Here is a 144,179-nt window from a genome sequence, read left to right as displayed (position 1 = left end):
ATCTGAACTGGGCATATTTTGCTGGCATGCTCTGTGTGGCTTCGGTAAGAATTGTTGATATATATGGCTTTCCGTTTTTAAATTGTAATTAATGGTGGGTATCTGGGAACTTTGGGAGTAAACCTTGGCTTAGGTACTGTAATCATCTAGTGCTGGGGTTAGGCTGTTAGCTTTTGTGTGGTAATTGTCACTTTGATTCTTTTCCACAGACTTTCACACAGACAGATATTAAAATTCCATAATCAAGCTGGCCATGTCCTGTCAAATTCCCTTCAGGAAAGCACAGGCACTGGGCAGCTTTCTGCTGTATTTGAAACCCAGCTTGTTACCTAAGTAAGACTATGTGACTTGTCTTTGACATCTCACCTGGAAGTCCATTCTGCCTTTTTTTTTCCTTACTGTAAAATTCCTTACTTTAAATTCTTAAACCCCTATTTCAACTCCATAATATGAATCTGGACTTTTCATCAGATTCAGCAGGTCTAGTAGCTGTGGGGATGATTAAAGTCCATGTCATGCCATCTTCCTTCTCTAATCAGCATGTGGCAATGCCAGCTGAGACAATATGTTGTTTAGTGTAGGTCCATCATTGCACATGTGCTTTTATATAAAGTTTTGCACATCCTGTAGAAAAGAATGCATGAATGCCTTGATCTGCAGATCTGTGCTTGTCCTTCTCAACCATTGTATGCTATATGATTTTGGTGATAAAGATAAGCTTTGACTTCTGTACGGTTTTGGTGATAAAGGTAAGCATGTACATAGAAATCTCCTGAATTTGGCCTCAGTGTGAATCAACATCAAAAAAAAATCCTATGTTTGATGAGGGTAAGGATTAGGATGTGGAACAGACAGAAGCAAATGCAGGGAGTAAATCCACAGAACAAGTAGTGCTGCATCTGCAGTTGGATGGTATTACTTAGCATGGGTAGCTTGATAGAGGTCTGAAGGTTACTTCTGAGAGGTCTGCTGAGGCTACTAAGAAAAGACAGCATAGTATCAGTCAGCTGCAGGGCTATGTATCTAAACTACAAAATTATGCCAAAGTCCACAAATGGAAAACATAAAAATCACCAACTTGGAGCTGGTTTGGAGTATAGCTTTTAGGCATTCAGTAGGTCACCTGATTTTGTTTGATTTTGCTTTCTGTTTACTCAAGTTTAGGCATCCTTTCATCTTATCACTGTTTCACCTATTCAAACTTTTATCAGCATTATTAAGTGATAACAATTTCCATTGTGCATTCTCCAAATGTATCATGTAGTCACTTAGAGCAACCAGTGTCAAGCACTATCTGAGTTAGATTGTGCAAAATCCCTTTACGGCTTTGATGAGGAAAGGGAGAGACTTAACCTTTACGTGAGGGCATTCTTGCAGACTTGCCGAAGGCAAGTTAGGAATATGCAGGAACAGCTGTATGGGTGGAGGTGCTCTCCAAGAAAGAGAGAGAACTGTATTCTCATAGGTGGCAAAACTGCTGCTGCTACTTTAGGAGGGAATTCATGGGACTTTAATTTTAAAATTCTTGATGAGTTAAGAACTGTGTTTTAATGTCACATCAGCTTCAACATCATCCAGCCCAGGGCTTTAGTAAATGTTCAAAGGAAATCTGAATTTATTAATATCCATAGGTAATGCTAGAACAGAGTCTGTAAGTCTATTAGAAACAGCTCTTTTAGAGCATTAATATTAGATTGTTCAGACCAGTGGGTGACTGGCAGAAAGCTTTGTACATTATGAGAAGATGTATTTAAATTCAGTATGTTAGCAAGAATTCCAACTGAAAGATGAAACAATACACCAAGAAGAAAGTGCCTGGCAATTTTAAACAATCTAGATTTTTATAAAGACTGACTCTGTCTTGCAGTGCGTGCATCACAAGGTTGATGCAGATGGATTATGTTTCTCTGCAAATGACCCAATAGATGATGTGACCAGGTAAATGAGGTTCTTTCCCACTTCTTTTCTGTGCTAATGCTCAGAGGAATGCAGAGGATACTAAATTCAGCAGTTCCTGTTGTGTTGATACATGTGTTGGATAAAAGCAGAAATGATCTGGTAGAGTTTTAAATTATAGTTTATATTATCTTGGAATAAGCTTATTTCAGCTGTTGAAAAGCAGCTTTTGGATAGTGGAAGGAAAGGCAGAAAAAATCAGGAAACTTCTTGCAGTTAGTTTTTTTCTATTTGCTGTGTTGATCTGGGATCTTAGATTCTGACGTTGAAATACAGAAGAGATTAGTTAGCAGTAAAAGGTCTGATGAAGGAGTTTTACAGATACTTGCATATGTGGAAGGATTGAGAACTCAAGCGAGATACTGGTGGCTCTTTGAGAGGCAATGCTGTTCTGCGTTAGACATTTATTCACATGCAGGGAGACAAGGAGAACAGGTCTGAAAGTCAGTTTTACCTCTGTTATCATAATTAGCTAGAATTAGTTGATAAATATTTTGGGGTATCTTCTCCCCATAGATTTAATTCTGACATATCTAGCTGTTAGGCATCAGATTTTTGTCTAAAACCAAGAAAAATAGATTACTTCTGGGTAAGCCTTGAGAGGTGATTGTGCTCTGTGCCAAAGCTAGTTGATGTATTTCATTCCATGAAAAGTTTAATGTGGAAGACATAAATAATCCCTGGGAGCAGGACCTGGAACCCATGGTCCCTCATTTCTAGCAAATGCCCTCTCACAGGGGCATGGAGTCCTGCTCCGAGTCAGTGGTTACTTAAGCTGCAGAGAGAAATGCCATCCACAGAAAGGCTGGAGAAGTCTCCATCCTGACTTGTCTGTTACTTCGAGTAGCCTCTGGGATAGTCAGAGGTATTTTCCGCACCCCAGCGAGTGCTGCAGTGGCTGGGCTGCTGTACAAAAAGGGAGCACCACTGCTACTTTATTTTTCTGGCTCTGTCTTTATAAACAAAAGCTGCGGCTTCTGCTTTTTCTGGGGAACTTCATTCTGTGGTTCTGTGCAGATTTTATCAGCAGGCACAGGCAGGGAATAATTGCTTTGTGCATCCTGAGTGTCTGAGCATCAGTCAGGTGGTGTGACCCTGTCAAAGATGAGACTCTGCATCTGATGCCTACAAAATTTATCATCACATCTCTTTTTTCTTTTTTTTTTTTTTCCTCTTCCACCCACACTCCTCCCCCTGTTTAAGCATCAAAAGTTTGGTTTTTATGGGTGCTTAAGCATCTCCAAGGGTCGTCTTCCAGAATCTTATGAATCTTTTCCAGAGTCATTAGGATAGCAGTGATGGGGGCCATATAAATTCCTAGATGGCCAGAGCTGTCTTCTTACCTGCCTTTGGGGGGTAAAGGGGCAGCTAAGATACAAATCATCAGCAAATGCTGAGGTTCCTGTGTTCGTTGCCTGCCTTACTGACTTAGAGGATGGTAATTAGAATGAATGATATCAGGAGGTTCTGATCTGACACTGAGAATACGCAGGGACTGTTTTTGGTATACACCATTAGTTTTTGCTGATTATTCCTCCCATGGAAAATGCACAATCCCTAAATCTGTGGACTGTGGGAGCCCTCCTGCCATGTGTTAATAAGGTCCTTGCACTTCCTGCAAGCAAGAGGTTCTCAGCAGGGCCTTTTGCCACTTTGCTGCTGTCTGCCTTTCCCTGCTGCTGTCCCTTGGAATCACTCCTAGTAGCAGGTTTCACTGCAAGCAGAAAGTGCTTAAACTAAAAATAACTCCTAACCCACTGGTATGAATGTTGGTCAGGGTGTAAGGTTTTGAAGGGCATACATCTCCTCTCCTTTCCATGCACAGTCTGGAGCTGGCATTGGAGCTGGGTCAAAGATTGTTGCTACAACAGAAGCAGCTTTCCCTTATCCCACAGGCAGGGAACTGCTGAGTTGTCAGCTGTTGAGGCCAAATTATGCCTTTTACCTCAGGGAGCACAAGTTATAAAAGCACGTGTCATGGAAACAAGGACAGTACTGTAGCAATTTCTTCTGCCTCACTTCCTACCCTGCCAAACATTAGACCCACAGCACAGCCCACAGCAGAGGACAGGCACCCTGTGTTGTAAGGTTGGTATTAGGGGTGCGCTTGAGAGCAGGATGGCTTTCCCTTTTCTTGGGCCGTGTGTTGTCAGGGACCAGAGTCTCCTTTCTCACCTGTAAACCCAGCAATTGAGGGGTGGCCTCCTGCAAGACCAAAAAGCACAGCCTTTCAGCTAGCCTTGGCCTCCTTAAGTTTCCTGAAGTCTTGAAATTTCCTAGGTAGGTATGATCATAGAATGATTGTAAACGAAGTAGGGCTTTCTGGGGGTTGCTCTTGCGCTGCAACATTTTCTTTGCCAGCCAATACAGTGCTGATACAGTAGCCAGATCCTGATACAGTAACGCTGGTTAGAGAAAACCAGTGTGGTTTTGATATTTTCTTTCTTTTTGCATTCTTCTATGTCGATGAGACACATTATACCAGTGCTCTCTGCCAGTATAGCTTACTGCATTTTGATCATCAGTCAGAAGCACTTTCTTTTCGAACATACATACATTACTAAAATAGAGAGAGATATTGCTGTGTACCTGTAGCTGCACTGATCATAGTTTTGTGTATTGAATGAACCTTGATAGCTTCATATCAAGGTTGCCTGGTAGTTTGTGGTACATAATCATGAAATTTAAATAAAGCATTGTATTTGTAGGATTTCTTTAGGGCATAAACACTGCCTGAAAAGTATGCTGGAATACTTCTTATGCTTGCATGATTTTGTCATTATTGTACAAGTTGCTTAGAAGTATAATACAAGTGCAAGGAATAAGTGGTTGACATTATCAGTCTGGTTCAGACTTACATGTTTACTTCTAGCCCTTAGCCATCCATCTAAGCTAGTTCTGCTCCCTGAATAAATCAATTACTCCTTTCTAAGAGGAAATACAAGCTCAGCTGACTAGATATCATGATTAAATGTTTATTCTAGATGGTGTGGATATGGTCTATGGCAAGCATGGATAAGCATGGTAAGCAGAACAAGCCAGTTCTATCCCAGGTGGCTTTATGCCCTTAAATGCCCCCCACATTGTGCCCTTGGGCACTGCATACATTTCAGCCTAAAGCTGAAAAAAATACTTTCTATTCATTTCAAACACTTTGAAAACAAAGTTCAAAGAAGTGCAGAAAATGCTGGTTTGGTTAGCCAGATGGTGACCTGGGCCATTTGCTACAAAGTGGTCTAGTCTGGACTTCCACATGTCAGTCCTAAACAGTGTGAAGGCAAGCCCTCCTGCAGCATTTGGGCTGAGGGTGCAGTCCACCAGGCAGTTTGAGCATCTCGGATGTTCATGCTTTCTGTAACTTTACAAGTTGCATTTCAAATTACTTGGATATTTAAGAGTTGTACAGCATATTCCGCATATCTGGGAAATCCCAGAGGAGAGGGAGATTTGGACAAGTGGGAGGTGAGGCATGGCTCTGCTCAGCGTGGGGCTAGCCTGGGCAGGTATTTGCCTTTTGGGGCTGTCTAGTGGTATCTGCCTTAGCCTGGCTGTCCTTCTTCCTTCCAAACAGGTCACCCAGAAGCTCATGTGCCAAGACAGCAATACTGCTCATCATGTGATGTACCCCTGTTTGTATGGCTGACCACAGATTTACCCTTCTTGAACTGGGTGATCTAATGGCCTCTCTTAACTACAAAATCAGTGAGGACAGAGCTTCAAAATATCTTTCTGAAATAATAGGTCATAATATTACCGCAGGGCAAAAATGCTGCTTAAATCAAAGAAAATCATAACAGTCAATATTATAGGTGGGGCTTCTGCAGACACTGAAGCCCAAAGGTGAATGTAAGTTATAAGTATTCCAACTACAACTAATTTTCACAATATTTCGTGTTTTGGATCAAGTTCAGCACTTGCGGCAAAAGAGATGTTTGACCTTTGAGGTTTCACAGCTATTCTGGAGCTAAAACCAAGGAGATAAGCTTTTAATGTTTAATCCAAGGAGCAGAGGGAGAGGAAGAGAGAGAGAGAAAAAAAAAAAACAAAAATATGATTTATTTATATTGTCAATTTCAGTGTTGCCTTGAGTTATGTACAAGCACTGAAGTACTCTGTGTGTGAGGTGGACATAAACATCAAACTCTCTTACTTTTGCTATGGTTTCTGCCGGTTCTGATGATAATAATATCTGTTCTCTAGAGTCTGCCTGTTCCTCTTCCTTTTCCCCTCTTTCCCCCTGCTCCATACTCTTCCAAAGGTCATGGCTATGAGAAGTCTTTGGTGCACAGGTCTCCAGGCACGTAACTTGTAATTCATCCGCTAGAATAGCATTATCATGATCCCAAATATAGAACAGCCTTCTCCTCCAAATTAAATGTGATTGGCCTGTTTCTTTTTCAATATGCTAGGAAACTTTTGAAAGAAAATGCTTTTGACCAAATGTGGCCCCATGTTACAAATGACAGGATCAGTCTGGATGTAAATCCAGCAAGCTATCATGTGAACCCTGTTTTTTCCCTCAAAATCTGTAGTTTGTCCCCTGAATATTGTCTTCCTTCACCTTTAAAATGCTTATTAATGTGACATCTGTGCAAGATTTATGTTAATCTACCCTGACATTGGTGTAACGTGAACCAAAAAATTTAATCTGGGAACACTTGTGTTGAGCCTATATTTATCATTACTTTTAGGAATGCATCCAATCTTATTTTTTGTTTCAATCCATTCATCCCATGCTTGAAAACCTTTGGCAATACTTAATTAGTTTTACTTTTCACAATGTGCACTTTTCAGTGGAGGTCTACTACGTGGCATTGACTGTTGTATCTCCTAAATTGTGGGTTATGCTTAAATCCTTTCTCTGGGTAGGTAATTGAGAACTGTGATCAAGTAACCTTGCTGAACTAAATAGTTGCATTGTTTTAGGCTTTGCAACTACAGACAATCTCTCAGACTCAAACTGCTCTATGTAATCATTTGATCTTGTATGTAAATCGACTTTGTACTGGATTAAACCATTTCCACTGCTAATAAACGGCTGGTCTTTCTCTTATGCTGTTAGATTGAGTACTCTTGTAAGGCAGCTTCATCTGTACAAAGTTGCGAGGACTTTTCGGTGACTTTTATGTATTTATTTGCTTAAGCTGTGATAACTGATACTTTGACAATTGAATGTTTTCATTTGCTTCCCCATTATTTCAACTAATGAGTGGTGCAACTGGTGTTAATATGTGAAAAATGTATCCTTGAAAACATTAGATGCTTGTCTGTTATCCTTTTGCTCTGCTATGTGTGTGCTCGCTAATCAGTAGGTAATTTTCAGTTGGCGTTTGGGCAGTGATTACTGCAGACAGAAATGGGAACAAGCACTCATCATTACAACAGCTGCTGGTAGAATTAGGTCAGTAACAAACTTTCAGCAGAATAGTGTTATTTCCCTCTCTACACAGGTATATAAACAAAAGATATATTTGTAATTCCACACCTTTTCTCAGTGTTCCTTTAGTGTAGAATTCTTCATGATGAATTCATACATGAATCTTCATGTACTTCAGGTATCTGATGTGACTGCCCAGTTCAACATTCAGCGTTCCCATACTGAACACTAAGGACTGAGACTGTCATAGGCTCCTGCAGCTGGGCTCCTGCCAACAGCGCAAATGTAAGTTTATGCATACCTTAATTCATAAGATAGAATTAGTCATATAGTTATGCGTTTGAAAATTCAGGAGTAAATTCATATATGTGGTTGCTGAGGCTTATCTTGTGTAAATCAGCAGTTAGTCATGAGCAGCACTCCATGGCTTTGAAATACCTTCTCGTCAGAGTGCACAGGTGATCTCTGATAGCATTTAGCTGTTTGTTTCATGGGACTTGAGAATTAAGATGAATGAAACGCTGCAATCTAAACCAGATTTTTGATGATTTGACGAACTGATCATTTTAATAAGAATTTTTGATAATGATTACCTTCAGTTGATCTCGTCTTCCAAAGCAACGTAAATTAATTTTTACCATATTTAATGATAATTGATTGTTTTGTTTTGTTTTTTTATTTTAAATTTTCTTGTTTGGAAAAAAAAGATACTTGTCATTTGCATTCTTTATATATATGGGGGTATGTGTATATATATGTATATAAGTACATATATATATATGTACCTCTGATCCTTCCAGTCTCTTCTACCATAGCTCACAAAGGCTCTCTGTATATATTATTCTGAAGTCAAATATTTATGTCCCTAAGACATATGCATTGTTATCTAAATATGTTTCTTATATATGATCCTTTTACTAATCCAGTGCATAATTCTTTAATAAGGAAAATTGCAGAAATGGGAAAAGCAGAGTATCATCTGCAAAGATGTTTGGAGTTGTGTTGTTTCTAAATGCTGTGTGGATTCTAACGAACTGCTTCATGGTGAGATTGGCACAAGCTTTTGTAGAAAAGGATTTCCAAAAGGAAGAAGAAATGGGAATTTGGTATTTCTTACTCTGAAATTTACATCAGAGGTTTTGCCAGTCTACGGGTTTAGACAGGTAAACTTACAAGAACATGCTTGGCCTTGTGTGATGTGCACTGTATATCTGGATGGACTTGGTTAGATACATAAAGAGCAGAAATTTTCCTAAGGAATAAAATGCTAGCATAGAAATAAAAAATAAGCTCAAACAGAGCATGACTTCCTTGGAACCTAACCAAAAAATTAGTTGTCCAATTAACTCTTCTCTGCAGGTAGGTTTACCTTCACCCCTGCTTTCTCCTCTCACATGCCTGGGCACCTCACAGAGCAGCCACCAGAGAGACCATTGAGAGTTGTCTCACGTCTCTAATTCCCACAGTTGGACTTGCTCAGCACTTTGGAAACAATAGCTGCTTCATTGCTGAGTTGTGAAACAAAAACGTTAAATGTATCGGCAACAATGCATGAAAAATGTGATGAACAGCCTTCTACAGGAAGAGATTTTTTTCATGCCAGTGTGTAGGTACACAGGATTTAATGGTGATAGAACCTAATAAGTAAGAAATCCTTCTTCTTTTGTACATCATCTGCCAGCTCAATACTGAGAGAAGTAAACCATGAGATTTACTAATAATAGGAGGAAGGAAGAACCTTGTTAAACAGAGATAGCAAAGTTGGAATGACTTGTGTGTGTAAAATCCAGGGTTGTTTTTCCCTTTCCACAGCCCTTTTTTATAGTCACCCTTGGGAAGAGAAAGAAAAAGAGATCTTCAGAGGAAGAGTCTTGCTTTCAAGGGAGGATTGAGGGGGAAGAGGCAGATGCAAGTTAGAGGTCACATAGTAATGGTCATGTGAAAATGATGTGAAGATGTGAGATGAAGTGCAGATGTGGCTTTGAAATTTCTGTTTTGTGTTCTTATTCTAAGTGTGAATCAGGACAGGAGAGACTTGTGGAACTGACTCACTGTATGTCCTATTAATATCAATCTCACTTTTCTATGAGCTGCTTTCAGTTTTAAATGAGATGCGGCACCATTAGCCTTACAGACACTGCTGTCTCAGCACTTGCTGGTGGGTTATATACAGGGACTCAATTCACTGCTTTTGCTAAGTTCTGAAAGGAATGACAGAAAAGCATTGCTTTATTTTACAGCAATAAAAATGATAGATATGGGTCCTAGCCATCTTGCTTATTATTTTAAGATGTTAAGCTGCTCATTGATTTTTTCCTTTTGCAAAGGATTATTTTAATGGTGCAGCGTTTGCTCAAGTATTTTATTCCCCTGCAAAGTACTTTATTGCAGTATTTTCCATTCTATGACCCTCCATGAAACAGCTGGAGAGCTTACAAGCTTATTTAAGTCAACCAAAACCAAGGAACTTTCTAAGATAGATAAATCCAACCTGCAGACAAGATGTAAACTTATCATTTGGCGTATTCTGAATAAACTTAGGATTTTTTTAGCATCTTTTTCACTGTTGTGGACTGAGAGATCTATGTTTGAATCAGATTTGAAGTAATTTAGCAGAAATTGAAAATGAAATTTCAACTTTTTTATATGTTTAGTTTTAAAACAATGTTCTGTCTAAATTATTTGAAATGGAAAACCAGATACTAATTTAATTATAAAACAATTGCATCTTGTGCCTTTGGCATTGCAGTAAGTGATTTATTTCAGTTAGGGCAATGCAGTTAAGCAAGTGCCGTATATTGGTAAAACTGAGGATAAAACGGAGGAGTACACTAAAACTGATCTGAGATTATATTCTGGAGGTGTCAAAGGCTCTTAGATGCATAGAAAGGATAACATGAATGAATTAATTTATGTTGAGCCACTGTGTTGCTGGCTGTGGTGCTATGAGAACTGATCTACAAGTGGACCATAAGTCCTTTGCAGGAACCTAGAGACCTTTGTGAGTTTTGCAGAGCAGACAAGGAGGATCAGGTGTGCTTGCATGTCTTTTGAGTCAGCGGCTCTGATGAAGGCTCTGAACTGCAAGACAATGAAAGGGTACCGGTATCATGAACCCACATGTGTGTGAGAGAGTCAGTCTCAGTTTCTGGTATGTCTGCCTGTGTATATGCACACAGAAGTGCAAGATTTAATATTTATATCTTTTAGTCTGGCAGTGGTCTCTCTTGGGTCTAAGTAAGTTAACTAGGAAAGAGACCAGCTCTGATGCATATAGACTACAGAAGTCAATATTTGTATTTCTTATGATTTCCTACACATTGCCACCTTAAAAGGAGGATATGGATGTACATGTACAAATGAAAAGCTGGGTGAGAGGGGGAAAGGGGAGAATAAGGTATGACTAAAACAGTATGTGAGAGAAATAAATGCCAGCTGTTATATATGGACAGGTTTGTTCTGATAATGTCATACTCCATTGTAGATCTTCGTTCTTTGGAGAGGTTGAAAGGGGAATGGCAGCATTGAGTGCCCACCCTGGAGTGGAACAAAGAAGAAAACAATTGCTCACCCCAGTGGAAGGGTAGTCTGTGCATGGTAACATGCTGTAGTAGATCTTCATGTGACGTGCCTGATACTTTTATTAAGAGGGTAAATACAGAAGGGCATAAGAGCTTTTAAAGTCTCAAGAAAGATTACTACAATGTGAATTTATCAGAAACTATAGATCTATAGTTTCAGGAATTGCCATTCCCTCGATTACTAAAAAATCAATTTATTTCTCGTAAGTGACTCTCATTCCTTACATTCACTCCAAAAGGATATTGCACAACTGTTGCTTGTTATTCTCAATATATTATTTAATGTGAGAGCCACATTTCAGCATTTGATCTATTTATATGCTATTTGTACACATAAAGACAGACTTTACTTGGATTTAGTTCATTGTACCTTAAAAATAATTCAAATACCACGGGTTTCATTGTAAACAATGAAAGATTCCAGCCCTCAGGTCATTGCCGGTTGTTTAAAAAAAAAAAAAAAACACACTTGGATTTGCTTCAGTAATTATCAATGTTCTCTTATAAAACTAAATAGGCTTTTCCTGTGGTGGAAAGAAGATTAAAGGTCATATAGTTCAAAATTTTGGACATTGCCAGATTAAGAAAAATAAACTCTTTCATTAATAAGGTCAGCTTCTTTATGTCCTTATTAGTTCATAAGGACATACTAACTGAAGAGAACCAGCAGGGACAGAATTAAGCAGATAATGACTCTTCTTAGGAACAGCTATATTTTTCTGCAGCCCTCTTTGTAAAGTCTGAGTGGAATGTCTGGCCCTTGAATCTCAACCGAAGTAAAGTGCAGTTGCCAATCTGGGCAAATGACATTTTCCTCTGAAGATACAGTGTCTTGACAGCTACACACAAAGTAACAGTAGCCCCTCTCCCCACAGATGAAATGTGTTTTGGAATATTTGGTTTGTGGTTTATTTCAGTTATTTATTAGTAAAATACAGCAAGCACTGGAGAAGTGGGAAACCTTCTCTGTGTATTTTCATTTGATTCTAGGTTATGCATTGCAAAAAATGTGGGTACATTTGTTTCTATGCTTTGTACCTGTATTAAGTATTGAAAAGGCATAGTGGGTAGCGATAGCATTCATGATAAGATGTGTTTTTTATTTATGCAAAGTAATTGGACCTTTGTGCCTTTGCTCAGTGTACTTGTTCCATGCTGCATTGCAAAGCACAAGAATTGAAGGAAGTGTGTCGACCATGAGGTCACCAAATTTAAACATATCAGGAAATGTGTGTAGCTGTACCAGATTTACACAAATACATAATTTGAATCCTTCACCTTACTGCGGTATTAATTTGCCAGTTGTAGTAAGTATCAAGATAATTTTTTGAATGGGTTAAAATACAAGTGTGTAAATGACTTAGAGCCATTTCCTTCTGCTGTAGAGCACAATAGACTAGAAAATCTAAATTTCTCTTTTGGCCAGCAGTGTCCCTTAACCTTCACCCCTTTGCTTTGTTCTTTGTTCAGATGATTAGGTGTTTCCCATCTGCACCTCTGTGGAAGAAGAATCTGTGCTTGTTAATTTGAGCTGACTTCCTAAGGAAATCAGGCTTATCTGATAATGCTTTGTCTGTCCTCTTACCCCCGCAGTAACCTTTGAACATGCTGCCCAGGTCAGTTCACCCAGAATGAGGAGGTGAGGTCTCAGCTTAGTGTGTCCTTACAAGCTTGATGAAACTGCAGCTCATTGGAGATACCTAACTGAGGAAATAGCTGCAGAATGAAGTCAACCTTTACTGGACTGCAGTGCCAGCATCTCTAGCATGCCTTCTCTGATGTCTAATAAGGCTTAGAGAGTAATCTGTAATAACATTTGCCTAATACATAACAACAATAAATTGTGGACAGACTTGTAGATATCCCAAAACATATTCAATCTATTTTGGTAGTATTAGGGTTCATTGTGTTTCTCTGAAGACTTTGTTTTCTGTTGTTACCATCTGTAGAGCAGTGCTGTGTTTGTAGTAGTAATGGATGTGTTTTTATTTAACCATGTTCTTGGTGGCTAATTGATGTGGGCAAGGATGTCCAGACTCAGGAGTTAGACACCAGTTTTCTTTTGAAAGTGACTTTGTTCTTCTGGAAGTCTCACACTAGGAATGCTAAACGCAGTGTCTGGCTTGGGTTCCGCTCTCACATTGTGTATGCTGGGCAGTGAGCAGCAAATGGCATCAGTAGGACTAACGGTTTTCAAGTTAGCATACAGTTTAATTGAAAACAACTGTAACTCAGTAAGGACAAAAGGCAAAGTGTGCAAAATGTATATTTAGCTTGAAAACCCCCAAAATGTCACCTCATAAATTCGGTTTTCATTGTGGTAAAAAAATAAATCATTGATTTATTGTGTCTCTTTGCCTTATTCTGCCCTTTCAGTCCACTGCTGTGCCTGACAGCTCTGCCTCTTCAGTATCACTGGGCTCTGATTCTTTGTCTCCAGCCCAGCTGTCCCAGCAGGGATATTGTTCCCAATTGCCTCTATAAGCCACCTGACTTGTTCTTGTTTGGTGGAGTTTTTTTTAGTTGAAATGTATAACCTAAAGGAGTCTTCCACTATGCCTTCCAAATGCTTCTCAAAATTGTACCTATTGCTACGGTTAAGATATTTGACATCTGCTTCTTCTGTATGTTTTCCTTTACAAACACAAGTCCTACGGGCTTCAGTTTCTGCTTATGTATGGGTGTTGTACTGTCCTACAAGTACTAAATGCTTTCGTAAAATCACTCTTGAACTGTGGTGCTTGTTCATGGATTTCCTAAGCAAATGACTTGAAACATGTCTGTTCTCTGTCCTGCATGCAGGCTTTATGCATCATACTCTCAAATGAGGAAAACCCATGCAAAGAGTTTTCTCTCATCTCTTTGCCAGGTGAGGGTGCTTCTCCTGCTAATTGCTACCTGGAAATATCCACCAGCTCTCCTAGTCTGCAGCTTGCTTATTTGTATTTCCATAGTGTTTAACAGTCTAGGACAGGAAGAAGGGAAGAACTGGAAATACTGGAAAGCAGGTGCAGCTTTGCATTGGCCTAAAACTCCGAGCCAGGTGAAGGGAGCTGGGTGCACCTTTGATCTTGCTGGTGTTATTTCTTGCTTTACCCTCACTTCTGCTTGGCTGTATTTGGGGTGACTGGCTGTTCAGTATTGCAAAAAATACAGCCTGCCATCATTGTCTACAATGTTTTGGTGGTGTGCTATATAATCCTTTTCCTTGAGAGCTTTTAATGTTCCATTCAGTGGTAAATTATTATGGTGGTACCTTTAACTGTGGAGAAAAACAAATTGTAACTTGAGAAAATTTATTGACAAACAGGGACATGATGGTTGTGACCAGGGGCTTGGCAAATGCATTGTTGAAGTGTCGATCCTGGTACCAAGTTTGTATGTTGCATCCTGCCATTTCACCTCACCTTGCAGAGCAGAAGCAGGTACCTGCGGTGGCTTCCCAGCATCTCAGAGGTGACACTGCTGTTTGGCACCTGGAGGAAGCAGTGAGAATGGAATTTTTCTCCTCATGCTTGACAGGAAAAAACTCAAGAAAACAACATTTGTCTCAAAGGACTGAAAAATTGGCCTTGTGAACTCCTACACATTTACTGTATAATATCTTAACACTCTGTCTTTGTTTCCTTTTCCTCTGCTGCAGATTAGGAGAGTGCATTTTGTGCAGATAGGCAACTTGAATTATTTTATCAGCTTTCAGAAAGAGAAATAGCAGATTCTTAGATTAATTCCTCAGAACTGGGAAAAGTCAGATTCCCAAATGGGATTCAGCCTTCATTTATAAACAAGTTTTAGTGATTCATGTCCTGCGAATCTTTTACAACTTGGAATGGTGCCATGTTATAAAACAGAGAGGGAAAGCCTGCCTTTAGGTTATTAAAGAGAGATTTTTTTTCTCAACTTTGGGAATTTTTTTTAAGGAGGTGGAAGAATGTACTCAATTGAAACAAAGCCAAGCCCCTCAAATTAATGTTTTTAATTCTACTTCAATTTTTTGTTTATTACTCAGCTAGCTTTAAAGTCAAAGACTGAAGGCTGTGGGATCAGCAAAACTGTCCTAAAGAAAACCAATTCATCTTCTGTTTCTGTGTTCATTGTCTTTACTGTCAGCTGTATTGGCAATTTGCTTGGTTTCCCAGAAATGTGTACTTCTGGCATGAACTTTCAGATAGGGGAATTTTTTTGGAAGCTTTCTGTTGGCAATAGTAGGATGTGTAATTTGATATATGCATTTTTATCTGGGTATAGGCATGTTTTCTTTCACTTTGAAGATTAAATTAGTTATCTTTGGGCAGAGACAAGTAAACTGAGCCTTCTCCACCTGCTAAGCAGAATAATTTTTCTTTTAGCAATAAGGCTTTGATCTAGGCACATGCTTAGCACCCTCACTTCTGCCTGGCTGTATTTGGGGTGACTGGCTGTTCAGTATTGCCAGAAATACAGCCTGCCATCATTGTCTACAATGTTTTGGTGGCATGCTATATAATCCTTTTCCTTGAGAGCTTTTAATGTTTCATTTAATGGTAAATTATTATGATGATACATTTAACTGTGGAGAAAAACAAATTGTAACTTGAGAAAATTTATTGACAAACAGGTTTCTTCTTTTTGTTGTTTGATATATGTTGTTTGATATATGTTTTTTACTGGTTTCATGGTTTCATCTAGTATTCTCCACTTGCATTTTCCCTAAACATCGTGTAAGCTGACTTTTTAACTGTTTCTTTTGAGGTGTCTGCTGTGGAGCACAAACATAGCCATAAAAAGTGTGGCCACTGATCCTCAATACACAGATTTTTTTAAACCTATTCTGGAGGGCTGTGAGTGGCAGATCAGACTGCACGCAGAAAGCAGGCCAAAAGTATTTTTTATTTTTTTATCTGTTTTGTTTGCTTGTTTCCAAAGTGGTTTCCAAGCACTTCACAATGGAATATATTCGGAGACCAGAAAACTCAGAAGCAGAACAGAGCTTTGGAGAACTTCTGTGCTTAGAGGACTGGTCTGTTACAACTGACAAAGAAATTTTTTGATTTTTTTTTTTTTTTTTAAGAGAATTGAACATTTGGTCAGCTATGCTTTAAAATAAATAATGCAGAAACAGTTAAGCCAACAAATACATGAATGAAATACAGTCAGGAGGAGAGATACCAGTTACCGTCCGTTTTTCCCTTTCAGAGGTTGAGTCCAAAGAAGCTGGTAATGTCTTAGCATGTCACTGTCAAACAGCTGGTCCTACCCTCCTTTTCTCAACTTGTCACAGAACCTTTAACCTTCTCCCCAGCTGACAAGGTTTTGAAGGAAAGCTGTCCATAGGTATTTTCCCAGATGCACATTATTGAGTTGGAGTTCTTTCCTTCTCTTACCTATCAGATCACCAATAGGTGTACTGTATGCATCAAAACATCTTTAAAAGTCATCTAAAAATCCAGAGTTGGTATTGAGCTGTTTTAAATAAGCATCACCATCCGTTGGCTTCAGTGAATAAGAATCTGAATCTAATTGTTCCTTTATTAGCTTATCTGCACAAAAAGTAATCTGAAATTACTTTTTTTTCTTCTGACCACAGGCACAAGGGTAGTTCCTCTGCACAGCATAAAGTCTTAAGCATAAGTCAGGACATCTCCATGTACTGTGACTTCCAACAGTTATTATGGAATCCTGCTTTTGTAGCTGCTTTTAAATATGGGCAGTTATATGCTGAAGCCTGCCGTGCCTTTGCTGTTGGTATGACATGAATTTGCATGTGAACTGTTTGGAAACACACACAATATTGTTCCTTAGCATAGATTTATGGGAGGCTTTTTCTTTATTTTAAAATTTCAGAAGTGAAAGACCTTTTCAGGCAAGGCCTTTAAGATGAATTTGCTGTGCAAACATACTCACGCAAAGTCAGGAGGTTTGCAGTCAATTTGAGGGTGAGATTGGAGTCTGAAGTACTAAATAAACAGCTACGTGGCAGCTTTATACGGTAGTATCCGGGGCTGGATCACACAGTGAAATTGAGTCAACAAGATCTGAATGTTGGGATAAAGCAAATACGGCATGAACTGAATAAACACATACTACGCACAGGTTTTCCTTTGAAAAGTTCCTTCGTTGTGCTTGATAATGCTCAGGCATCAGAAGGCAGAAATATTTTAAAGCTGCAGATGCAGCAGATTTGGTCCATGGAGAAATACTTGTTCCAGGAAAGATCAGAAATCTAGAATCTGAGACTGGGAAAGGGTAAAAAGCCGTGGAGTTTTTAAGGAAGAAGCTAGTAGAGACCTGGTCTCAGTCATCTTCTATGTAAAAGGTTGCTGCAAGGCAGAGGTTAAATTGTTCTTCATCTGGAGATAGGGCAAAGTAGTGTGCTTAAAACTGAGTGAGAGAGAGTTGCATAGCACACTGGACCACTAACGATAGTGCCAGTGACGTAACACAAATAAATTGCCCAAGAAAATGAGATTGTTATGGGATATGCTATCAGGATGTTTTTTAAGATACACAACTGCTAAAGATGGTTTAATTGTCATTGCTCTTTCTGCTGGTGAGACTGGGCTGACCCCCTTCAGACCATTTTTAAAAAATAAAGACTTAAAGTTGAAATAAATTTACACTTGGTAGCAACTGCTCCTGTTGCACTCCAGCCAGCACTCATTGAGGTTTTGCCTTCATCTGAGAATGTTGAGCTCTGTTGTCCTAAATAAATATTTCTGACTCTTATATTGTTCTATCCATCTTAAGAGTACATCTGCCTAGAGCATAACATGCTTTTTATATTTCCCTAGGTTGAGTAAAGCCCTCCATGCCTTGTTTGAATTAAGACTTGAACTGATGGAAGGCAGCTTTCATCCAAAGAAAGTGAACTTCCTATTTTTAAATTATTCAATTATTTTGTAACTATAATTAAAACAAGCCCATAAATGGGGATCTTTTCTCCTGAGTAACGACGTTTATTATGTGACATGAGGCTTCGAATTGCCAACTTTTGAGTAATCTATAAAATGTGTATGAGAAGACAAGAGCCAGGGAGTCTATGCTTCTTACAAAAGATTGTGGTTTACCAGACTCTTATCATGCTCTGCATGAAAATACATAGGTTCCCTTTGGTGCCTGATTCTGAAACAGAAATTAAAACTGTGCTTGAGTTAGGAGAATTTGGTATGACTCAAATTTCTTGTAATTCACTGCTGTGATGTTACTCTTAAAACATCTGCTGTAGGGAAAATACTCAGTAAGCTATGTATTGAAAGAATATGCAGAAAACCAGATGATTTTCTTGAAATACGCACATACACACACGCGCGTGTAGTTGCTGAATCTGCCTCATAAACCTGGGATGACCAAACAGGTTTTTGAACAATCCTGTACAGGTAATGTGTTTAGAAAGTGAGAGTCTTGGGATTTAATTAACTTCACAATGCATTTTTCTCTCATTCAAGTGGCATTGGGGCTTTCCCTTGTTTCTATTCTTTTCTTGGCTTCTGCCAGGTGATGGGGGACTGTTAAGTGATCTTGAAATAAAACTTGAAATTCTGATTTTTGGACTTTTGTGCAAACCAGAAATGACCTTTGAAGAATTCACAAACAAACATATATAATTCCCATGTACACCACAAATAGAAACCATTTTATTTGTGTAACTCCTAAGTCTGTCTTGAATGGTCTTCATATTTTTGATGAAGGTTTCAGAGCAAAGTTTAGGTTTCTGAGCAAAGTTTAAACCTGGAGGTAATATCCCAATGTTTTTATTGGTAACATAGACAAATACAATACGAAGACCTTGAGAGACACCAAAATGCAGTGGGGGGACTTCTGGCACAAAGATTATTATATTTTATGTGCTGGGGGGTTCTTGATACATCTTTACCAGAAAGAACATGGCTTTGTCAAACTTCACTCTTGGTTTGGCTTTTAACAAATTGCATGACATGGATGTTACAGCTTAGGAGCATATAAGAGAAGAACTGGATGTGTCTGGCAATAATATAGCTTAAATTACTATATTTTTAATGAGGTCTTCAAGTGGCTTTAGAGCATGGTCAAAATAAAGTAATTGTTAAGTTTTAAGGGTATTTCTTCCCTCTAGATATAACAGTGGCATTTACCATGCCATCTGTCTCAGTTCTGTGGCCCCTTGAGAACACCTCTGGATTATCTTGACATAGTGCTGATATGTTTCTCCTTGAAAATGCAGATTGGTGAGGAACAGAAGAGCATTTGGGGCATTCCCAGCTGTCCCTTGAGAGAGAATTCCTTAAAAAAAAGAAAAAAGAAACAAAATGATATGGTTGTATTGCAGGGATGGGGGACCATATTCCTGGTGATGCAGAAGACATCAGTGAAGAGAGTATTCTTTTAAAATTACAGAGGCTTTAAGAAAAGTCTGTTATGTACTTTGGAAGAGATTTCTAAGGCAAAGTCAGGAGCCCTTCCAGGTCAGACTTTTAAAAGAAGTATCCTGGACAAAATGGGAGTTTCACAAAACTGTTCTGTAGGAAAGGCTAGCTCAGCTATGTTTTTAGATGAAAATAGCCCAGCTCCTGCTGCTGGTCACTGACAGAAGGCACCTCTCTACATGGGAGCTGTGTTCTCTGGGAGGGTGCTCAAGTCTTCAGAGCTTTCAAGTGACAGGGAAACAATGCACCAGGGATTGGCTTGGCTTTAGGATAAGCTTTCTTGTAGTCTTCTTTGTGAGAGAAAAACTGGTGGTGTCTGATGTGTGGGTGGAACTGAGTGTGTTCCCCAGATTCTGCTGAAAAGTCAAACTTAGCATGCAACCCATTAATCTTCAAAGAACAGATTAAATGTAATATTCTAGATAATTTTTACTTTAAGGTTAGCATTTACAGCAACAAGTATCTTTTGTCTCTTTTTCCCCCCTCTCCCATTTTTGTCCTCCAGACGTTATTACTTAACAGTGGATTGAACCAGTGATCCTGGGTGGTCAGATCTGGTTCTGCAGTGTCTTGGGCATCTCATGGCTTTGTGTAGCAACAATATGAAAAGTGAGCAGAGGTGAGAGGAAAACAGATGGGCTGTCCTGTCCCCTTAATACCATATCCAAAGCAAGGGACATTTCGATTCACCGCATGCAAGACCTTTTGTGAATGTGATATTTCATCTAAGAGACCTGTTTTAGAGGAACACCTGCCATGTCTATTCTATTCTGGCTTCAGATAGTCCTGAAGGATACGTGTGAACAGTTGAGTCTTACATGCCTGTGATTCTTGAGGTTATGTCTGAAATGTCTTCCTGAAAAAATATGCATCAAGAAGTGGCTGGTACAGTGAAAAGGTTTACCTGCCAGATAACAAAGGAGTTACTACACATGGGAGCAACACCAAGGAAGAAAAGTAGATGGAACAAAAAGTGGCATTTCTGGAGCAGCAGCTCTGGAATTTGAATTTTTTTTGTTTGTTTGGTTTTAATTTTAGAACTGACCAGCTTGTTGGAAGATGACATTTATTCCTGCTTGAAGCTGCTGTTCTGAAAAACAACCAGTAGAAGGATGTGGAAGAATTCAAGCGTCCGCTGCCTTTTAGCACTAGCTATATTATGTTTAAGAAGCTTAATATATAGTAAGGAGATAGGTGAGTTTATTGCAATGTATTCACTAATTACTTTTTCTTTGTAGCTTCTGTACCTACACCATTTAATTATATTGCTTTCCTACTATATGTATGTTCAAAAACGGTGACTTCTATAGTCTCACACTGTCCAAGGGATAGAGGTACTACCAAACCTGATCTCTTGCTTTCAGGTACCCAGTGGCATCTTGTATACAAGTACAAAATTGGGTGTTACATTCTCCATGATGCAACAGTGATAGTCTGCATATGCAGGTGTAAATGTCAGTATTGATACCTCCTTGCTGTATATGTTGGCTGTCTGCAACTACTTCACACATTATCTTTGATTGTCCTTCTGTCATTAATTGTCCTCAACTTGGGACAATGCAGGAGAGTAAAAAACTCATTAATTTTATCATCAAAGCCTGTGGTTTTGCCATTGGCCCAAAGCCTGCTTGTTAGTCTAGGTTAGAAACGGGTATTGTGGCAAGAGACAGATGCCTGTGTTGTTGCACACAAGTTATAAACCCAGATTTTAGGTGCTTCTAGAAATCTGGCAGTCTGTGGCTTCTGTAATCAGGCACACAAATCATTCAAAAGTTTTAAAATACTGGCCAGACACGCATGCAATAAAAATGCAAAGAGAATGTCTATAGATGTGAACAATAGCAGTTGTTTTACAGATGGTCATTCCCGACATGCAGTTTATGTCTGTCTTTCTTATGATTTCAGGTTCTCTGGAGCAACCCCAGAATTTGAAATGTGTAACACACAATTTGCGTAAAATGATCTGTACTTGGGATGTCTTGTCTGAAGGAAGACGTGGACAAACTGACTTTTGCTACACTACCGAGTAGGTCCCTTATATACCTGTTTGAAAACTACCAAATTGTGATGAAAGTATAGCTATCCCTCAGTCACTGCCCATGGAATTTGTGATGCTGTTGTTTCCCAACATCCCCCCTTCAGTTTTCCTTGGGTGGTACTCCCTCCAGGCACTGTTAACTCAGGCAGTGGTGGGGTTTCTGGCAAAGTCTTGTTTCGTGATAACAATTCTGCTGCCAAAATCTGCTTGTTCTTTTCAAATGACTGGAAGATGCTCTCTTTTACTCAGACTTCTCTGTATGCCTGCCTAAGCCTTGCTCAGAGTTTTCATGAGGGACATCTTCACACCAGGTTCAATCCAAAAGGAAATGATAGCTGGAAGAAGTGGATCCTGATGTTATGGGCCAAAGCGGTAGAATATATGACATAAGTGTTGAGATTCACATGTGGAAAAACATGAAAAATCTCTTGGTGGCTGTCTTACAACCTTTATAAATACTAAGCTGTCTGGAGAGCGTAGTATTAGAGGAAACTTAAAAATTATTCCACAGTTAGAATAGCTTTCCAAAATGAATGTGAGTTGAAAATTTTGAGAAGCATTGAAAAACTTAGATCTTCAGTATGTTTTCACTAATGAGAACTACATGTTCAATTCCCCATGCTGTGGGTCTGCCAAATACTTATCATGTGCTAAGGATGAGATCAAATAATTTTTGCATCTTGATCCTGCCCCCAGTCCAGATTTGTACCGTCTTTTTTTCCTGTAAGTTCTGCAAGCAGCCCAGACTTGTCCTTGGGGTCCCAGGGCTTGGCTGCGCTTCTTCCACCTACGTGTTTGATTTTCTGTGTCTAGTTATTCCTCCTGCATTGCCAGCTATCATTTCTATTAAAAAGAAAAAAAAAAAAAAAAAAAGGCAAGGCATATATTTGACATTCTGGCCAGAGTTTAGGAGTGTAGAGTTCATGAGGTATTGACCTCTAAACAAGAACCTAAACTTCTAAACAGCATGGAGCTGCTGCTGTTTCTCCTTAGCAAAGCAGAACAGACTTTAGTCCTTGAAGCAAAGAAGCTGAGGGCTGAGCTTAGTGCAGACCTCCCTGAGGGAAAAAGATTTTGTTTTTCAGTTGCCCAAACATCCTCTAATAATATCTCAGTACAGAAGAGGAATAGCCTTCCTGAGCACTCAAGTCTCAGCTGGCCTTCGCTAGCCCAGAGCCTTGCGTGAATCTTAAAAGTTCAACCCAAGCTCTTGACTCCAGCTGAAGGGAGCTCCAGCGTCCTGTTCCAGTTCATAAGTGAGTAACAGTCCCTCAGCAGGAAGTCTGGCATTGTTCTCTTTGCTTTCCTTCCTCCCATCATTCCCCCAAGAGGAAGGTCTGGATTTTTCCAAACTTTCTGCCTTTCTAGTTACATATCAGTGATAATGAGCAAAGGGACTTGACCCATCCATTATTGTTTCCTCTATATATCTACAACCTTCAGAGAAAGGCCAGATCACATTGTGCTGAGCACTGTACAAACATTGAGAGCAGACTGTATTTCCATCTGGGATCTTAGCAATTCTCTACCCTGCCCTCTGCTCTTTCCCCACAAACGGAGCACCAGAAGGGAGGTGTTTGTTCTAATACGGGGACACAGATGGGTAAACCTGCTCTTTGCACCCATATGACATCAGTTAGAGAATAAATGGAGGGAGGAGAAATCAGAAAACAAAAGGGGATGGGGAGGTACTGATGAATTTTGCAGGTTTTGATTTTGCTTATTTTGAAATACTGATTCACGCTGACTGTAGGTTTCAGAAATGCGTCTTTTGCTATAGAAGTCCACTTTTCACTTTGGAGATTCTCTCAACAGCTGGGTTGCTGCATTATACAAATAGTGCACAGTCTATCACTAAGATAAAAGTGACTTGAAAGGTGAGGGAATGCCTGTTAATATACTGAGCAAATCCCATGCAAGTCTTATTCGTTCATGAATTTGATATGAGGCTCTCTGTTATATTACAGAGTATTTGTGTTTTATTAATGTCCTAGGGAATAGGATTTAACTTTCCTTAGTTTCCTATCATCTTACATGCCTGGTTAATCCTTTCTGTCTTTTCAGTGACCTCCCTCCTTCTGTGTGTTTCGAAACTAAGGAGAAAAGGGTTGAGATTCCAGTCCCAGATAGCTCCAGCACTGTGACAATAACTACAAACAGCAATTCTGGAATTCCTTTTGCTACCAAAGAATTTGAAATTCACAAGAAAGATATCTGTAAGCATCAGGTTTTATGTGTATATGTAATGCCATTATACTGTGATTAGCAATGCTCCAGAAGTGTGTATGCTTGCAGTTTTCTTTGGCAATGTTCATGTATGTAAAATGTTGATGTGCTGGGTCCATATGAATCTACCATACATACAAGTATGAGGGGAAAGAAAACCTCTCATATCAGAGGGCAACAAAGAAAACAGCCTAATCACACTTCAATTTTTATTTTTATTTTTCTCTAGTTGCAGATGAGAAAGGGTTTGTAAACAAGTTTCTAATCTACATACAGATGTACCTGAATGGGGCATAAAGTGCATTTGATCAGACTTGGCTTGGGAAAGGCAGAATAAACTTCCTAATGCCTGTTCACCCATCTTAAATACTGAATAGCTACAGAATGAAATTTATTCCTGCAATTTCACTGCATTTTAAGGGAAGTTGTGTGTCTCTCCTGACAGGATCAGATTTTCTTAACATATGCCCAATTTACCCACTCTGTTCAAATGTATATAAAACTGAGTGAATACATTTATTCTTGAAATGTAGGCTGCACCATATTGGAGTCATAGATAAATTAGACTTTTGCCAAATTCCTTCCTTCCAAAGGATGAAGTTGTGAGCTGAAGATGGCATTGACACCATCTTCCGTGCTTGCTCATAATTTAGTCTTTGATATTGGTTTGCCTCCTTGTTCCTTTATGCAGTCAAATTCTAAAGTCAGTAGACTTCTAAGTGTCATTAGTACTTCTTATCCGTGGGTTCAGTTTGCTTTTCAGTTAAGACCAACTCAAGAACTTTAACCAAACGTTACTCAAAAATATCTGGGCAGCACACTGGGTTTTCCAGCGTCTTGCTTCCTTCAGGGAGGATAAATCTTTCAGTTCATCACAGGTTATCCCAAGCAGTGTGTTGACTATGATGAACACTTTGCAGGCTTTCAAAGGCTTGGCCAGGCATGAAGTTGGATAAATCATGCATTTAAAAACCAGGAATTATCCTGCACCAGGCCCAATGAACTGCCATATCTTGTGTACTACCATAATCCTCACCTGTTTCTCAGCCTCTTGCTTCACCACCACCCATTCAAAGAGGAGAAGCTTCTGTTTAATCACCCTGTCTTGTCCCCATCACCATGTCATGCCTTTAACTTTTCTTCTAGCTTAAAATCGCATTCACCATGATCCTTTTCAGAGGCTCATATGAGCTTCTTCCACCCTATGCTTTTGCTCTCTTTTCTTCCTACTCTTGCTTTTGTTCCAAGTCCCCTCTTCCCTGCTGGTGTGCAAAACTCGTTTCCTCCTTTGGGGTATTTTCCATCGTCCTCCCTAGATGTGTTCTCATGTGCACTTCAAAGACTTGTCGCCATGTTTCCTCTATCTCTGTGGCACTGAATGAAGGTTGTCTTCCTTACTATGCATTATGAAGAGTCATATTCATGATCTTACGCATCTGCATGCTGAGATGTTAAAATGCTACCTGGTGACTCATCAGCACCTGTGCTTTCCTGGGAACTTTCATGCTCAAGTAATGACAGAGCCCATCTTGCTCTAATTACAGAGGTTGAGTTGCATGTTTGTTTGGCTACTAGCCAGTTCGGAGCAGAGAGATGTGGCTGCTAAACACCTGTAGGGTTGTGTTGCTGACTAATGACTTTAATATTGCTTTTTTTCTCCTCTCTTTTTCAAGTGTTTGTTCCTCTTACTCCACACATCCTTAGTTTGACACCTGACTTTTCAACTTCCACATTAAGTCTGAAGTGGAGCGATAATGGATTAATCTTCCCATATGGACTGGATGCCTTTTGGCAGATTCAGGTACTCCGTAAAGAAGCAACAGAAAAAGTCACACAAGTAAGTCCTTTTCTTTCTCTGTTAAAAATGTATATATATCTTTTGCCCTTGGTAATACTGTAGGAGATCATTTGAAGAAAGCTGAGAATAATGAAGATTGCAGAACCTGAGTGTAGACATGTTTCTGTTAGGCAACCTTATGAAGTTTCAAAGTTAGGAGAACACTGGCTACTATCCTGTCAGTACTTATTCACAGTCACAGCATGTTTGTTTTTAATCTAGTTGCAACCACAGCTATTCCAGGATAATTTGTAGCTCTGTTTTATAACTTTTGGGAATGGAGAAGAGATAAAATGTACACCCTGGGACTAATATCAGAAGAGTTTCATTTTGGAATAGTTGGAACATTTCCCTGCCTGGGAGAGGCCCAGGATACTGGGATGCAATATATACCTTTTAAAATGCGTGGCAAGCTTCCCGCTCTCTCTCAAATGTGTGCCCTCTGGTATTTCTGGCTGGCAGTCTACCTGGCTGGTGGGCTGTTTAGTATCTTAGGCTTCTGTCCAAGGAAATTCACAACACAATTCAAAGTTAGGTGGGTCACTCAAATCACCTATCAGGATTTTATGATTTACTTCACTTAATTTGCAATTCTGTTGACACGTGGGAGATTGTATGTCATTACTAACAGGTGTTCATAAACTCTCTCTTGGTTGGGCTTTTTTTTGGGGGGGTTGTAAAACTTTGTAGGTAACTTACTACTCAAAACTGACTCATGAGGACATCATTCTTTCTTGGAACTGGACATCAGATATGCCTCTGGAGTGTACATCGCACTATGTGAAGATTCGCTGTTACATTAATGTAACGCAGTTTGCTGGTCCCAAGGACTGGAGTGAATGGAGCCCAGTAGGAGAGGTCCCTGGTATGTTTGTTCCCTTGCCACCACATGGCTTTGGTTGCTTTATGAAAAGTAAGCCAAAATCAGAGGAAGCGCATTAGGCACTGATTGCTGCTTTTGGGAGGTGCTTTGATTAGAGAAATAATGCAATCATTAGTTAGTGAAACCTAGTAAACATTGATTTGCATGCTTCGGAGTGCTTCTCAGTCACATGTTAGCTGATCAGCACCATGGTTCTGTTTTTTGTTTCTCTAATAGGAAAAGATACCGAGCCCAACGGGAGTGGGGTCTTTCCTCAGGACATTGTGGTGGCAGTAGGTTCAGATTTGACAATTTGTTGTGTCCATGAAGAAGGACAGCAGATAAAACAGATGACTTATGGACCAGAAATATATCCAATGATACCTCTGAGTAGCCGGAGCAGTGCAATCAGAGTGATGAATGCCGGTGCTTCAGATGCCAGTGGAACAAATGCAGTGTGCACACTGTCCGAAGATGTGACAGATGGAGCTGTCTTATTTGTAGGATGTATGTATCATTATATTTACTATCCTTAGGGGAAAAAATCAATTTTGAAACTCTTAAGAGTTCTGCTAGAAACCAAATACTACTGTGGCTTTTTTCCCCTGACTTTTTGTTTCTGAAGTTTTAGTTGGGATTATACTGGTTTGACTTCTCTATGGAAGCCCTCCATTCTTAGAAACTGGCCCAGTGCTTCTCTCATATCTTTCTAAGGTGCTTCTTAATGATCTGGAATAATTAGTTGTTTATTGCCATATGACAATTCATCTGAAGTCTCCATCAGTTTAGGTTTTACATCTGTTCTATTTTGGTCCATTGCAAGGCAAGAGTAAGAGCAAGAATTGTAAGTGAAAACATTAATCTTCCAACCATTCACATTTAAACAGTAAAACAGTTACACTTGCAACAACAACAGATGCTTATCCAGAGCAGTAGCTCGCTGGGAGCTAGTCACAGCAAAGGAACCCAGCTGACAGTTCCTCTTTCCTGGAAAACCTTCTAAACATTCTCTTAGTATTTTCTTTAAATATACTGAATCACTGTGTATCTTCTCTGTGTAGCCATGCCAGCCTCAGAAATCTCTTCCACATACAGATACTTCTTAAAGCAAACAAGTGAAAGTAGCTGGTCTTCTTTCCCCAAATTGTTCACTTTAGAGATTTGTGGGTTTTCTCCACAGGGGTTTTAGAATCCTGTTCTGCATTACAAATGCCTGCCTGTGAAGTTAGCATCCTTGTGGCTGATGGGAAGGAGAGACTGCACTAGTTTTGAAAGTCTGTTCCCAGTTTCAGCCTCTGTCTCCTGTCACTGACTTCATGTATTAAGTGTGTGCAGCAAATGCAAGACAATCTAACTTCATATGACTTCCCAGTGAGATTCCTTCTTTACATTATTTGTGCAATATTTTCTTTTGTGTGAGTATCTTCCTGGTCAATAAGTCAGTGGTTTATGATCAGAGCCTGTGATAATTCCCCAGGTTTCTCCCATACAGTGATTTTGAAGAGCTGGGATATGGTCAAGTCTGTTTCCTGCCAGTGTTTCTTCTAGTACCTGCTGAGTGGGAAGGGAGAGAACTTGCCATGATGTTCTTGCTTTTGAGAGACATTTTGGGAAGAAAAGATAAAGGAAGTAAACGTGTATGTACATCACCTTAGTTAAGTCTAGGTCTGGCAAAATAAATGCTCTTCTTGGCCCACTACTCACATTCTGAACTAAGCCTGCCACAGTGGCCTTTTGTGTTAGGGCAAGTACATGGATATTATTGTGGTATCTTTCGGAGAAAAGTGCATGAGACTTGAAATAAGTGTTCTGATTAGTCTTACATTAGTATTGTTATCTTCTCTGCTGGGATCATTGGCTATCTTCTCCAGGTAGGCACTCAACACCACTCTAGCATGGAAGCAAAGACCAAGCTTTAAAAGAAAAAGATGAGCACTTCCAAAGCAACAGTGAAGGGGATGATCCATTTGGGGCTTGCTTTAAGTTTCAAATTCAGTCTGGAATTTATGCTAAAGGGAACACCTCCTTGACATGACTTGCTTAGAGAATTCAGAGCAGCAGTGGGGTTGGCACGTAAGAAAATGTGACCCACGTGCAACAGCATTCCTACATTGCTCAGTGGCTACACTGATGCTCAGAATTTTGGAACAGTCGTGGCAGAGTTTCAGTGAAACACTTCCAGGTCAGAGCCTGAACCTTGCGAACATATTTGCGTCTGATTTACCAGATTACCCACCCACTTAGAAGCTTAGAGTGAAGTGTTAGTCAGATGGGGCTGATAATAATTACCCATCTGTTTTACTGGGATTTTTTTTTAAAGCATATTATTTGTATGGTTGAAGCATAACTATTACCATGTATTTCTCAGGTACTCAATCTAGACCCAGCAAACATGAACGGTGATGCTTTCAGAAAGCTAGCGGCCCAACTGCCCCACTAGGATGGTAAAACATTGGCTCACTGTTTTGGTTTCTTTTCTGTGCTACAGATGCCCCTGACATTCCTGAAAACCTCAGCTGTGAAACACCCAACTTCCTGATAATAAAATGCACCTGGAAACCAGGTAGACCCAGTGGACTGTATGGAAAACGACGTACTAAGTACAGTTTATTTGAAAGGTAAAATATTTCAGCACTAAAAGAAGTACAAAGGTAGAACTGGAATATATCTGTCGCTGCCTATGACTTACTGCACCATGCCTGTTTAAATAAGATATTGTCCATTGCCTAAAATACTTTCAAGATTTTGTGCAAACTGAACTAAACTGAACTTGGAGAACCCTTGTCCAGCTCTGCAAACTTTCAATGGGAATTAAGGATGACTTTTCCCAAAGAGTTATGCTATTATGAACTCCTGAGAAAGTGAAGAGCTTAGTGTGTCAGGCTGCTGCCCACATGTAGATGAGACCAATATGAAAGTACAGGGAGATAATAGGAGTTATTCATTGATTTTTAAATATTTTTTGTATGCAGCCTGTATCAGATCATCTGTCAGACATTTACTGAGTTTCTGCTATGCAAATGACAGAAACTCACTGAAGAACAACTGTAAGACAAGCCATGGGGCATTTCTCAAAAGCTGCTAGAGAAAATAGCAATAAGCCTGCATCTGTTCTCCTCCCAGCATTAAGAAATGGATAGTGTAGAGCAGGCAAAGTGCATGTTACCTGGAAAACATTAAAAGGGATGAATTACACTGGCATATCCATAGAAAGAAGTGAAGACTCATGTCCCACTAGTATGCCTTATTAGGCCATGTGACGCCTTAAATGTGAAGAATTGTTGTTTTGCAATAGCACTTGCAAACAGGATTCCTTGGTGGTTAGGATTAGAAGTTAGTGAGGAGTTAACAAAATTCCCGTGGCAAGGAGGTTCCCCTGTCATGCCAAAGGAGCAGTCAGGGAAAGGAGCCAGGAGGTGCCTGAGTCACACAAACTGATGGGAAATGGAGTTTCATAGTGGTTTTGAAGCAAGTTAGAGGCAATGAGGATTGAGTTATGGTCACAGATGTAGTTCAGAATGCTAAAGAAGTCATTGGGCAGGATGCAAAGAGATGGACAAAACAGAGCAGGTATTCAAAGGAAAGGAGCTCCAGTCACTGGCTGCGCATATTCAGTTCATAAATGAGGATGTAGTTCAGACTTGTTTCACTCAGCCCAAAGCTGTGAGGAGATTAATATGATGTCTTTCAGGGTAAATATTCTTATCCTTGTTCTTAGCCCACACTGAGCTAGTGAAATTCTGTTTCAATAGAATAGATTATAGTGTAGAGAGAGCTCAGAGCTCAGCAAAAGCGCCCGAAGGAAGGAATTAAGCTTCTGCTACTGAATGAGAGGTTTATACAGATATTAATTAAAGCAACTTCTATATATGTACATACATACAGAAACACACTTTAGATTTTACCCCTGAAGATGTAACTCTGGTCTTGGCTGTTACCAGAATGACTCTCCTGCTTTTGATTTTAAAAAAGACTGGGACTCATGGATGCATCGTGGTTTAGATTTGGCAGGGTTGATAGAAGGACTTTAATGTGTGTCGCATCTCCCTAGTTCAGAAGGCAATTAAGAACATTCTTTAAATGCAGATGTATGCTGATCTGAACAAAGATACTTTTAATCAGAATCTTAGTTGTGACTTGTGAGGCGGTTTTACAGGACCTACCTGTTTTCCAGGCCTTTGAGAAGTGAGAGGATGGAAATGTTAGGCTAGTGAAAGAGGAGAGTTTCACGTGAGAGCTGGGCGAGTCATGACTGATGCCAGTTTAACCTGTGTTGTGGTGTTAGATACGCTTCTGCAGTCAAATCATGCTGTAAGCCGTGTGTCAGTGAACCCATCATTCTTTACTGTGTTTTCAGTCTAGACTTCTGACTGTTATTTGAAATGATCTCATTCAAAAATTAAGTTGTCCCCTCTCTTTTTTACTTCGCAGAATATCTGGCAAAAATGTTTCATGCAAAGTCAACGAAATGAACAGAGAACGTGTCTGTGGCTTTCCAGTACTGGCTGATCAAAAAACCTATGATTTCATATTAGGTGTCTCCAATCCTATTGGGCAAACAGAGTCATCACTTTTAGTTGATTTAACTCAAAGAGGTAAGACTTAAGAATTACAAAGGCAAAAAAATACATGTTTACTGCATGCTAACCATTTGCTTGTTTTGAGTTTGAAGAACTCTGACATGGTACTCTTGTCCTTATGTGCTGTATTGTCACCAGTATTTTGCCATGTTTGATAATTTGCACTTCAGAAGAAATTCTCTTAGGACATGTCCTGAGGCGATGACTAGGTGTACAGGGAGAAGCCAGTTCTCAACAGCAGTGCTACCAGAGTGGGTATGCTGCTGTGTGGGTAGATGCTACTTGTGATCTAAGACTTTAGCCAGCTGGTGTTTATGGATTTCTTCATATTCTGTTACATCAGTAATTAAAATTTAGGTGTAACTTTATGAACTGTATGTGACCCTGTACTTCAGTGTATGCTTATAGGGTAAAATACCACGCAGTTTTACAGGATTTGGAATATTAAAAAGTAGCACTAAAAGGTAAAAGCTAATAGCAGGACTGTTACCTGCTATTGGTAATAGCCATTATCATCTGCTGTCATGGTTTGTAGAAAGAAATAACTTCTTTCATTAGACCTTCAGTTTAAACAAGGAAAGAGAGAAGATGACCACCTTGTTACCACTGTCTTTCCCATCCTTGCTCATCTGCCTCCAAAACCGCAGCTGATGATTCAGGGGTTCCTAATAATTCTGCTGTTCTCTCTGAAAAATTGCATTTAAACGTGAAGATGGTGCATTTCTTTTGCCCATATCTGAGTTCAACTAGCCTGAGAGTAGAATTGTCAGAGTAAATTGACAGGTCCTAGTAAAGCATGAATTGTTTCTGTTAATTACATACTGGGCTGGTTTGCAGCAAGTCAACATGACTGCTGTTTCCTATTTGTTTCCTTTCTTTCCCTCACTGTCCACTTAATTCTCAACACAGAGTACATATTCCCTTATGGTAACTGGACCAGTTCCAAGAGTAGAGACTTTTCTTTCTCTGATAGCTATGAATAGTAGTAGTACTGAATATTGTTGAAAAGTTCTATTGAGGGGGTTCTGGGGAGAGAAGGGTCATATAGGAGTCCTGCCCTCTCCTATTCTGCAGATTCTAACTTGAAAAATTCACAGAAGGTGAAAAAAGTTGAATAAATTTCATCCATGACTGTGGTCCTCTGAAAATAGCTCATGTTTCACTTTTTTGATAAAAGGAATTAGGAGTGTAAATGCCTTTTTTTTTGTCTCCAACTCCTTATGCTCAGCCTTAAGTAAATCTGTTTCAATGTTTGACACCTGAGACAAAAATGAGACTGCTTGCAGGTGCCTTCACAGTATCACAGTATCACAGTATGCTGGAGATTGGAAGGGACCTCAAAAGATCATCTAGTCCAATCCCCCTGCCAGAGCAGGAACACCTAGATAACGTTACACAGGAATGTGTCCAGGCGGGCTTTGAATGTCTCCAGGGAAGGAGACTCCACAACCTCCCTGGGCAGCCTGTTCCAGTGTTCCGTCACCCTCACTGAGAAGAAGTTTCTTCTCAAGTTTAAGTGGAACCTCTTGTGTTCCAGTTTGCACCCATTACCCCTTGTCCTATCATTGTTTGCCACTGAGTAGAGCCTGGCTCCATCCTCGTGACACTCCCCCTTTATATATTTATAGACACTTATAAGGTCACCCCTCAGTCTCCTCTTCTCTAAACTATAAAGACCCAGCTCCCTCAGTCTTTCCTCATAAGGGAGATGCTCCACTCCCTTAATCATCTTAGTTGCCCTGCGCTGCACTCTCTCCAGCAGCTCCCTGTCCTTCTTGAACTGAGGGGCCCAGAACTGGACACAATATTCCAGATGGGGTCTCACCAGGGCAGAGTAGAGGGGAAGGAGGACCTCTCTCGACCTACTAACCACCGCCCTTCTAATACATCCCAGGATGCCATTGGCCTTCTTAGCCACAAGAGCACAGTGTTGGCTCATGGTCATCCTGTCGTCCACTAGGACCCCCAGGTCCCTCTCCCCTACACTGCTCTCTAGCAGGTCGTTCCCCAACCTATACTGGAACCTGGGGTTGTTCCTGCCCAGATGCAGGACTCTACACTTTCCCTTGTTATATTTCATCCCGTTATTCCCTGCCCAACTCTCCAGCCTGTCCAGGTCTCGCTGGATGGCAGCACAGCCTTCTGGCGTGTCAGCCACTCCTCCCAGCTTAGTGTCATCAGCAAACTTGCTGATAGTACACTCAATTCCCTCATCTAAATCATTGATGAATATATTAAATAATACCGGTCCCAGTACTGACCCTTGAGGCACTCCACTAGTTACAGGCCTCCAACTAGACTCAGCCCCATAAACTACAACTCTCTGGCTTCTCTCCTTCAGCCAGTTCACAGTCCACCTCACTACCTGGTCATCCAGTCCACACTTCCTCAATTTAGCCGTGAGGATGCTGTGGGAGACTGTGTCAAAGGCTTTGCTGAAGTCAAGGTAGACCACATCCACCGCTCTGCCATCATCCATCCACCGTGTTATTTCCTCATAAAAGGCTAAGAGATTGGTCAAACATGATTTCCCCCTGGTGAAGCCATGTTGACTGCCCCTCATAACCCTCTTATCCTTGATATGCCTTAAGATGGCACCAAGGACAAGGTGTTCCATCACTTTCCCAGGGATGGAGGTGAGGCTGACCGGTCTATAGTTACCCGGGTCCTCCTTCTTGCCCTTTTTGAAGACCGGAGTGACATTTGCCTTCCTCCAGTCCTCAGGCACCTCTCCCGTTTCCCAGGACTTGGTAAAGATGATGGCGAGTGGTCTAGCAATGACTTCCGCCAGTTCCCTCAGCACCCGCGGGTGCATCCCATCTGGACCCATGGATTTATGGACGTCCAGATTGCTCAACTGATCTCTAACCCATTCCTCATCGACTAAGGCAAGTCGCTCGGTCGACCTGACTTCATCTAAGGTCTCAGGGGTACAGGGCTCTTCAGGACTGCCTGCAGCAGAGTAGACAGAGACAAAGAAGGCATTCAGTAACTCTGCCATCTCTGCATCTTCTGTCACCAGGGCACCCATCCCGTTCATCAGTGGGCCTACATTGCCTCTGGTGTTAGTTTTGTCTGCCATGTACTTGAAAAAGCTCTTTTTGCTGTCCTTGACCCTTCTTGCCAGGTTTAATTCTAAGGAAGCCTTAGTCCTCCTAGCTGCCTTCCTACATCCCCTAGCAGCAGCCTTATATTCCTCCCAAGTGGCCAGCCCCTCCTTCCATGACCTGTAAACTCTCCTCTTCCACTTGAGCATACCCAGCAATTCCCTATTTAGCCACACAGGTCTCTTGGCCCTCTTCCTTGACTTCCTACGTGTCGGGATGCTCCTATCTTGAGCACGGAAAAAGCAGTCCTTGAATGTCAACCAACTATCTTGGGCCCCTTTTCCTTCAAGCAGCCTTGAAGGAAAAGGTGCCTTCCTGGCACCAGCTGTCCTAGCTGCTGATCAGATCACTTATTTATCCTGATTCTGTCTGATCTTTTAAAATCAGATTTTTCTGAACTAAAATGAATATATTTTTCTTGGAATTGAGGTGTTTGTTTTTTTTTGTTTGTTTGTTTGTTTTTTAAGTTCATCCAAAAACTCCAGAAAAGTTAACTGTTTCTGGGAACAGCTCTACAAGGGTCCGTCTACACTGGTTTATAAATGGCAGCTTTACTGAGATCAGGCTTCTGTGTCAAATAGAAATTAGCACTGGTCACTCTGAGCGAAAACTGGTAAGTGTTGCTTTTAATGGATTTTTTTTTTTTTTTTAGAGGGGGGCTCAAGTGTTGATCTTTTTCACTGGTCACATTTCAAATTCTTTTCTCTCCTAAGAGCTTCATTCTGATCATCTTATTAAATTATTAATCCAGTAATAACGAGAAGTTCATCTACTAAAATTGGAAAAAGTTCTACTGATCTCTGTTATTGCCTGCTTTCTTTTTTTTCTCTTTTGGTTTGTTTTAAACATTCTAGAGGGAAGTCATATTACCCACCATGTTATTCAATACTTGGAGAAGGTGCATAGTGCTTTATACTGACCCTTTAGGTAGTGGTCCATGTGCTTTGTCCTTCCTGGTGCAAATGTATTAGCAAATATGTGTTCCAGGACACGCTGCTGCCCTGCTGACTTCCACAGTGGTTGTTTCAGAGGGCTTCCTACAGTCTGTCACTGAATTTCTTTTTTAATTTTTTCTACCCAGAGAACAGTTCATTTGCTTGCTGTCAGCAATTGGCATGCATGTGGCTACAATTGGGAGCTGCTAAACCTAATGGTGTAGAGACAGGATAGAGAAGGATTCTCCCACTGGATGTATCAGGAGAGAAGGTGGTATTTCTGGTTGGAGATCAGATTTTCCAGCATTAAATCTTCCAGCTGCTGCCCAGATTTGGTGCTGTGTGTCACTGACAGGAGCTGCATATTTTCTCTACTGATTATCAGAGTCACTGAGGATAATAATTTAGACACCAGCATCAGATACAGGGTGTAGGTGGTGGGAATATAGCCTCTTCTTCTGTATTGCCTAACATAGCATGGGGTGCTCTGTGTCACTGGGAAGTTTAATGGCAGAACTGCATGTTCAGTTGGCCTGGGATTCATCCCCAGATGTGACTTCAGGTGGAGTATTTCTGACCAGCTTGGGTAGGCATATGCTGAATTGGCAGCTCTTGATGCGCACAGCCTGAGTTTGTAATTTGAGCACATTAACCTCAGAGGCTGCTTTTTACAATGTTGCTTGATTTTTAGCAGTATTCAATTACCCACTGCATTTAGCTGCCCATTGGGCACAGCCGTTGAGCGCAGCCTTGAATAAAGTCATTCAAGCCACAGAAATGATACAGCTAAGATTGAAGATAATCGTTATCTGCATTGCCTGTAAAATAATAGGGTAGTAGTTAAAGTATGCTCTGTAAGAGTATTTTTAAAATATTTTCAAAGCACTTAATGATTGTGGGAAACTTAAGCTTTTATATTTTCTCTGTAATGAAGTGTTAAGCAGTAACCAGAGATTTTCAAAGTCATCGTTTGGACTTAACAGAAGGAGGTGGCTTTTAGAAGTATATAACAGCTCTGGCAGATGAGCTATGCTGAGTTTTGGGGTATAGACTGATCCATCATCACCCACAGCTGTCTGCAAGTCCCTGCTCCCAACAGTTAACTGCTTCTGGAGCCATCAGCAGGGTAGCGAGCACACTAGTGTCGCTCACCCCGTGCTCAGTGAGCTTAAGCTGCTAAAAAGTAGGTTTGCCCAGTTCTGTGTAGCTAGAGTTACACTATGTGAAGCCTGTGGCGTGCACTTGCTTGGGAACTGTGCTACCGGGTCAGTCATCTGGGGCAGTGGGATATGGTCAGGTCTTATGCTGCCGCAGCAGTTTCATTCATAGCACTTGTACCAGAATGCACAGCTACAGATATTTTGAAACACAGCAAACAGCTTGGTAGAAGCTTTTACAACCTTGTTATGTTGTCCCTGGTTGCTTAATAAAAAAACCTCCAAGAGTTCTCTGTAATAAACAAAAGTAGCTGTGAAAATGTTATGGGGTTTTACGTGGTATTTTGAGGATGTTTTCAGAAGCTTTTCTATCAGTATGAGAGATTGTTGGCTTTTTTTTGTATTTTTCAAGTTGTCATTTGTCTTTAGAAATGCACAATTAGTTGCATCTTAAAATCACTTGGAGTCCAGTTTTTGGCAGCTGTGATGCACATGTGTTATAATTAGTTTCAGTAAAAAATATTGCCAGGCTTAAGGTTTCTTTAAGCAATCATGAAACTGACGCATTCCCTGGACTCACACCGTTCTAAGACTAATAGGAGAGACTAGTCCTGTCACAAGAGCTGTGAACAGAGATCACCTGGGTAAGGCTTAGACACTATCTTTTGGAGGAAAAAGGGCTGCCTAGGAAAAATACTGCATGATAAATGTCTTGCTCAGACAGACTGTCTTTAGTTTGCTTCTGTGCATGTGTCTTAGGAAAAAGGCCTCTGTCCACCCAGTTTGATGTGCATATGCACAGTGGAAGTGTGGGTTCTGAATACCAAAGGTGAAATCCTGGCCTGCCTCATGTGAGCAGTTTTGCTGTGTATGGGAGAGAGGGGAATTAGATGGGATAGATGGGAAGCAACAGCCTGCTACCGTGTGCAGAGCTCATCTCTCCTCTTCATATTGTGCATCTCAAAGGTGCTACCTACTGTCATTATGACAATTTCTGTGCTATAGCTATAGCTTTATTTTGCTATGTATGGCTTAATTTTGTCAGACCTCTGAAAATCCTTTACTTAGGGTGACTGCATAGGAAACATTTTTATTTTTCATTAATTTCTTTGTAAGGCTTGACTGCAACTTTTTTTTCACAGTGTCAGTATCCCAGGGACAAATTCCACTTTTTCAGGTGTTGACTTTCAGCATAATGTAAGAGCAAAAAATATATATGTATCATGTAAATTTTTATAAATTTTTAACAGCACAATGTCTCCATGCCTGGTGGAAAATTCTCAACTCACACAGTTGAGCTGAATTCATTGCACCCGTATACAAAATACCAGTTCAGGGTGCGCTGTTCGGCTGCTGACCACTTCTGGAAGTGGAGTGACTGGAGCAGGGTAGAGGAGCACACAACATTAGAAGCTCGTAAGTTTATTTGATTCTTTGATGAAAAAATGTTGAACTTGTGAAGCTATGCATTTTAAAATCAGACATCTGAAAAGCTAACTTTTTAATACATGGTAAATTGCCTATTGTGAAACTTGGTGGAAAAAAAAACTTTTTTTTTTTTTTTTTTTCCCTCTCTTTAGCTCCTACAAGAGGACCAGATATCTGGAGAGAGAGAAGTCCCTCTGGAAAAAGTCTAAAAATCTTCTGGAAGGTAGTTAGGGCATTTAAAGTTTTAAAATATTATGTAATATAACTTTATGGAACATTATTTCCTCACGTATTTATAAATAAGTGAAGTTTATAGTCAGTCAATGAAATGGACTTCTTTTGTTAACTTTTTATAGAATCATTGAGGCAAATATTTTTCCCCAAATGATACTATTACTAAAGTTTTATAATTGAAACATTGCACTGAGATGCATTTCACACAGGGAATTCAGTTGTTAATACATCCCAATAGAAAATTAGAAACTTACAAATTTGCATGTTAATTCTCAAAAGTCACACTTGAGTAGCTGTCTTTTCTGCCTTGCAGTTCCATACAGTTGTTAGAGTAAATTGGGACATTAAATTCCTATTATCCTATGGTTTCTGTTGTTTATTCCATTTCTGGTTTAATGCACTCTCGGTCTGTTCATAGCCTTTATCCCTTTCTGAAGCCAATGGAAAAATTGTGTCTCATGAAGTGTCCTGCTACCTGCTAGAGACACCACTGGAGCATAAAGAAGTCACTGAACCGTCAAACAGTACAGAGATAAAACTTGGAAAAAATGACTGTGTTATTAGCGTTGTAGCCAAAAACCATGCAGGCTCATCTCCTCCTTCCAGAATAACAAGTGTGGAACTTCCAAGCGGTGAGTGCTCCAGCAGATTGCTAAACATCTTCAAAGCTTCGGGAATACCTGGGCGAGGTTGTTTATTGAAAAATAAGATAGATATGTGCTTTGTTTGTTTATGTTTGGTTTCTGGTTGATTTCCCCATTCAAATCTACTGAGTGGGAGAAGGAAAAAAATTGCTGCTTTGCTTTTAGGGTAGCATCTTGCCAATTAATTGTGCTCTCTGCATAAAAGGAGGGTGCTAGTGTGCAGTCTCTGCAGCTATTTGCACTTTCCTGAAGACCTCCCAGGTACAGCAAGAATGAGGCTTCAAAGCATTGGTGTTGATCTCTGGTGTTTAGGGAGCTCAGTTTATTTCTGTGTGTTCTTGTTGAGACACTGAGAAGTGTTACATGCTAAAAAGAATCAGAATAAAGTTTTGGGGTATTGTTTTTAAGGAGAGATTTGTCACTTCAGTGCCTCTGCAGGAAAATATTAATTGGGCTGCTTGGTAAAGTGTTGGCATCCTTGCGCTAGGAGCCACTGTTTGAAAAGGAGGTATGACTTAGCTTCCCAATTAAAGCGCTGCCACTCTTGCTGTGGGCTTTTGTAAAGGGAAATAGATGAACCAGATAATGATTTTCTGCTCCAAACACTGAACTTGGTGAGAAGTTAATACCGCATGTGGCTATTGAGAGTCCATGATTCCCTGTGCACCAGGAGGAGTGTAATCTCCCAAAGCCCAAACCTTAGCTCCAGATCTGGCTGATGCTCTGCAGGGAGGACAGGTTTAGAGGCTTCTCTCTGCTTGTTTGCCAGAAGCATATATGTTGCTGCCTCTTCTTCCCAACCCAGAGAACAGGTATCACCTTTGCTCGCTTTGCAGCTCAGGTTCTGATAAGACAGGGCTGTTCTCTCAGGAAGGTATGTGCTTTGATTGTGATTCACAGTGAGAATAAAAACAAATGTTTCTATGTGAAGGAAACCCATGTTCTTAATGTTTCTCTTGCTTCCCCGAAACACCAATACCTAAAAGTCCATTTTCAGTCTGCTCCTTGGAGGGAAGAGTAGTTGCATGGGACAGCTGAATGAATGAAAATGCTTTTATAGCTCTCTTTCAACAGAGAAAGAAAGAGACTCTGTGAGTTAGGGAGGTCTTTGTAATAGGTTTGCGGTGTGGGGCAGCTGATGGCAGCTGGAGCTTTGCATTCATTTGTAGTTCTCTCTTGGGTGTCTGAGGTTCCCTTTGCTGTTACCCAACTTGTACTCATTGAAGGTTTGCTCCCAAGTTGGTATAGGAATTATCTGAGTCACTGGCTGGAGTCATCAAAGATGACTCATTCGGTGAACTGGATGACATTTCTGCCCAAACATCTTTCCTGACTGCTTCATGAGTACAGTCTGTAAGTGCTCTTAATGTCTGCAAGAGAGCAGTGGCTCTGAAGCTTGAGACCTGCTGAGGTTTTGTGAAAACTGAGAACACAACCAAAGGGTACTGAATTAATTTGTCACTGTCTCTATAAAGTGCTCTGTAGGGGGTCAGGGAATATAACATGCCTGTTACAGGCTGCCTTGCCACATCAGTACTGTAGTGCTTGTAGTTATTTCCACTAGTCTAGGTTGCAGCTATAAATACCCCAAAATGAGCAGTACTGCCCTGGGTGAATTTCTAGTCATCTGGCTTGGGAAATAAAATTGAGTGTGGTGTATTTAAGCATTTTTTTTAGAGATTAAGTGCTCACTATCAGTTAAAAGTCTTTCCTGTAAATAGGAAAATTAAAGCAGTCTAATTAGAAATATGCTCTTTTCCCTCATCATAGGAGTGTAGTTTCACTGGATGAAGTAGTTTTTAAGGAAAAGTATTGAAAGACTTCTGGATTTGACTGGCTTTTTTTAATCATGTCTATCTTTCTTGCCATGAGCAAGCTAGCTGAGGATTGTACACTTAGCTATATGTCAAAGTTATTTAGAAATAGACAGTCCTGTGACATCCACACATCTGTGAGACTAAAGTTTTCACAGCACTGATTCTTAAAAACTGCCCTTTCCCTTTAGCCTTTCATAGTTTATGGCTTTAATAACATGAAATAATAGACTCAATAGGGAGCATAAATGAGAGCACTGAAAAAGGAAAAACTGAAACCCTGAGATTGTTTTTGCAGATCTGTTGTGGGGCCACCGCAGTTGTGGTGGCCTTTGGAAAACTTCCCTTAGCTCAGCGGGGTCCCATCTGATGGACAGCCATGGAGGAAAGCTGCAGGAATCAAAAGTAGTTCCCAGATCTGATCGCTTCAAGGGCAGCTAAACCTTTAATAATCAGAATCAAGAAAAACATACCAAAGAAAAACAGACTAAGCTTGGGTTTTTTTTAATTTTTTTTTTTTTAATTTTTTTTATTTACCATTGGTAGACTGAAGCCTTCATAAAGTTCACCAGGGACTTGACTTTTGCTGATGATTCTTGGTGAAAAATGGTTGTCTGTGGTCAGGCTAGTGATAGCAAGACACTTCGAAGGAGACACAAAGCAAACTGCTTGATGAAATGACAGTAGGAATTTATAGCTGGAGGCTGCTGCCAAATTGGTGTCAAGTCAGATTTGAACCTGACGTCTGCTGCAAATCCTTACCTTGAAAAAGTGCTTTTTAAGCCAGTCCTGAGCTAGAGCATTTCTCGTCATCATACTTAAAGCTGGCTAAGGGATTTGCTGCAGGCTACAGTCTCATTTCCAGCACTTCAGAAAGCCTAGCTGAGTGCACCGCTTCAAATTTCACAGTACCAGGAGTGCACCTCTTGTTCTTAGAAATGACTGTAGTTTATAAATCCTTTGTACTATGGCTGCAAAGCTTTCTTCCAGCTTGGACTACAGATAAGTGTCTGTTCTCTGATTGATTTTTGTGTCATCTTTGTTGCAGACAATGTCAAAACAGATCGGGCCATGGCAATGGGGAATGGAATTTATATTTCTTGGAATTCTTACCCTAACATGACCTGTGGCTACATTGTAAAATGGTGTCATTCATCTGGGTCTGAGCCCTGTACTGTGGACTGGCAGAAATTTCCTTCAAATACAACAGATGCAGTGATAAAGTCTGGTAAGTCAAAAGTAATTTTTTTGTGAGTCTTTCTGGTTGAGAGGCTGAGCAGCGACTGGAATGAAAGCAACCAATGCAATAGGTTGAAGATTGTTGCATTGCTGTATGCTTGTGTATATAAATGAACCCCTTCTTGGTACTGTGTTCATTTTTATTTCTTATACTTGCCTTACCAAATCCAAATATCAGTCTTGACTTAACTGCTCTCATTCTGTGTTTATTAACTGGTTTGAAATTACCTCTTCTAGCTACACCCACAAATTCCTAACTCAGTTTAATGCATAATGGTTAATCTAGGGTTTGGGGTTTTATATGGATTCTAATCATGAACAGCGGTGCTCAGGATGAGGGAAGACTAATTTGTTGTTTTTACATGAGGCAGACTTTTTTAAGTGTGACCTCCATGTGTTGGCTTGCTGTCAGCAATTGAAATTTCCTGTAACAGGGCACATTCCAGGTCTCTATATGCTGGTAGGCAGACCAGGGAAATGAAACTCAGCTGTGGTGGGTCTCATAGAAGCAGAGAGGAAAGAGAGTACCCAAGAAAGATGTGGGGTTTTTCTCTGCTGTCTGAAAGGGTGTATATTTGCTTTTTAGAAGAGTTTAGTATATAAAGTCTCAGAGAAAAAAACTTGGATCTGTCTACATAGCAAGTCTGGGGGAGAGTAGGAACTGGGGGGAGGCAATATGTTTTCCTGCCAGTAATTATAACACTGTGTCCATATTGTTTTTGCTTGTGCTAGCTAGAGCTTTCTTTTTCTAAGCAGACGATACTAGGTCCATCCGGTGATGTGTTGCTGTAGTCCTGAACTCTTCTGTGGGATGCTTCTTGCAGCATGTTGTGGGTGTTACTAGGCTGCTAGAGCTGGGCTCAAGCTGGGAAATACACTTCTGTGCTTAGTCCTGCCAGAAGAATCTCTCAGGCTGGATCTGAACTCTTGCAAAACCCACTTGTCTTCTGTAGAGTTTCACAGTGACATCTTGTTTAGAAGAAGTCTTGAAAGTTGTAAACACCCCTGGCTTCAGAAAATCCCAGAAAGTGGTAAATTATTTACACTTTGTAATACCAAACACCTCCACCAAAGACATGTGAAGCAGAAACTTGATGACTGTCACGTTCTGCAGTCAGTTCAGGCCTGGAGTTCATAGCTAAAGTGCTTCACTAACACTTTTTGGAGCTCTCCAAATTTCTTTTTTAGCGTTGTTGTAATAAACCTGATTATTTCAAAATGCGTTTGTATTTCTGAGGAGGAGGCAGGATGTACATGGCTGCTGTGGGAGGAAAGGAAGGCTGTTGTTTCTGGTAACTTCAGTTTGTGTTTCCCCATGGAAGGCAATTTATGCAATTTGAGTAGCTTGTTTTGAATCCTGTTTTTTTTTAGGACCAAAATTTCTCTAGAAGCTAGATTTGCTTACTGTTCCTAAACCGCATCTAATGGCATAGCTTTTATAGGAATTACAAGTGGGGATAGTATTTATATATACACTGTGGTCTAAGAATTTCTAATTTTTTAGTACGTATTTAAATAAATCTGCATCATGTGAAAGCTAAAATTATCACTCATCACAAGTGAAGCATTCTCACAGTGATTTTTCTCTTGCAGCTCTGTTTAGGCCTGGTGTGAGATACAACTTCTTACTGTATGGCTGCAAACCCAGTGGATATCAGTTATTGAAAAACATAACAGGGTATATGAAAGAGCTACGTAAGTGCATTTTATCATTCAGGATCTTTTACAAAGTGAATTTAGATGGTGTCTATTTTCAGCTAGGTGTTGGCAAAGACTGAAACCACAATCCCCATACAGTACTACTGATTTCTGCTTGATTTTTGTATATAGCTCTAATACATTTCTCCAGCCTCTTCGAGTTCCCAGCCTGCAATAACACTGTGTTGTCCAGCTGCTGTGGTGCCACAGGGTGTCACAGAGGTTTGCTCTGAAGGTGGTGGTCTTCTGCATTGAAGTCATAATTTGAACCGCAGTGATGGGTTCACTTCCACAGGAGAGGAGGCAACTTTTTTTGATTTGTCAAGTCAAAGTAAACTTCTGAGCACATTTGGTACAGCTCAGCAAACATAATAAGTGTCCACAACATTTCGGTTTAAAAGCACTTCTTAGACAAGAACTAGATCCTAGTGTACAAGCCCCTTTGAGAATTGAATTCCCTCCCATACCAACCCCATCTGGGCAACTGCAGTTTGATCCAGGGCTGAGCTTTGCTTGCCTGAGATGCATTAATGTCTGAATGCTATCTGTTCCCAGGTATCTGAACATGGCTTTACCCTTTAACATCGCAACTGTATACAGTGTAACTACCCATTTCACTTTGGAGTTTAATGTGTTTTCTGCTGAAATAGTTTGCTTGGAAAACTGAGTTGCTGACATAATCTGAGCCATTGGAAATGCTGTCATTTCATTGTTAAGGTTGAAGGTGAGGTTAAGGCAATTTTACCAGAAACTCAGCTTTAGGCTATGTGTGCCTCTGTAAAAATAATGAACAGTTCCCCAGAAGATTTTTCCATACGTGTTCTCAACAGATTGGAATCTTTCAAGGTAAAAGGATAAAAACTTTGGAAAACTAATAATGCATTAAGCGTGCAAAAGAAACTTATCAGGAATTGAGAAACATATTCACTTTGCACAAGAGGATAGATTCATTCTAAAACTTCAGATTTGCCTTTGGTCAGATAACCATAAAGACAAAAATAGATGCATTTTTAAACAGGAGGTCAGCACTGGTAAATCAATGCCAAATGTCAGACTAAGTCCTGATGCATGTGACCTGTGACACAATATCTGCTGCAACACTTTCAGTGGGGTACAGGTGTTGGAATAAGGACTTGTGGTGCCTGCTGCAAGTAGTTCTTTGAAGCTGAGATAGATTTCCATGATAGGAGCATGGACTTTGTTTAGTTTGAAGGCAAGCTGTGAAGTCACAGGGTTAAAGCCTTTAAAAGCTAATTTGTATACTTCAAATGTTTATGCTGTCTTTTGGTTTTTTTTGCAGGAAGAAAGACATTTACATTTATGGTTCTGCAAAAGACTGCCGAAGGAGAAATTTTTCTTTCAGCTTTTGTTCATAGATAATACTGCAGTAGTTAGGAACAATCAGACTGACATACTTGTATTTATGTAGTATCACCTGATACGTCTTTTCACATATTCTTGACAGTGAGGGAAAAAACTTTTTCAATGAAAAGTTGAAAATGCTAGACCTGAAACAAAACTGATGAAACACTTAATAGATACAGCATTTAATTATAAGGTGTTTTCTTACAAGCTTTTTCCTTCATAATTCTCCCTACAGCTCCAAAACGTGCACCAAATTTTACTGTAGAAGAAACTTCTTCAGATTCTATACTGGTAAAATGGGAAGACATTCCTATTGAAGATTGTCAGGGGTTTTTAGAGGGATATCGGCTTTCATTTGCAAAAGGTGAAAAAGATGCTTTAAAGCCTAGGCTTTTGGAATCAGGTAAATGAAACCTATAGATCACAACTTCCTTGCTCAAGTTGGGCTGTTTTTGTTTGGGTTTGGTTTTTTTTTTTTAATCTCTTCTTTATTCTTAAATAATTTAATTTTACTTTAAAAAAAAAAAAATTAAAAAGGCTTTTTTCATAATTCAGTTGCATTACTCACTGGCATAACTGGCCCCTGATTTGTGACAAAGGCATTTGAAATAATCAGTTCCTTGTGTGGTTGGCACATTTGTTTTTTAATGTATGGCAAAGTTTGGAGAAAATCCTCGCTAACTGAGGCCATAAAGCTATGCAGTGACTAAGTGGCAATGTGACACACTGCCCTGTGTACAGATACCCTGGGTAGATGAGACATGGGGGAGGTTACAAAGCTATATTTAATTTGGTATATTCTTCCAGTACCCATCTTGTAAGGACATCTCTATACAGAGCTGAAGTTTGACTCACATTGATATAAGAGGACACACAGGAGTGTAAAAGAAACTGAAGCTGACCTGCAGCAACAGCACACTCCTGTGCTGTTTGGTGCTGCATAAGCAAGCAGCATGGCTAGGATTCTTTATTTCAGTGTCCCTCTACAGACTGTTCTTCAGATTTCATATGCTGACTTTAAGAAAGTCATGCTAAAGCTGAGGCTGGCTTTGTGAATCCTTTATTACAAAGTTTTGTTTTTCTTACTTCTTCCAAACAAACAGGAAATCCAGAACTTAAAGTTAAGAATATCACCGACCTGACAAAGAAGTCCTTGAAAATACTTGATCTTCAAGGCAAAACGAGTTACCAACTGGACCTACAAGCCTACACTGCTGGTGGATTGAGCCCTCCAAATAGCCTCTATGTGGTGACAAAGGAGGACTGTAAGTTGAATATTCCTGTTCATTAGTAGACTTCAGCACAGGGGCTGTACAATGCATGCAAAGATGAGCTTATTTTGTTGGTTTTTGTTTTTTCCTGGGCCATTTAAGAACTTTGGGCCTACCTTCTAGTTTTTAATATATTTAGTTGGTTATTTTTAAATACAAAAATTTAAATTTTTAAATACATTAGGGTTCTCAAGCAGCTAGTTGTTTTTGTCAGGTTTCCCATCATGAATTTCTGCTAATACATGGTGGGAAGAAAGACATTGTGGAAATATTTACCACTTTCAGAATTATTAACAGATGCCTGTCTGGTATGAATTCAGTTTTATCCATCCCTTGACAGAAACAAACCAGAAAGAGAGTTAGAAAAAAAGAGATTGACTGGGGAATAAGAAAAGAAAGGAAAAAAAAGAACAACAACAAAAAGAACATATTTCATATGAAAGACAACACTGGGGTGCAACTAAAATTCATGAAAAATCAAACTTGAGGCACTTAACATCAATGGAGGAAGGCAGTGGGAATGTATCAGAGCTAAACCCTGGGGAACAGAAGCAATGTAAACCGTATAAAAGCCAGTGCAGTTTGTGCAGCGAGTCGTTGGCCTGTAGGAGCCATTACTAGAGATTTGGCCAGCTCAAGTAATATGAAAGTGCAATTCCAGTGCTTAATGAGCAGAATTACAGTGGCATTCCATCTTGCATTGCACATGAAGCTTTTCACAATTAAGCAATCGGAGAGAAGTATCTGCAGATTCGTGTAGTTATCACTGAATCAGTTCTGATTATGGATGGACTTTTACCCTTCCAGCAAAGGGGAAGTGTATGGTGTAGGTCACTGCAGACCACTGTTAGATGAGTTTGGTAGAACTGTCTCTAATCTGTGGAACTGTTAGAGAAGGCATAAAAATTGCTGGTAACTTTGGATATATATTTATGTGTTTTCTTTTTTTGTCCCCCAGCTGTAGGATTGATCATTGCAATTCTCATCCCTGTGGCAGTGGTTGTGCTGCTTGGAGTGGTGGCCAGCATCTTCTGCTACCAAAAGAGGGAATGGTAAATGCCTGCATTTGGTTCTGATCTTTTCCTGGATGTGTTTGCTTCAGTGCTAGAGTGTTCCGTTATTTTAGTTACTCTTTGTTATCTCCAAGTACCCAAAGATGTCAGTGTGCTTTGTTCAAAGGTGCGTGGTAAAAATGCATTGTGGAAGGTGGGGGAGAAATTGAATTGAAGGGAGGTCAGAGTGAGGAATGTAAAAAGGTTTTGCAGGAACCTGTCTCCCAGTGAACACTGCTTAGAAATAGTTCCCAAATGGAAATAAGCTGGCAACATGCTATAATTTGTGAGTCATCCACAAACACTCAGGTAGGCATCCCATCTCCAATTTTTGTAAACGTGGCATATCAAGTTTCCAGTTTAAAAAAAAAAATTAAAAAATTATGCTGTTTTTTCCATTATCTACTCAGTGAAAGTGTAGCGCAGTAAATCTTTGTGCCAGATGTCTTCAGTATTCTGAATTAAAGGGCAATGTCCTGATTCCTTTTCTGTATTTACAATTAGATTCAGTGTTTGCTAACTTTTAAAAGTTTGTTCTTTCCTCTTTAAAGGATTAAAGAAACATTTTATCCAGAGATCCCGAATCCTGAGAACAGTAAGGCACTGCAGTTTCAGAAGAACACCTGTGAGGTAACCCTAATTTTAAAACTAGTATTTTAAACTCCCATCAGGTATTGCAAATAAAGAATTCTTTTGCAAACTTTGAGTCTTTTGGTCCAGTTCTAGAAAAAGCTCTGTAGCATGGGGGAGCAGGACAAGTTACTGACTAACTTTTGTCAGGTGCTGTGTAGAGCTTTCTTGTTAATGTAGTTACTTTCAGTATTTGGACTAGGAAAGGACTCTGGATTTCTCTCTCCTGCACTAATGAGAAGTGTCAGTACACACTAACAATGTGGGACTAACGTACCCATCTTTGTCATAGTGTTAAGAGAAGCAGAATGTATGGAGAATTGTACATGCAGTATCCCTAGCCTCCTGGTAGAAGCAGTATCTGGAATGGGGCATCACATTTAAACAATGTTCTGGAGTGGGTTATACAAAACCCACATGCAAGATTTGGAGAAAGAGTTCCCAAACACTTACTGAAAAGCCCAAAGTCTCTTTAAGGTGGCTAAAATACTTCTAATGTTAACAGGAATGTGTGATGAGCCTGAAAATGATAACTAAACTATTTATTTATTTATTTATTTATTGCACTAATGGCAGTGCAAGCCACAGGCCAACATACTGGTTTAATTTGGGCAAGTTGTTGTTTTCAGGCTTTCCAGGTCTTTTGGCTTAGTCTCTATGCCTTCTCCTTTTTCTTGCTTCAGGGGAGTAAGACACTTAAAACACTGGAAATGAACCCGTGCACCCCCAATAGTGTTGAAGTGGTGGAAACACAATCTGCAGCTCCCAAGATTGAAGACACAGAGATGATTTCCCCAGCAGCAGACACTATTGTCCCTGAAGATGGCTCTGACTCAGAAACAGAGAACCACGTGGTTGTGTCCTATTGCCCCCCAATCATTGAAGAGGAGATCTCAAATCCCCCTACGGAGGAACCTGTGGGGTCATCTCAGGTGGTTTACATTGACATTCAGTCAGTGTATCAGCCTCAAATTAAACCAGAAGAAGACCCAGAAATAAACTTAGTGACTACAGCAGGCTATAAGCCACAAATGCAGCTGCCTATCAGTGCTCTGAAAACAGAGAGTCGCCCACCTGCAGAGGAAGAATTGGATAAAACTGCAGGTTACAGACCTCAAGCAAACACAAATGCCTGGAACATGGACACTCCAGACTCTCCTGGGTCAGTTGAAAGCAACAATGAAAATACATCTTTTGGGAGCCCGTGCTCCATCAATTCCCGTCAGTTTCTGCTTCCCCCAAAAGATGATGAAGACTCTCCCAGACCCAGTAACACAGGGTGGTCCTTTACACACTTTTTTCAGAACAAACCAAATGATTAACAGTGAGTCCTCGTTGCACCTGCCTTCTAAATAAGCTCTTACTCCTATTGTTGTGAAGATAGGAAGAAGAAAAGTGCAAAAGGCATGAACTATTCTTGGAGACAGTCAGCAGAGGTTCTAGTGAGCTGAATGTTACCATGTTTAAGTTAGTGAAAGTGTTAATGTTCCATTTTCATAGAGGCCGAGAGGCTGAAGTTATAGCAATTTAGTTATTACTCTAGTAAAATATACTGGATATAAGGGGTATTGAGTTTAGAGCTCCTGTTAATTGTAGTCAAAGAACTCTGCCTACCTTCACACAGCGCTCCAAGATTAACATGGCCTCATGCAACTTAAAACTTGGAAAGATTGCTTTGCTTTGTTGTAGTTGTTCTAAACTGTGCATAATCAAATGATGCAGCCCAAACAGGTTTCCTCTACTGAAGGTTTCATTTATCACAAACCTCAGCCTAACACATGGAAACAATGTGGTTGGAAACTTGAAATCTTTTACCTAGTTATAAACGAAGAACAAATGAGAGTGCTATGTTTTTTTCTTCTCCCGTATGGAAGGGTATTGTCACTGTTTAACACTTCTGAAGCAATGGTCATTCAAATCTGTTGCTTTTTAACTAGACACTAGTTTCTGTACCTACTGTACAATGTTTGTTCAATGTTTGACTCAGGGGTACAAACTTGGGGAAAAAAGTATAACACTGTTTTAAACCTCAACAAGAACTGCATAGTTTGTTTTTTTTTTTAATGTAGAATGCTCTATATTTTTTTCTATGTTTTGGTTAAGGAGTTAATCTTTCCTAATATATTGCACTAATGTATTTTGTATTTCATAGCTTCTGCTCCAGAACTGCTTCGAAGTGGTACAATACTCCATTTGCCCCTAATGTTTTGCAGTCTTTGCACTATACAGTACATGTAAGTCATGAGGAAATCTCCGCTAACATTAACTGTCCAAGCAGTTTGGCACACAAAATTAGAGGTAGTAGTAATAACTTCCTGAGAACAAGTTCTTCTTTAGATGGTCTTCATTGTATTAGTTTTGCCACCTGCTGCCTGACTACTTTCCAGTGTCTGTCCAAAAGGACCTTCTCTACAAATCCCATCTGGCAGTACGAGGTGGGATTTCTCTAGTGGCCAAACCCAAGGAGGTTTTAGTGCCACTAATTCTACCTCTCCTTTGCAAGATATGTGATGCAAAGAATGCTTTAATTACACACAATTCTTTGCTTAAAGGGGTGTTCAGAACAATCATCTTTGAAAAAGCTTGTTTTCACATTTGCATCTTTAGGCCGCTGTAATCGTAACATTTCACTGTGTAAACTGCAGACTGTGGCACACGAGATTCACTGTCTTACAGGAAAGTGCTTTCTAATTTACTGTCCCTTACTGTAAAACACAGCGGTGAGAGCTCAGATGTTAAAGAGCTTGATCAAAAGGGGTCTCCATAAAGACCTAACCAAGTCTTGTTTGGTTTTTTTAGATGTCAGTTCCCTCTGCTGCTTTGTGTTGGTTGGATAAATAAGATAGGGGAGTAGTTTTCTAAACAAGATCCCAAAACAGATAAGGAGACTTAGCTGGCTAAGCTGCTAGTTGTGAGGGTGTGGGGGCAGAGCAGGAGGATAGCTAGCTTGGCAGGCGTTTGCTTTTCAAACTATGTGATCTGGAGAGTAATGCCAAGCTTTAGGTTAAACCTAATCACAGCAATGGACGGTACAGTTTCAGATGTTGGTATGTCTCTGCCTTCTCCATACAGTGACAATACAAGGGGATTCCAAAACTGACAAAAAGGCAAAACACTAAATAGCATCCAAGTTAAGTAACAACTGCCTGAGTGAACTGTGAAGACAGTAAAAATAGATCTTTCTGCACACCTGACAGAGTGTGGGGTGTGTCTGAAAGAACTCAAAGTGCAAGTAGGATTCTGCTTTTGAGGTTGAATCTTCGCATTAGCAGGGCCGCAAGTGAAAAGACAGACTGGCATTTGCAAATAGCTGGTGTTCAACTATCACTAGACATCACCACAAGAGAAAGTTTCATGCCTAATGTATTACTGCCTATTACTCAGAGCACTAAATTAATACATAAAAGAAAGTAGATCTGCCCTTTGTGCTTGATAGCTGAGAGGTAGCTAAATCCTAATAGTAACGATCCTTTCTCACGATATCTCTTTTGACGCAGATTTCTTTTCGCTAGTACAGATTTAGCTTAATGTGTTGATCTTCTAAGATGAATTTTAGGTTGTGTTGCCATATGTTTTTAATTGAAAGCAGGAGTTGTCATGGGCAGCGTGTCAGGGTAGTGGTTTGGGTTTGTTATGGAGCAGTTTCTCAATGCAGAGGAGTGATCAGTATTGTATGATGAACCAAAGAAAGAGAAAACCTTCTGCAGCAGAACAGCTGATCTGAGGAGTAACTGTGCTTTCATATGGCTCTGTATTGTAAGAAACAAAACCTGACTGAAGTGTGGGAGAGCTAGCAATTCTTAATTTGGCAGACTGGAAGCTCAGGCAGCTGCAGAGAACACACAGAGCTTGCAGGGAGCAGCCTAACACCCTTCACAATGCTCCCATGCTAAATCACTTAAACATAAGCATCGCATACTCTGGTGTTCCAAGGTAACAGCATTTTAAATGGTTCTGTGATTAGGTAAGGTCCACAAATACAGGGTCTGCCTCAATGTTATCAAAGCACTCTCATCTAATTATCCTTTACTCCCCCGCCCCGAACCTTTGACTATGTATTTTGTTTGACTGGTGTTCTGACTTCCAGGATGTAGGGCAGAAGATTCCTGTTAATAGTAGTGGCTTAACATACCCATAATCTTTTATCAGTAATGGAAGAGTGAGGCAAATGGGGGAGAGACAGGTTTGTGCAGTATATGTAATATCATTTACTGTAGCTTAATGGTTATGAACCAGTAAGCAGTTTTCATCCCAGCACTTGAAAGCTCAGCTGCTTCATCTCTGTTGTTTCCTTTGAGTGCTATCCTACTCAGTGCTTCTGGTGAGGACTCCTTTCAAATGCCTATCTTAACTCTTCAGCAGTGAATCCAAATACCACATGGGCAGTGAGAGAGTATGTACTAATTTTGTGGAGACAACCCTAGGTGCATGGAACAGTCAGAATGAGGACATGGACTGCCAGGGAATGGACTTGCTTTCCGAGCCCAAGTTCCATGTTAAACCAATGAAGTGTCTTTACGAATGTCTTCATACCAAATCCATTTCCAAAACACAGTGCTGTTTAGCCTCTACATGCATTGGTAACAATCGTAAATCTAAAACTCTGGGCTTCAGAGGGGATCAGACTCCTTGTGCTAGTGCCTTTGGGCTTCCTGGTGAGACTCTTCAGTCAAATTGTTTTTGAAAAATATCTTAGGAAAGTTAAAGTACTGCATTTCCTGACCATCATTTTCTGAAAATTCTTATTCCCATATCGAAGATCAATTTTGTTTAAGATCTTTTTGCGTTTTGCTTTTTATTTTTTGTAGAAGGATAGAAAGTTCATCTTTAAAAAAAAAAAACCAAAACAAAAACAAGAAACAAAAAAAAAGAAACAAAAAAAAAACCCCAAACAACTTCTTCCAGAAGGGATTTTGTCCAAAACACTATTACTCCTAATTCAGTGCTTGTCTTCTGTGTTCAGAGATGTAGGGTGTTAATGCCAAGCAATTTCTTTCTGAAGCAGATCGTCAGTGCTGCTGCTTTTTATTTTTGAGCCATGCCTGTCATATGTGACAATTTGGGGTTTGTAATGGGGTTTTGTATTTTTCACTGTATGCATGGAACATCAGTCATGTTTGATGTAACATTGTGCACTCTCCTATTTGACACATTCATTGTTTTTGGTGTTCTGACATTCATGGGGATCTTGGTTTTGTAAATTAAATTTTGGGATGGTAGATCTGCATGTGATATACCTCACAGAACTGCTAGTGAATATATCAACAAAATAGTAAGCTAGTACTACAGGTGGGCAGTGAATTACCTCCCTTGCTATGCAGTGGCTGCATGGGCAGACTTAGGACCCAAGACTGATATTTGGTGTGGTAGCTGTCTTTAATATCTGTAGTTGAGGCTTTCATGGGTAAATCATTTCCAAAGGGAGACAGTAGCCGTTCTGTCCGTCATGGCACAATTGGCAAATGGACAGTTTTTGTTCATCTTTGGTTTATGTCGGGGACCAGAGCTTTCCTTTGCTGGGAACAAGCTCCTGCTGACCTCAAGTTTTGGGGCTGCTCTGAAGAGGCACATTCAAGCCACCTTTATTGTTTATTTGTTTGTTTTGATACATTCAGCTGGGTAAAGCTTAGAGCTGCAGTGTTTCCTGTGATCTTGGCCTCCAGGGCACTCAGTTGAGCATACATAGTGAAGTGTGTAGTGAAGGCCATTGGATTCATTGGAGTGGGAAGGTGTTTAGACATCACTCTGAAAAGGCAAAAAGAAAGTGTATGCTCTATTTTTAGACAAGTATTGCTTTGTAAATACAATATTTGTATACCTACAAGTAGATAGAAATAAAGAATTTGAAGTACATAGGGAAATGTAACTAAAGAATCAGATTGCTAACAAGGCTCCATGCGCCATAGATCTATCAAGAGCTTCCTATGTAAATAGCATCTTCTTAGATGAAGACTTAAGTGCAAATGGCATTAATGTTTTTAACACTAAGAAAAGTCCTAAACACTTATGCACTTATGTACTTACCTCATTAGGTACCTAGGTGCATATTGCAGAGGAAATTGGCTTGCAGTTCCCAAAGCAATTTTTTTTGGAGCCCTGTACTTTATTATGTGAGTTCTGAGATGCAGTTTTGTCTAGAGGAAATAGCTGCTGTGTGCCCTCTTCCCAACACACTGCACAGAGTTTGTGCTGATGTGCATTAAGCAGTGCTCTATGTGGCTGATTTTCAGAGATGCTGTTGGCAGTTTGCAAGTTTTGTTGTTGGCTTTTTCTTTCCATTTTCCTTAGGAAGCCTTAAAACACAGCTGCAGACCCCAAGTGACATGGATTCAGAATGTTTAGTTTTAGTTAGAAATTAGTTTTAAAACGAATTTCCTCATGCTTCTTGAGTTTCTAAATACCTCCTTAGAATCTGGAAAACAGTTTCTTCCATAACAATTTTCTTTCCTCCCCTCCCCCATTTATGTAACTCTGGATTTTCCCCAGTGTTTCTAAGATTTCCAGTGTTTGTTTGCTTCTTGCATAGTATGCAAACAAACCTCAGATGATATTGGCAGGGGTTTCTGTAACTTCACCAGTTGTCCCAGGGTGCATGACAATACTTCTTCCCCACAAAAAAAAAGTCTATTGATTCTTTCTGCTTTTGCAATAAAAAAATATGTCTCCAGAGAACTTTCGATTTCGGAGAGCAGTGGCTCAGCATCTCCATACAGGTGAGCTGGTCTAATGGCGGTGTGTTACATGAGAGGGTGGGGTTAATCCCTCTGCAGTCTTACCCTCTTCTTGTGACAACGCTGCCCAGGTGACTTCATGGTGCAGCAGAGCAGATGCCATACTTACTTTTTAATGTGATACCCAACTAAATCTTTAGGTAGGTTTTTGGATGGCCCCAAACCTGCACTTTTACTGTTGTTACATGAAAGCAAGCTCCAGGGGAAGCATATGCACACCTTCCATGAGAATGTTCAATATCTTTCCAACTCATTTGGCCTCATGTTGCGCAAAATGTAGTAAGTAAAACCTAACCAGGAACAAAGCAAAAAATGAAATGTTTTCATTTTCATTATTTGAGCTAAGAAAAATTCAAAAAGAAATTGATCAAGCAGGGCAAAGTAAAATAGAAACTGGCAAGGTCTCACACGTTTAGTAGTAATACAATAAAAAAAGAATCCTTGAACATTACTTTGTCAATGTTTCCTTAAATATGATTCAAGAATGGCTTGAGATGGACAAAATTTTATGCTTCATAGCATGTCAGAAAAGTTTCTAACACAGGGGATAGCAAAAAAAGAAGATAACTGAATCGACTCTGAAATCCTACTCGAAGGTAACAGTAATTTGAACTTTGATCCAGTTGTGGCACACAAAAAAGTGGAGCTGAAGGAGTCATACAGGTCACCTGAAAAACAAAACAATGTTGTACTATAATGCTGTAACTTTCACAATATATACTGTGAACAGGTTCAATGTTTTTTTTAGGTCTTTTTATACCATATTTTTTACAGCGTAAATAATTTGTTTAGAGATGTTTTTATGTTCTGTTTTTGCAAAGATTTTAATGGACTTTTGTTTAATACTAGTGAAAATACTGTTTGCCAATTTGAAATAGTCATCTATAGAAAATAATTCTGAGAATAAATCAATAAATCAAGGTGACAAAATAGTCTTCCTAACACACTAAATCTAATCAGTCATTTAACATAATTCTGTTGCTGAATGATACTTAAGTTTTCCAGCTTCCACGTCCAGTATTGCATAAATGTTTCACAATTTAAGCAAAATTGTCACAAGGCACTTTAGTGAAGTTGTAGCACACCAAGTAAAATACTGATTCAGCAGCGTATCAACAAGAAAATTTATTAGCTAAGCAGTTAAACAAATGCATGCTTGAAAAAGGAAGTGTGGGATCATGGTGGGAAAATAATATTCCAGTGTTGCAGATGACATTTAAGACTAACCTAACCTAAGATACCAACTTTGCATACGTTTTAAACCTAGTTTGCTTGGCTGTTGTAACTCCTGTTGTATTGCTTGGGTGTCTAAAAATACGCATGTATTTAACAATTTTACCATAGTATTGCCATGGAATTTAATAAATATATTTTCTTACACTCTTACATGTTTTCGTATTCCTTGCTTGCATGTTTAAGTAAGAGTTAAATTCTGCTCATGCTCCAGTACAAACAGAGGTATTTTAATTTTGTGCCAGAGTAAATAACCACAGGATCTGGCAAGCATAGCCTTGGCTTCTTGATCGACAGAGCGGGTAGTAATGCAGATACTCTCTGAGCAGCTTCTCAAAGCACAGCATGCTGTAGTGCGTTCATACATGGTTCGCTGAAGCCCTCTTGTTCCTGTCATGCGATGTGATGATAGGAAGAAGGCCAGTTGACTTATCCATGTCCTCCCTGGCTTTTGGCTCTAACACGGCTGGGGTTTTGAGATGTTATTTTCTGACTGGCTTGGGCTGAGGGGTTGCAGAGGTGAGCCAGAGGGTCTCTGCTGGAGACGGGTCTATGTGGTGGACATTGCTATTCCAGGATGAAGGATGTAGTGGCAGGAAGGAGGGGCCCAGGCTTTGGTGTGTTTTAGTGGAATGGCAATGATCAGTTCGTATGCTGACTGTAACATGGGCTTTATGTTTGAGGCCACTTATGTCACAGCACTTACTGGTCCTAGAAACAGGCATGGATTTTTGTGGCTCATCTAACCACAGATGACCTGAGGGGTGACATGCAGTCTTAGTGTGCACACAGTCAGGTGCCACATCACAGCATGTCACATGAAGCCATCATTGCATGGTGGCATGCTGCTCTCTCTAACTCTTCAGAAGCAGTCTCAAAAGTCAGAGTCATTGGTGCAGCTTACTGTTGTGACAGCAACTAGGCATGATGTATTAGCTTCACTGAGCACTGGGCAGGTGTGGGGTCAAGGGTACTAAGTCATTTAAGCATTGAAGATTGAAGAATACTGCTGTGAAAAGTCTGAAACATGTAGAGCTATAGAAATGAGGAAAAGCTTTGATCGTTCCAAAGGTGAAACCACGCAGCTGAGCTCGCAAATCCTGCAACTGCTTTGACCAGTGCAGAACACCAGGGACAAGTTCAAGACAGGTCTCACTCCATAATCTGGGCCTCAGGTCTAAAAGAAATAAAAGGATGATGGTTTGCAATGTCTTTTGAAGATACTGTAAGCTGTTCAGTTACAGCTTGTTCAAATCTTGGTAAGACTAGACAAAACCAGTTGGGTTCGGTATTTAACACAGCTCAGAGACTGGGGCTCACTGTCCATTGGCATGGAGGTACTCATACGATGGCAGCACAAAGGAACGTGGAAGTAGCAGGCTTCTTTGCAGGGACAGAGCTATGTCACATCCACAGTGGGTTCAGACCAGTTAGCCCAGACTGTGCTCTGCTACTACAGAGCAAATCATAGAATCACACAATGATTTGTGTTGGAAGGGACCTTAAAGCTTATCCAGTTCTACCACCCTCCCATGGCCAGGGATATCTTCTACTAGACCAGGTTGCCCAAAGCCCATCCAACCTGGCCTTGAATGCTGTCAGGGATGGGGCAAATGTGTGAGAGCAGCTGAGAGCTCAGGCTCTGGGAGAGGTGAGGTGGGTCTGACCCCTCCACAGACACCAGCACCCCTGCCCCAGCAAAAAAAGACCCCTCCACAGCAGCAAATGCTCCCCCACATGCCTTGTCCACATGCAGGATGTGTCTGTGGGATGCGCAGCTGTGCAGCCCCACGCCTGTGCAGATTTACCCACAGGTCAAATCAAGGGGGGGTCTAGTCATGAAGCCAGCACACATATGAGATGCTGACAGTATCCTGCCATGTCATGATTACAATGCACAGCCCCTGTAGGTGAAATACACCAAGGTAGTTATGAGCTGAACTCTTTAATTTTGGATGCATTTAGGAGGTACTTGGGAACTACAAATACAAGTACTTCTGCAAAGTAATTAAAATCACAGAGTATGAGTTTCATATAATGTTGTGGCTGTTACAAGAAAGTAAGTCATGCTACAAAATCACAGCAGCTGAATTCAAAGGCTGGGTAATGACAGAGGGCATAGACTGCCCCAGTTTTCACCATTGTGAGGAGGGTGGGGAGAGAGATGCAAACCATCCATGTTTCCTGGCCCCGTTCCAGTATGCATCCTTATTTTCTGCTTGTTTCTCCTTGTTCTGCAAGTGCTGGCTGCTCCTAAGGTGGCACCAGCTGTCGAATTAGCATACAGCATTTCTCCAGATTTGCAACTGCAAAAGGTTAATGTCAGCACACAAGTAATGGTTGCAGAGACCCTGTGTATGAGCATTTGTTAGTTCTTAAGAAAGCAATCTGTGCTTTGGTAAGAAAAATCAGTTTGAATGAAAACTGCCTAAACATGATAAATTGATGATTTCATTTTTTAATTCTGCCTTGCTGATAGCTGTAGCAAGAAAAAAAAAAAAAAAAAAGGAAGAAAGAGGAACTGTAAATAAAATACTAAATATTGCCTGTCTGGTGTCTTCAATGGACAGGAAAATTGAGGAATATTCCACCATGTCCACAAAAAGTGACCACAAATGCTGCTGCTATTGCCACTACAATTATTTAAGGGTCTGCAAAACAAAAAAGGAAGGCTGGAAAGCTTCTGGTCTGTGAGCCTGAACATGGGGTATCAGTGCTCAGCAGCCCCATTTCTTCCATGCTGTTCTCATATGTAACAGCAAAGTATGGAACTGGAAAACATGACATGTGGGGATGGGTGTTGAGAGAACTGGCACTGTTGTTTTCCTAGAAAGGAAGATTGGGGGAAGCTTGAAAAGAAATAACAGGGGGAAAGGAACAACGTTGTCTTTGTTTATTGTGCACAATAAACAAACTAAAATGCTCTGACAGTGAATGGATGTTTGAGAGAAATAGGGACAGTCGGTCACAGCGCTGCCAGGCCGTCTCCATTGCAGGGGTTGGGAAGAGGGCACTCATGGACCATCCGGGTCCTGTCCTTGGAAGGCAGAGAGCCAGGAGCTCACAGAGCTTCCTGCACTGGGCTGTTACTCATCTGTGAGACACCCAAACACTGGAGTGGGGACACCTCATTGTCTGACAAGGTGAAGAGGGGTGCCCCTGGTGACTTAAACCTACAGGAAAGTGGAGCAGTACAGAGGGATGAGCTCACTGGTGCAGGCAATGCCTTGACTGAGACATCAGAGTAAGTTACTGCTTTGGAGAAGGAAAATCTCCACTGTGTGCACATACACACCAAGAAATAGAATGCTGACAAAAAGACATATCTGGCTGATGGGATGTGGCGGCTGCCCTCCATGAGTAAATCACAGCTGCAGTTTACCTAGCCTTGTAAAGTGAGGAGATCTGCCCCTTGAGGGATGATGCTGCCATGGGGGGAGCTGTACATACAGAGCTGGAATGATTTCCCACCTGGATTATTTTGCTTTATGAACAGAATGAAAAAGTTCAAAATCAAAGCCTGGCTGACAAAATAGTAACTTTTAATAGGCACCTGTGGCAGGCTACTGCACCAGTGGGGAATCGGCAGCTTCACAACCCTGGTTTTGAGGTGGGTTTTTTCTTTCTTATTTTGCTTGAGGATGACCTGAGTAAACCCAGCTGCTGACTCCCAAGTGGCTGGTCCCCAGGGTGATGGAGGAATGGTGGAGAGCAGCAAGATGCACTGTGCTCTGGGCAAGGTGAGGAGCAAGAAAGGAGTAACTCTGCCCAACAGCCAGGGCCGAGCACTAAGGCTAACTCAGACCATCCAAGGCTGGCACCGAGGTGGGCATTTAGACTTAGAAAGTGGAGGGGGTTGGCTTTTGGGATTCATGTGGAAAATCAGGAAGCAAGGTAAAAGCTGCAATTTTGGGAAGGGGATTAAATAGCAAAGAAAGGCACAAGCACCTGGGACTGCTGGCTTCATTGCTGGTTTGCACAGGTACCTGTGACAAAAAGGACATGGCTTTGCCAGTGGGCAAGAGCTCCTACTGTAGCAGCACCATGGTCATGCTGAGCATCAGATATGCCTTGAATAATAAGTAATATGATTAACAAAAAGCCTCGGAGACACTGAGCAGCACACCCAGGCCAGTTCCTGGGAAAATGACTAAGCACTTTGCCACGTGCTATCCACCTTTGCTCAATGCTTCCCTGGCCCAGTTTTAGGGAAATAGGGGTGGTCAAGCCTACACATCTGGTCAGATGTTCCTGAGTTTCTGTCACCTATCTGCTGCTTAACCCCTTGAGAATAAATCCCTGCCTCTTATGCAGCCCCAAGTTTCAGCAGGGAGACAGGAGATGTGGATGTGGGATGCTTCTCTCTTCAGAGGTTTCTCAGACTGTAACAGGATGTAGAACGGACTTTGTCTTTAAAAGATTCAAACCCCACAGCATCTTTGCTATTCCCCGCCTGGCTGGCACCATGCAGCTCTGCTGCTTGTGTTCCGTCTGTGCTGCAGCAGGGTGATGCCGCCAGCTCCAAATTCCCATGTGGTGATACACATAGTTGGAAACAGGCATCTGGGGAGCTGCAGTTTGTCGCTCTTCTTTTTCCACAACAACAACAGAGGTATTTCCTACCCACTCCTCCCCTACCCTGCATTTCAAAGAGCATCTTTTGTTCTGGAGAAGTATGGCCTTGAACTAAAATGCCTGTTATTCTGCAGTAAATTATCTTAAAATAGAGACCTCTCCCGCCAGATGTTTATCTTGGAAAGAGTCTCCAAATCCTGTGACAGAAATGAAAGGGTGGGAAAGGCGAGGCACATGTGACAGAGTGGAGGCTCGTTCTGTTTCTGGACCAGTGTTTTTCCCTTGTCACCAGCAGCACATCAGGTCCCAGGGACTAGGGGTACAGTTGGCTGATCTCCCTTCCCTGCCCAGGTCAGGACAGTTCACTACCATCTGGGAAACTCTTTTGAGTTGATAAAATGTGAGTCCCCCCTCTCCAGCAGCTGAGCATAGGCTGTGACTGGACACTGCTGCAGGGCTCATGCAGTGGGTAGCAGGAAGACCTTCAGCCTCTGGTGGTTTCAGTTTTCCCCGGTTATCAAACCCTGCACATTTCCCCTGTGTATCCCATGGTATCAGATTCCATTTACTTTCATTTTAAAGCCACATCTTGATTGTGTATACTTCATCCTGCTTTTTCTCGACCATGCACTGTCTCCCTAAACCAGCAAATACTTTGCTTCTCCTGGGAGGAGAGCCATGTCTCCAGCTCCTTTGCAAGCTGCCCATGTCTGCCATGGACAGTTTTTTTCAAGTGTGATTTGAATAGTGGGCAGCACACGGGTGCTGGCATTACCATGCATTTTTCTGCTCCTTTCTAATTCTAACAAGTGCCTGCATTTGTTTTATACCTCTTGACCACGGCTGCCATGTCTACAAGGTGCATCAGATCTTTCACCCGTGATCAGGGCATCCCTTTCAGTGTGCAGGAGAGGACTTGATGTTTCCTTGGTAGTTATTTGCATGTGTCATTATCTAGTATGAGCTATTATTTTTCCCATTCAAGCCTGCAGCTGCTCACAGTCATGTGAAGATAGGACATGTTTTAACTTCCAAGAAGCCAGAAGCACCCTGGACAAGGTAAAATGGACCAGAAACCTCCTGATCTCCTGCTCAAAAGGTTGCTTTTGACTCATCAGCATTCAGATGAGCCTGCACCATCGAGGAGGTTTGTGCTCCTCATGCTCCTGGCATGTGGTGAGCCATGGTACACTCCACTGCACAGCAGGCCTCTCTTCTCCCCCCAGCCCCTGATGGCTCACTAATCCTCTTGGAACAAAGAGTTAAGGAAGATAAATCTCCAAACTATGAAATTCTGGACCATTTCCTTAGTGTCTCGACAGCACTCTGTTTGCCTGCTTAAATTACAGCTTGGCAATCAAGGTTGCATAAGTGTTGGTCCTGTGCCTAGAAAACATATTATTTTAAGAGGACTGTGACCCACCAAGATCTCTCACACAGCCCTTTTCCCATTTTCAGAAAAAAAAAAAAGAAAGTGATTTATAATACCACAGTAGCAAGCATTTGCTCATTTTTCTTTTATTTTTTTTTTCTTTTTCTAATCTTTTAATCTGTTTAAGCCAGGAAAGCTTCATAATGTACAATCTTAAACTGTCAAAATTTACAAAACAAAATGAGTGAGATTTGAAACTGGTCATAATGCACAAATATCCCCATCAGAACTGTATAATACAGACACTAAGCATCCCGTATAGCAAATTTAAACCACAGGTGACTTTGCTATTTTTAGGAAAGTGTGCAAAGAGCTAATAGTACACCTAAGTGTTAAAAGTTACACCATGTAGGCAGGTCTGCTGCTGCTGCTATAAAAAATATACAAGTATAAAATTACTTCTACAAAATCGGTTCATTGATTCTGTTGCTTGTAGTAAAAAATTAGACTTTCAGAGCTTTCCTTCTGAACAAACAACAATATTTTGAAATCAGTCACTGTAGCTGTTATTTACACAGGACGAAACACAATTTAGCTAAATCAGAGAGTGGTCAGGAGGACTGCTGTTCCACAACATGTATCTGAATGCACAGATACACTGCCTGATGGTGTATTTGTTGAACAGCAGTCACTGTAGCATTGCAGAGTGGGAGGAATGCAGGTGTTTCAAGACTTCCTTCTTGGGTATTACAAAATATAACCTAAGGACCGCAGCAGTCATTGAGCTACTTGCAACATCACACATTTCTTTTTGCTGTTTGCAGCAATGCACTACCTAAACACTTACTGGGAAGAGGGGACAGTTCATACACAAAATACCCGATTTGATTTGGTCAAGAAAGGACAGGAAAGAAGAGGGGAAAATGTTCTTTTTTTTTTTTTGTGGGGTTAGGGGAGGTTCCCTTTGGCTTTGTCACCTTCCCAGATGAACATGGGCTGGCTGCAGAGGGCTGAGGCAGCCAGCTCATGCTCAGCCACACACACAAGAACATGGCAGGTCCTCAGCACCGGGATTCCTCTCTTGTCACTTGGTCCCACAGGTGTTGATGTTCTTCCCATTGGCAGCATCCTCCACCAGCGAGATGTGATAGTCAGTTGAAAGAGTGAGGTGGGAAATACAGCCCACCAGGCCCCGCATGTACTGTCTGTTCGTGTGCAGGGCTATTTCCTTCATGCCACCTGGGGGAAAGGCAGTGATGAGAAACTCTTCACCAGCAAGGGTGTCTGCTCCTGCTTAGCAGCCTGCACACTTAGCAACACCATTAGCCTTCCTAGAGCACCTCAGAGGTGAATCTTAACTTACAGGTTTCTTGATGTTTTTTTTAATACAGTTTTTAAGCATTTGAAAGTACAGAGGAGATATGCAGGAGATAATAAATTTTAAAACTTTAACTCAGAGCTAAATAAGCTTGTGCTCAGGTTCCCACTGAGGTGTAGGGTTTGCACCTGCCACTTGCTGTTTGCCTATGCACCTGCTGGGCGTACCACAGCACCCCATGATGCTGGTCCTTTCTCATACCAGTTCCCCCATCCCACCTAGACTGTGGAGGACCAAAGGCTGCCACGTGAAGCCTTCACCCTGAGATGGATGGAGATGGAATGCCCTGCGTTGCAGCTGAGTCCTGAATGTGAAGAGTGAGCACTCACCTACATAGAGATCTCCGTTGATGTTTAACTGCCTCATCTTTCCAGGGGATTTACCAGTCCTGGCACCATAATCATCCACAGTTACTTTGCCAGATTGTCCATCCCTGAAACAAAAAACCAAACCACTCTCACATATGCAGCCTATAACCAGGCAGGAGGAGAAGCAGCATTTCCTCCTTGTCAGAAGACCAGGCTGACTCAGTGTTTGGCAGGGTTCGTGGCAAAGGCTTGGGACTGGTATTGGGGAGACCCACAGACAACAGTGTCCTAAAGCAACCCAGACCCTTCAGGGTGCTTTATTTCTTTCCAGGGACTAATATGTCAGAGATCTGCAATGTGTGGGACACATCTGAGAAGGAGAAAAAAACTGGGAAAGAAGTAAATTACACTTGTGGGCAAAAGGGGAGGATGGACAGGTTCTGACATGTTAAAAAGTAATCAGCAGACATATAAAAAAAATAATCAGCAGACATTAAAAAAAAAAGTAATCAGCAGAAGCTTCAACGGAAGGGAAGAAATAGACAATAGACAAGCTAAGACAAAACATAGTTATAAGCAGTTTTGTTTCTTAGTAGAGCTTTTAGGATGCTTTTATTTTATATATGGTCAATAACCACACTGAAAGAAAAACCACTTGATGAGCTCCTATTCTAACTGAATTTGGTAACAAGCTGTGCTAATGTCAGCCTGCGATTTCCAGGGACACATCTCATGAAGAGAGGGATGCATGCTTTCCCTGCTGGGCATACTTGCCTCCCATGAGGTACTGAGCTATAAATATGAGTTATATATACACTGCAAGATGTCTGCACCTCCTCCTAATAGAAAAAGTAGGCATACACTGTCCATTCTCCATTGCTTATGCCAGCCCGCAAAATACTCACTGGGGAATTTCAAAACACAGACATTAAAGAAAAATAGTTTTAACCTAAATGGCATGGGTTTAATAGAATGTCTGTCACAGCCTCAGAGTAGCCCTGTGTGACTTTGGCAGCCTGCCTTGAGCTGTGCCAAGTTGGCACTGTCACCTTTAATACAATAATCTTTGTGTGCATCGTCCTGCAACAGCCAAGTTGCTAACAGTTCAACTCCTAAGAGATGTGAGAGTGTGGAGCTGCAGTGATTCACACCTGACCAGCATCCAAACACGCCAGCCAGCACCTTTAATGGCAGGGTGGCTCCAAAACACCTCACATGAAGCATGGCCACTTACCGAACAGCCTTGACTCTGTGCCACCGGCCATCGCTGAAAGAGCCATTCACCATGATGGAGGCAAGGCCACTGCCCAAATTGTAGCTACAATTAAAGAGAAAATGTAAATTTTACTGCCTCCCATGTGAACAGCAGCTGCTGCCAGGTTGCTCGGATGTCCTTACTCTGTGCCCCACTTGCTCAGCCCCCCCAAACTGCCCTCATGGCTCAGACCCTGGGGGAAACAGTGGAGTCCTTTGGAAGCCCAGCAGCAATACACTTATTTTGCAGAGCCAGTCATGGAGCAACAGGCAAAACTCACTCCTGTCCAAGTCAGAGAGGGTACTACTGTCCCATGGGAGCAAGAAGGGGGCCTCTGAGCGGCAGTTCCCTCCCACACCAGGAGGTTATGAAAGTCAGTGACCTACAAACCTTTGAACTAATTCGAGAAAGTAGTGGGAAGTTACAAACCTAGTTAATAAATAAACTATTACAAGAGGAAATAAGTGGACAACCTATAATGGATCTACAAATCATGTGAATTATAAGCAAGGTTGAGACTTGTGATGTTAGAAAAGATGAAGTCTAATAAGCAAACTCAGAGATAATCATGAAGTTGCAGCTCAGACTATTTCTTTGGGTTTGCTAGTACTAAACTTACTCAGCAGATGTAATGTCCCCATCATGTTTACTCTTAGGCATCTTAATTTCTGGGTCCCAGAAATTTGGGCCAGACCTCATGAAGGGGAAATAGATGCTACAGCACAGTGAACTGTTGGGTGCTTAGCTGCCTAAATAAGCAGGATCAATTAGCCTGAGGCAGCCACTGCTGGCCTTCAGCCAGTACCAAACTTAGAGAGATTAAAGCTAACATCATCATCTCTTCAGACAAGGCTAAGCCTGGAATTAAGTTCCTGGCCAGGGTTAGGTACTTGAGAACAGCATATGAGATCATGAATAAAATGGTCCTAAACTTGACTCCTCTCCAGATGGTTACGTGAGTCTCAAGCAAGCATCTCCTTTTACCCAGGATGCAGATGCCAGTCTAGATCGAGAGCTACAGAATGTTTGGGTGTTCAGGATTGTATCTAAATGTTAGACCTTTGGTAACAAAAATTAGATTAATATCCCTAATGAAAGGGGATCTCCTACAATAGTGATATAACCTTATACAGACGTAGGAAACAACAGAAAGGATTTACAGCAGCAGTTACAGTGTACAGAGAACCTACTCTGCTAGGCCATAGAAAAAGGGAAAGAAAAGGTATGTTTTGAATTTCAAACTGTACCAGAACACAGATATATGATTTTGGGCTGCAGGAAAATACTTCTGACCAATTCAAAGCACTGATACTCTCCTCACCTCACCTCTCAAAAGGTGGAAAGGTAGCATGAAGATCACTCTTTCTGAAATGAGATGATACTTTTTTTCTGCATTTGTCCTTTCAGCATCTTCTTCGGTGCTTCCTTTCAGTATGCAGTGATAGTTTATGAGAGTTTTAATTTGGGATCTTAATTTTTCACCTGCCTAAATGTGTATGGAAGGTACAGATATTTCAATAAAATTCAACTGTTTCAGTCTAAAACTTTTGTGTATCTTCATCTCTGGGGGATGGCAATAACCCTAATACGAATGCACTGTGCCTAGCACATATGTTGGGTGCGTTCTCAAAGACATTTAAAAAAATGCACCATTTCTACAAAATCAGTGTCTTGTTTATAAAACAATGAGGAAACTTAGAGGTTTTGCAAAGTTAACCACAGAAAATCTTTTAAAAATTAATCTAAACAGAAATGTGTGACCTGTCTGCACGATCCATGGTACCAAAAACCAACCAGGTAAGTCACATAAACGCTTCAAATCAGCTTAAATGATTAACAAAATCTTTGTCATACAATCAACAATGTCTCACAACAATGCATAATAATGATGGCATTTTTACTTTGTTATTTCAATATTTGTCTTACACAACCTAAAAGGGGATCATGAGGAAAGACAGGGCTTTCAAAAGACAGGAGTCCCAAAAAAGCACCATGCAAAAAGTTACAGTCTGCCTGAGTTTCTGCAAGGGAGAAAGCGATTCTGGGCAGAGAACACAAGTTTGGCCCAACATTTCTCAACACTCCCCAGTTTCATCTTTTGGACAGTAGTATTATTTGCTCCTTGTTTAAGGAACAAATAATATAGAGGTTCTGTAGATGGTGACAGTAACAAAGCCCGGTGATAGCTGGGTTTGTGTCACATGTTTGGGTATCTGGGGGTTTGAAAAAGTGGAAGCCCTGCTTCCATGTGCATTCTCTGGTGCAGGGTGAGCCTGCAGTGATCATGGACGTCAGCATGGTTTTTCATTGACCCTGCTCTCTCGCTAAACTGTTTACCTGATCTGCTTAACTGAGATGGCAAGAGCTTCAAGAAGCATGGGGGGAGTTACCGGCAGTACTCGTATACTCATAAGGCGACTTTTAGAAAATCACTTTAAGAAATGGATGTTTTAAAAACTGGGAGGGAGAAGGGGGTGGATGAAGCGAGAATGATGCAAAGCTTGTAGCACATTACCTCTTCAACTCACATCCTTCCCCAGATAACAAAGAGACCCATCACTGAACAGAACCTTGAGGATATAATTGTCTCACACCGTACCAAAAGATATGTTGTGGCAATTCCTTTGAGCCATTAGTGCATTGCGTGCAACACAAATAAGGAGAAAAAGTTTACCTAAATATTAATGCTCCATCTTGAAGGCCCAGGGAAATGAAATCACTGTTAGGTCGCATGGGACTGTCTCCCCTCCACATCAAAAGACCATCTTTCATTGTGGTTTTAAACCTCATGAACACATTCGTTCTTGATCCTGATACCCTGTTTAATGTAGAAGAAAGGAATAATAGTAAAATATTGAAATGGGATTGTCTTCTTTCAAAAAAACCCATAAAAGATATATTTCTTCTTCAGTGGTCTTGAGGGTTACTGTCTTGCAACTTGCCTACATGCTGATGTGTGACGGATTCTCGTTCACACCCCCATTTCCAACATTTTAGAGTGGGGGAGTTGAATTTGTCCCTCCAAAGGCCCAAACACAATAGGTACTTTGTTAATCCACACAAATAAGACACAAATAAGAGAAAACCCCTTTCCTCCCAAGCCTAGTGAGAAATTCAATACAACAAGCAAATTTTTAGAACATTCAGTAGGTTGGTGCCCTCAAAAGCCAGTTGAAAAAGGTTAAGGAGGGCAAATCAGAAAGTCCTGGTAGGTGAGACGTACCAAGCTACAGCTGAGGACATTTATGAAGCCTTCTTCAGCCAATGGCTGAAATACAGACAGATGGAGGAATTTCTTGAAACAATCCCAGACTGGCTGGAAATTAGGCATCTTCTAAGGTACAGAGCAGCCAAAAGGAGATTTAGGTACCTAAATTTTAGTCTAAAGCAGGAGTTAATCCTTAATCTCTTTACAGATACAGGCTCTGGATGGCTGCTCTTTGCTCTCAGAAAGCTCATACCAGTCCTTTTCCATGCCAGATGTACACTGTGCATGCCATGTGATATCTGGGCCATAAACGTATGCATGGAAAGTGTGCATTTTTCCTGAAATTTAGAAATATGGCAATTACAATTTAAAACACATAATTATACAATACCCTCCCACATGAGGCTCCTAGCATTATAATGGTTAACAAACAGCGTATTTATGTTAACAGTATATACACTACCTTTTCAGGATATCTGGATTATCGTATGTGAGGTAACTGCGACCAATAAATTGAGGGATTTCAATTGCTTCTGTAATGGCTGAAAAGTAAATAAAAAGCCAGAGATGAGTATCAGATAGCTGACATGGAAATGGAAGTCAAAAAAACAGAGACAAGATTGTTTTATTGGTATATTCCCATACTGGTAGGTACCTGCCGGTGACACAGAACTGAGCTGAACTTCCACGGGTTTGCAAAAAGGCACCACTAGTTTGTTCCTAAATGCTGGGGCAGTAGTTGAGGTTGTTGAAGCTGCTGACAGCTACTTGGAGCTTTCATATCATGGGCCTAATGTGTTGCTCCACCATCACCGTTAGCACAGAAAAATAAGAAGTATGGGGGAAACCGAGCATTTTATTTTATCCCTGCTTCTACATTCCTGGATTCAATGTGTTGCTCAAGCACCCTCCTGCCAAAGCTTGTGCATGAACTACCCTTTGTTCTTAGTCTAAGAAACTCCCCCCTGACTACACGGAGCACCATATCCAGGAGGCAGCACAGGCAATCTGTGAGCAACCTGTTTTCTCCTTTTGTGTATGTGACTTTGCACATCATGGCTGCTGGACGCCTTCTGGGTTGCAAGTGCACACTGCTGGCTCATGTTCATTTTCTCATCGACCAGCACCCCCAAGTCCTTCTCCTCAGGGCTGCTCTGAATCTCTTCTCTGCCCAACCTGTAGCTTTGCCTGGCATTGCTCCGACCCAGGTGTAGGACCTTGCACTTGTCATGGTTAAACTTCATGAGGTTGGCATCAGCCCACCTCACAAGCGTGTCAAGGTCCCTCTGGATGGCATTCCTTCCCTCCAGCGTATCAACCGAACCACACAGCTTGGTGTCATCGGCAAACTTGCTGAGGGCGCACTCAATCCCACTGTCCATGTCAGCGACAAAGATGCTGAACAAGACCGGTCCCAACACTGATCCCTGAGGGACACCACTCGTTACTATTTTCCAACTGGACACTGAGCCATTGATCACAACTCTGCATGTGGCCATCCAGCCAGTTCTTTATCCACCAAGTGGTCCACCTACCAAATTGATGTCTCTCCAATTTAGAGACAAGAGTGTTGTGCAGGACAGAGTCGAATGCTTTGCACAAAAGCAACTGAGACTACATTAAATGTTGTGTGACAGAGGCTGCAAGGCGTTCGACATGCTTCAAATGCCAAGTGCTTCCTTGAAGGGTGATTTGCTCAGAGCTCACTGATACCCCACACATAGCATCCCTCATTTCTCAAGGGACAGCCCCTGGTAGAGCTGTGGTGTAGGTACAGCTGCTGGTGTGGCAGCATGCATTGCAACCAGTCCTGGAGTTGCTGTACTGCTGCCATGGAGAAGACTTTGGCAAAATAACTCAGATGTGTAATATAAACACTGAATATCCCTGGTACACAGCATTCAGTAGACTGTGAGCAATAGCCTGAATAGATTTTCCTTCACATGAACATCCTATAATTTGCTCCTGAACTCTCATGACTGACTGCTGCATTAATATAAACCAGTTTTATAAATTCCTTAAAATAGCTGTCTTCATCCTGTTTTCTTCCTGAGAACTAATCCCCTCAATCCAGAGCTAATACCATCTATATAAATTTCAAGCTTTTCAGGGCATGGATGCTGGCTTTCTTTGTGCAATGTAGAGGCTGGCCAGGCTTTAAGAGCTCACTGTAACACAGATATGCAACAATTGGTGTAGTCTGGCAGCCAAAAAACAGCAATATGCAATTTAGCTCTAAGTGCCAAGACAGGGAATTTTAGATAGCGACAAATGCCTGTTTTCATCCCTAGTGAAATCAGGAAAGCTGCCTAATGTGTCTAAAGAAACCACCACAGGCGGTCCACAGCCTGCAGCTTGCCATCATCGTTGGAAGATTGCAAAAGACGTGTTACACTTGGCCAGAGATTCCTCGCCAGGTCTGACGCTTTCGGCACTGGACAGTTTCTGACCATGGTGGATGGCAGCAGAGTGAAAGGAGCCCTTCTTCCCCCATCAGATCCCACACTGGCACTAGAGACCTACTTCTTCTGCCTTCAGCAGGGAAAGGTGGCTGTGCCGTGCAACTGCCCTTGTGCTGCCTCTAGCACTCTTATTTCCGCTGCGGAGCTTGATGTACATTTATCTCTGCTTGCTCTTCTCTATGCTTGTCACTTGCTGCATTAAATTTGATGCTAGAAAACACAAGTAAATTTTAGCAGTACCCTTGATGCATGCAGAATCTTTGCTGGAACAGGGCCAGTAAGAAGACCTAGGACTAAACACCTTCACTCTATTCACTGCAATTCAGCAGAGAGGCACCAAAGCTCTCATGACAAGTAGGAGTCAGCTCTGATCTGCAGGGCAGCCTGAAGTAGCACCTACACCTACAAAGCACTCAGCCAGCAGCCTGGCTCTGCTGCTTTGCCAATATAGGCACCAGCTCTACAGCCACTACTTCGCAGATGCTCTGGATGCAGTTTCAAATTTCATCAGAATGAGATTTAAGGATGTACTATATAACAACGGAATATATTTTATCTTATTGACAGAAGCTTGCCAGACTTAATAGAAATTCAGCTCCAGCTTGGTAGAGCAGACACAGACACACAATGACAGAGCAGTTTTCACATCATTTGCAGTACTTACTGTTTAGGCAGTAACTTCCACACTCTGCAGTGAGTCAGCACAAAACAAAACAAGAACATTGTAATTTCATTTTTCTATAGCACAAAAATGTCCCTTTGTCCAATTTCATGTCCACCTTTCTGCACTTTCCTCACTTCCCATTTGCATAAGCAACTATAACCACTTATGAAGGTGCCTCAAGTATTTAAAAATCTGCCTGCTCAAAATACACAAAGGTGCAGACAGGTAGGACCAGCACCAAACCCCTCTGCTAGTTCTAGTTTTCAAATCCCAGTGATTCAACTTGGTTTTCCCAGGGATCAATTCTAACCAGAGGAGAGCAGAAGTTTAGCAGTTTTTTGTGCTACTCGATGTTACAATTAAATATAAAAATACCCTGAACACTCCCCACATCTTGGATAGAAAATTTAAGCCACAGTAATACAAGTGAATATTCTATTGAATCGTCAGCTAACAATCCACTACAATATGAATCAATACTTCATATACCTCATACCAGCATCATTTTAATTTTTTATAAATGGCATGTATAATTTTTGAGAATTAGGTGCAATCCCTCATAAACACTTCTTCTTTTTCAGGATGTGGGGTTATAGCAGCCCACCAGCCTCTCACACACCAGCCAAGTGCACTAACCAAAATAAACCCTGTTCTGAAATAACAGACGCGGACATACACATGCATCCTGTCTTAGCTGTGCTACTGAAGAGAAAGAGGTAAGAATCCTGAGAAATCTGTTCCAGATTCATCAAAGCTGTTGTGTTCTGAGGTTCAGGAGGGGTCCCCATGCTCTCTGCATATCTATCAGCAAAAACCTGGATTTTCAGTGGCAGCTGAGGCTGCACAAGTGGATGGGGGTTGAAAGGCACCTGAACAGCAGCCACAGGGAGCGGGAACATAAGACAGGTGACTTATGCCTTTGAACACACTTAAAAGTCAATAAAAGTTGGATTCACATAGGAAGCAACACCCAGGATCCAAAGGCACAAGGTGTTTCAGACTGCTTCTGGAAGCCTGGACACCCATTCGGGGTACAACAGGGAGCAGAGCCTGAGCAGCAGCACCAATGGCTCAGTACACTGCTCTCAGTGCATAGCACAGGTCAGAAACAGAGGAGCTGTGACAAGCAGTGCACAGGAGCTCATCAAACAGGAAGGCAGTCACATACCCAAGCTGCAAACCGTTCGCTCTCCCTGACTCCCCTGGAGACTCCATACTGCTGCAGATACCATCTTGAATGCAGGAGCTTAGCACCCTGCACATACCTAGAAAGCCAAAATCACAATCTTTCCTCCTCCCCACAGAGAAGCCAGGATAAATGACGTTGCTCCAGCTATTACTTAGACCATAGTAACATAAGTGAAGGGATTTCTTGCATTGTATTTTAACAAAATGTTTTTGTTGTAGGATACTTTTTTTTTTTTTTTTGAAGGAAAGGCCAATCCATTCATTGCAATTTAACCAAAACCACTACTTCGTTTGTTCCTGTGAGAAATGAAGGAGTGGGTGAAGACAATAATGTCACTGAGTTTGCTGTTGCATTATAAAACCCCTCAGGAATTTTTCAAGATCAAGCCTGACAGAAAGGAAACATCTCCATCTAGTGGAATAACCCAAAGTGCATTTTTTTTTAACCCATGGAATCTGAACACTTTCCTGAATCTGAGATTTGAACTACTACAGTGACTCTGATGAAAGAATAATAATGTGAAATGTGCATCTGAGCAGGTTTTCCTCCTTGGTGGTCTCCATTGCCATATGAAGGTAGGATATGTGCAGAAGGTGAAATTACCATCAGAGTAGTCAGTGTCTAAAAAAGAACTAGACCTTTCTCTATATGGGAACAGCGCTTGCTGTGAGCCCTAGGGAGGATAAAATTACAAGGTTTATCGATGCTTATGCTTCAGGATGTAATACAATCACTGGCTTGAGAACACTGGCCAGAATTCCCCCTTTGTATAGGACTGCATAATTAGGGAGGTATATGAAGTGTTCAGTATTGGCTACCATGAGCAACCAGATACCAGGCTGCTATCTATGGCTCATAGCTCCGTGCTCAGATAACAGTTACCATGTTCCTAAATAACAAAATGAATTCTTCTCTGGGTACATGGAATGTGCATGGATGCAAAGGGAGCTCTGGCCTCCAAGTTTTCTATTTCAAGGGATGTGCACAACAGCAGCTGTAGGTGCTAAATCTCTCTTATTTTTGCAATCAGCTCCGATCTCTGGATTGAAACACTGCCTTTGTTACCTTTTTGGCAGTGTTGACCATCGAAGCCCAGGGGACAGTCACATTCATAGCTGTCCTTCTTGGGGACGCAAGTGCCTCCATTTGCACATGGTGAGCTCACACAGGGGTGGGCAGCATTCACTAGGTTGATTCCCAAGGTGAAATCCTGTTTCACATCAATTGTCCGGTCATTCAAGATAATCTATTTGTTAAAAAAAAAAAAAAACAAAAACAAAAAAAACCAAAAAAACAAACCAAAACAAACAAATTATTAAGAAAATAAAAAAAAAGAAGGAAAACACACAATAAAAACTTCTAAATTCTGAGTATTGTACTGCTCATTAGAAGACTTCTCTATGTCACCCTCAAAATTTTGTGAAAACCCTATTTCTAGTAATGTGTGGTTTTCTAATCACAGATGTCCAACTCATTCTGTTGTTCACCCAGCCCCACTGGAGATTAATAGCTTTTGTGTTTTGTGACAACAAAGACAAAAGGCAACCCCCATATGGGGTGAAACTGTGTGTGGTAGGACAGTAAAATCATATAAGCATGCTGAGGAAAAGCATTTCTGAGATCAGGAAACCCCCAGGAGACAAGTGTTGACAACAGAAATGCTAAGCAGAACAGCTTGGTTTTCACATTTTCTATGGCTTTCTAGTACCCTATCTTGCTTGAAAGATATGAAAGAAGCCAAAGTTAAGATGCATTAAAACATAATTAATGATTTCACAAAACCGTTTGTATATAAACTGAAGATAATTGTTAAATGTTGGGATTTTTCCAATGTGCCAGCAACATATGTTCTGCAATATAAACTGATATTTGTATGATCTCAGCTGATATCTTGGCAGAGAGGTTACATGTGGGTATGCTTCTGATTCTGATCTTGGCTGCATCAAAATAAGAAGTTCATTTTCACAAACAAATACATTTTAAGGCTGGAAGTGAGAATGGCAATAGTTACTCCAGCTCCCGCATAACTCAGATGATGCATCTTAAAGGGTCCTACTAGGAGGAGGGGTTGGATCAAGCATATATACTCTGTTTGAAACAGCACTAAACAACTCCAACAACAGAAAAACATCCAGTCCTGCTGAAAAGATAGACCAGTGAAGACTTCACTACCTTTTCAGCTTCTTTGTAACTTCTGGCTACATTGTTCTAAAGGTTAACAACCCCCATTCCTAAAAAATATGTCTCATTTCTTGGCTTAAACTTATCTTCAGCTTCCAGCTATTGTCTCTCATTGTGCCTTTTTCTGCAACATCTCAGAGACAGGTACTCAAGGAAATCTCATTAAGAACTAGCAGACCACAATAAAGTCACTTCTTAGCCTTTTTCTTGTAGTAAACTAAAGAGATTGTTATCTTAGATCTTTCTATACACGGTGTGTTTTCAAGTAGTTGGTGGTGTTTGTACCTCTATTTCTATGCAGTTCTTCAAAATCCTGCCACAAATAAACACAACAGTCAAATAAGAGTCTCCCACTGCACAAAGGCAGACAATACTCTTCCCCAATATTCCATTCATTCAGACCTTTGAGAAGGCAAACCCACCTTCCTAGCTATATCGCAGAACTAAGGGTTCACATTCAGAATTTCCCAGTACTTAAGAATGCCTCTGTAGTCTAGGGTACAACCCCTGACCTTGTAAGGGACTTATGTTAACTGCTCCTACAATCCCTATCTCACACTCCAAAATGCACTGTATTTAGTCAAGCCCACTTTTCCAATTACGTTTGTGTGACTGACCTGTTCCCATCACTATTACACAGTTCCCCAGTTTTCTTGAGCTTCATGTTCTTTGCTGGACAGCTGACAAAGATGGTGAAAAATGTTTGACCAAGTGATGAAACCATTTGCACTGAACTGCAATTACCTTTCTGTTCTTAATCAGTTGTTATAAGATGCATTACTAAAGTTTATTTGTTGAATAAATCTGATGCAATAATTCACTCATGTAAAACTCTCACAATTCAGTGACAATAATTCAGCTTTATCTTAATAATGTTAAGTATGCCTAAGGACTGTAAATGGTAGTTCTGTTTGAACTTTCTTCTGATTACTTATTAGGACTTATTATGATTTTACAGATTTATTCTCTGGATGAGCACTGCATGCAGGCACAGCTGACGCCACCAAATATCATCCCTAACTTCTGCCAACAGTGAAAAAGTAAAATTGGAAGAGAGAAAGGCAGTGAGGTTTACAGCTGCTGTGGGGTATAAGAATAGGCTAGATGGATTGGGATCCACTTCAATTTGACAATCTTATGAAGTTCAGCAAGGCCAAGTGCAAGGTCCTGCACCTGGGTCAGGGCAATCCCAAGCACAAATACAGTTGGGCAGAGAATGGATTGAGAACAGCTCTGCGGAGAAGAACCTGGGGATGTTGATCAGAAACTTAACATGAGCTGGCTTCCGTGTGTGCTCACAGACCAGAAACCAACTGTATCCTGGGCTTTATCAAAAGGAGCATGACGTTGGTCATGCATGGTCAAGGGAGGTGATTCTTCCCCTCTGCTCTGCTCAGGTGAGACCCCACCTGCAGGACTGCATCCAGCTTTGGGGGCACCAACATAAGAAGGACATGGGCCTGCGCAAGCAAGTCCAAAGGAGAGCCACAGAGAAGCCCAGAGAGCTGGAGCACCTTTGCTGTGAAGACAAGTTGAGAAAGTTGGAGTTGTTCAGCCTGGAGAAGAGAAGACTCCAGGGAGACCTTACCTCAGCTTCCGGTACCTAAAGGGACCTACAAGGAATCTGGAGAAGGGTTTTTGACAGGGACATGTAAGGATGAGACAAGGGGGAATGGCTTTAAACTGACAGAGGGGAGACTTGGATTAGACATTAGGCAGAAGTTCTTCTCTGAGAGGGTGATGAGGCACCGGCGCAGGCTGCCCAGAGAAGTTGTGGAAGCCCCATCCCTGGCAGTGTTCAAGGCCAGGCTGGAGCAATCTGGTCTACTGGAAGGTGTCCCCGCCTAATGGCAGGGGGCTGGAACTGGATGATCTTTAAGGTCGCTTCCAAGCCAAATCATTCCGTGATTCCTTTTTGCTTGTTAAAGTAAAGACATTTTCTTTACTTCAGGCATTTACCTGCCTCCGTGAGCATACATTAAAGTCTTTGAGCATTTCTTCTGCTCATTTATTTATATATGACGCTACAGGGCGCTCTGAAGACTCTAATCTTGACATAGCTTTGTGCATCATTCTGAACTCGATCCCATATGACTTCTGCTCACTTACTTGTACAGTATGGAAATTAATAGGGAGACTGGCAGTGGTAACACTTACTGGCTATTAAAGTCAGAATGACTTTTCACTGAGAAATGTGTGTTTAAGCAGTTTGTGAAGGACTCCTGAGGTGAAATCTTGAATTATTTTGAATATTGCTATTGGTATAAGGACAAGTTTCCATCTAAAGTGTGCATTGGATGAGATGGAAATAAATGCCTCCAGTGTGTTTTTCTGGGCACTCACCTTCTGTATGCTCCCACTGAAGGGTCTGATGATCCCAGAGTTCTTCTTCACAGCATCGTAACTAGGGACTCCACCAATATATATTTCAGAGCTGCACTTAATCTGTGTGAAAGCCCCCTTCAAGAAACAAAAGAATAGCATTTTATTAGAATAGCTGGAACCATGCTTATATTTTCAGATTAGCCTATATGAGATGTTATAGCTTATTTAATGTCTCTTCTGTTAATTGCATTCTTTGTACAATTCTCTCAAGAAAGCCTCTATAGGATACTCTCTACTGACTATATAGGAAACTGACTACAGACTAGGAAACTGACTACTGACTACAGATAGGAAAACCCTCATGCTCACAGGCCCTTGTTCTCATGGGTGAATTCAACCACCCTGACATCTGTTGGAAGGACGGTACAGCCTGGCACAAGCAATCCCGGAGGTTCCCCGATTGTGTGGAAGACAGCTTCCTTCTACAAGTAATAAAGGAGCCAACAAGGAGAGGTGCCATCCTTGACCTCATGCTCACCAACAGGGAAGGGCTCATTGGAAATGTGACACTTCAGGGCAGCCTTGGATGCAGCGATCATGAGATACTTGAATTCGAGATGCTCAGGACAGTGAGAAGAGCATGCAGCAAGCTCACTGCCCTAGACTTCAGGAGAGCAGACTTTGGCCTCTTCAAGAACCTGCTTAGTAAGGTTCCATGGAATATAGCCCTAGAGGGCAGGGGGGCCCAAGACTCTTGGTTGATATTCAAGGATCACCTGCTACAAGCTCAGGAGTGTTGCACCCCAACTAGAAGGAAGTGCAGCAGCAGGGCCAGGAGACCTCCTTGGATGGATAAGGAGCTGCTGAGGAAAATTCAAATGAAAAAAGAGGCTTATAAAAAGTGGAAGCAAGGACAGGTGGCCTGGGAAGAATACAGGGATGCTGTTCAGGAAGCTAGGGACCAGGTTAGGAAAGCTAAGGCCCAGTTAGAATTAAACTTGGCTAGGGATATTAAGGATAACAGGAAGGGATTCTATAGGTACGTAGCAAATAAAAAACAGACTAGGGGCAACATAGGCCCCCTCAGGAAGCTCTTGGGAGAACTGGCTACACAGGATTTGGAGAAGGCTGAGGTTCTGAATGACTTCTTTGCCTTGCTCTTCACTGGCAAAGGCTCTGACCACACCACACAAGTCTTGGAAGGCAGACGCAGGGACTGTGAGAATGAAGACCTTGGGCCCACTGTAGGAGAGGAACTGGTTTGAGACCATCTTAAAAATCTGAATGTGCACAAGTCCATGGGTCCTGATGAGATCCATCCGTGGGTCCTGAAGGAGCTGGCGAATGAAGTTGCTAAGCCGCTGGCCATCACATTTGAAAAATCATGGCAGCCAAGTGAAGTTCCTGACGACTGAAAAAAAGGGAAATATAACCCCCATTTTCAAGAAGGAGAGAATGGATGACCCAGGGAACTACAGACCAGTCAGTCTCACCTCTGTGCCTGGCAAAATCTTGGAGCAGATTCTCCTGGAAGGCATGCTAAGGCATGTGAAAAACAACAAGGTGCTTGGTGACAGCCAGCATGGGTTCACTAAGGGGAAATCCTGCCTGACCAATTTGGTGGCCTTCTATGATGGGGCTACAGAACTGATGGACAGGGGTAGAGCAGCTGATGTCATCTACCTCGACTTCTGTAAAGCGTTCGACACTGTTCCACACAACATCCCTGTCTCTAAATTGGAAAGACATCAAATTGATGGATGGACCACTCAGTGGATAAAGAACTGGCTGGCTGGCCGCACACAAAGAGTTGTGGTCAATGTCTCAATGTCCAGCTGGAGACCAGTAATGAGTGGTGTCCCTCAGGGATCGGTGTTGGGACCGGTCTTGCTCAACATCTTTGTCACTGACATGGACAGTGGGATTGAGTGCACCCTCAGCAAGTTTGCCAATGACACCAAGCTGTGTGGTTCAGTTGATATGCTGGAGGGAAGGAATGCCATCCAGAGGGACCTCAGCACACTTGTGTGGTGGGCTGATGACAACTTTATGAAGGTTGCCAAGTGCAAGGTCCTACACCTGGGTTGGAGCAATCCCAGGCACAGCTGCAGGTTGGGCAGAGAAGAGATTCAGAGCAGCCCTGCGGAGAAGGACTTGGGGGTGTTGGTCGATGAGAAAATGAACATGAGCCGGCTGCAGTGTGCGCTTGCAGCCCAGAAAGCCAACCGTATCCTGGGCTGCATCAAAAGGAGTGTGACCAGCAGGTCAAAGGAGGTGATCCTGCCCCTCTACTCGGCTCTTGTGAGACCTCACCTGGAATATTGTGTGCAGTTCTGGTGTACTCAACATAAAAAGGACATGGAACTGTTGGAACAAGTCCAGAGAAGGGCCACGAGGATGATCAGGGGACTGGAGCACCTCCTGTATGAAGACAGGCTGAGAAAGTTGGGGCTGTTCAGCCTGGAGAAGAGAAGGCTGCGTGGAGACCTCATAGCAGCCTTCCAGTATCTGAAGGGGGCCTATAGGGATGCTGGGGAGGGATTCTTCATTAGGGACTGTAGTGACAGGACAAGGGCTAATGGATTCAAACTTAAACAGGGAAAGTTTAGATTGGATATAAAGAAGAAATTCTTTACTGTAAGGGTAGTGAAGCACTGGAATGGGCTGCCCAGGGAGGTTGTGAATGCTCCATCCCTGGCAGTGTTCAAGATCAGGTTGGACAAAGCCTTGGGTGATATGGTTTAGTGTGAGGTGTCCCTGCCCATGGCTGGGGGGTTGGAACTAGATGATCTTAAAGGCCTTTCCAACTCTAACTATTCTATGATCCTATATTTTAGCCTAATCAGAACTGAAAAAATCTCAAGTATTTCAAAATGGAAATAGTGACAGAAGAAAGAAAGGAGACAGACTCATGGTGATTTCTGACTGCACCCCAGCTCTCTTTGCAATGACTTGAGTACAGTAATGTAAATCTAGAATCAGAATGAGGTTCATAAAGTTAAAATTAGAGCAAAGTCCATGCAACAGAGACTTATTTAATGTTTCCAAAATCTGAAAAGATAATCCATAGCAAATTTTGGGGTTAAAATAAAGAAACACTGAGTTTGCATTAGTTAACAGAATCTGTTGCTAAGGATATCTGAACGGACTAGTTTGGGTCCTGGAGTGAAGTGAAAGCTATTTAACAGCAAGGGACAGGACAGTCATGCAATTCCAGCCCTTCAGAAGCTCCTGTGGTTTCTTTGTTGGCAGCTCCCAGCCAGCCTCCTTCTGCAGCTGCACTGCAGCACTTAGAGAAAATAAATGGGAGTTCCTCTTGACCCATCTATCTAAGTAACTCTTGTCTGCTCTGCTTGAATGTTTTGAACTCAATTTGTTTCTTGACAGACAGATAGAATTTCAATTTATTCACTTTTTTTTCAAGAAAAGTCTAAGCTATAAATAATTTTTCAATCTGCAGAAAAACCTTTAGATTCTTCTGCTAACAAGATCTGGAGTCCTGTTCTCTGGCCACACTTTCCAGTAGGAAAGAATAAAAGGCATTTTCTAAGCTGTTCTAGCCTCAGGCTCTTGGGATAAAAAAGTACCTCTGTGTATGCATCTGGGTGCTTAGAGTGAATACCTTGCTCAGTACAGGAGAATTTCACCTTATTATACACTTGATTCACTACGACCTTTCAGTGAGGAAAGAATAAAATGCGATTCAACTGTCTGAATATTCCAGCCCTTACTCTGTCATGAAAACTACTTTTGCAAGAACACAAAGAAACAGTTCTCTTTTGGCCTACCTTTCCAGCACAATATTCAGAGACAGGTAAAAAGAGGACTATGTGAACATAATTTTCAATATTATCCTTCCTGCTCCAGGTGATGCATTTCATGGTGCACACATTATTTAACACACTTAGCCACAACCAGGTAGTACCAAGAAAACAACCACAAGAATATGTATGAACATATTCTTGTATGAACACATGTATGTAACACAAAAAATGTGAATCCAGTTACATGCAATAGTAGGTAAGGTTATGATTTCAGCTGCCTTTACAAGGATCCCTATCCTCAAAGGGAAGACTATGTGGGCAAATTTCAAATTTTGGGCTTAAAATGATGCTTTAACACATATAATTTTGAGCTTGTAACAGCTTGTGTAGTTTACCATGCAATCATTTTATAGTCTAACAACCATATTCATGCCAAGGCATGCCATATGCTCACCTCTGCCATCCCTTCCACTGGCTTTTGTTTGTCCACTTGTAGGATGCCATTCTTTGCGGTGCGAGACACTCTCAACTCATGCCACTGACCCAGACTGACAGGTTCTTCACTCCTGTTTTAAGGGGAAGAAAACAGTTCTGCCTTTATGTATTAAACAGTTTTGCCTTTATGCTGTTTTCAAATATTGTTGTGATGTTAAAAAGTTAAGTCTTTTGGCATGATTTTCTGAATAAAAAATAAAAATAAATCACTGTATTTCTTTCCTTATAAGGAAATAAAATGATTTCTGAGCCCCATTAGCCAAGGAAAATAAGACCATGTTCCGACAGCAATATCAGGTGCTATACTTTTATTTCTAAATGAAACATTTCTATAATCAGCATGCATTTCATCTATCTGTGAGCTGCTTTTTCTGCTCTGTCATTTACAATGCATAACAACAAATTTTTGTCTCAGCTGTACGTCCTCATTTCACAATGACATAAGCCTGGATCTAAAGCTTCCCACTTAATGGTCAGTCTAGTCCCACATTCTTCATCCTCATTTAAAATAGAACTACTTTGTGTTACCTTATCAATTCTATTTTTGCAGCCTGTTACAGTGACATCTATACACAGACACACAGCCTCGCTGCTGTGCATTAAGGGGAAGTAACTAAAATATGTTCCTAATGATGCGATGAGATCCTGATGAGGAACAATAACCCCCCGTTGTGCAAAGTATTCACCAGGGTCAAAGGAAGCATTTTAAAACTGTTCTTACAACCTTCATTAGTTCATCACTAACATGAATTGCAGCCTGTATAAAGGGCAAACCCATATTCCCCTTTACAAGTTCTACAGACATGTCATTTTACTACACTGGCTAAAGCTTTCTAAAGCTAAGGTTTATCTTGCAGCCTTTCCTCCAGGATCAATGAAAACTTGCTTTTGACTCACTGGTTAAGCTGCAAAAATCAGAAACCATGTTATCTAGAACACAGTTCTAGATAATGAAGACTTCTTAGCTTTCAATGAAAAAAATACAAAATTGTTTGGGGTGAAATAATGCATTGTATTTTCATGCTACATACATAGAATCATAGAATCATAGAATAGTTAGGGTTGGAAAGGACCTTAAGATCATCTAGTTCCAACCCCCTGCCGTGGGCAGGGACACCCTACGCTAAATCATATCACCCAAGGCCTCGTCCAACCTGGCCTTGAACACTGCCAGGGATGGAGCATTCACAACCTTCCTGGGCAACCCATTCCAGTGCCTCACCACCCTAAGACATCTAGAAATTAAAAAAATATATATTTCAAAATAAAATAATTGAATTGTGATTTGAAATGGTGATTAATAGTGATTCCTATGCTGATTAAAAATATAAAATTTTGAAAATGTGAAAATAACAGTTTCTTCTTTTTTATGAACAATCAATATGACCTTTCAAATCTTTTTGTTGTATCAACTTTGCTCCTCCAAGTTTTCTCAAAGCCTATTTTCTTCTATCTGAACTACACAGGCAATATTATTTTGCCACTTGGTGCAGAAAACTTCAATGAAAGTATATTATCAAACAATGCCATTCACTTGTCTTTATCTTATGTAGTAGCATTTATGGTTTAACTACTTTGGATAAATCAATAGGTAATAGAATTTAATCACCCTGAAGAAGTCAATACATACATATAAAGGAACAAGATAGGTTTGGCTACTGAATAAGTGGCAATACGTACATTTTATCTTTTCTGCTGATCAGGTCATCATCATGCTAACCCTCTTACTCTGCTAGGTTTAATTATGATTTGGGATGATTAAGCCTTGCAGAGTCATCACTTCAGAGTTGCAAGCTATTTCTTGGATTCACATGCATTTCAAAACCAGCATGAGTTTGGTAGCACTTTCTTCAGGCCTTTGAACTCTTCTGGTTGTTGGGTTAAGGATTATTTTTCCTCATGTAAACCAAACCTTAAAAAATACACCAAATGATGAAGATCCTGTGAATGCCTGGCCAAGGAAAATACAGGGAACAATAAATTCTCCACTGAGACATCTTGGTAAACAGCTCAGGTTCTGCATCTGCATGTGCACGGCATCCTGGCTCCTTCTTGCATCCCCTGCACACACTGTGATGCTTCCATCCTGCCGTGCTGCTTCCACCCCAGGACACTTCAGACAAGAACCAAGTTTCACCACCATCAGCTTTCCTGATGCTGCTGCTGACATACATAAATGAGCTTGCCTTAAGCTTAATTATAAAGGCATTATAAGTGTGTTCTGATTATATTACAATATTTAGCAGCCTGGTCCTATGGAAAGGTAGGATGGTCAGTGTTGTATTCCCACTCAGGACAAAGGGAAGGCATGAAGGCGGTATGATGAAGTTCAAATGGATACTGGCTAAGCAGGCACAAAAAACAGGGAACCTGTTTATCTTATTTAACCACTGAGAGAGTTGATGACAGGGTGTGGGTTGCACACATTATCCAGAAAAAGGAGCTGAACAGGACATCCTGCCAACTTTCAATGAAGCCTGCTGGTCTTGTGAGACACTCCATTATCCAACTATCTCTCAACATTCTTTCACTCCAATGCACATGACTCAGGTGCTAGCTGCCATCCTGCTTCCTCTTCTGATTTCCAATGGAAAGCAGCAGTTTCCACTCTCAGCCATGTGCTTGTGGCTCTTACCATGTATTACAAACCTACATATTGCTTAAACTTTAGGCCAAGGTGTTTTGAAGCAGTACAATATTCTTGGGGAGGGAAAAATAATGTCTGCTTTAATGTCTTATGGTTGCTAGTAATAGGAATTAGATGGCTGTAATCAGATAAAGATTGAAGTCTGTTGTAAGAAAGGGCCATTTTGGGCTGGGGCAAAGGTCTTTGACATTAGCTATTTCTGCTGCTTTCCAGCAAGAGAAAACAACAGGGCAAGTACAGAGTGATTCTTCCCTCGATATATTCTCCCAGCTTCTGGCAACTTGTCATTTAGCAATTTCCTGAGTCTGAGGCTGCATCCGTACAATTGTGTTTGATCTCCCTCAATGGAGCTTTCTTCAGATTTGTCTTTTTAATTTTTTTTCCCAACCTATTTATAGTTCTGGCATCTGTAACTTGCTGTGACAATTAGCTTCCACAACTTATTCATGTACCATATAAAAAAAAAAGTCTTGTTTTCTTTGTTTAATATTTTTTTGGTTTGCAGTTCCATTGGGCTCCTTCTAATATTTCCATATCGAAAAAATACAGAATTCCTTATTCCTCTTCATGTCATTCACAATTCAAAAATCTTTATCATACTTCCACCAAACTCTTTCTTTTCCAGGTTGAAGGCTCCTGCTGAATTGTTGAAGTTGTTTCTTTCCCTCCCCTCGATATCAAGACTGCTCTTCTTCTTTAATTTTGCTCATTTCTCCTGAAATTAAGTGATCAGAATGGCAACAAATTTTCAGGACAGGTGATATTGTAGATTTTTGCAAAAGACATTGTTCCTTACATCATTGCTAATAATTCTCTGCATCGTACTTAAGATTTCTGTATATGTCTGCATGCAGCTAGCTGTTGCTTTCATAGAACAGCCCATGATGACTTCAGGATCTTTCTCTGTCTGATAACACTAATTGTACTGTGACAGCTGTGCACTGATAGGGTTGTGCATCATTTTGCATTTGCTCCCTTGAAATTTCTTCTTTCGCTCTGTCATCTGAAAGGGTTTGTTCACTTGAGTCCTCAATCAGCGGAAAATCAGTACATTTCCCCTAATTGTAGTATAGCCAAAACCCCTGATGTCCATCCACAGAAAACATATGGTATGCAAGACTTGTATGCATTGCACACATTTTGAATAAGCTTTATATAGATTATTTCTAAATATTAGGTCAATGTGGTCAAACAGGCAGCTTCTTGCACCACATCCAAGGTACTAAGTACCTCTGTTTGGCCCACTGCCTTTTCAGAAAAGCCCAGGGAAGAGCTGCCCAGCGACAGGGCACTCTGTTACACAGAGGGAGAGCAGCCCTTTTTGAGGCATTTCATTACTCCTGTCCCAGATATTAATTTTAGGATGCAATGAATCATTCTCAGAAGATCTGTCTTTGTCTGGGAGCCTGAGTGACTTGTTTAAAAGATATATTTATCTTTTAGACTGCTTAAGTTATGTAAATTGGATATTAGCCTCAGATTCCCCCCAAAACCAGCACTATCAGGATAGAGGGGACCTGGAGTTGTATCTACTTGTGACACCTCCAGCCTGGTACTTACTGCCTGGATCTGGAGACCAGGGAGGAGGATGCTTACAGAAGTGCCAATATTGTGCAATCATGTGGCTAGAAAGTATATGTACAAGATATTTATAGACCCCCTAATTAGCTATGGTACTATGCCATGGAGGCAAGAAGGGCATTTCTGTAATACTGTACAGAAACAAAAGTAAAATCTGTAGTTAAACCATAAATGCTACTACATAAGATGATGACATGACATGGTAACTCTGATAATAAAGTCTGGAAACACAGACTTATGTAGGAAGAAAATTCTGTCCCCTTGAATACCACTCTAGTGCTTCTTTTCTTCCTTAGAAGTAGTCACTAGGGACTGATGGGCTCCCGCACCTCAGAATAGGCTATTACCATTTCCAGTCCACTCCTCCCCTGGATCAGCACTGTAGCACTGTTGGAAAGGAAGATCAAGCAATGCTGTTTACCTGATAATAGCTGTTCCTGAGCCACAGTCGAACCTGAACTCCACGTAACCAGCCACCATGTTAATGGAGAGGAAGTCCTTGCTGTCTGTGTCATAGCTGTACAAAAGGACACCAGTCTCTAAATCTGGACGAAATGTCATCTCAAACTCCATGAAGGAAAGGTAATTCTGTGGTTCCAAGGGCCAGGGTGTACTAGCAAATGACCTTAAGGACTCGTTGAACTGAGGTATGGCCAAGGTGAGTGCTGGAAATCCAGAATACACAAGCAGGTCACTTGAGGCTCATAGGTAAGGAATTGACTCCTGCCAACCAGTGTCAGCTCCCTTTGTTAGGTAACTTAAAGCTAACATTTAAGAAAAACAACCAAAAAATTTCGTCTTCCAAATTAAAAATACATTTTTTTTATCCTAGCCACCACTGCTTCTATTCTTAATCCCTTCCATTTTCAGGAATGTCCTGGTATTATAAAGCTTTGTGTTCCTTTTCTTTAGTGATCCACCATAGTCTTTTTCAAAATAGCTAGCATGCACACAATGGGGGGTGGTATAAAAATTTCTGCAGCACAGAAAATAATGCTGTATGCATTTGACTCTTTGTATCTCTGTGATTTCAACAGAAAATTGATATTGGGTCGTGCACATTTCAGACTATAAAACTGACACTGATTTTAGAAGAAAAGTGGGGATTTTTTTAGGGTTAGCGTGCAGCTGTGGAATGGCACATTATTTTAACTCCTGAAAACTAGGTTGAGATGCTCAATTACAGTTAGTTTAAATAAGCAGAGTTTTGAGAATCACTGGTTACATAGAGGCTGGATGTAGCTCCAAAGTGACAGGAGAAGGGGAGGTGTTCACTATGTGATTTTGAAAAGATGAGGTAAGAAATACTCTTTTCTGTTAAGGTAACAGCTGAAGACCTCCTTGGATGTCACTATGTGGAAAACATATTGAACACTAAATAACATGTACAAAGAAATGTAAGCAGCCCAGCATTTCTCACCTTCTTCACAATGATGACCTTTAAATCCAAGAGGGCAAAGGCAAATGTATGAATCTGCTTTGCTCGCAGTACAGGTACCACTGTTGATGCAGGACGCCTCATCACAGATGCCACTGCTACACTCACCTAAACACAGAGCCAGAACATTGATTTACCAGAGAAGCTTGTCAAGGAAGATTTATTTGGCTATTGATCATTGCTACTAACCAATACGATTTGCTCTCCTGTTTAAATTCTTTCCCAGTTTGTCAGACTGTGTGCAACTTAGACAAAGTAACTTGATTTTTACCACTTTTTAGTAGCAGACCAGCAAAAAATTAGCCCCTACCAACAAACGACAATGGTAGCTTTCAATTATACCTTCGATTTTTTTTTCTGCTCTTGTTTCAATCTTTAGTTTCTCGTAAAATAGAAATCTGTCTCCATTGTTTACAAGCATTGTGACTTGAACACTTACTTGTTCATTGTATATTCATGCCATGGAAAGCTTGGAAGGTGTTAATCACCATCATCCAATCTTATTACCTAAAATAAGTTTGTCAGCTATCTTGTCTGCACTAAAAGTGATCCATAGCATCAATGTATGAGCTTTTTAAGAAGCATTTCTACTATTCTGACACATCACCTAAAACAATAAGGACATGATTTCTTCTTGCTAGAATTACACTGAAATTGGTGTAGAACAAATAGCTTACTCATTTAACTCTGGGGTCATCTGGTACAACTCCCTGACAGCACTGACTTATCTTATACTGCACATCTACAAATCTCCTTTCAGGCCCATTTTTCATTGTAGAGAGGCAAGGTCTGAGTACAGCAGTCATAACACAGGGTTCCAGGGCTAACCCAAGGAGCATAAGCAAAATATACAAGTTCTGCAGAAGGGAATAAATTTTCCTTCTATGTGGAAGGGGACAATTACCCCTTCAAATGGCTGCCCCACACACAGCCATGGGAGCAGGGGTGTTCGCAATGCTTGTTGAGCCATCTTTTCCCCTTCTGGGCTGCATTGTAACAGACATGGTGACTGGAGCAGGATTGGTATTTAGTCTCTGAGATCCTTCACACACCTAAAAGCTGTAACAACACTGACAGAAATATATAGCACCAGCTCTATTTTACAGATGAGGAAACAGAGCCAAGACATGTGGGTAAATAAGGATCTAGATGTCCTAGTTTAAGACACAAACAGAAAAACAAGACAATGCTCCTCTTTACTGCATCTGCTGTACTGTTAGTCAATGCTGGCAGTATGTTCAAACACATCAAAGTTAGACAGTCTTTGAAAAATAGAAAAGGACAAGGAAGATAATATTAAATGGACAAGTTACAAGCTCACTGGTTTGAGGGACAGCTTAAACTGAAGCAGTCCTTGGTTTAAGGACAGTCTGCTCTCACCATGTCTCAGTTCTCACAGCCTTTGGGCCAGCAAAGGTGACTACACCGAAAAAGGCAAAACACAGGTCTGATGGCTGCACCTGGTTGGCTGCAGTGACAGATAAGGAAGAAAGGAAGGAAGGACGCTGCAGTGGAAGTCCAGCGTCCTGCTGTGCCTGCTTCAAACCACGAGTGCTGCTTTCCCAATCAGCATCTTAGCTTACCGTCTTGTGGGACTTCCGCTGTAGCCAGCAGAGATGGCACAGGGGCAGGATGGACAACTCTCCTCCCCACTCTCAGTTCTGTGGTCAATGTACCACAGCACCCCTCATTTATACACTGCGCCAATAGAAAGATACAGCATACTGGCTAGCAAAAAACATCCGTAAACACTAGAAAAGTTCACTTGCAATTTATGTATTTTAAGCTTAACTTATGCAGCATATTTTTTGGAAGTCTCCCCTAGCAGATTTTCATACAAGTGTATGCAGTCACATAAGGACACTAAGGCTCTATCACTCAGTTTCAAGTCACACATGACAGAATCCAGCATTTATTTTCATTGATCTTGATTGCTAATGCAATAGTATGTGGAGCATTCATGGATGAGAATGAAGCTAGCTGCAACCCAAAAGGCAATAGAGATTAGGGCTCAGAGAACTTCAGCAGGGCTTTCATCTATCTATCTAAATTCCATAGATTCTCACTCTATCGTGAAATTGCTCTCTGCTTCCAAAGTCTTATTCATTTCATCATCTGTTTCTTGGGCCACTCTGTTCTCCCCCTACATTGCACATAAATTTGGTCATGGTATCTAGAGAATATGGAGCAATTACTAGGAAGTTTCTCATTAGTCACTTCCTTTGGAATGCCAAATGCACAGCTCTGTAAGAGAAGAAAGCTGACTTTGTGGCCGTAGCATAGCATGGAAAGTTCAGTGATATGGGATTTATTTCCAGCATTTATGACTTTGGTTTACTCTTACTCTTAAACTGTTTACACTGGGAGGTCATTAAAACAGGATTTTGTTCCCTTATCTTGCTTTTCAAGTGCCCATTACATGCATGAAATAAAGATGAATAAATAAGATACAATTAATTAACTTCCCTACTTGTCCATCTTTTAACCTGTGAAGGGAAGATAGTATTATAATACCACTTCATAAAGCTGTTAGAAGAATTTATTCCATGCTATTTTTAAAACATACCGTGACTCTGGAAATTAAAAAATAATGAATAGTCAGCAGGAAAGCCTATTTACCTCAGCAGTGAAGGGGTTTAATGGGTAAAGCCCTCTGTAATGGCCACAGCACTGCTGTGGGTCTGAAAGATCACTGTTTGCTTTGGACAAGTGCAATGATGTCTTTAGGCAAAACACATTTTGTTGGGTCCACAGTGTTTTAAATACAAACACCATGTACGTAATATTGATTTCTGATGACATGATTGTGTCAATCAGAAGCATGAAGAGGCATCCTGAGAGATGCTGAAAGAAATACTCATGCAGACATAATTCTATCAGCAAAAGAGTTTCCTGTTTGCCTGTGAGAACAGGTTTTACTCTTTATTGTGCTGGATAACAGTGTCCACAAGGGATTTTAGTATACTAAACAGTGATGGTTACTTACATAGAGTGATAAACCCTGCTACTACAGACTCATCAAAACTAGTGTGCAAAGGCACAGAGAAATACCATGCCAAAAACAAAGATTGCACCTTCCATCTCTCAATCCTGGACTCAACTTCAACAGGTGAAAAAGCAACCCTTCTTTTATTGCTGATTGAAGACCCCATACAATTATACTTACCGACATCAGCACCACTGAGAGCTTTCCCTAATGGCCAGGGTCTCATATCAATTATCTTTCCATTGATGCTGAGCGACTGAACACAACCCTGGAACCCACGGTTGGTGCCTGTGGCTCTGACCAGCCAATACACACTGGGGGCACCACCAACATAGAAAGGAGTCTGGAATGTAATTTTAGTATATTGTCCCTGAAACAAAAACAGAGCATGACACGATGCAGAACACACATGAGACAGGATAATTAATTAAGCCACACTAAGTATAATCAATACTTTTTTTCTCCACAAAGAATCATGTCAGGGGGGTGTACGTTGCTCACTGTTAGTTCTTTCCATTAGTCATTCCTCCAATCAGTCTACCATTTTAAATGTTATTTTTTGCACCCACATCCATCATGATAACTGGACTATTAAAAGCAGGATAAAAACTTTAAAAATCCCTCTGAGGAGGGATTGTGATCTTGCTTTTGCTGCAATTTCATCCTTTACTTTTGACAAAATCATTTGTCTTTTAAGCTCTAAGCGCTGCAGGACATAGACTAATGTGATACTGCCTTTTGGACAAAACCCAGCAAGTGCTTAGTGTTGAATAATAATGAAATTACCAGAAAACCAACAGTAAAACCTGTCAAGCAAAAGTCAGTAAAATTACAATCAGTAGGCTTCTGCTCACTTTATGACCACTGAATTTACTCCCCATCTTTTTTTGTGTGCGTGTGTTGACCTGTTTATAGAAATGTATACACAAAAGTTTACTAGCACTGCTGCAGTGCACAGAAAGGTACAACAGCAACAATAAAAACCTAACAGAACTTTTTTGACAACTGAGTCAAACTCCATGCTACTGTGGGCAATGGAGTCATGATTCCCTCTATTAATTGATCGGAATACACGTCTTTTGCCTTCTACTCAAAGGCTGTTTCAAAACCTCACTGCCCTTTAGAAGAAAACATTCAAGATTCCCACATTTACTCATGGCCAGTTTTTACCAATATGTCCTTCTAACAGCACTGACCTAAAATCTTTCTGTATTTCTCACTCTAATCCTGCCTCCATAGCATTTATAACAAAAAATTATATAGCCTATATTTTGCCAAGCTAAATAAGCCCAGGTTATTGAGTCTACACATGTGCACTGAACAGTGCACTGCAGAAACATATCAAATGGATCTCAATTTCCTGAAAAAATAATCCAGGTGGAGCCAGTAGCTAAAGAGAGTTCAGATGTCCACAGGGTTTCACAGTGGGCATGTATCAGGGCAAACAGCTCTCCAGTCTTCCTTCTATTTGCCATCTCCCATCATCTTTGGTGTTTCTGCCTGCCTTGGTCTGTCAAACTCCCCTTTTCTTGTAGGCACTCTTTAGACTGTTTAAGACAAAATGAACTAGGTCAGAAAACAGTACCACTCTGCTGACACTAATCCAGGTCATTCTAACTGAGAAGGGCTGAGGAGTACTTACTGGAGCAACAATACTACAGCAGCAGCAAGTTCTGGTGGAGAGCAGCACCTGGAGCAAATAACTTTTTTACTGCTGTAGCTGCAACTAGAAAAATGTGTGTCCATTGTCAAACTCTTCTTCTAAAATACTTTGTGAACCATAATCCTCCTCCTAGTCATTTGTTGCACCTTTTTTTCTTTGACTTTATCTTTTTTTCTTTGACTTCACCATTTTTTTTCTTTAACTTCACCTTTTTTTTCTTTGACTTTATCTTTCTTGGCTGTAGGTGATCATAGTCCTGCACAGCCAGATGCCTTCTTACCAAAGTGCTGTACAAAAGCTTTAGTCTCTACTGGATGTATCTCACGCTTGCCCTTTGCCTGGCCTCATCACACTGGTAACACACCCCAATATGTGACAAGATATTGAAATCCTTTCTTCTGTCATTTCCAGCTGATGACAACTCAATGCATGGCATTTTGTTTTCCCTTCAGGGTAAGTAAGTGCAAAGTAATAAGATGTTTGAAGCCACTTTTTCAGGGTCAGGGATAGCATGCTAATAGTGGCTATCAAAGGGAAGAGGAAAAACATCTGAAACAATTTGCAACTGTCTTTTTTTCAGTGCCTTAATTTCAGTTCCATTTTCTGGCCTGCCAACAGATGGGCAAGTCAAGACATCTTCCTCTATTATATTTTATCCTGGCAGCCTCATATGAAATTGTGGGTTTCAACATATATCAGGACAGAATTCATACCTCCATTGCTGTGCTTACGTCTGTGTCCATGGTGCACATGTAGTTACACTTCTGTATACAAACCTTGTGTGGCCATATGCATATTGTACATAAATATATAAACATACGCATCTATTTTTTTTTTTAGCTGAGGAAGCAAAACAGCTCTCCGAGGCTTGAAAAAGAAAGTCAGGAACAGCAGCTGTAAAACCTGGCAAACTTTTAACTGCAGCTTGTATCAGAGACTAGCAAAGTGTAGCAGAAGGGTGGCAGAGCAAACATGGAGGACAACAAGAAAACTGTGACGGGATTCAGCAGCTGGATATTTATCAATGTGATTTCTAGACTAAGCATGTGGAAGAGTGATCTGTATACTGATCCTGGTTCACTAAATGCCCCCAAAACTGATATAAATACATACCTTAAAAATCTGATCAGACTTCTGCTGGCAAAGAAAAATGTCAACATAATCTTGAGAGAGCCCAAGGTCGATCTGCAGCTGCAGGGTTGCCTACCTGAGATTTTCCTGGCACTGAAGCACCGTTGTCCATCCTGAGCCAGCCATTTGTCCCGTCTCTGAATAGTGTGACACTGTGCCAGTTCCCCAGCTTGATTTTGTTTTCACTTGTTATGACTGCAACTCCAGTGCCACAGTTGAACCTGGGAGTGTGAGACAGAGAGGGAAAGGTGACAATCACACATTAACCACACAACTGAAAGTTGGGTTTAGGTTCCAAACATTCTCTTCATTCCTGGGAACCTCTCTGCTTTGTGTTGCATGTTGCAGACCACACAAAAAATAGAGACCAGGTCTATATATGACCTGCTGTAACTTTCAAGTCTCATTATCTGCCTCTCTCCCATGCAGATTTTGCATTCTCTGGCTGCACTAAGTGTATTGCTAAGCTTGCCAGCAGGTGAAACCTGTTTCAAGACAGGGGGTATTACAGTCTGAGTTTCTGCTATGAGTAATTTCTCTTGGGAGTTTTTCTAGCTCCCTGGTTAAAGGAAATGCTACATTAGTAATGCTACTATTCTATATGAAACTCAGGACTGATTAACAAGGAGACCTCCAGGAGGTGCTATTTTATCAACCGCCATTCAGTGCAGGTGAGTAGAAACACAATTAAAGCACATCACTCGCTTTGTTATTCCCCAGTTTCAAAGGGCTCAACCTCCCAAGGAGATCTTCGATATTCTTTCACATGCTTCATATCTATGGGACTGCATGAAATTCCTTCCATTTTCATTTTAAAAACCTGAAACTCTCTTCTAAACAAGGGATGCAAGATGAAGTTCCAGGCCCTTTGCTGGCATGAAATCCTTTCTTTTGCTACATTACCTGCAGATTATTTTGCTGTGAAACAAAAACATTGACTGTGCACAGCTCAATATAGCATCAGCTTAGCAAACACAGTGGCTCACTGGCATTTCTGATAACTTAGTGTCCTGGGTTCAGCACAGTGCCCCTGACTAATGCCTTGAAAAATATTTTGCCTTTACACCAAGGTCTGAGTGGAAAGAATTCAACAGGGCATGTGTCCTCTAAAGAATATGAGAGAAAAAAATACTGAAGAACTGTTAAATGAAGTAGCACCATCCATTTTGTGCACTGCATGGGGCAAAAGTCAGAGACACAGAAGATATTCATTACATATAGCACTCACAGGAGGCAGCAATGGGCCCTTCTCTTTACATGAGATTGAGGACGGAGCAGGAGTTTTACCTGAACTGGATGCTACGTCGGATGATTGCCAGTGACATAAAATCACCACGACCATGTTCATTTTCTCCACAGTATAGCAGCAAGCCATCTTCTGATTCAGCCTGCAATCATTGCATCAACACGAAAAGTCAAAGTCCAAGCCTCACAGTAACAGAGAAATGCAAGCAGCACTGGGAGACTTTTCTCCAGAAAAGGCACATAATTTTTCAGATGGAGTTTTTAACTTGCAGAATCAGATTTTTTTTTTTATCAACTTTGAATCCAGCATTTGAAGAACCTAGAAAAACATTTCCTTAATGCTTAAACCGGTTTAAGAACTTCTGTTTACAGTATGATACTATCAGACCTGAAAAGAAGCCTGAAATCATTAAAGGCTGTCAGACATCTCCCATATGATACCCTTGAGCACAAAGTCTAGCAAGCGTGTCCTAGGATGCCTGTTAAGTGTAAACACATCAGACTTACTTCATGTAAATACATACACCTTGCTTCACATGTTCAGTGAGCCTGACACTTTTCAAGACAAATAACCTGTGCAAGCACCATTTCTCCATATGTGCGTAGCAGGTGACACAGTGACTTTTTGCAGCCATCCTTCATTTTAAGCTGACAAATTGCCAGGTGTGTTAGATCACCATGTGAGGCAATAGACTGCTGCTGCTCTAGTGATGGTCTCATACTTATGCTGTGAGGCTGGCAAGTCTGCTTTACATGGAAGTGGGAGAGCACCCTCCCTGCAGGCAGCCCTACCAGCTCTGTCCATAATACGCAAACAGCATTAACACAAATCACTGTGGAATGTACCCCACCACTTCAGACAGGTAGTTTAAGTAGTCAGGTATCTTGCAGGTCTTAATAGCTAGTGTCCCAGACTTCAGAGGTGGAAAATAATGCCTACTGAAATCCTGCAAAGTAGGAAAGGAACTCTAGATATAGGAAAGTATTTTCCTCAGTACAACAAGATCACATTTTCTTAACTCATATAATCATAGAATAGTTAGGGTTGGAAAGGACCTTAAGATCATCTAGTTCCAACCCACCCTGCCATGGGCAGGGACACCTCACACTAAACCATCTCACCCAAGGCTCTGTCCAACCTGGCCTTGAACACCGCCAGAGATGGAGCATTCACAACTTCCCTGGGCAACCCATTCCAGTGACTCACCACCTTCACAGTAAAGAACTTCCTTTTATCCAATACAAACTTCCCCTGTTTAAGTTTTAACCACTACCATTCCTAGCAAAGGTCCCTCTCCAGCATCCTTATAGGCCCCCTTCAGATTCTAGAAGGCTGCTATGAGGTCTCCACACAGCCTTCTCTTCTAGAAGGCTGAACATCCCCAACTTCCTCAGCCTATCTTCATACGGAGGTGCTCCAGTCCCCTGATCATCCTCATGGCCCTTCTCTGGACTTGTTCAACAGTTTCATGTCCTTTTTATGTTGAGGACACCAGAACTGCACAATGCAAAGATACTACATGCCACCTCTAAACTATAATTCACAAAAGTTCCAGGTGTACTTCAGCCTATAGTTCATTCACAGGGCTACAACCTTGCCAATGTGCATTGCTGCTAGTCTGCAGTATTTACTAGTCCCAGGGATTCTCTCATGCACTGCCTACGAATAATGGATCCAAATATTTTAGCTCAGTTTACCAACTTCATTTGCATTCACTGAAGGTGAAGCAAGATCCCTAGAGATTAAAATGATGTACAGGCTCACCACAATTACCAATTCAGCTATACTAAAGCTAAGTTATTGTTCTGTTGTCGACATAATCAGAACAAGCAAATAAAAAATAAAGCTCCTATGTGAGCTTGGGATTGCTTAAACTTACCCTGAATTCAAGGGTAATTTGAAATGTCTGATAGGAGTTTTTCAGAGGTTCAAAGGTGATATATGAGTAGCCAGAAAACTGAGGATACTGGATAGTAATATCTGAAAAGCAAAGACAGAAGCATGTTCCTTAGCAGTTTTCTCCCACATAGAAATCGATATACATATTTAGCACTAGACAACACCAGGTGAAAATGGAAAGCAGAGTTCCTCTGGACACAACCATTAGTCTGCAGCAGTCAACAATCAGTTAACCTATTGCCTTGTCCTCCCACCACCTTTTACAAGTAATTCCTTCATTCCCAACGATCTGGTGAACTTGGAAAGATGCAGGATCCTGAGGGCCAAACAGTGCTCAACAGTTCAACTGTTGTGAATGCAGTGGAAATTTCTCTAGATTTCATCCCTATTATGGAAGAGTGAACTCATCAACTTCATATTTATCTCCTTTTAAGAATTTGTTTAGCAAAGAGAAAACAAAGTAATTTTCTATTCTGCAGGATTATAAAAACATATGTGGGAAATGCATCCAGACTTTAAACCACATTAGTTACTGCTGCTCCATAGCTGCTGTGCTCAACATCTGCAGAGTCCCTGGATGGCTTATAAGAGCCAAGCAGTTTCCAGCACTTCCCTCAAGTCAGCTCAGGGCAGAATCTAAAGGCAGTGATGGGGAGAAGAGTCCCTGCAGGTAGCTCTCCATCCCTGGCTGCAACAGTGGCGCTTCATATTGCTCTTGTCAGCTGGAGTTATCAATCCTTTCTTGTCTTATGTTGGAGTCCCACCCTGACTTCAGCACAGAAAATCAGAGATATGTCTTACTGTTATGTTTGCAGCTCATTTTCCTAAGAAGCCCTGAGGACAGACATAGTTTCAGACCTTAATTTATTTTTTTTTTGTTTGCAGTGGATCTAAGTCTAATGAGGAAAGAAGGTTGAGGAGTCCTATTCCTCTTTGCTAATTGAATACTGAGTGTGTTTTTATTGTGGATTTGGATCTGGATACAGCTTTCTTAGCTCTCTCAGTGTTTTTGTTTGCAATTCAACCATTTTAAGCTGAAGACAATTGGTGCTATAAACCTGAATGCAACCGCAGCAGACAGCAACTAACACATTCCCTGATCACAAGCAGAACTGACTAGACTAGAGTGCCGTGCAGCTGTGTAAAGAAAAGTCTGTTTTCATTCAGATTAATATACTATTTAACAATATTGGCTGCAGCAGAGAATTCAGGACACAGAAATATTGTACATGGTGCTACTGCTTACCAAGGAATAACACGCTCCCTTGTGAAAAATGGTGGGTTTGGACTGACATTAACAAATCCGTTCTACAAGTTGTATATAGTTATGTCAGTTCAAATAAATCCTTCATTATTCATACTTGATCAAGGCCAAAAATCACATCTGCAGCTCTTCCATGTGACTGAGACACAACAGATTGTTTTCAGAATGAGCCCTCTTTACTCTAGCACCAGGAGGAGATCAAACACCTTCAGTGTCTGTATCTCCAGTGCACAGTACTGTGCATCACGAATGTCTAACACAAGCCTGCAGAAGAAATGTGTCCCCAGTGCTCTGCTGTGTGTCAGGCTCTTGGTAGACCAATCAGCACGGGGATGAATGGATCAGCTCTTTCTCAGCTGGTGGGACAGCACCACTACAAGCTACAGAACACTTTCTCTGCACAAGCTCTGGCATTCATCTGACCCCTTGGTCATCAAACCAGAAGAAAAGTAACTCCAGGTGGGGAAAAAACTATCTACCCATGGCCTGGTAAGTGAGCTGCACTGGCTCACCAGAGGATCAGCTCAACTTCAGACCCAGCAAAAGGGTGAGGTCAGGTCTGCAGAGGAAGAGGAAGGTGGCAAGGGAAGGAGAAGCAGAATGGTGTCTTTCAGCTCAGCAAGCTCTTACCCCAGCTCAACTGCCCTGCAGAGAGGTAAGAAGACACATTGGCAAATCCTGAGTGGTCATGATTTCTGAACTGAGGAGTTTTGTTCCTCTCTTGCTGAGGGCTGACTGACATGAGTGCTGAGGCTACCACTCCAGCACTTGTGCCCTACAGACCATGAGGAAAGCCTTCTCTGGCACTGTTTTTACAACTGGGGCTCTGTCTCACATCCCTGCTGCAGAATCAGCATCATCCAACTAACCACACTGTAAATGCAGGTGATTCAGGGCTTCAGATGCAGGAAAAAGGCAAGGGTCAAAGGGGGGTTGAATGTCCCTGCTGAAAGCTCTGGATGCCATGGCTGGATCCTGTTAGCCCTGGGTGCCTAGCGATATATCTGGCTCCAACACCCTCCCAATCCCAGGTTGGAGAAGGAAGATGAACCTCCCCTGTGCACACTCACACAGGTTCTGCATTCACATTTATTATAGAATAACTTCTTTCACCTTAGGATGTCTAAACTGGATGTGGAAGCTGCTGCTGTCCTCAGGACTTGAGCCCAGCCAGCTATTCCCAAAGCAGACTTTGGTTGGTTCATTGCAAAGCTGCTCCTTGCCCTGGACAAGGGGAAGCCAGCAGCATTGGGCACACAGAAACCTACCTTCTGCACATGTCTCTCCGCCTTTTCCCAAGTTGCAGTGGCAGCGTGAACCACCCCGGTCATAATCGTTAATGCAAAAGCTGTCTGCAAAACAGATGGCCTCATCGCAGGACAGATCAAAGAGGCGTGCAGCAGAATATGTGCTGCCCCTTCTTGAAGCCCGAGCTGTAGTCACCCTTGCTGTGGTTGAGGACCGTGTGGTGGTGGGAGTGGAAGTAGTGGGTTCAGAAGTGGTTGTAAGGACCCGTGACAGGAGCCTGGAACTAGACCCTGGTGTGACCTTAGTTTCGACTAGAAATTTTCTGTTGCCTCCCTTAATGGCAGGAAGAGGTCTGAGCTGAAAGGAAATAAAGAAGCACAAATTCAGTAACAACTAAAATACTACATGGAAATTAAATTAATACCTTTCAAGATACAGAGCCAAGGCAATAAACTTATCCTCACTTAAGAAAAAGAAATATTATTATATCTGAGCACACAATATCACATGTTAAACTTCCTGACAAGACCTATCTGAGCACATAATATTATGTGCTAAACTTCCTGACAAGACCAGACACTTGAAATATCAAGACTATGAAGAAAAGACAAATAAGAAGTGAAATCTTGAAATTTACCTCTTCTATGTAAATGTCATAGTCAGAGTCATCGATTTCAAATCCATCATCATCACCAGTCACTGTATCTGTGATATATCGATGCCCATAGCTTCCACTTCCTAGTTCCTCAGAGCCTAAAAAGACATGACTAGTATATTCAGTTCACGTATTTTTTTTCTCTTTACAGGAAGTCAGATCTTATCACCCTCTGATTTGCCACATGGAAATATGTGGATGAACTCTACAGAAAATGCAAATGTCAGCCTGAAACAGGAGATGATGTCTTAGTGATATACGTACAACTTAAAGTGAAGACCCTCATTTAGTAATTTTCTAAGTGACTAAACAAATTAAGCAGGCAAAACTGTTTTTTTCCTACTGCAAACTGACTTTTATTCATCACTCTTCCAGGACAATGGCTCAACCTTTTTGGTGTGGACAACATTTTAGTAACTGAATTGTTTTTCACAGAATCACAGATTGGTCTGGTTTGGAAGGGACCTTAAAGGTAATCTAGTTCCAAGCCCCCTGCCACAGGCAGGGATACCTTCCACTACAGCAGGTTGCTCAAAGCCCCATCCAACCTGGCCTTGAACACTGCCAGGGACGGGGAAGCCACATTAATTTAATTTAAATTAGCATAAATTTGAGACTAGTAAGAGGAAAAGGAAAAAGGTCTTTATGCAAAATCAAAGTTTTCAGATCTGACTTTTCCCTTTTATAAATACACAGTCCCATACCTGACCTGTGACCAAATAACTAGAACAGCAATAAAGATGCATCTAGGTAGGGCTTTCCTGACATCTTCTTAGGACTCAGACATGAGCATAGGACTCATTCTTATGGTCCTGAAATTAATATCCTAATCCTAGCCTTTTTAGGCTATTTTCTAAAACAATTTTGTACCTTGAAAAAAGAAACATGCACAAATATCATGCATTTTTCATGCATAATCTGTTCTGCCTCCCCCTACAGCACTTAACTGTGATGTGAAGGACACTAGGTTGGAAACAGGCAGTTTATACAGTAAGAGGGTCCTCACAGAAAATACCTGTGCTTTTCTGCACTTCACATAGCAATTTCTGCTTAAACAGTGGTTTATGTTTTTCAGCTATTAAACCAAAAATCACAAAGAAAGGTAACATAGGTAACAGCACTGATATCGTTGTGTCATTTTAGCAAGAGTAAGAATAGACAAACATTTGATAACCATTAAAACAATAGAATTTGCACATTTGCTTTTTCCATAAAATATTTTGCAATCACTTAACACCAGCATCAGCAACCCTTACATTATAAAGCCTCTGTATAAGCTGATCATGTGTGTGTGTTTATTTTAGCAACCACAAGCTGCCTGTGTTTTCTCATAAATCAGTGTGTCCTGCATGCTACAACATTCAGAGACAGACAGTCTTGCTGGGCAGTGGCTGTCCATGGAAAGGAGATGTGACAGCCCAGAAAATGCCACTTGATGGTAGTGAGAGCTCCACTACCACCACTGAACAACCCAATGGAGCCAGTGAGTGATGAAGCTAAGGAGGCTCATCAGACTTTCACAGGGAACAGTGTGGGTACAGTGCTGCCAGGCCATTTGAGCCAGTCTAGCCAGGGGCAGCCATCTTTTACCTCAGTGGAGAATAAAGGAAAAACTCACAGACCTGCTTCAGGCAGGAAAGCACTTGTCTAAATCTTTGTGTACTTTTGCTTCTTTGTCATGACTGCAACCCAGAAATCCTGGCAGACAGTTACGAAATCAAGCATATGTGCACCACATACACATGTGCACATGCTGGCTAACTGGCTGCCTGCAATATGTTTTCTGGGAGTTACTTATTAATGGATTTACATGTTAGATTGACATATAGAAAAATCAGAGTCAAGTGAGTAGAGGTAATGAGGCATACACACTTGCAACTAAAGCAGCATGCTAGACCAGAAGAGAAAGCGTATAAGCCTTTCCCTCTAACATTTATACCTAATCATCTGTAAATAATGCAATTTAACTGAATATTAAACAGAAGTATTCAGCACAGAGTTCTATCAACTGAACTAAGCAGAGAACTCGTAGCTTTACAACTGGTAATGAGATGAGGCCAACTGAAAAAAACGACATGCAGATTATTTCTGCTAGTGACTGAACGCACAGGCAGAGGATTACTACTGACAAAAAAGGCACATTTATGAACTGGTCACGATCCTGCATTGATTTGAATTAACTCCACCATATGGAATAGTATCAAAATATGGACAAAACCTCATATTCCTAGTATTCACTTTATAGTCACTCAGGTTAATCACAATCACAGGATAATTTTACTCTAGGTACGAAGAGTAGAATAGAGTAGAGCAGAGCAGAGCAGAATAGAAGGATCTACAGGATCATCTAGTCCAACTACAAGGTTAGCTTTTTCCAATCATCACTGCATCAGAATCTCATTCTTTGGCAAGAGTGATTTTATATGACGTGCATTTCTATTACAGAATTGCGGTGTGCTCTACCTGAAACACAAGTATGACAAATGCGACTTGCAGTATAGCAGAAATTACATGAAGTAAGCACACCCCAGCACTAACTCAGCCAGGCTTTGCCACCAGATGTAGCAATTTTCAGCTCACTGGAATACTGTTGCTTTTAAGTCAGGTCTGTAATATTACTTATTGCCTTTGTATTGTGTGTCTGAAACTATTTTAGAACTAATTCAGTACTTCTAGTGGTTGAAACTGTAGTTTACCTAAAAGTAACAGAAGCCATAAAGTTTGGAAAAAGAAAGGAAAAAACACAATCATGTGTCAGAGAAAACAATCCAATCTGTATTAAACAAGCTGTGATGCACAAACTCCATTTTCTAATTTAGAAGTCACAAGCTAAAAAATAATATCTGTTGTAGTCCAAATTCTGCCACATTTTTTCTCTTCTCAAGTGAACGTTCTATCAGCTTAATGGGATTTAGGTTTAATAAGGATTGCAGGAATGGAGCAACACAGAGAATGAAGTAACTTTATATTCACATGTAGGAAAATCTTAGTCTCAAACGCACATTCACATACATACATATAGAGACATGATTTTAATGCCATGTCAGTTTTACAGAAGTGCAACTCTCCTGATTTGAGTGGAGTTACCAATAAACTACATCAATAAACACCAGCATGCAATGACACCTGGGAGCTTGGGAGAGACGGGCAGTTCCTCAAGCCAAAGGTGTGCCTTTTTCATCTAGCAGACCAAAATGTTCCATGCTTTTCCAATAGATGACCTTGGGAGATGAAATGTACCCACTGTTTTAAATGAGGCAAAGATTCCCTTCACCTTAGTGAGCTTTTACAGCCTGGAGAGAGCAAAGAAGGTATGATTTATTATGACTGGTAGAAAAGACTGCTTTGAGAACCTTCTTCAAAGACCTTCAGGACATAATTTTGGCATCACCAGGAAAAGTGTAACTTCAGAAGGTCTTCTTATATCCATAGGTCTATAGCACAGCCTCAGATCCCCGTTTTTGCTCCCCCCCTGCCTCTACCTGAGTTTCAGCCAGCACATGCTGTATTACTTTACCTGCTGATCTGTGAGCAGTCTTGGTAACACATAATGCACCCAGAATCAGTGAAGCATGGAGATGTACTCACTTCTAACTATACCTGAATTTATACAGGTGAATACACACATAGATAATATAATCTAACAGCCCATAAGCTTTTCAGTGGCCTTGCTCTTTCCTGCACTTGGTGTTGGCTCACTGGATGTAACCGGATAGTCACATGTGACATGATACAATAAAACTACAAAACAAACAGAAAGCAGAGAAGCTAACAGGACATTTTGCAGAGAAACCCCCAAACAAGCCCATCTATTAAGAGCACTGCATTGTTTTGGTGGAGAGCTCATAGAATCATAGAATAGTTAGGGTTGGAAAGGACCTTAAGATCATCTAGTTCCAACCCCCCTGCCATGGGCAGGGATACCTCACACTAAACCATCTCACCCAAGGCTCTGTTCAACCTGGCCTTGAACACCTCCAGGGATGGAGCATTCACAACTTCCCAGGGCAACCCATTCCAGTGACTCACCACCCTCACAATAAAGAACTTCTTCCTTATATCCAGTCTAAACTTCCCCTGTTTAGGTTTTAACCCGTTACCCCTTGTCCTTTCACTACAGTCCCTAATGAACAGTCCCTCCCCAGCATCCCTATAGGCCCCCTTCAGATACTGGAGGGCTGCTATGAGGTCTCCACGCAGCCTTCTCTTCTCCAGGCTGAACAGCTCCAACTTTCTCAGCCTATCTTCATATGGGAGGTGCTCCAGTCCCCTGATCATCCTCGTGACCCTCCCCTAGACTTGTTCCAACAACTCCATGTCCTTTTTATGCTGAGGACACCAGAACCGCACACAATACTCCAGGTGAGGTCTCATGAGAGCAGAGTAGAGGGGCAGGATCACCTCCTTTGACCTGCTGGTCACGCTCCTTTTGATGCAGCCTAGGATACGTCTAACAATGGGTGGGAAATCAGGGACAATTGAGTAAAGTGGTACTCTGCAAATACTGAAACAATGACTACAGAGATTATATGCAAGCTATATTTCATTAAATCAGTATTGCAGCGTAGGAGATGAAGCCTGTTTAAGACCCTCTACCAGGTCCTATAATCCTGTTTTATAATTAATTGGAAAACCTGTGGGGGGTCATGCACTTTAGACAGATCCTGTCCAAATAATCAGGGATTAAGTTCTACAAAAAAAAATCTTTCTCAAAACAAACAGAAAGCCACGAGCACACTGACCAGGAGACACAGGAGAGCACAGACTCACATGCAACACAGGCAGACTGAATGGAAGTGTTAGCAGACTGACCACCTTCATGCAGAACCCTCACAGGTCTGAATCCAAAACACATTTTAATCTGAGTTTTATTCTTGTCAGCGACTCACAGTGAGGCGCTGCACATCACTTGGCCTGTCTCTTGTTTTCTGTCCCTGTCCATATAAATACAAACACTGCTTTTGTAAAGACTTTGGAGACCTGTGGAAACAGTTCTTAGGAAAACCTTCTCTATTTGCTATCTCCAGGACACACCACCATCATTTATATCAAGGTTTGGGCCTGAGGGACTTTCATTTTCCTGTGCCTGAGCCTCAGCTAACGCATTCAAGTGCCGTGCAGCATGCCTTGCTTGGTATTAGCCTGGTGGTGACAGCAAGGATCAGAGAAAGGGATGTACCCCTATTAAGCAGCCCCTTCTTTCAACTTATTGTGGAAACAAGCAGGATGGTATTTTTAACAGAAGACACTTCCTCTGTTGGTTTGGCAAAGCTGAAGTCTGGTGACCTTCCAGGCACAGTGCAAACCCCATCTGTTTCCCCAGGAGAAGAAGGTTATTTAAGCAATGCAGGTGATGACACTTTGTTTGATTCTTTGGGACAATTTATTTTGTTGTTACTAAAATGGACACGTGCAGTCTTTTGTTTTCAAGTAAATTGTCCATGAAACATTGAAAGCTTAATGAAGCAAACACCCAACAACCACATAAGTGAAACACCCACAACCTGCATCTGTAACTAAGAAAAGCAACCAAAAATATTTATTACATCATTTCCCTCTAGAGAAAAAAAAAAAAAAAAAAAGCCAAATCACAAATAAATGAGAAGCCATGGGGAAACCTGCCCTCTCCTTCCTCCCTGAAAATGGAGCAATAAACCAAGCCTGCCTTTTTTACTAGATAAGGGGTAACTGCTTATAATCAAGGCCATGTGTTCTAATTGTAACGATGCTGGGAGGTCTGTCGCATTAGGTGATACTGTCAGCAACCCTTCAGAGGACCATTTTAGTGAACAAAGACAATGGTTTCCTTTGCGGGGTTGAAAATGAAATCAGGAGTAAGGCAAAGCCAGCCATATTTTAAAACCAAAATGCGAGAGCTACATGTGAGAATGAGATAAACTCCAGCAGAAAACACCCCCAAGTATCCTGGATTCAGTATCTGCAGGACTCATCTCTGTCTCAGACTGCAGAGAAGAGCTGAGCAATGCAACATGGAACCTGAAGGTCTAATGCCTTTGAGGTAATGCTGGGAATTTGTTCTTCAGTGAAAATAAATTTCAAAATGACCATAAAAATCCAGAATATACAAGCATAAAGTGGTAGAATTTTAGAATTCAAAACCGTTAGGGACCTTGGTGCCACACAGCCTCAGTGCAATGCAAAGGACCCAGATACCATGTGAACTTCTGCCAGCTTCCTAAGATATTTCAGGTATTTCTGAGGAATACACAGTCAGAAAATAGCATCAAATATCTGTGGCATGTTGTACTCCATGGAGAAGGAACTGTAGTAATACTGAAGATACTAATTCCTATAATGTGCACCCTGAAGAGCAAAGATGTTTCAGTTTCAGAGATGCTAACTGTCTGACACCCTTCCAGCAGCAACAGGTGAATAAGAGGTATCTGCAGGCACTTTAGGAGAGTCACCCATCTCGTGCCATTTGAGATGCATTATGGTACCTGAGACATCTCCAGAGGGGTGTCAGGTGCCTGGCAGATGCCTGGAAGGCACATGCTCTCCTGAGGCGACAGCTGAAAAGAAGCACAGGACCTAGAGGCCATCAAGTCCACCCAATGTCTGTATCTGAGAAACCAAATGAATGATTAACTAGGCCAAAGAAGGTAACTATTGGATTTTTGGTTACTTGAAGGGGGAAGATGCAGATACATCATGTGAACTAGAAAGGAGTTTACTTTGTTGCCCTTGAGCTTAACATAGATGTTTTTGTTCGGTGAAACTTGTCAACAGTTTGAATCACTCTTCACAGGCTTTTTTTTTTTTTTTTTTTAGTGTATTGGGGAAAAATAAATATTTAGGCTATGCATGGCACTAATGAGGAACATTTTTTCGCAACAAAAGCTAGCTTTTCTAGTAATGCACAACATACTTGAGTATCTGGTTAACATTTAAAACAGTTTCCTACACAGACATGACAGCTAAAGTCATGTGAGGGCTGCTACACTCAGTTACACTGCTGCTTCCAGATAGCCACAGAACTTATTTTTAAAGGCATTCTCTTGTCTTTGAACACCACTCCTTGTTCTACAAAAAGCTGGTTGTTGTGAAGACAAGTATCCACAAGATAACACAGGCTTTCATTTACAGCGGCTATATATAGCTTCTAAGCCTATTTCCAAAATCCATCCTGGATTTAAGAGCAGACTGGCGAAGGAGCCACATTCGTATTTGCTCAAAAGCCCGTTGTTTGCCAAAGTAGCCCTAAGTACAAGAGACCTGATGCACGGCCGGAGCACATCACAGACATGACATGGCGCCAGGCTTTAGGAGCTTTGGCCACTCATAAGCGTCTCCCCCAGGCGCTGCCAGCCCTTGGGTGAAGGGAAACCAACCTCTCAGCAGCACCCATGTGCCTGCCATGGACTGGCACACAGTTTTTGAGCCTCCTCAGAAAGCAGTGCAATATGCATAATACATTCACTTTCAGATTTGATCCAGGCACAGAGAATCAAGCTCATGCCCCCTGTGAACCTCTCCAGAAATCAGTGTTTGCATACAGCAGGCACAAATTTAATTCCAAGCTTTACGGACAGAAACCCATGTTTTAGAGCCATCTCAACAGGTCTTTTCAGAACAGCCAGTTTCCCAATACTTTTCTTAGAGTACCGCAGTAATAAGCACAGCAAGAACACTACTCCACCCTTATAACAAAGCTAAACACTTGATCTTTCCTGACCAAAGAATGCAGCCACTCACATCCAAAGATAAACAGGATACTGAGGAGCACAGAAGTGTGCCTGAGGCAGCAGGAGCTGACCCTTGAGGATCCAAGGGCCAAGGAACTCCAGCGTATTGCTGTTCCTTTGTGTTCTCCCAAACATTTACTTCAGAAGTTAAACTTAGTTCAGCAGCCTTGACAAACTTCATGCAAACTGCTCAAGTGATTGAGGTGATGACAGAGGAGAAAAAAGAATGGAAACTGATGTATAAAAGTCAGTGAAAACAAACAAGTGATTCTAACATAGAGAAACAATCTAGAAATAAATCCTTAGTGAGTTACATTGATCATTACGCCACTAAAGAAGTGGTGCACATTTCTGCTGCAAGCAATTCTTCTTGCAGAGCTCACAGTATTACCTGAATATCAACTGCTCATTTTCTACCAGTTAATTAAACATTATTTGCAACTGAGCATACAAGTGAGAAGAAATAAAGTCAGTTTCATTCTTCTTTTTTATAGTTCATTAATCTGCCAAAATGATATCCAGGTATTTTCTTGCATGGTATTCTGTCCCCTAGAAATGCTTTCAAAACTGGAATTAAAAAGTACTGAGACCTTTTTACCTCAATGAAAAGCTTGGCAAATTTTTAATATGGTTAGTCCCCATAGCCTGACAGCCTTGGCTTTGCTTCCTGCATTGACTCTCTTTGTGACACTTTGTGCAAGATATATAATTTGTATGATTCTCAATGGGGCTTGGCTGGTACTCTCACATACCACTAAGACTTTGGGGGTGATGAGGAGCAACAGCACCTCAAAGTCAGCCCACAGACATGCTAGAGCATTATACCCCAAGGAAGGCCATTAGCAGACGTGCTCAAGGCCTACACCTTACTGCAGCGTTCATATTTTACATTGCTACACAAATGTAAATGTAATAGTTAACAGTCTGTGATTACTCAAGTATGCTTGAATGCATTTTCACTTAATATTTTTGCTATGGAGCTTCTGACCAAAAAAGAATGCTTTCTTCTTTATATCATTTTCATGACTGTGCTTAATAGTTTAAGAGCCTTACTCCTCAGTAAACAGTACAGATTTATCTTGAACTTTCAGAGTTGTATAAATTATAAATGTAATATGTAAGGTTCAGTTTCAAAGAACTGGAAAAAAAAGATTAACACTAGACTTGCCTATCTCATTTTTCCCCACGATATTCACTTATCAGTTCTGCATGAAGCCAGCACAAAAAGTCAGTAAGTAGAGATTCAAAAATGTCTGGCAATGACCTACAGACCAGAGCAACACCACAAGGGTGCTTCTGCCTGGTGCTTTTTGGCTTGCCTTTCACAGGATGCTTCAAGCTCCGCGGACAGGACTAAGAGGTATCAGACTCGAGGTGCCTGTGCTTGGAAAACAGTTCTTTCCATCAGCAGTCTGACACACTTCATTTACAGCTAATACTTTATTTTTACATGGTTTGAATTACAAAAAGGTGGTTCTACTCACTGAATGTTCGGATGATGTCACTCGGTGCACTGGCAGGGCTGGATCCATAGGAGTTTGCCGCTCGGACAGCAAACTGATACTTGGTGTTTGGGAGAAGTCCTTTGAGAACCATGGACTCCATCTGGATCTGCTCTCTTATTACCGTCCAATTGCTGTCAAGATCTGGCCTTCAGGGTCAAACAAAGCCAAGATCATAAATAATTAAAGCTATATAAATTAATTGCCTTTAAACTTTCCTGGGAAATTAAAAGAAAATTAATGCTAAATCATTACTGAAATCCCTCACTCTTAAAGGGCCAGACAGCAATTATTACTAAGCTCCAAAGCCTGAGATATCAAAACTATACACAACACAACCCCAATATTCAGATTTCACTTATGAAGCCAAGGAGGATTTTTAGAGGACAACTTGAAAAATCAAGTTCTGTTTTCATGGATTTGGGATTCACAGTTTTCAAATGGAGTTATGTTACCTGCAGTTCCCAGTCCCCTATTTGGCTGCATAAACACAGTACTTTGCAATAGAGAAAAATACTGATTTATTTCTAAGAGTTTGTGCTTTAATGCCAATAAGTCCCTTTAAACATATACAAGCATTAGCAGGTTGAGAATCTAATGTTGGATCTCTTAGGCAATCAGGCTAATTCAGCCACATTAGAAAATCTGGATCAAAAGTCTTGTCTCCTTATAAAAATAAGAAATAAACAAAAAAAAAATAAAAACCCCACAAAACAAATCAGAACTATAATGCCTAAAACCTGGCCTATGTATGTGGATTTTGCAACAAAATTCCTATGTCTGCCTTTGGACAATACCTGCTTTACTCCTGATTCATACTGGAAGCCAGCTGCAAATTAATGTTTGCTCTATGTACCATTTTAATCAATGTGAAATCAGTGCAACCATTCATATGGCAGTTTAGTCTCAGATGTTGAAGCAGAGGGACACTGGAAAGCAGAATACTTTGAGAGAGTATTCTGTTGCTTTCACACCATTTCTACTCTCTCTAAAAGTGGTCTTTTCATATCAAAGAGAGAACTGAATGAGAAAAGGAAAACAAAACCAAACAAAATAAGAATACAAACATTAAATCTCAGCCACCCAAAATATTCAGATTGAAGCCTATGAAAGGAAAATAGGGACAGAAATTACTTTCAGAGAATATTATTCCAGTGCCCTTTTCTAATATGTCCTTGTGATATTTATTACACGAAATAACCTCCAAGTGTTCCCTGAATCTACCAGTGTTTACATAGGACTAGCTGCAAATGTCTCCAACAGTCTTCCAATGAAAATTATAGCACCAGGCAGGCATTTTGTATTTGTTTATTTGCAGCTGGAAGGAAATGCTGAAGTTAACGTATGTTTCCTTTTACTAGTCAATACAAGATCTATTGATCACTGAGATTTCATTGCTTTGTGCCAGCATGGCAAATGCAGTGGTAAAGCAGCAGTTCCCAGCCACCCAGCTCTTGTGCACAGTGGCACACAGGATGCAAATATTTCATTGTCTCTCTAAAAATAAAAATAAAATTAGACAAAAGCATTAGACGTAATGACAGTTAAGCAGACCATCTTAAGTCACCCTTCACCACCATTTCCTGGTAGACAGAAGGGCATTTATTTTGGCTACGCTTTCATTGTTTGCCTTCTCTGAGCTTTTGATGCTTGCGCCAAAATGAAAAGGTATAGTGTTTTCCAAACGAAATCTGTTAACATTGCTTCCTTCCACATGCTCGCTTAGTAGTGTTTTCAATTTTCCTGTGCACATTTTTTTTTTGGCTGTAATTCCAGTCCAAGGAATTTCTGCTAGCTCAAGAGCTGCCTCACAGTCTCTTTACAACAGACTCTGCTGACGTCTGAGCCCAAATGGAAATGACCAAGGGACCCAAAGGAGGTAGTGCACCCTACTAAAATGCATGAGATAACAAAAAACATGGGCTAGTCTTTGCCTTCACTGACTACCTCTCTCAAGAATTCTCCTTCTGCAGAAGTGAATAATAAAGGAAATGCCTGCAAATGTGTAAGAATCTGCAGCTGAAGGAGAGGGAAAGAGGAAGATTTATCACTTGACCTTTGCTACTTCTCCAGAACGTTCCCTGTGTGAACAAATCGGTACAAGATGGAAAAATGGCAAACAGATGGGGAGAAGCACACAACAAACTCAGCTGATGATTGCATCCAGGGCCAGCCAGCTCCTGTGTTTTCTAAGAAGGGATAATATTGTTGAAAACTGTCTCCAATGACACTTTTTTGCATCAAATTTCAGTTTGTGTCAACCATTACACCAGAAGGGCTTATTTTGATGCCACTTTTTCCAACTTCTGAAGCACTGCATTCCCTAGCATGGGTCCCTCTGTCTCTGGACAAGACTTCTCAGGGCTGTTCTGGGTGTTTCATTTGTGTACAGGGAAACCAGGCAACTTCCCTGGGCCTGTTCTACTTTTGAAGTTACAGCTGCACATCCCCAACACAGAAAAGCCATGCAGGAAGAATGTGTTCAGTGACAAAATCAGAGGTTTTTTAAGATAATGAACATATTGGTAAAGTCAATGGAACTGGATGGATACAAACCGAGGACAGAATCCTGCCCCTAATGTACCCAAAACATTCGGATTATTGCTTTACATTGTAATCTGGGGACTTCACATTTAAGAATGTGAATCTTTCTGATGCAGGGAACAATTTTATTTTCACTTGAACTTCCTGTTATAATCACCTGGAAATGATTTAACAGAGTGAAGCACCTGCTAGCAATCCAATTTTTATAAGGTTTTTGATTGTTGTTTTGTGCCATGTTTGTACTCAAGTGGAAAATTCATCTCTTCAATTTAAAGAAAAACCAATTCCTACAAATAATAAATGTGGTGACAAGTACAGTACATTCTTACTCACTGTGGAAAATACAAATTGCAGAAAATAACACACTGTAGGATATTATTTTTACTAATTGTTTAGTTTTATTGTGATACTTTCTACAAAATATGCCAGGTCATTTCTGAGGAAAGGAAAAAGACAATTTGCTAACCTCATTCTTTTCTTAAATATTCTTCTGATGCTGTCTAACATTGTTAAGTACTTCCTCACTAATTTCTACATCTTCCACTCCTCCTTCTTCGTTAACTACCTCTTCAAGGATTTAACCCTCACAAGCAGTAGGTGAAATGTTGAGACAGGTGCACCTGTTTCATATACGAATCAGGAAAGAATTATTAATGGTGTTTTTTCTGAGGATTAGAATGTGCCTCCCTGATCAGATCTGTTGTTTTGGGTTCCTTGTGTATGTTAAGATTAATGTTGAAAATTATTGACTACATCTTTGAACCAAGAAGATGAAAAGAAAGTGACTTAATCCTTTTTAGAGGATTTTAGGTGCTGAAACACTTGCGGTTCATTAGAGGCTTTCTGCCTATAAAAATCTGGATGTTAGTCTCCAAGTTTAGATAACTGGGCAGTCATTAACTGATTAAAAACTTGAGTATTTGGAGTATTCAAATGAAAATACCCAAGACATTTCTGAGTATCATTTTTTTATAGTATCTTTAGGAAAAACACCCCAACTAGTATGTTTAAGTCTGGGGTCTCACTTTGGAGGCTTTCATAACAATATCATTTGTCATAAAATATTTCTCAGCACAAACCAACAGACTATTTACACTGAACGTTCAAGCTTCCACAGACACCATTAACTGTTTTGGGTTTAACATGTTCTTTTACATATTCCCTATGAATTGTGCAGTGAGGAGTGAGACCTACATTCGCCCTCCAGATTTTAAGCATTCAGACAAGTCAGGATTGTGGTCTCTGTAGCATCCTTTCATAGTCAACAGCAGAGCACAGCCTGAGTTAGCCCAGCTCATTCTACATCTGAAACCGCCTGCAGCCCAAGTGCCTGCCTATAGCGAACTATAGCCCTGCCTATAGTGAACCAAAAGGTCTTAAGGAAAACCCATGCAAGTGCCTAAATAAAAGCCCAAATTTAGACCCTTAGCAGAAATGGACTGCAGGTTACCTCTGGTTCTGATTAGATCCTGGTATGTGCAAATAATTGTTGTATTGGATTGCCACGAGGTTTTAATCCCCAATGTGACAGTTGGGCAAATGAAGAGTTTTTCCCTCCTCTTGGTCTCCTAGCATGGCTTTGCTAGGGTTAAAGTCATAAAGTTAGTTCTAAGAGGATGGAAATGATTTAAGCAGTGTCAGCTTTTAGACATTTGTGCTGCAGAAATTACAGATTTGCATAAGAATGTTATTAATTTTGCAAAAGCACAGGATAGTATTGCATTTATTTGACATAAGAGGACAATTCAAAATTTACTTGCACCGTTTAGTTTTGGTTTTACATTGGTTAAATTAACAGTTTTAACTCATGTTAATACATTTTATAGTAATTAAAACTACATGCAGAAAAAGACAATGAAGCTTAAAGTTAAATCTTTACCTCTAACTACCATTAGGACTTACGGCTCATTGAAATTTCTCCAAATATATAATCAAGCTTCCAAGTCTAAGAGAGCATAATCTCAAAATTAACAAATACACTTCCAGCTTAGCTTTAAACCTCAAACTAAACAGTGTAATCAAAACACTGTGCTGTTAGCAAATTCTTTCCCAAAGTCTAAAACCAACAAAACACTGACATTTCAATTACTCGCATCTTTCCACTTAAACAGTGAAGGCAGCTTTCCATTCCCTGGCTGAACAAAAGCATTCAAGGGTGAACTTCCAATGCATCAGATGGACAGATGGTGCCCACTTCTTCTTCCATTAGCAGGCCCCTGATGCTATGAAAATGTGTACAAAAACCTGCAGGCTTCATTTCCCAGCAAAAGCAGAGAGGCAACAGAAGGGAATGAGACCCCGGCAAAATCCCTTTCCCATCCACCAAGAAAATGAAACAGAAGAGACAGGAAGAAAATAAAAAGGCTCACGTAATGTCTGTGTTCAAAAAATAGATATTGGAGAAATTTCATGGTAATAATACAACAGAGTTTACATGATGGCCATAATGCATCTTCAGCCTTCATGTTCTGTCTCCCAGTGCAATGCACACTGGATGGCTTCCCACTAAACATGGGGCATTTCAATTCAAACACAAACAGTTCACTTTCAGCCTGGCAATTCTTTTAATTACATTAATATTTTCTAGGTTGTAACCATAATTTGAGCACTGAAAACTAATAGTTGTCTGTTTTAACAATGATTCTTTTTAAAAACTGAATGTCTTTTTCTGAAGAACTTTTTTTTGACCTTTACAGCTCGGAGTAGTTTAAGATGAAATTCTCCCTTCTCACCCAGAAACCTCAAGTAAAACCTGTCATCATGTTCACTCAAAGGATTAAACTACCAGAGGCTGAATTCTGCATTTACTGTAAGGGTAAAAATAGGGGAAAGAAAATGAAATTAAATAGTTTTGTATGCAGATATTAGCTTAAACAAGCATATGAACTGTCAGGTATGAACAGTTGTTTGTGCATGTAGATAAAACCACTTCCTTCTAACCATTTACATGCACCTTAGAAAAGCAACATGATTGTCTACTTTTCACAGTTCAGTTCTATTACTAAAAATTTTAGAGAGTTCAATATAAAGGAAAAAGAAAAAAAAACAAAAAACCCAAACCCCAAGCACCAACACCCCACTTCCTCAAAAAAAATCTAAACAGAAAGGCCAATATTTCATGTAAACTGGATTAGCGTTATGGTAACAAAGCAAGTCTGAGTCCTGCAAGCTCAAGACCCAAAAGACTTGTGTCAGGTAAAAACACCCAACGTACTGAATTCACAGGCTTGAGATTAATTTCCTACAGCAGCCCAGGGTGCTCCTGCTCAGGAGAACTGCTCTGGCACACATATTTTTCTCAGCATGGTTCAACAGTGTTTGATGACAGGACAAACCCAAAACTTCACTTGCCCAGGCCATTATTGGGGGGAATAGATCAAATTAGACGTTATTTACTTCAATCAGAACATACAACTTACTGGGATTTTATAAAAAAAGAAAATAAAGTTCTTATTTTATCTTTAAATTTTCACAGTAATTTAACACTTAGGAAAACTAAGTGTACTAGATAAAGCAAGTAAATAAAGCATGAGAAGAATATATATGTGGTTTAATAGTGAAATTTTGGTAAAGAAAAAATAAAATTCTGTATTGCACAAACACTGAAATTCAGACTTATCAGGCAAACTTGCCTAATAAACTCCACCATGTAGTACTGGATGGGAGAACTTCCTTCACTTCCAGGCTTCCAGGATAATGCAACTTCTGAATCAGAAACTACCACGATCTGGGGCTGATGGGGCGGCGCAGGGGGCATGCACTTATCTAAGACAGAAGAAATGCAAAGGAACGGGATTAGAGAAGCAGATGGGCTAATACACAAAAACCCAAACCCCACAGACTTGGGAATCAAATTCATAGACTGCTCCCCCCAGCTGCTGCCCCTCTAAAACACCACACTTGCAGAAAAATATTACAGTACACAACAGAGATTTAGGTGCAGTGGCCTGCTGTGTTACAGACATGCCCTGCCAGTTTTGCAACAGAAAGCCATGTGCACAGCATTACCTTGGGGTAAGGTTGTCACATCTCTCGGCATGCTGGGTCGTCCTTTTCCCGCCCAGCCATATGCTCCAACGCTAACACGGTGCGGAGTGCCTGGCTTTAGATCACCGATAACAACTTCCTACCAGATTCGAAAGAAAAAAAGACAAAAACATTGTGAAAGCTCTTCCATGTAACTGGGGATGGAGCTGTGAACTGGAATTCAGGGATCTTACGTGGTATTTTCCATGCAGCCTCCTAGGAGGATTGTCCCAAGCCCAGCTCAGAAGCAACAAACACAAACAGCACCATGTGTTTCCCCTCAAGCTGCAGCTTTGCCCCTGGGAAATACACAGGGATGACCTGGACCCATTTCTCAGCATAACTCATAATTTGCCTTCACTATACAGCGTTTTGACTGGTGAAGTCAAAGTCAGATGCTATTCCCTCCCTTGAGCCAATTTCTGGCATTCAGTATCAGTCTGGTGCATTTTCTTATTTGTTTGTTGTTTTTTCTTTTAAATCCAGAGACTGTAGAAGCTCCTGAGAACGAAGCAAGTTGATGCAGTGTGAACTGATGATCTCTAATTTCTCATGGAGCAGAGACCAGTCCCATCACTTCTTGCGATTTTCCTAGCCCAGCTATCGGCTTGACCTGAAGCAAGCATTTCCCTTATTTGTCCTTCTGCCATAAACTCAGAAAAAATAACCCACAGACAACTACTGTAAGGGAGTTGGAGTAACCTCCATCTGAAGAGCTTCTGCTGCTGAATACTCTTTAAAGAACCTACTCAAATCACCCCAAAATTAAAAAATGTCACCAAAAACTTAAATTTTATCACTGGCTGGTACACACAACATGAATCAACTTAATGCAGTTAGATCTGGACTTTAATGGAGCATATGTAGATGTGTATAGAAATTCAGCATTCTTTACCTGCAACCTATCTGTAGAGAGATGCAAATCCGAGATTTACAAATTCTGACAGCATATGCAAGTAAACAGAAATACCAGGCTCTACACCACAGCCTGTTTTGGTGTGGAAAAAGCACTTTCAAAAAACTGTTTTACAGAAAATTTTTCTTTTGTTTTTCATTCTCTGATACTGATAATGTTGTTCACAGTGCATGTGAAAATGCAGAAATCTCCTTTCTCTTCACGCTGTAACAGACTTTAAATCTGCATTACCAGATGCAGTAAAATAGTAAATAATCCCAACATTTTATTAACTCCTAGATTTCCTTATGGTGGTTTTTTGGACAAACTTCCCTTCTCTGCTCTTTGGAGAACTTATGGTATTACCACAACATTTTTTAGCAACACCCTGTCATCTGTCATTTACCTGCAGTTTTGGCACTCAGTCACTAATTTCTTATGAACATAGGCCACCTGATCATTATCCTGTTTTACCGTCATTCACCCCTGATTATAGAATCATAGGATTATGGAATAGAGTTGGAAAGGACCTGAAGATAATCTAGGTCCAACCCCCCCCTGCCATGAGCACTCACACTAAACCGTATCACCCAAGGCTCTGTCCAGCCTGGCCTTGAACACCTCCAGGGATGCAGCATTCACAACTTCCCTGGGCAGCTCATTCTAGTGCCTCACCACCCTAACAGGAAAGAACTTCTTCCTTATATCCAATAAAAACTTCCCCTTTTAAGTTTTAATCCGATACCCCTTGTCCTGTCACTACAGTCCCTAATGAAGAGTCCCTCCCCAGCATCCCTATAGGCCCCCTTCAGATACTGAAAGGCTGCTATGAGGTCTCCACGCAGCCTTCTCTTCTCCAGGCTGAACAGCCCCAACTTTCTCAGCCTGTCTTCATACAGGAGGTGCTCCAGTCCCCTGATCATCCTCATGGCCCTTCTATGGACTTGTTCCAACAGTTCCATGTCCTTTTTATGTTGAGGACACCAGAACTGCACACAATACTCCAGGTGAGGTCTCACAAGAGCAGAGGAGAGGAGCACGACCACCTCCTTCAACCTGCTGGTCACGCTCCTTTTGATGCAGCCCACGATACAGTTGGCTTTCTGGGGTGTGAGCGCACACTCAAGCTTTCGCATGTTCAATTTCTCATTAACAAACACCCCCAAGTCCTTCTCCGCAGGGCTGCTCTGAATCTCTTCTCTGCCCAACCTGTAGCTTTGCCTGGCATTGCTCCGACCCAGGTGTAGGACCTTGCACTTGGCATGGTTAAGCTTCATCAGGTTGGCATCAGCCCACCTCACAAGCATGTCAAGATCCCTCTGGATGGCATTCCTTCCCTCCAGCGTATCAACCGAACCACACAGCTTGGTGTCATCGGCAAACTTGCTGGCGGCACACTCAATCCCACTGTCCATGTCAGCAACAAAGATGTTAAATAAGACCCATCCCAACAGTGATCCCTGAGGGACACCACTCGTTACTGGTCTCCAGCTGGACATTGAGCCATTGATCACAGCTCTTCACGTGCGGCCATCCAGCCAGTTCTTTATCCACCGAGTGGTCCATCCATCAAATTGATGTCTCTCCAATTTAGAGACAAGGATGTCGTGTGGGACAGTGTCAAATGCTTTACACAAGTCCAGGTAGATGCCATCAACTGCTCTACCCCTGCCCATCAGTTCTGTAGCTCCATCATAGAAGGCCACCAAATCAGTCAGGCAGGATTTCCCCTTAGTGAAGCCATGCTGGCTGTCACCAAGCACCTTGTTGTTTTTCATGTGCCTTAGCATGCCTTCCAGGAGAATCTGCTCCAAGATTTTGCCAGGCACAGAGGTGAGACTGACTGGTCTGTAGTTCCCTGGGTCATCCATTTTCCCCTTCTTGAAAATGGGGGTTATATTTCCCTTTTTCCAGTCATCGGGAACTTCACCTGACTGCCATGACTTTTCAAATATGATGGCCAGTGGCTTAACAACTTCATTCGCCAGCTCCTTCAGGACCCACGGATGGATCTCATCAGGACCCATGGACTTGTGCACATTCATACTTTTAAGATGGTCTCAAACCAGATCTTCTCCTACAGTGGGTGCAAGGTCTTCATTCTCACAGTCCCTGCATCTGCCTTCCAAAGTTTGTGTGGTGTGGTCAGAGCCTTTGCCAGTGAAGACCAAGGCAAAGAAGTCCTCAAGAACCTCAGCCTTCTCCAAATCAAGGGTAGCCAGTTCTCCTGATTGCTTCCTGAGGGGGCCTGCGTTGTCCTTAGTCTGTCTTTTATTTACTACATACATATAGAATCCCTTCCTGTTATCTTTCACATCCCTAGCCAAGCTTAATTCTAACTGGGACTTAGCTTTCCTAACCTGGTCCCTAGGTTCCCTGGCTTCTGTGCTTGAATGATTTGGATTCATCTGAGAGAGATGATAACAATGCTGGAAAAGTGCCCAGAGAGAGGCAGCAAGGAGACTCACACAGAAAGATTTATCGGTGTTTATTGGTCTTTCAGCCTCATATAGCTGAAGTGACTGAGATCTTTCCAAACGTGATCTGAAACGAGAGTTGCTGAAAACCCATCACCTCCTCACAATGACCATACTGATGACCCTGCTGCTGCCATTCCACCTGCCATACTTATGCCGTACATACAGTCATGCCATTCCGCCTATGCCATACATAGTCCACCTGTATTTAAACTGTGTGCATTTGTTCCTGCCAACATCCCTCCTTACTGCATTCATTCTTATGAGAAAAAAAAAATAAAAAAGTCCTTCATTATCTGTCTTACTGCTTTCACAGTGCTCAGTAACTTGGCCTCTGCAGAGAGTGGGATACTGCGGTACTTACCTCCTATTATTACCTCTGGACTTAAGTCTTACAAAAAAACTAAACAGAACAAATGTCATTGACTGCAAGGCCAATTAAGATCAAATACTTAGGAATTTAAGTTCAATATGGATAACCTCAAAACCTCAGCAAAGTGCTCTCTTGCCTTATATGCATGGCTGTCTCTTTCTTCTGGCAATGTCCTCCCCACAAACATAGCTGTTGGACATACAGAGATTATTTTTTTAAATCAAGTACCTTCTAATCTAGGATCAAGACATTAGTGAATACGTAAAGATTCAGGACACCATCAAGCTACCCTAACCTGTGGCAATTTCAATGAATACCCATCTCACACCAGAACACTTTCAAATGAGATTCTAAAAAAGAAACACATTTCCACGTACTCCACCTCCCAAGAACCTGGGAGTACCTAGTTCATCTCTATTTTTCTTTTTTGCTTGTATTTAGGAGAAAGGTCCTAAACTCAAGTTTTCGTCACTGCAGAAGAGACACAGTGCCCACACAAATAAGGGATTTAGGGAGTATGTGGAAGAGTTAGATGCCCATCATTTTTGTAGTCTTTCTCTCCACTCAGATTGCCTCTAGATTTTGAAGTGTGATACCTCAATTTGGACATTACATTGCCAATGAGGTTTTACTAAGCACCAATCTCACTTTCTTGTTTTACACAACATTCTTCCTAAACCCTTTCATCATAATCTCGCATTCTTGAGTGGAGGGAAGCAATGTGATGCCTTTTCTCGAGTATAGCAGTCAGGTGAATGTAGAAACTGTATATCCCTCCCTGCCTTGCCATACAGTTTGCCCTCCCTCCAGTGTGTTGAAGCTGCTTGTGAGGCTGAGCAGTAAGCTTCCTCACAGAAACCAGGATCACAAATAATTTTCCAAAGAAAACCTGTTTTCTGATTTTTTTTAATAAAAAAATCCCAAAATCTCAGACACTGGATTACAGAACAACTACAGAAAATGAGCTTAGTTTAATGATACTTGATTTCCTCACAATTCATTCCCTGTACTACAGGTCTCAGATGGACATTCCTCATTTTGTACTGGTGTGTGTTGTGATTTGATAAGGAGCAATACTGCTCTCCATAGTTCTGTGCCTGACCTAAGACCTCTCACCTTCAAGTCAACTATTTTTTCTTGTTTGTTCTTGTTTTTTTTCTTTCATTTTTTTAAATTATTTTTAGTTGTGCTCAGCTTCTCAAATATTATGTCCAGTAGAATGACTGCCTTATTAAATTACACTGCATCTGTTCTTCTCCTGGATGTTCTCACTTTCATGTTCTCTATTTTAAGGTGATATAATACAGCTATAACATATTATCCATTTTGCTAATGCACAGGCCCAGGCGGGCACACACAGAAACAGTTGATGCAGTTCAGCTCTTGCTATGACAGACTTCCACAGTCCAGAGAAGCCTCTGAGAAAGTACAGGGATCATGCCCAGCACTGTAAGAAGAGACGTAGTGATGGAAACATGAATTATGCAGACTTAACCACAAAACAATTGCAGATTTCTGTTGAGTTTGGTATGAATATAACAGAAAGCATTTCAGTGAGAACACCATTTCCTGAGGATTAATGACAGCTGGGACCTGATTAATCCCAGTCAGTCATACTTCTCCACAAGTAGCCTTTGGAAGTGTTATTTTTATCAAGCAGAAGAATAGGGCCCAGCGTGTAACCTCAACTCTGAAATGCCATAATCCAGACTCAGCTCAACTGGGATTGAACCAGATAATCCTGGTTCAAGCCATCAGCCTCCTACAGTCCAAGCAAACTTCCCGTAATTCAGACCATGAAAGCTGTGAGAGATCCACCAACTTCATGGGATTCCTCTACTTCTAGAATAGCTTTCAGAAAATACAAGTTTACAGGATGCAGTTGATGTTAGGGATTTTTGTTTCTGCCCTTACCCTACACAAACCTGAGTACCTCCTGCTTGCTTCCACCATCATAATAAACCCAACCCACTGACTGTTCATAGGAAGCAGACTGGACTGAGCGCAGGACTGGAAATAATTAATCTGAATAACTCACCATCTGCAAAGCCATTAAGAGGGCTGGTATTTCTTTCAAACTTGTTTTATACTAGTTGTTAGTCTCCCACTCCTTCCTCCTGGGCTTTGCATGGCTGGCCCCTTGCTGTGCTCCTCCTCCTTGCTTTTAGTTGGACTGGCTCTGGTTTTCCCCTGTCTCCTGGCTCAGGATTTTCCCTCTCTGCCTCCTCTCCCACTGACTTTTGTTCTTCCCTGTCACTCTCTGTCTAGTACCCAACTGTCCCTGTTCCCTGAAGTCCTCACTGACTGGATATAGATAACATTTTACACAAATTTCCTCCAGCAAGCCAACATATCCATAAATACTTCAGATGTCTGGGAGAAAAGTTTATCCATTGCTAAAAAGAGAGCTGCTGTACCTACACGTGTTCACCTCCTTCGTCTCTGGATTTTGCGCTTTAGCTACTATATTTCCCACTTTTTGACTTGAAAAGTTCCTGTATGAGTGCTAAGTAGAACCAACATCTGCCATTAACTTTTGTGTGTGATTATGGGGAAAGAGCAGGTCAAGAATGTTCAATTTAATTTTAAATCACAGCTGTGACCAAGGTTCACATGAAGCAATACTTACAAAAATTGCTTGTCCTTCAAGCTGACCCTGCGAAAAAGCAAAATAGGGCTTGTTAATGAAGTAGCATATCAAAAAGTGTTGGCAAAACCACATAAATAACAGGTCAGGGGATTAAAACAAAGCCAATGCTGCAGCATGTAGTAGTCTATGTGGCTGTTATTCATCTGCATGAGTGCTGGGATACAGACTCCATTCTCCAAGTGAGTAAGAATTACTGCTCTCAGGATAAAGATAAAAAAACAATGTGCTTTTTGATCTTTGCTGGCACTACTAGTAAGAATGGGATTTTTTGGGGAAAAAAATAATGAGTGAGGAATACAGAGATAAAGATCAGAAGAGGGAAAATAGTGCATAAAGAAAGAAATAATATGTCATGACAACAATATTTTTTAATTCGCCATGATCCCAGAAACCTGAAGGAGTCAGAACTGACAACCAGAGTGATAGAAAATTGCAGGAAATCTGAGCATCCCCCTCACCCACACTTCTCACAGTGAAGGTTTCTCAGCACTGCCCAGCAGGGATCAGGAAATATCAGTGAACTCATTTCACTGGACTTCATGTGGGGAGACTGCAGAAAGCAGGGTGAAGAAATAAAGAGAATGAAGATGAGCAGGAGAAAAAGGAGAGAAAAAAAAACTGAATTGAGAAGGATCACCAAATAAAGATTGGAAAGCCTGCAATGCGCCTTTGTGCACACATAAGCCTTTGATTCCTGTGCTGCTAACATTGCTGTCTTGTGGACAGACTGCCCTTTGCAGAGAACACTATGAAAGTGCTCCCATCACAGCAACACTCCTTTGCTCTCTGCCCAAGCAGGGGCTGGAAAACCTCTGTTCCTGCCTTGCTGAACTCAAAGAGCAGCTTCTCTGCACTAAGTAAACACCAGCATGTTCTGAGAATACATTTTTAAAGCAGATAGTCTTAGAACCATCCAGAAGCACAGAGGAATTGCTCTCATCTCAGCACTAATTGCCCAGCTCTGCAGCAGAAGACATGCAGTGTTCATTCGCAAATGGAAAAGGAAGGGGAAATTGATGAGAAAAAGGGAAGGGTGAAAGAGAAGGGGACAGTGAAATAAAGCAAAGTAAGAATGCAAAGGAGAGATAAAAGGAAAAAAAGGAACAAAGGAAAGAGGAAAAATGAGAAGCAAGGAGGAAAAGTAGTGTTTTCAAGAACAAAAAACTCAGAAGTTGAGGGAATCTTCTAGGAGATGGACTTGCAAAACTGCAACTAAAGCAGCACTATTAAACTGTTTTTCACGAGGCCACAGTCCCATACAGAGACAAAAAAATTGCACTGAAAATGCTGTGTCTCCTTTACTTCGCACACTTAACTTCTGTCATAGTGCAGTACACATACACTGATATTGTAACTCTGTGCAGTCATGCAGTTCCACTTCCATGTGTAGAAGTGCACAGAAAATGCATATTCTAAATTAAAAGATCTATTTTTGTAGATGCCAGAGGTCAGTACTAGGAAGACACAAGCAAGTTCCAATAGTTTCGCATGATAAATTAGACTACAAGGAGCAAAAGTGTATCACGGTGACTGGATTAGAGAAAAATATCGTTATTTCCCTTTGCTTGATACCCAGAGCAGACCAGGGGCTTGGATCCTCAGCATAATTCACAAACCAGCAACACACAGACAGTTGCAAGTTCCCACTTGCAAGCTCCGCTCCAGTGCTCTTACTGTTGATGAAAAGGAATACTCACCATGCTAAGCATATCCAAACTCAGGGGAACATCGTGTGAGAGCTGTTTAACTGCTTTGTCATCTTCAACTTCTGTGTAAAAGACCTTGGAAAGAAGATACAGTCAAGCCAGTTAAAGCAATAACTCAATACTTCAGAATTACCTAAAAACAACTGCATTGTTATCATGTTGTGCACAGCATTTGAGCCTATGTTCCCCTACCTTTTCAAATGTATAAAAAGCTAATGCCCTTTAACATTCTACTCATATTTGACAGAATTTGTTAGTATGACCAAAGAACACCATCTTAAGGTCTGTATTCTAAACTGACATGAAACACAACCTAGCTTTTAGGGCAGCCTGGAACTGACAACTTTAATTGTGCATCAGATTGGACAGATTGGTCACATTGGACAGCTGAAGATTTGTGGGACTGATCTGCACAAGTTAAGCATTTTACTTCATGGAAGGAAGATACTGACATTACATGATAATGTTATTATAAAAACTGCTGTTATCATAAATGTCTCTGCGTGTCTGTTGTTGTGTACTGGAGCCTAATAAGCCAGTGAAAGTCTGCTATTCTATACACAGAGACCCTGCTATGACTGGGGGTCAAAAGCTAACACAAGGTGAAGATAGTTTGTGTACAACACTGTCAGTACTGTTTGTCACTGATTTTATTATCATGCCACACAGAAGCTCAAGGCTTTTAAATAAACTGGAGCTTGGATGCTTCATCTACAACATTAAACGCTATTTATGATTCATGGCTATAAAGTATTGCAATTGTTTGAAAAACATCATGATCTGTAGAAAAGCAACTGCATCTCTGTTTTGACGCAAAGGAATGGACCCAACTACACGCAGAGCCTGACTGAGACAAATTCTGGCTACAGCAAATTTTTCTCAGTGTCCTAGACTACAAGCACTTCTGTAATGATAAAAACAACCCTGCAGCTGGACTGCATTAGTGTCATTTACAAGGCCATTGGATAAAGTGGTATGTGTTCCAGAAATACCCGTGGCAGGGAATTTTCTCATTCTTCTAGCACACATTAATAATAAAGGTAGTCAAGAGTTTTCTGCATCCCACCCTTTAATGTAAAACTGAATTCTGATTTTTTTTTCTGAAAATTTCAACTCCTTACAGAGAAAATGCTAACAAAACCAACTGCTATTTGTTTACTGTTGTAGGGGAAAACAATGAATTCTAGTTGATGTCCCACATCTTTGATGCTTATTCCCCGCTAACAAACTTCCACTGTGGGGCTAAGTTTTATTGCTATGGAACACTTGTTGAAGCAATATCTACCAAAAATGAATGAATTCAGATTAACACTCACTGTTTTTCTGCTTGCACACTAAAACACAGTACCCAGTTTAGGCTAGCCACTCTGCTGTGCCTAATAGGCAGAAGGCAAAGTGGCAGAGGCCTGGAGGGGGTCAGAGTCTCCCCTGTAAAACTGATGAGTGAACCAGGAAAATCACTCAACTTCTTTGAGGGGAAATTCACCACTGAAGTAGAGGTGAATAAAAGTCCCTTTTGATATTTAAGGCTGTGGCTGGCCTTTCATGGATGCTATGCAGTACATTATCTACTGGGGAAGAGAAACCATGAAACTCTCCTTCCCCTCTACCTGCTGCCAGTCTGGGAAGGTGTTAAAGGTGTTGTTTGGAAAAGCTATTCCTGTTAAAGCAATTCTCAGCCTGGAAGTACAAGCCAAGGGATCTGACTGTCCCTGAAATCACCACACATCTCCCTTTGCTTGCACAGCATAGTATCAACCTGCTCTGCTCTATTTACTGCCTTGGCTGCAGAGTGCGCTAAGATCCTTGCATGAAAATCATGACAGAAAAGCAATCTACATCCACTGAAAGCCCTTAACACCCAACCCAAATTCCCATCATGGCTTGTTTTTAAAACATGAACCACTTGTTTCTTAAAATTACAGCTCAATCCATTCAAGCCCAATATCCTGTGACTACTTTCTGGCCAACAGTGCTATTTGTTACAAGAATAGGCTTTCTGCTTGCTTGAGGCCATGTAGGGTTCTGCAATCCTCTACTAGCAGCATAGAAGACCACTTACCGTATATCCCGTAATGGTGCTCGCATGCTGCTTTGGCATCCTCCATTGCACGCTGAACGCTGTGCAGTTCAGTGAATCCAGTAGTATATCAAGAGGAGGCCCCAGCTTATCTGCTGAGACAAAATTACAGTGTATGAGATGCCTTAGGATGTAAAACTGCTCCCGTAGCCACCTGGCAGATATGCCTTTGAAGAAGAATAGACCCCTGCTGCCCTCATTCCAAACTGTCAACTATAGCCCACTACTCGGATTTGACTTGGATGTGCCTTTTCCCTCTCCACCTCTGCCTTCCAAGGCACTGGTAGGATCCCTGGAGAGATGGGCCAAAGGGGGAGAACCCTTCTCTCTGTGGCAAGCAGATGTTAATCAGCTCAGGACACCATACAGACACCTTCAGTCTCTCCTCATCCTCTCCCCCAGGCTTCATGTATGACACCAACATCCTTGCATAAAGAAAACCAAACCAAACTCAAAACATGCCTCCTCTTCAGCCCCTTTCTACTTTGGCACAGGCCAAGTGACCCCCCTCATGGCCCACTGATCACCACCAGCCTCTGCAACCTCAATTCATTCACAACAGATACGGATGGAAAGGGCAACGATTTAAGGAAGAAGCAAGATCATCCTGATGTGAAGGACCCTTCAGTCCCCACCTCCCTCTCTTCAGATGCAGGTTACAGCAATGGGATCTCATCATCATGAGATGCCACAATCAATCCCATCTCTCAGCAGCTACAGTGGGAGGAGGGTGTTTTCAATATGGCTGTACTTGTCCCACAGCACCTATCCACCTCCTTCTCTTCACGTGGTGCAGGTTGGTGTTTCAGTATAATGGCTAACACAATACTGAAAAAAAAAGAAGGCTGGAGAGAAGGAAACCCTGAGCTCCACATCTCTGGTAACATGTCAGAAACTGCATTTTAACTGCAGTTGGAGAAAGGGCAGGCAGAGGAGCAATTCTGCTCTGTAATGTCAGCAAGATTTTTAACATAACTTCTCCAAACCACCATCATCAATGCTGTTGAAATCAAACACACCTAACAAATGACTGTAACAGAGAACTGATTCAGACACTGAAAAGATGCTGTAAACTCTCCAGGACCCAAAGACAGGGACATCCACACATCTATAGTGCTTGCACAGTCTGTGACACAGGTTCAGCATCCTAGGATAGTCTCCCAAGAAGGGTCTGGAGTATAGCACAGCTCACAGACCATGTCCATAAGTTAGTAAGGACATGTTTCTGTAAAGAAAGGGGTTCAGCCATACGTATGAGAACCAGACTACGCCATACTACTTGCTCTCTCGACCTTCACTCATTTGCTTTATTAGCACAGACTTAGTCACATGGATCAAAGACCATGCATGATCAAAGATCATGTTTTGGCAGGAGACTTGCCAGGCTGGTCAAGGCAGCTTTAAACTAGATTTGTTGGAGGAAGGGGGCACTGATCCATTCCAAGACTACCAGTCTGTTGCCAGCGCTTGTAATGAATCCTCAGGGTGATGCACAGCTACTTCAGCTGCTCCAGTCAATGAGTAGGCTTAATTCAGAGCTTGGCTCAGATGCTTCTATACAAACTCCTATGCTATGGGGAATAAACAAGAGACCCCACTTGGAGTATTGTGTGCAGTTCTGGTGTCCTCAACATAAGAAGGTCATGGAACTGTTGGTTCAAGTCCAGAGGAGGGCCATGAGGATGATCAGGGGACTGGAGCACCTCCCGTATGAAGGCAGGTTGAGAAAGTTGGGGCTGTTCAGCCTGGAGAAGAGAAGCTGCATGGAGACCTCATAGCAGCCTTCCAATATCTGAAGGGGGCCTATAAGGATGCTGGAGAGGGGCTCTTCATCAGGGACTGTAGCAATAGGACAAGGGGTAACGGGTTAAAACTTAAGCAAGGGAGGTTCAGGTTACACATAAGAAGGGAGTTCTTTACTGTGAGAGTGGTGAGGCACTGGAACAGGTTGCCCAAAGAAGTGGTAAATGCTTCATTCCTGGAAGTGTTCAAGGCCAGGCTGGACAGAGCTTTGGGTGACATGATTTAGGGTGACGCATTCCTGCCCATGGCAGGGGGTTGGAAGCAGATGATCTTAAGGACCTTTCCAACCCTAACTATTCTATGATTCTGTGATTCTGATTCTATCCTTGCTTGGCCCTGATGCTCTGAGTACAGCAGAGTACTACCTCTCATGCTTACCTTCTGCCCTGCGCTCAGCAGTAGCCGAAACATCATACAACATCATGTACCACCTGCTACTGAAAGGAGAGGAAGGAAGAGCACCCAGGGCTGGAGTATCACTGTCTAGTTAAGGAGCATTTCACATTCAGAAAACACCTTTCCAATCTTCACAACACCCAGTGAGCAGGATTAGTATTAGATCTGCATCAGTAGTAAAAGAATACTGCCTAACCATTCACTCTTAGCATGTTTGTGTTATCTTCATTATTACTTTTTAGGGAGGCTCTATGAGACAAGATTGCTGGGAGGCACAGTTGCAGAAGTAAAAAATTTCAACAAGCAATAACAAATATTCATATAAGGCAGGCTTCAAATTGGTATTCTGAATGCACCAAAGGCCAATAAAATCATTTACAGAAAGTATTTGGTGAATATGGAACAGCAAATAAATTTGAAAATAAAAATGCAATCCATTTGCAGACTATCTGTAAACAGAGAGGCAACATCTGTTTAATAAGGAGCCACGCCATGAATTATTCACCCAGCCCTGCTAAACACTACTATCTCCAGTTTGCAGATGATGAAAAAGGTACAGAGAGCCAAATACTGACCTCAGTTACAGTGGCATATATAAATTGTCACTGGAGGAGTAAATGCAAACTTAAGTCAGGGAAAATAAAAGAGCTGGAGAGATCCATATTTCTATATTGTTTAATTTTCTGTAGAAGTAAGGAAATTCCCCGAACAGAACAAAGGCAGTGGTAGGAGGTGTGCCTGGGGACGAGGCGTAAGCACCAACAGCACCTAGCACTGCCTTTGCAAGCAGCAAGCAGGAAGTAAAAAATGTCCATTTTTGGACTGAACTTTCCTTTCACAACCATGACAAAGTGACTGTGTGATCTGACAGAAAGCAATGTTTATGCCACTGAGATGCAGGAGATGTCATGGCTTTAAAAACAGTCATGTTGCAACACAGTATCAAAGCCGTTTGCCAGCTGATCTCAACTGTTCCAATACATATCACTGCTTATGAACAAATTATTTTGGGATAAATGTGCACTTGAGGTATTTTGCAAGATTTTACAGAACATCATGTATTAGGCACTTTAAAAATGTATATTAAAACTGGTCTAAACATTTACGTCTTTAAATCAAAGGTCATGTTTAGAATATGAAGACTAAAAATAGTTTTCAAGGGTAAAACTCTATGGATATTTGTAGTTCCTCCTACAAGTCAGGTCAGAAATATAGCTCCTTTACAAAATTCAGCATAAAATTTCTGTTTATGTGATGCACAGTACAAAACCACAATGGAGCCTGGTCCCCTCTGCAGCCTGCCAGATGGCAACCCACAAACTACTATACCTACTACTTGTACATACTGTGAAGATCTGCCTCAATGGTGATCCCACCTGCAAATGTCTTCTGCAGTGAAGGAGAGCTCTGCATGGAGATTAGCTCTGATCAAAAAGAACAAGGAACCAGCCTATATAAAAATAAAATTGAACACACTTTGAAGAAAGTCACTCTTCTTTCTGTCCCTAATGGGCCAGAAAGCCTGATATTGTCCAAAATGCTTTGATGAAACTGGTAATGGAAGCACGCAAAGAAGCCATTAATCAAGGAGGAGCACTTTCAACACATATTATGACTATACATTGTAAAAGTATCTGAAATACAGGAAGTTAATGAGGATTTGACTGTAGGTAAACAATGTTGGGCTGACAATGTTGTATTTACCTTTCTGCTTATAGCTGTTTTGTTTCTTGTTTATAGATCTGTTTGGTTTTATACTTCTAAAAATACGCAAAAGCTGCTAAACCAGTGAAGAAGTCACCAAACAAGCTCTCCAGATGAGCTGAAGAATACATAAGCCCTCTCCCTAAGATGGAGTTAATTTTATCATTTGAAATAATTAACATCATTTGAATTTTTGCTTCACAAAAGCCACTCAAATTAAAAATTGTTAAAAAAAAACGTATCCTATTGATAAAAGTGTCATTTCCATTGCAGCTCCACTGCTACATAGAACAGCCTCTGCCCATGAAGTAAATACCCATCAGCTACCACTAGGGTGGCCATAGGCAAAGTGCCTCCTTGGGAACAGTCCCCAGCCTCAGCCAGCCAATTGTGTATCAGCACCTCAGGATGCTTCTTGAACTGAATCTGCCAACAGCGATGTCACTTCCATGCCTACCCTTGTGATTTTAAGAAGAGTTAGCGTGGGTACCCAATGAGAACACCATCCAGTGCTTCCAGCCTTACCATGCTGGCCTCATGTAGCTAAGGAGCAGCCACTTCAGGTTGATGCTTTCCTACAGCTATTTCAAGAGAATAGGTCATGCACACACAGACAAGTTCCTCCATCCTTCCAGTCATAAAGTGACCCCAAAATCTTACTACAGTGATGAACAGTTATGAGAAAAACTCAGCTTCAAAACAAATACATTTCTTACGTTCACAAGCTTCACATCTGAAGTGCTTTGGAGGAGTTGGATAAAGTTCTTCACAGTTGGTAATATTATTTTAGAGAAAATTTCAGAATTTATTGAAATATTAGATTAAAATAATACTGACTGAAAATGGTATTTTTTAAAATATTCATTAATTATCTGAAAATATTTGGGTTGGAAAATTTTCTTTTGGAATTTTAATTATATTTTGCATGTCACTTTCTCTTTCCTATTTAGACATTAATGTTGTTTCAAGGCATGCAGGTAGTCACAGGTACTTACAGGTCCTGAAATAATACAAAACTAATTGTCTAATACAATTCACATGCAGTAATATGGCAATTTATTTAAGGGAAAATGATTGGTTCATTTCATCTTTACTAGTTTATGGTTTGAAAAATTAAAAAAAAAAATTCAACATATTCTGTATTACTATTAATGGTAGAGTATAGGCCAACAAAATGAGATAACGATTTCATTATTCTACTTTTAAACCTCTATGGGTAACAGCTAAGAGGTACTGACTGAAGGATTCCTTACTTTCCAGGTCAATGTGTCTCCTATTTCTATTCAGTGAAACAAGAGAAATTTATTGACAAAATGCCAGCTGCCTACAATAAATCTGGAGAGTGACTTTTTACAGGGGCATGTATGGATAGGACAAGGGGTAATGGCTTTAAACTGACAGAGGGGAGATTTAGATGAGACATTAGGAAGAAATTCTTTACTCCTGGTGGTGAGGCACTGTCACAGGTTACCCAAAGAATCTGTGAATGCTCCATCCCTGGCAGCATTCCAGGCCAGGCTGGATTGGCTTTGATCCATCTGGTCTAGTGGAAGGTGTCCCTGTTCATGGCAAGGAGTTGGAAATGGATGAGCTTTAAGGCTCCTTCCAACCCAAACACTGCCTATGAGTCTATAGAATGATAGAATCACAGAATCATAGAATGACTCTATGAATATATATAGCAATAAAAACCCATATGAAAAAAAATTCAAATTAATTCTAAATTGAAGTTTTTAGAACAAAACTTTTTCCATAAAGAGAAGTACCTTTTGATTTGTTTCAAACGTTATTTATTTCAGTTCATTAAATCATAAGAAAAAAAGTTCAATTGAAACAGCATTTTATCATTCAAAAACCTGTTTTCAAGAAAGAAAACCACTCCTAGAAGCGGAACAAAATAAATTGTGGCACATTCACTCTCTCACTGAAATATTGGTGAAATTCTAATTTCTAAAACAATAAATAGCAATAGGGTTTTCTCTTGTTTCCCTTCTTTTTACAGACTGACCAAGGTTACGCAAACACTACAGTGGAATGAAGACAGCATGATGTTCTGGAAAAGGTCAGGAAACTCTAAATGAAAAAAATGTACCACCTTTTAATCTCTTTGAAGTGTTTTCCAGCTCTCATTGCCCAGCAGCAGTATGCAAGAAAGCAAGAACCTCCCAACCACACAAACTGCAAAGGATGATGACTTAAACTGGAAAATCTGAGCCATTTTCTCCTGTTCCTGCATCCTGAGTAGCAACAGCATGGAAAATATAAAAGAACATAAAAGAACAGTTGCTGCTCTGAAGGAATCAACTACCACTTCTAGTGCACTAGATTCTGATAAGAAATCAACTGGATCACCTGCATGCTACCACAGTGAGCACTGGTGCAGAGCTGCAGGTAGTATAGCCCTATTGAGGCACCACAGTTTTGACCCAGACCATGGTGTACAAACTTTTGGAGGGACTAACCTGAGCTCAGTTTAGTGATTTAAAAATACTGTAATAAACACAATGGAAAAAAGCCCTCAACGTTGTAATAATAGCAGGCTAGGAGCCACATGATATTTTCTTGATGCAGTATATAGCATCTGTTATCTGCCCAGGTACATCTGAGGTGACAGTTATTGGGGTATTTATAGCCCAAGGAAGAGGAATGAAGGAGGCAAAGCTCAGAACTTAAGCTACAGTGCAGTACAACGAATCCCATTAAAAACAAGCAGGCACAATGTCAGTGGTGACTTTATCGTGGCTTTTCCTGTGTTGCCATGACCCTCCAGATCATAGAAAAGAAGGGCAGAGGTGGGATGCCCTGTTCCCCTCCCTGCGTTCTTCTCCAGAGCAAGGCTCTGCTTCCAGGAAAGCTCCGATGCTGCAGGGAGAATAAAGACAGCAGGGGAGCTCTGCACAGCACATAGTGGCTTACAGGTGTGGGAAGGAGAAGCAAAAGTTGATTTTTTAAATTTTTTTTTTTAAGAGCTAGATAATGAAAAAAACCCTTCTATCTGTCATGGTTATGCACTGGAACCTCTTTTGGGGAATTCCTGGCACTGAAGATTATTAAAAGCAAGGAACACCATTATCTCTGAGCAAAGGTCTAGTTTACACCTGTCCTGCCTTTGTCAAGAGGGACAGCCAGGGCAATCTCTCAATCACTCTTACAGGCTTGTGTTTTTAATAATAACTGAGCAGAAGCCAGTTTGACTAACGCAAGCGCACACTTACATGTGCTATATCTGCATCTGAGGTAAGGTGGTGAGATACTTCTTGTAATGGAAGCACTTTCCACTTCCAGCACAAATACAGTACAGGGGCCCATAAAAAGCCCCACTAAGACATTCCACTTGCATCATCTCAGGTGTTTTCCTGGAAGCCTAATTCAAGATCTAGTGCTCTCACACATAAAACCAGGTTTGTGCTTCTGCTGTCGAAGCCCCAGAGCTGGGTGTTGGCTGTCCTCATTCCTGATGCCTCTGCAGAAGAAAATGGTAGCCATGTGTCTGTTCCTGGAGATGAGGCAACACTGGGGATCACCTCTCCCTTCTCCAGCCTGCAGGCTGCTTGGATACAAAGCTCAACATCTTCCCTGTCCTGGGATTTCCTGGCTGGGCCAGGATCTGCCTTGTCCCTGAGGCTGTGTCCAGCAGCCATTGGGCTGCTGCTAGCCCTGCCTGCTGGCAGAGCCCTGCGTGCCCTGCTGCTGCCTGCATCCTCATCAGCTACTTCACCAGTTTTCAAATAACAGTCTCTGAGGTGTAACTTAGGTGTGGTGTTAGAAAGTAGCTGAAATCAAGCTGTGGCACGATACCTTAATAATCGGTAGGATGGGCTAGATAAGAACCAGCATGCCAATAGCATCCCCTGGCATTCCTCTGATCCCATCTGCCTCTACGACTTTCTATACTGGGAGTACATTGGGAACAGCAACCAATTAAAAAGCCACTCAGCTGAATGGGCACCAGTAGGTTTGCATATGTTGCCCAGGTGAGACAGACCCAGTGAGCCGCAGGGGAAACGGCACCCAAGGAACACTGTGTCATCCAGGTTGCAGCTTCATCCTACCACTGAGCAAACAGAACAGCCCACAGCCAGTGGCAAGGGCAAGGTCTCGCATCTCTTGCTCTGCCACATCCCCACTCTATAGCTCTTCCTCCAGGCACTTCCTTCCACCTTCCCACCCCAGGGCTTCTCCTTCCCCTTTTGCACCGATTTAGATGTCATCTAAGAGAATTCAACCCACTTTCACCAGAAAAAAAAAAAATTAATAAAAAAAATAGAGGCTGTTCTCTTTTCTCTTGTGGCCCATGCATCTGAGGTGCTATGAAGGACAAATATCAGAGGAGCTCCAGAAAACATGGTACTCCAAATACTACTGGAAGCAGGGAAGCATTAACAAAGTTGCCCCCTAAGTCTTAGGCATTGTTGATGAAAATAAACTCTACAAAGCAGGCTATTACTCTTCTGAAATGAAATGACAAAAATAAGGATAAAAGTCAGCCTGCTACATTTTCTGAGCATTTGTAACATAAGTATAATACATAAAAGAACCACATATGAGAGACTTTGTGTTTATTATAAAAAAACAGCTTCATTACATACATAAAAGATACATATAAATAAAAAGGCCAGCCAAACTGTAGAAATGTCAAATAAATATCTTGAAAATTTATTTTTCCATCAATCAATATCAGTTAAAGGTGTATTTTTCACGTGTTCACTAGCCAAAACTTACTATCTTCAATGGGAACCATGGTAAAATTGTTCATGCTACTTGAAAAATGTTCTTGATGTGTCTTAATCTCTTTGCTTTATCTACTACAGATTTCTCTCTCACTGACACACAATACAAAACAGCTCTTGAAGAAATAGCTTATTTGTTATAAGAAATGAAATTCAAGGCAAGCTTCTGGAAAAGGGGTCAGATGGAAAAAAACAGCAATTATGGACACATACACACAAAGAGTAAAGTATAAAGAGAACAAAGATAACCATGTGACAAACAACAAATGCGGAGGGTATGGATAAGACATATAACATCTTGGGCTCCCACAATCCCTACAAGTCCTGAGGAATTGTTTTGAAGCTCATTCTTGGTGGACACAAACGATCTGGTCATGCCCTAGAGAGTACCACAAAAACAAAGGCGTGGGTTGGTTATCCCTGAGGTTTTGGCACAGGCCTCATACATCTACACCAAATGGCAGCAACCTGTCACTGAACACCTTTGTACGGATCACTGCTAAAGCAACACATGCTTATCCGTAGAAAGCAGAGCAGTTGATCCAGCTGGTGTTTTCAGTCCATGACAGAATGGAGGACAGCTCAAAAGCAGCTAAACACAGGATCTCAAATAGACATTTTCAAGACATACTTACAATAGACTGCAAAAACACAGAGAACGTGAGGCTGGAAGGCACCTCTGGAGATCATCTAGTCCAAAATCCTACTCAGAGGAGGCCCAACCATAGCAAATCACTCAGGACTTTGCATAATGAGTTTTTAATATCTCCAAGGATGGAGACTCCACAACTCCTCTGAGCAAATGCTCAGTCACTCTCACAATAAAGAAGTTTTTTCTAATGTATAAATGGAATTTCCTGTTTTTAGTTTGTGTCCACTGACTCCAGTCTTGCCACAGGGCACCACCGAGAAGAACCCAGCTCAATCTTCATTACTTACCCCATCAGATGTTTACATACAACAAGAAGATACTCCCAAGCCTTTTAGTCTCCAGGCTGAATGGCTCCTTTCAGTCCCTCCCCGTATCAGCATGCTCCAGTCCTTTAATCACCTTTGTGGCTCACTGCTGGACTCACTCCAATGTGTCCCTGTCTTCTCTTGTACTGGGTAGCCCAGAACTGGACCAACTACTGCAGATTTCCCTCACCAGTGCTCAGCAGTGAGGAAGAGCCATGTCCCTTGACCTGTTGGCAACACTCCTAAACACAGGGCAGGGTGCTGCTGAACTGTCTGTGGCAAGGGCACGAGGGCTGCTACAGCCCAGAAACCCTAACCTGACTGGAGATATCAGTTCAATTGCAACTGTAATTTTATTAAAGGCTGCTGAAGGCCAGGTCAGGGAAGAAATCTGGTGTCATCTCAGCAGGAAATTCTTATCCAACTCAGTTCATCCCTAACAAACAGAATAATTTCACTACCTTCTGCAGTCAGCAAGTCTCTCCATTCACCAGCAGTATCACTAAAATCTACAAAGGAAATTCTTTGTCTCTACTAAGTGGCTGGAGTACACATGCTTTTTAAACCTGAATCCCTGCACTAATTTTGTGAGGGACATGGCTGTGTATGCAAACAGTCAGCAACAAGCAGCGGGATGTGAAAGCTGGGAGAATGACTGTGAGGGACAAAACCTTTATTGTTCAAGAGACAGTAAGACACGGAATATGGGTCAGCATGAAGACCAGATCCATAGCGAAACAAACACAAATGGCCTAGACACAGTTGTGATGTCCACAAAGCTAACATCTAATACTCTCTAGTCCTCTCAGAGCATTCCCTGCTTCACTGGTACATCAGCTTCTGCAGCCTGCAGAGTTGAGGCCCTGGTCCTTTGGCTTCAACCCTTGCCAGTGCTGTGTCACTGTGCAAGCTGTGCCCTTCTCTTGGCATCAGCTGGTTCAAATGGCTTGTTCTTTTCCCCTTTCTGTCCATTTTAGGTGCTGCCCAGTTCCCTGTCCAGAAGTGACTGGAAGAACCCCTTATATTCTAGCAGTTCTCTTCCTCCATCCTCTCTTATGATCACTTTGCCCTACGGCTTCACAGAGGTTTGAATGGCTTGAACATTCTCATCTTTTAGCACATATATAGAAAGAGTTGGAATTCTTGACTGCATCATACCATAGCGCTGCCATTATGACAGCTCAATTAAGATGAGAACAGTAGCAACCTGCACTTAACAGGTCCATGTATGAACTGGAACATCATGAAATGGGAGTGGGAACTAACATTTGTCTCTGTGCATGGCTGGAGTACCAGCTGCAATGTCACCATCTCTGTAAATAGTTGTCTTCCTAAAAAGACTGCTTATTTTTAGAAACACGTTGCCTTCTCCTGTGATTATCTAGAAAGCAGAATATGAAATAGAGCTCACATTCTGTTCCAAGCAATAAATTCTGGCTTCTGCTATCTCTAATTAAACGACAAAAGTTTTGGTCCAAGGCACTTACTTTCCAAGATTTGCAGTTTGACAAGTTTTGTTCATGTGTTTTTTCCTAAAATGATCTTCCAGTTGAAATTTCTTATGCATGAAAGAAATACACTTGGGTGAAACTCTCTATAATCTTTGCCCTTAGGATTTTTTTTAGAATTTTTTTGAGCTCAGCAACACAAAGCCAGTCTTGGTTTTAAACTCTGTACCTGCAATAATGCCTCTGACACATTAGAAGAATTGGAATGATTTCTGTATTTGAAAGCAGCCTGCTGAACATTCACAAGATGCTCATTTCCCTCATTTTAGAAAGACAGTTCAAATTGAAAGTTCCAAATATACACAGGTGTTGACATTTGACTGTGCCATCATTTTCACAGGTGCCAGCAATTTTAAATGACTTTAAAAACCAAAAGAAGTGTTAAGAATAATCTGGCCTGGGACTCTTCCAGCCTCAGAGATCTCTCTGTGTGAGTTACACCAGTGTGATTATCCTCTGAGGACACAGAGAAACTCAGAACCGCTTGGTGTCTGCTTCTTATGAGAACTGCTGTTAATGTGACTGCTATCTGCACTGTTATATAAAAAGTGGTTATTAACTATAAGGCTAACATATATAAGTGGAAAAGCACCCTATCACCATTTGGTGGCATACCCAGAAAGCCAGGTGCAGAATATGTTAGCACCAGCACATGGTTTACCTCTTCTACTTCCAAAAATTATCCAGAATAACTTTTGGCAATGCTCAAATAAAAGATATTTTCAAGAAAACAAAGCCAGTGAATTTTGACTGTCCGAGTACATGGCAGCAAGTCACTAACTTGGTTTCTTTCACAGCCCATAGATGTCCTTTCCTTAGCTCAATACTGTGTGAATTCTCCCTTCATTGGAGGCCAGTATCTCGAAGAGTGTCTTCATGAGTTATTCTTACTCCTGCTCTCAGCAGAAGTACTGGTATGAACTTTATGTATTTCACGCTACAGACCACTCACTTGCAGAGTTTATGGATCATCACACACTGTATCATTATCTAGATTTGAGTTAGTTACCTGCTTGTGATGGAGCTTTCCCCCTAAGCCTCCAATTTTCAGTGGCTTATGCCCTTCTGAAGCAGTTACTTTCAAAGATGAATTTGTCTGAGCTTGCTCTCACCTTAGTAACTCTGCAAAGTCTAAAAAAATAATGTTCATCCTTTGCTGTGGTCTGGATGTTCTCGTTATATGTATTACAAATAACTAATTTAGTTTTCACGTGTAAGCATCTTTATTAAAGTAAAAAATAAATCAAATCTTGCCTGCTCTTACCCAAAAGTATTTCTTTTTCATTGGAATTAATTATGACAAACAGGCTTTGTGTTTTGTTTGGTTTGTGCTTGTTGGTTTTTTTTTCCAGACAGATGATTCATTTGCATAGAAAACTATGAGGAAATTTTATTCAAGATCACATAGCTAATACAGACCCCATGTGTGCCTGTGGTTTGGAGTCTTATGTCACATGATCGCAAACCACCATTGCACATTCCCTGATAAATATTGCACCACATGGTATACTCTTTTGTACGTGAACTAATAAAATTTGCAAAGGCTTTTTCATGGTAATTTCTCAGATTACAGGCATCTTTGATATATTTTAATAACCTTTCAATATGAGAAAACCTTTCTATAACCATTTTAACGTTTCACTTCATTGTATCAGAAAAGCTGTGAAAAGGTCCTATCAGTCCTGCTTTGAGTCTCAATCATGAAGCAACAATATCAGTCATCCTTTATTTATTATTATGTTCAGTAGGACCACATTAAAGGGATATAAGCAGAATCAGGCATAAGGTTGAGACCCAATACAAGTGTGATCTGAAGAATGATAAGCTCCCAAGTATGCTTTCAGCTGACTGATGAGTTTGTGGGGCACTGAAGAGATGCCATCCACTGAAATTTAATGTTTTATGACAGCAGAGTACTCTTCTGCTCCTTAGGATGTCTTTTGGGTGACAGACTCTACAAATCCCTACCAATAAGCCTAAGAAGGTGAATCTGATCTTTGGATGTGCTCACTCCTAACAAACTGTACACAGTACACAGTGCTGCGCCGTGTCTAGTCCAGTGTCACTGTGTATCTACCAGAGAAGATACAAGGCGTGATCTAAGATACGGAGGCATTCACTCACCTATTATTACTAAAATAATGCCTAGTAGTCTTGGCTAAAATAGGGGTACACTTGTTCTGAGCACCCTAAAGAAGTCCTGTTACTGTCTAACATGTCTTGATTGGAAAAGGATAAAAGCACAAAACCATTGTAACCCCACTTTGAAAACTGAAAATCTGGCCTGGGAAGGACTGGTAAACCCTCAAAGCAAATCTCTTGACAGCCTCAGAACAAAAAGATTTCCAAAGGCTCACTCTAGTGCCTTAACTCCAAAACAACCTTTCTTCTCCAAAGCATCACTGGGAGCCCCTGTATCTGGTATAGATATATTTCCACCAATTTTTAAAAATGCCTTGGCTAATTTTACGTTTCTGAACACTGGTGGAAGACTCTCTATAGTTTTAGAGGTCACATTGGCAAATGGTGCTCAAGTAAAACATTCACCAAAAGTTTGTTCTTACAGAAGAAGACAGCAATTTCAGGATAGAAAGCAACACATTTTGCTGAAAGTAAGACTAACTAAAGTCAGAAAACATGCTACAAAATGAGTGATTAACAGTGCCATGCTAAGTAACATGCTCAAGTGAAATAATTCAGTGCATTCTCATTGCTGCCCAGAGGGTTTTAGGGGAATGCTCGTTCCTGAATAAGGTGGTGATGGGATTGATGACAGCTAGCAGGATTTACCAAAGTACAGATCCCAGAGGTAATAGAGCAGGTCCAATCAAAATGAAAATGTCACACAGTGTTGTGACACAACTTACACCCAAATGCAATAAACAGCAAATACATATATAATCTGTGCTTGATTGATTTTACTGTCATTGGATGCATAGAACAGTGTAGTCTGATAGTCCCAGCTTTGGCATATGTCTGAAACAATAAAAGAATGATATTATTCTTCCCCCATATAAATTATTCACATCTTTTTTATTAGTTTTAGCTCACAGATGTGCACTGTCTCTGCCAGCTCTGCTGCCCTTGCATTAGGAATCATTCAGATTCAGACTCCTTCCTTTCCTCAGAAACCTCACATTCAGCAGCAGATCAACCTCACCCCTGCAATCTTTCCATGTGGGGTTTATTATGACAGTAAATTACAACTCATTCTACTGTTGCTCCAAAAAAAATAGTAATTTTTAAAAACTCAAGAAAGCACCTTCTTTCCCAAAGACTACTATATTTTCCATATCTGTAGACCTGATTTTCAATGTATTTTGGTACCTAAATAGGACTACACTTTCAAAAGTGTTCCATATCCAGCAGCTCTTACTACATAGCCAGATTTTCTAAAGAATTTAAGTATCACAGTGCCAAGTTCTTTGGAAAAAAAAAGTCATTTACTGTAGTGCTGACCAGGGATATGGGCCCTTTCAAAAATCTGGCCCTGATATTCAGTGCTACACTCTTGTAAAGTCTTCAGACTCTAACCAGCCTAATTCCTTCAGCATTTACACACAAAGCCAGTGATGTCTACTGTTATGGACATCTGGGAAATAAATACAATACAACCCAATTCTTTATTTATATTAGTTGGCAAGCATAATAATAATAATAAAGGTTTCCTAGGCATCAGGTACGAATATTTTATTTTCTCTGTGCAGACCAACTCAACAGTTTTAATATTCTACAGGGCACTGGAACTTGACACTGTTACAAAGAAAGTAACAATGCAATATCATGCAACAAGTTCATGCCGCGAACATACATGGGAAATTAAGTGGTCAGATCTTTGCCCTGTAATTCTCTAAAATCACAATACCTTAAAAATTCAATTATTATTATGTTTATATTAGTAGTAGTATTACACACTGGGGGCTCGGTTTAGACTTTCCAGCCTTCAATCAAGTGACTGAAACTTGAAGAAGAAGCAGTGAAAACCTGCATCTTTGCAGAAGGCTAAAGCAAGAAAATAATGTGAAAGCAGCAGAATGAGTGCCAGCTTCTGAGAGTACAAGATTTAGAGAATCCCAGCCTAATCTGTTCCCAACTACGCTATTCACCACACGGTGTCTAAGGATTTGTTTTAAGCCCTTCCCAAAATGTCTGTCATTCCATTTCCTTGTTGCCAGCAAATGTATCATGTAACTGTAAATAAAAGTTCAAATGAGTTTAGCAGTTATCAGGATGTTTCAAATTTGAGCACGACAGCTTCTTCCCCTGAAGTTTAATTTAAGAAGCTGCATTTGTGGCCATTTAACCCTGTATATTATTTTTTATTTTGCAAACAGCTTTCTTGCTCTACTTATTTCTTGGGATTGCAAAATTGATCTTTGTAAGATGAGCCCTGAACAAAAAAAAAACTTGGAAAAATAAAGATGTATTTGACTATCTTTTTTCTTTTGACCAACAGGACCTCCCAGTTGGATTCTGGTATTGAAAGATGAACTCTTTTTATCACTTATCACTTCTTTCTTGATATAACCTCTTGTTTTCATCTTAGTTACAATTCCTGTACAAGTCTCAATTCTATAGCTATTAAAAGGGCAAAGTGAAAAGGGGGGGGGGGGGTCTTAAAGAACTTTTAATTATTTCTTCTTCACCCATTGCTTTTGGATGTGTGAGTAAATAATAGTTTCTTTTCACTTTTAACTGCCCAGCACCTGATACTCTGCAGAACAAGGTAGATTACCTTGTCTGTATGAGCTACCTGGAACTATACCTGTTCTCAGTGTTTTGACAGCAACATTTTACAGCACAGACCGAGTCACGAGATTTTCAGAAGCCCACATACCAAGAGCCCTTGGCACAATGCAGATGGATTTCAAATCATAGATGGCTGCACATAAACTGTCTGGGAAACTTTCTTCTTCAAAGCCTGGTGCAAGTGAGCTTTCAAATGTTTGCACAGATTCTGAAAAACTTGTTCCCATGTAAATCTTATACAGCAAAAGAAGTAGAAAAAGAACAACTGAATAAGTCAGTGAACCTGAAATAATGTCAGTTATTAAAAAACATAAACCATGTAGCTAATAAAAGGTAAACACAATATTAGCGTATTAATTCATCTCCTCCACAATACTACAAAAAAAAAACTTGTTTCCAAGCTTTAAACTGTTTTAATTTAATGCATGGGAATACATTTCATCTAGATCTGACATTCTGCTCTGATTAGGAGAAACAAGTACCAGTATGTAGAGGAATATTTACAAATATCTACACATTTCCATCCCAAACTTCACATATATAGTATCTTAACATAAACTACAGATTGTCTCATTCACAACTACAGTCTACCTAATTTCCTCAAGTACTTAATGGTAGCTATTATGACAACCAAGGATCATAGAACTAGATCCTTAAGAGACAAGGTCAGACCAGTAAAATTAGCCATCTGTCCAGTAAGGGCTTTAAGCTCAGGCTGTATTTAAGCATTAAGTTTCCAACTGTACAGGCATTTATTGTTTTTGGGTTGTTTTTTTTTCTCATAAGAGCAAAAGAATGCACAATACTGATTCTAAAAAGCAGCAATACAAATCTTGTATCACTGTGAAATATTTACAAAATGGGTCTGAAGCTGCAAACACTTTGTGAGCTGAAGCAGAATTTACTAAACTTGTTATATGTTTTCCATTGATCTGATCACAGTGAACTCAGAGGTAAAGACTCCAGGATAGTCCCAGTGTCTGTGACAGTCTTGAGCATCACTATTTCCTTTTAGAACCACAACTTTTCAAGTATGAAGAATGACAAACTTCTCCACATACTGCGCCCCATCTCATTGTTTATATTTTACCTTAGTGCTTCACACACTGCAGGTCGCAGAGGCTGTAAAAGCTGCTCAGTTTAACTTTCAACCACTAAGGACCACATACTACCACCTTGATCAAGGTGCAAAACCCTGTGACAGCCGTGGGAACTCTCCCACGGATCACAGGTAGCACTCAGCCAGAGTCCAAGCCAGAACTTGGACCACCCCACATCACGCCTGGAACACAATAAGTACATTTTTTTTTATTAAATTGCTTCCCTAGCCATTTTTCTTTCACATTTACTACTCTTTATGTATTGCGTTACTGGCTACCACACACATAATGTCACAGCAAAAGCACAGCACTGACGACAAGAAACCTCTGACCGGCACAGAGGTTCACAGCGGCTCACGCAGCACCTGAAGCATGGGCTTCAGGGGGAAAAAAAAAAAAAAAAAAAAGGTAAAAATTTTGTCAATCCCTTCCGCAGTAGCGGCAGTCGGGTCCTGGTCTGTAACTTGGGTGAACCCACCGGCATGGGTGTTAAAATGCCGGAGAAAATGGATCGTTCGCTGGTTCTGCAACTTCACCGCTTTCAGTGGCACATCCCTTGCCGCTGCCTGGGCATCCTCCCTCACCCCCGGCTGGGGGGGGTACAAAGCAGGAGCTGCAGGGAAGGGCAGCGGGACGCGCTCGCCCCGCCGGCCGGACCCGCTGCGGGCTGGCTGCGCCAGGAGCTCACGGGCGAGTTCATCTCACACACGATCGGACCCGCCGCTGCCCGCCGCGGAGCCTCGGCGGCGGGCCCTGAAGCCCGCGGCGACGCTAGTTTTAAAGGGACGCGAAACTTCGCTGGGTGCAAGCGCGGTGCAGGAAGAGGGCATGTCCCACCCTGCACCGCCAGCCGCCCTACCTTGCCGGCGGGGGATGCTCCTCCGCGGAACGGCCGCTGACCCGAGGCACGAAGCCAGGAGCAGCAGGGAGGCGAGGCAGCGGCAGCGGTAGCGGTGACGGCAGCGGCCCGGCACCTCCATGTGCGCCGCGTTGTCCCGCCGGCGCCCGAGCTGGGAGCTGAGGCCGGCGCGGAGCGGAGTGCAGCGGCGGGGCTTGCACCCGCGACGGGCAGGGTCGGAGAGGGAAGGAAGAGAAAAGGGAGGGAAGAGAAGAGGGGAGGAGGCTGGGTCCGGCCCTTTGATGGGATTACCGCCTCCGCGGCTCTGGGCACAGCGAGGCACCTCCCCCCGGGGCGCCGCAGCCCCAGCCCTGCGCTGACTGGGTGCCAGAGCGTCCCCTGTCCGGTGACCCCGGCACCGGTGGTGTTCCCTCGGCGGGCCGGCCTTGCCCGCGGGGTGCACAGCCGGGATCCCCCCAGCACCGCGGGGCGGGGTGTCACCCCTTCCTCAGCAGTGACACCTTGTCCATTCCTGCCCGCTCCCCGCCCAGGGGCTGGCCTAGGCTCCCTTCCGTCCTGCGGGACCCCAGCCGGCTGATCCTCTCCCGGGACATGGGCATTGACGCTGGGATTCACAGTTTCTTCCTTTTTTTACCCCTGGCTTCCTGAAGGGGACGGGGCTGAAGTGAAGACAAGTACTGGGGCAAAGGAGAAGCTAGAGAGAGGATTTTGTGAGGAAGTTGTTGCTGCGTTAAGAGGATAAATTAAATCTAATCCCCCCATATGGAGGCTGAGACCTATCCAGCCACTCAGACTAATATAGAAACGCCTGTGGAGATTAGAGGTGATGGGGAGGGCTAGGATAGGAAGACGAGGAAGCGGCAGAGCTTGAGGATCTCATGAAAAAAGCAGGAAAAGATGAGCAACAAGGAGCCCAAAGCATCCCTTCAGAGCATTATAGCATTGGTGGGAAGGCCAAATCTCTCTGATTCAGTATCTTATCTTAGTAGTTTAACAGACAGAGGAGGGTTCAAGAAACTTCGTATTAGGCAGATGTGGGATTATCTGCCCTCTGCTCTAGGTCTCATTCTAATCTTGGTTAGTTTGAGATAAATTTAAATCCTGAAATACCAGAGTTGTTATGTCTTGAGTGTTTGTGTGGGCTTTGTTTTGGCAATGAGCTTCATTTGTTTGTTTGGTTGTTCACTGTGATAACGTTGAGTGGGTTTGATGTCCATATAAATTATGTCTGTTTATGCAGCCCCTTTTTGAATCTTATTAACTTTATAACTCTGATACTCTCTTCAATGAGTTCCAGGCTGTAATTTTATGACGTTTGGGAAAAAAAAAAAAAGACAGAAGGAAATCAGAAGAAAAGCTGTTTCTCTGTGGGAACAATGCTGAGACAGGAAAATAAGGAAAGCTGTACCGTTTGGGGGTACAAGAGGAGACAAGGAAATGGTGATAAATTCCTTTTGGACATATCAGAGGGAGTTGGAGGCCATATCCTGTATAGGGTCTGCAAGTACCTCAGGAAGAAACTGGAGGGGGAAATCAAATTCTTAACAGGAGACAGTGGAGAAGACAGCCCTTGTGTCCCTCAGGGACACATCTAGGAGACAGAAACCTGGTCTCCTCAGAAAGGGAAGCATGTGAGTTTTAGAGTGATCCCCACCAGGAGAGCATGGTGGAGGCTACAGGAGCTAGAGATGAGGAGTAGTTCTGTTAGCGTACTTGGGATGCCAGTGGTGTCTCTGCCACACCCTTATCAGCCTGGCTTTTCAGAGCTGGAGGAATGGTAGTGTGTGTGGGAGAAGTGCAGGACCCATGGCAGGAATTCCTGGTGGGGTCAAGGACTGCAGTGCAGTGTGAAACTGCAATTCATAAGGCACAAAATGAACTCTGGACTCCACATTTGCCCACAGGACACACAGACTGCTCACTCATCTGTAAAAGATGGCAGAAAGATGATTGCCAGCGACTGAGAAAAGCTCCAGACAATTCAGTTGTTATGTGTACATTGTACTGTCACGCACCTTGTTCACCAGTGGTTGTATACACCTGTTGATAAGGACTGAGACACAATCTTTTGGAAGTCCGTAAGCCTAGTGGTGGTGGAGGCAGT

At 41.3% G+C, this 144,179-nt stretch overlaps 2 protein-coding genes across 6 annotated transcripts in view; one reads left to right on the top strand and one right to left on the bottom strand.

Annotated features, from left to right (window-relative positions):
* LIFR (LIF receptor subunit alpha) overlaps positions 1 to 49,252 on the top strand; it is an 86,683-nt gene extending 37,431 nt beyond the window's left edge. For 3 of the 5 annotated variants that reach the window (XM_062615416.1, XM_062615413.1, XM_062615415.1), the window contains exons 2-21: positions 7,512 to 7,618; positions 20,334 to 20,489; positions 21,201 to 21,321; positions 23,398 to 23,549; positions 25,233 to 25,396; positions 26,087 to 26,261; positions 26,496 to 26,765; positions 28,747 to 28,876; positions 30,690 to 30,853; positions 34,413 to 34,558; positions 37,288 to 37,453; positions 37,618 to 37,688; positions 38,118 to 38,331; positions 41,206 to 41,385; positions 42,990 to 43,091; positions 44,695 to 44,862; positions 45,563 to 45,724; positions 46,689 to 46,782; positions 47,334 to 47,412; positions 48,096 to 49,252. In XM_062615416.1, coding sequence (XP_062471400.1) covers positions 20,408 to 20,489; positions 21,201 to 21,321; positions 23,398 to 23,549; positions 25,233 to 25,396; positions 26,087 to 26,261; positions 26,496 to 26,765; positions 28,747 to 28,876; positions 30,690 to 30,853; positions 34,413 to 34,558; positions 37,288 to 37,453; positions 37,618 to 37,688; positions 38,118 to 38,331; positions 41,206 to 41,385; positions 42,990 to 43,091; positions 44,695 to 44,862; positions 45,563 to 45,724; positions 46,689 to 46,782; positions 47,334 to 47,412; positions 48,096 to 48,734 — 3,279 coding nt within the window. In that variant the 5' untranslated portion in view covers positions 7,512 to 7,618; positions 20,334 to 20,407 and the 3' untranslated portion in view covers positions 48,735 to 49,252. Of the gene's footprint in view, positions 1 to 4,024; positions 4,045 to 7,511; positions 7,619 to 20,333; positions 20,490 to 21,200; positions 21,322 to 23,397; positions 23,550 to 25,232; positions 25,397 to 26,086; positions 26,262 to 26,495; positions 26,766 to 28,746; positions 28,877 to 30,689; positions 30,854 to 34,412; positions 34,559 to 37,287; positions 37,454 to 37,617; positions 37,689 to 38,117; positions 38,332 to 41,205; positions 41,386 to 42,989; positions 43,092 to 44,694; positions 44,863 to 45,562; positions 45,725 to 46,688; positions 46,783 to 47,333; positions 47,413 to 48,095 lie in introns of those variants that run through there. The other 2 variants (XM_062615417.1, XM_062615418.1) reach the window with 2 other exon arrangements.
* A 12,997-nt stretch (positions 49,253 to 62,249) lies between these two features.
* EGFLAM (EGF like, fibronectin type III and laminin G domains) lies at positions 62,250 to 142,309 on the bottom strand. Its single transcript, XM_062615427.1, has 23 exons — positions 142,076 to 142,309; positions 124,252 to 124,361; positions 122,181 to 122,264; positions 120,463 to 120,489; positions 114,071 to 114,188; positions 113,695 to 113,827; positions 107,501 to 107,667; positions 98,293 to 98,408; positions 97,676 to 98,012; positions 95,124 to 95,224; positions 93,286 to 93,386; positions 92,075 to 92,219; positions 89,385 to 89,574; positions 86,201 to 86,326; positions 85,202 to 85,445; positions 80,512 to 80,623; positions 76,312 to 76,428; positions 72,853 to 73,033; positions 67,936 to 68,014; positions 66,939 to 67,082; positions 64,244 to 64,327; positions 63,031 to 63,134; positions 62,250 to 62,562 (listed from the first exon to the last, which is right to left on the bottom strand). The coding sequence occupies exons 1-23, from the start codon at positions 142,194 to 142,196 to the stop codon at positions 62,408 to 62,410; spliced, it is 3,096 nt and encodes a 1,031-aa protein (XP_062471411.1). The 5' UTR covers positions 142,197 to 142,309; the 3' UTR covers positions 62,250 to 62,407.
* Between the last annotated feature and the right edge of the window lie 1,870 nt (positions 142,310 to 144,179).

The sequence above is a fragment of the Pezoporus occidentalis genome, unplaced genomic scaffold (genome assembly GCF_034315485.1).
Source record: "Pezoporus occidentalis ecotype Australia unplaced genomic scaffold, CSIRO_AGI_Poc_V1 ctg181, whole genome shotgun sequence".
NCBI classification, from domain to species: domain Eukaryota; kingdom Metazoa; phylum Chordata; class Aves; order Psittaciformes; family Psittacidae; genus Pezoporus; species Pezoporus occidentalis.
This window is presented reverse-complemented; position numbering and strand designations above follow the sequence as displayed.

Bases quoted from the DNA above. Each gene is read 5' to 3' on its own strand.
- EGFLAM (XM_062615427.1), bottom strand. From the start codon at position 142,196: ATGGAGGTGCCGGGCCGCTGCCGTCACCGCTACCGCTGCCGCTGCCTC. The intron at 122,265-124,251 runs GTAAGTGGTCTT...CTTCTTTCCAAG, and splicing joins GCACCATTACGGGATATACG to GTCTTTTACACAGAAGTTGA. The intron at 68,015-72,852 runs GTAACAAAGGCA...TTTACTTTTCAG, and splicing joins TGGTCAACACTGCCAAAAAG to CCATTACAGAAGCAATTGAA.